Genomic DNA, 101,458 nt, shown 5'->3' on the forward strand with positions numbered 1-101,458 from the left:
GTGGCAGACTTTTCTCATACTTCACTTGAGCAAACTAAAAGTTAGCAATACACTTTACATACATTATGCATGGCTCTGATAGGTTCAAAGCTTCTGTGCAAGAAACATTGACATTTTCAACCCATAACATAAGACAAAAGACAACAACAAACAATACAGATGTTTCAAGTCAACAGCACACAGAAAATGCTATTTTTATTACTAACCACAGTTATTTTCCAAAAAATCAACGACCAGCATAAAAGTATTCCACAGAGAGTCAAACCATATGAAAATACCATTTCACTTCAGTAAATTTAGTACATCTAGGCAGTGTCAAATACACCCCAGAAAAATTCAAGTGCAAACAGAAAACATGACACATTTCTGCTAAAAGAGTCACACACTAACCAAAATTGACATACTTCGATATAAAAATAATGTGTTCTTTGCAACCATAAAAATTATTCCATTTTAATTTCATCAATCAACAAAACCTTCGTTCTAACCATGAAAAATACAGAATTTAGATTTCCTCTGCAATGCAAAGTTCCAGGGACATAGTACAGTGAAAACTGGTTTGAGGCCTTTAAGATTTATAACAAATGTTCGGTTATTTCTTACTTTGTTACATTTTAAAAAAGCCTTACAAAGTATCTCTGTTTACTGAAGGATAATTGTTTCTTCTTCTTCTGCGTTTGCTCAGGCATAATTGTTTCAAAATCTGTGTTGTCATAAATCACAATTTTAAAGACCTGTACTAACACAATTTTCTTTTCAACTGTTCGCACGAATCCCAAAATATCTAAGGGAAGTAACTCTAACAGTTTTGGTTTGGTTTGTTTGTTTGCTTAACGCCCAGCCGACCACGAAAGGCGGTGCTGCTTTGACATTTAACGTGCGCCACACACAAGACAGAAGTCGCAGCACAGGCTTCATGTCTCACCCAGTCACATTATTCTGACACCGGACCAACCAGTCCTAGCACTAACCCCATCATGCCAGACGCCAGGCGGAGCAGCCACTAGATTGCCAATTTTAAAGTCTTAGGTATGACCCGGCCGGGGTTCGAACCCACGACCTCCCGATCACGGGGCGGACGCCTTACCACCAGGCCAACCGTGCCGGTAACTCTAACAGTAACACTCCTAATATTGCTATTTCTTTATGCAGTACAAAAAGCAGGACAAATGAATTTTCATAAATCAAAATATGTTTTCATCAGCATAATTATGATGACTGCATCAGTGCCTTAGGGCGTACTATACATTAATTATAACAGGGACTGAGATATGTTCCATTTGTTACAATCACAAACAACCAATTTAACGTATTGACACTGCTCAAATAAAGCAGAGAATCTTCAAAAGACTGCAAATGTTTTGTTCAATACGAGTGTAACCGAGTGCCGAAACACTACGATCACCTCGGGAGGCGAAGTGCAATCAAACAGGATTGAAAATGTTAGGGCCAATTTCTTAGCCCAAAAAAACTGTTATGCAAACCCGAAGGTTTCCATGAACACACAGACAATCGGAAACCACCAGACCCCATCACAAACAGAATTCCACAATCCACCGGTGTTGACTTAAAGGCCAACAACTCGGGTGCAGAGTCTGCTGTGAAAGGAGCGGTAGCCTCCCCTGTCACACGAGAAATATTAGTGTGAATGAAAAAAAGCCCAGCTATAATTATGACTGTTTGTCGCATTTTTTTTAAAACAATGCTACCATTTTTAACTTTTAACCTTAACACAAACAAAAGACACACTTTAGTTTAAAACAATGTGCCAAACTTAAAATACAAATTATACAGCTAACATAAAGTAAGAGAACAGAACACTCTCTCTTCCTTATGGTAATAATCATACATGTAACATCCAATGGATTAACAGTTGTAAGGTATGGGGGGGAGGGGAGGGGAGGGGGGGGAGGGAGGGGGATGGATAGAGGGGGAAAGGGTTAGGTGAGTGGTGTGTGTGTGTGTGTGTGTGGAAGGGGGGGGGAGTACATTTTGATCTGAAAGAGCACCAGAGATCTGAATACAACATTCAAATTTCGTAATTTTATCCTGTAATAAGTCAGTCCAAATGTACGTCCACCTAGTTGAGCGCAAGGTAAGTCAACTTTTGTGAAAATTGCTCAAAACAGGCCGTTACAGCAATAGCAATTAACTAACAAATACAAATATATGTACACACTATAATCATGCAACAAAACAAATAATAAATTGGCCGGAAGTGGAGAACAAACGCTTGGAATGCCCTAAAAACTGACTACAGTAGTTGGCCACTGAAACAGGTAGCTTCCGCATTCTGAAGATGAAACTATAGCACACACACACACAAAAAGCCAACCAATCGAAAACTAACAAACACATTTTTTTTTAGATGGAAGCCAAGGCAGCGAGGGAGAGGAGATGGGGGCACAGCCCTCATAAAGCTGGTCCTAGAAAAGTTGACATCTCTAACATGTCACTCCCCCACAACTCAACATGGCTATGGAACTACCTTTACCTTTGTACCTTTGACATCAGGGCTGAGATTTGTTGTCTCTTGATTGCGACGTTGGGGCTGTGAGGGTCTGAGTTGTCTCTGACTTCTGGAAATGTTCACATAGAGAACAACTACTGCACTAGTTGTATCATTACCTGGACAGCAACTAATGGAAGAACAATGACCACGAAGCGAGCAAGGCATAATAAGAATAGTAAATACTGTAAGGAGCAGGTAAATGTGATGCCCAACAAAACAGCCTTGAGGTACAGCAGGTAAATGTGATGCCCAACAAAACAGCTTTGAGGTACACAAGGGCGGATCTGGGGGGGGGGGGGGGGGTGTTACACGGGTTACGTAACCCCCCCCCCACCCCCAAAAAGAGGTAATTTATTGGCTCAGGATGCACCAGATAGCTCTATTTTGCTTCTTTGGATTAAACAAATTTCCGGGGGGGCATGCCCCCGGATCCCCCTAGAGGCTTAGGCGCCTTCGGCGCCGTCAACTTGTATCTTCGCAGTCATTTTGTAACCCCCCCCCTCCAAAGTGAATTGATCCGCCCTTCGGTACAGAAGAACCCCAAATTCAAGACCAACAAAATTAAACAGTGGGTGTACATTTACAGAGATTATGTAACAGTAAGTCTGAGAAAATAGGGTTTAAAAGGCAAGGAGTCCTAAATTGGTGAGGAGGGGTGGGGGGGGGGGGGTGTGGGGGGGTGGGGGGTGTCTTAAAAGGGGGGTTCCATTAACCTACATTATATCAGAATGCCAACGTAACAATTTTAACAGGAACCAAGAAGAGCAATCGAGGTGCCATTCCATTTGAGTATAACTGCACAGATCAACTTAAATTGACACTGATACACATGAAAACAAGCAGAGGTAGAGAGGGAAACAAAAACAAATGCAGGAACGATTTCAAACAAAAGTTTACACTGGGAGCTGAGGTCACTTTTCTGTGCACAAAGCACAGAAGGAATTTTTTTTAGAGAAAAGTGAGCAATGAAAAATAAAGCAGAATAGAAAGAGTCGGATGGGGCAAATTTTTTTTTTTTGGGGGGGGGGGGGGGGGGTTGACTGGTACCCCACACAGTACATTTTAGGTACCAAAAAATCCATGCTGAGACAAGGGAGATAACTGTTCCAGCTGTAATCGCTTGACTTTCAGCCACTTGATTGCCTCCCTTGGATGCATTCTCTTTCTTTTTTTGTTGTTGACTTTTTGCTTTGGCTTTTATGTTGTGAATTTTATCTGATCTTTTAGTGGTGAAGGGGTTAGATAAGAACGAGCAAACATTTTAGTGACTAACATAACACAAAATAATACACTATATATTACACCACAAAACCTTTTTTTTGTGTGCATTAACACAAAGAGCATCTTTCTTTCTTTCTTTATTTGGTGTTTAACGTCGTTTTCAACCACGAAGGTTATATCGCGACGGGGAAAGGGGGGGAGATGGGATAGAGCCACTTGTTAATTGTTTCTTGTTCACAAAAGCACTAATCAAAAAATTGCTCCAGGGAATACAAAGAGCATCAAACCTAGTAGTTAACAGTAAAAAGGTGTTATTAGCATATTCAGAAACAAATGTCTCTGATAGGTCATTGGCCTGTGAAGACGAAAAACACCAATCACTTTATTTCAGTTAAAAACCCTCTTTTTTCCCTCTTACCTTTAACTTATAAAGACACACATATTGAACAAAACTCATGTTCATAATTATGATCAACTGATCGTGTACTCATTTTACTAATTTTACAAATGGTTCCCCAAACGACTTTTACGAGAAGCACACAAAAACTAAAACATACAAAATATCCATACACCAATTTACGACACAAACAAATACTGGTGTATGGACTATGTCACAGTTACATTAGTTGAACAAATAAAATATGTGTACATCCTTCAAACGGTCAATTATGATTCCAGACAAAAACTCCCTTATGTTATATTTCGTTTGAGCACAGAATTCGTCAAATCTGCTTTCATAAAAATAGTTTTATGGCAAAGTCAAGAATGCTGAGGAAAAAAGCTGCTAGTGCTAAGCAGAGAATTCTACTTGATATTCTGGTTTTCAAAGAATCTGATTCCTGACGCTCTTCTTCTTCAAGTTGAGTTGTAACAATTTGCTTTGGTTTCATCACTACATATTGTCATTTTGACAAAACTGAAGAAAAAAAAGAAAGAAAAAAAGAAAGAAAGAAAGAAAAGATTAAGGAAGTAAAAAAAAAAAAGCAAATCCTGAAACACTTCGGTAATTGTTTGTTGTTGTTTGAAATACAAATAAATAAATACATACACATGCAAACATTTAACACTAGGGCAGTAATAATTTTTATCAGTGTATATGTTACAGTTAATCTGTGAAACCAGGGAATATGTGTATTAACTAGGTAATACATGAATTAACTGACAGAAAAAAACAGTTAATTCATGTATTACCTAAAATAGTTTAGTTAATACACGTATTCCCTGGTTTCACAGATTAACTGTAACATATACATGTTGCATGATATGATCAGTGTCAGAAGAAACAGAAAATTTTGCAACAATGTTAGAACCGATTTGTTTCACCAATCATCGTTGTATTGTGACCTTTGTAAGTCATTTTCAAACTAAAGATGAATTAAACATAGAGTGAAAACGACATGATCAAGTTTTTTGTATTCTGTGAGTTACATGCAACAATTTCTACAAGCAAGTGCAGATGATAAAGTTTATCTTTTACAGCGATAAAAATCATTATGCAATTTTTGTTCCTTTTTGTTTTTTTGCTTGCTTGCCTGTTTGTTTGTTTGTTTGTTGTGACTGACTCATATACCACTCAATGCATGTAAGGCCAACAACAAAAAAAAGTCTGTTTACGGTAACCCGACCGACCCTATTTTTTTCGCGCGACCCTAGACTTTTTTTTGGCATTTGGGGGAAAAAAAAAAAAAACTTTTGTTTTTTTGTGCAAAATAACGTAAAAATATGGTTTTTTTGGGGGGAAAAATTTTTTTTTTCGACCTACCGACCCTATTTTTTTGGCCTATGTTACCGTAAACAGAACTATTTTTTTTTGGGCCTAACAAAAATCATGCATTATCAACCCCCTCACCAAGACAATCTAGATGTTTTTTCCTCCCTTGTACCGTTACCATTTTATCGGTGCTTCTTTTTAACTTAGAAATGGCATTTCCATATTTTTGTGCACAGAATTTTTTTTTATAAAAATTAAAACAAAAACTGCAAGATTTAACATACAAAGCGGCACTCACTTCACTCTTCGAACAAATCTCATCCCTTCAGTGCCTAAAACTGCACAGGAACATGTCAAAGTTATCTATACATAAACAAGATACCAACATCAGGCGCGCAAGTTTTGCCACAGAATCCACTTCACACTCACAGCTAACTTTGCATACTGCTGATCTGTCTACCTCCAATATCTTAGGTCAGTACAAAATTCTACACCGGTCCATATTTTCTGAATGTTTCAGACTGAAAGAGTTACGGCTTTCTCCAAAAAGTTGCAGCTGAAACTCAGCAAGGCATACTCTACAGTCTTTTTCACTTTTGTCACAGTCAAGTTTTCCATCGCTTCACTCCGTTTTGTGAAACTATTTGGATCAGTCTGTAATCACACCAACACAATTTCAACATCACTGTGCAATCTCAAACTCAAAGGCGTCAAATCTTCCAAGCGTGCTTCTACAACTACCATGCAGTGGTACCTGTCATATCAGGCATGGGAATTGAAAATTGTAAAAAAGGCGGAAAATTTATAACTGAAGACGCGAAGCGTCAAGTTGACGGCGCGAAGCGCCTAGCCTTACTAGGGGGGTGCCCCCGGAAAAAAATTCTCCAAAGAACCCAGATGGTGCAATCTGGTGTCATCTGAGCTCCAAGTTTGCCATTAAATTCTGTTTTTAGAATCAGAGTTTTTAGTACAAAAATTTACCAATTTTTGCTTTTTTGACGAAAAAAAATATATACATGTATTATATGGTTTAAATTTGTAAAAAAATTGATCTGTTGAGACAAACAGGAAAATGTAACTTGTAACACAATCTGTGCAATCTGGTTTACTTTCAAACATAAAAGTTCAATAACTGAGGCGGGCGGTAGCAGTGCGTGAACAAAGTACGGAAAGTTTTCGCGGGCTTTTGCGCAAAGGCCAAAGTAACCGGCGCTTTTTTTGTGTGCCTCCCCCCTTTATTTTTTCGGCGGACACTTTTGCATTTTCGGCGGAACAAAAAAAAAATTCGGCGGAGCGGACAATTCCCATGCCTGCATATATAGGGTCCCTGCTATGAAGGTGATCTTCAAATGAGCTTGAAGTTGACTTCGCCAAGACTTTGTGAATTCTTTTTACCAAAAATTCAGTGCCAAAGCTTTGTGCAGCCAGCTTCATGGAGTAGACTTCCTGAAGTCGACTTTGCCCAATAAACTTGAGGCTTGAAAGGAATCCTCCGTGCACAGGACACCTGTTAACTCTTGGTTAATTTATTTTCCCTGTTATCAAAGGACACCTGCAGGATAGGAACATGTACAGCTCATCTCAAAGGGTGTCTCCTCGTCACAGGTACCACTATTCATCACAGGTACACCTGCATTGGTATCCATCATGGGTACACCCACACCAGTATCCATCAAAAGTACACATGTACCAATATTCATCAGGGGTACTACTTTACCAGTATTCACCACAGGCACACCTGCACCAATATCCATCACAGGTACACCCACACCAGTATCCATCAAAAGTACACATGTACCAATATTCATCAGGGGTACTACTTTACCAGTATTCATCACAGGCACACCTGCGCCAATATCCATCACAGGTACAACTGCACCAGTATCCACCACAGGTACACCTGAACCAAAATCCATCAGGTACGCATGCACCAGTCTCCAAAGCATGCATCAGTATCCATCCTCATTGACAGCATCGAATAATTTCCAAGCGCTGTATGACCCCTGAAGGTCAAAGGAAGCCGTCACGATCACTCTTTGTTCTGCGTGCTGACGTGCCATCCCAGGACTTGGCGATCGAAGCCGCAAGAGAACAGGTTACAGGTGGCGTTCTCATCGGCCCAACTGACCGCACACACCATGCGGGTGTGACCCTGTGGAATAGAGAGATACAGGGACTCAACATTCATTTCTACAGCTCTTTGCACATACTTTTATGCCCTTGATATTTTGAAAGCAAATTTAGTTACCTTATCTATCTCATAACCTAATGTATGACTGTTTTTGATGGACATAAAGTTTTGCATTATAGACGAAAAGCTCGGAAAAAAACACAAACTGACTTCTTCACAAAAGTAAAAAATAGTCCAATGCATATAGGTCAGTTGGACCTGGATTTAAAATATATATCGGTCAAAATGCCCCAGACGCAAAAAAAAAACAAAATTTGTGCACAAGTGGGATTTTACGTGAATGACCGTTTTTACCCAGCCATTTAGGCAGCCCTACGATGCTTTTGAGGGATCCAAGCTTGGTATTTTCTTGTTACTTTAACCCAGCAAACTCTGACATGGATTACAAGATCGTTTTTTTAGCGCACTTGGTCGTGTGCTTGCCTGTACACACGAAGGGGGTTTAAGGCACTAGCAGGTCTGCACATAAGTTGACCTGGCAGATCAGAAAAATCTCCACCCTTAAACCACCAGCGCAGCCGGGATTCGAACGCTCAACCCTTCTGCATGGGAGGCCGGCGTTTTTTTCACTGGTCTATTGCGCCTGTCCACTCAAAAGTACACGCATTCACACAAAGCAGATGCAAACACACTCCCATCCCCACCAGGCGAGGCCGGGATTCAAACACTCAACCTTCTGCTTAAGAGGCTGGCGTGTATCCACTTGACCACTGCGCCAATCTCTTACCTGTCTATTGCTCCTGGGCAGACGGCCGATGCGAACACCGTTGATGTCGTAGAGTCGGATGTGACGGTTGTCATGGGGGATGGCAATCAGGTTGAGGGTAGGCGACACCGAAATTCTGAAACAGTTTGGGAGTGTACACTGAAATGTCTTTTCTATCGTATATTTGTGCAGGTAATGTGAGGGAATATGAACACACACACCTTCAGCTTCAGCATGCATTCAAAAGCACGCACACAGGCAAATACGCCTGCTGATCACTTGAAGTGACAGCCAGCGCAACTGCACTATGCTGGCTGTCCCTTCAAGCGATCATCAGGCCGCTTTGAAAGTGTCAGCCCTTTCCTGTATCGTCAAACCTTTTTTCTTGGTGGGAAAAAAATGCAGTGTGTTCAGTTTCATTCTGTGAGTTCGACGATTTGACTAAATGTATAAATTTTGCTTTGTGCTACTTGTTTTTGTGTGTGTGTGTGTGAAGCACATGAGAACATGCATGTGCGCATGTGCTAACAATTACATGCAAATTCTTTGTAACGATCAAGAACACACACACACACACACAATACAAGCACACCCACCCACCCACACACACACACATACCTGTTGACAGCAGAGTCGGTGCGGATGGTTGCTATGGGAGACCGCATGTTGCGCATGTCCCACACCCGCACGGTGCGGTCGTCACTGCCAGACACCATCTTGTCACCGCTGGCAAACACCGCTGACGTCACCGGCCTGGCAACAAGACGGACACATTCAGTGACGGCACAAACTTGCTTTTTTTTCCATAGCAGCCTCAGTTTAAAAGGAGGCACCCCTTGACAATATTGACAGCACAGAGCTGTGCTTTTAGACCCCAACGCACAAGATCGGGAAAAACAACCTTGTTCTCCAATTTACTGACCTCCTAAAATCAAGGAAAAATCATTTCTTTCAAAGGTAGGGAGTCATAGAATGGAGAAACATTTACAGCGGTTATGAATTCAATTCAGTTCAATTTCAATTCAATAAGACTTTATTTTCTGAATTTGGAACATACAGAAATACCGGAAATCTAAAAAAAAGCAAAGTCTTAAAAGGGAGTTTCACTGTACAAAGGAAGAGACCTCTTGGATTCATCTGGACTCACTGCTTTTGCCTAAACAAAAACAGTAAGATTCTATTATTTCAGTAATCATTCATCGCTTGGGACTTTCCCAACAAGCGGCTGACACATTTGATCAATCTAAGTTCTCGTTACTCATTGTTTGTGTACTTTATAGACCGCCGGGTCGATATATCTGTGAATGTATTGTTTTGTCAATAACAAACGTTCCAACAACCTACCTTTCTTGTTTTTTGATTCTGAATTTTGGAACGTTGGCAGTCTCTTTTTTTTGGATTTAGTAAGATTCTATGTCGCACCCTGTTAATGAAGACAGATCAAAACACAGACACATTAGCCCAAAACTTCAAGGTCATCTTACTGCGTGTGTCCTTGAAAGACGTTGACCAGCAGGGCAGAGTCGCGGAAATCCCACAGCCTGAAGGTCATGTCCTTGGAAGAGGTGACGACCAATCGCTGCGAGGGGTGAGCCCTGACGTCACTCAGCTCCTGATCGTGACCTGTAAAGGGAGGCAACACTTGTGATCACCGCTCTTTTTACATTTAGTCAAGTTTTGAGTAAATGTTTTAACTTAGACGGGGAATCGAAACGAGAGTGGAGGTGTTTGTGTACAGCGATTCAGAGAAAACTACTGGTCCGATCTTAATGAAACTTTACATAAGAGTTCCTGCACATGATATCCTCAGACGTTTTTTTTTCCTTTTTTACATTTAGTCACGTTTAGACTAAATGTTTTAACATAGAGGGGGGAATCGAGACGAGGGTCGTGGTGTATGTGTGTGTGTGTGTGTGTGTGTGTGTGTGTGTGTGTGTGTGTGTGTGTGTGTGTGTGTGTGTGTGTGTGTGTGTGTGTGTGTGTGTGTGTGTGTGTGTGTGTGTGTGTGTCTGTGCGTGTGTGTGTGTAGAGCGATTCAGAGTAAACTACTGGACCGATCTTTATGAAATTTTACATGAGAGTTCCTGGGTATGATATCCCCAGACGTTTTTTTCATTTTTTCGAAAAAATGTCTTTTATGACCTCATATCCGGCTTTTTGTAAAAGTTGAGGCAGCACCAAGCAATCTTCGACGAAGGCCGGACTTCGGTATTGCATTTCAGCATGGAGGCTTACAAATTAATTTGGTCATTAAAAATCTGAAAATTGTAATTAAAATTATTTTTTTATAAAACGATCCAAAATTACTTTTATTTTATTCTTCATCATGTTCTGATTCCAAAAACATATAAATATGTTATATTCGGATTAAAAACAAGCTCTGAAAATTAAAAATATAAAAATTATGATTAAAATTAAATTTCCGAAATCGTTTTAAAAACTATTTCATCTTATTCCTTGTCGGTTCCTGATTCCAAAAACATATAGATATGATATGTTTGGATTAAAAACACGCTCAGAAAGTTAAAACGAAGAGAGGTACAGTAAAGCGTGCTATGAAGCACAGCGCAACCGCTACCGCGCCAAACAGGCTCGTCACTTTCACTGCCTTTTGCACTAGCGGCGGACTACGTTCAGTTTCATTCTGTGAGTTCCACAGCTTGACTAAATGTAGTAATTTCGCCTTACGCGACGTGTTTGATAAATGTCTTTGATGGCGTCATATCTAGCTTTTTGTGAAAGTTGAGGCAGCACTGTCACACCCTCATTTTTTGTTTGTTCAATAATCAGACACTTTTCAAATTGCTTTTCATAATGTACAGGCGATACATGAATGTCTCTTTTACACATCACAGTTCTAATCGAAAAAAAACACCACTCAAAAGTACTGTATACACTTTCACATCAAGCAGACGCACAATGTCACTCCGACTCCCACACACCCACCCACACTCCCACACACCCACTCCCACACACCCACACCCACACACCCATCCACGGCCTGTCTCTTTATTTTACAACCACTCACCGCTGAGAACATTGACAATATCGCCCGACTCAGCGTCATGCAAGATGGCTGCCCTATCCCATGATGCCGTGATGACCTGTGACCCCCCGGCCACCCAATCGGCGGCGATGAGGACATCGGAGTGAGAGGTCAGCTCCAACAGTGGTGTGCGTAGTACGACGGAGTCTGACATCTCTCCGTACTCTCCTGTAAGACAGTCAGATTGGATTGTCAGTGACACAGACCAACCAACCCTTGTGAAGCCTCAAGTGTAGCAATTTAATATTTTTGTTGAATTTTCAGTGTAGCAAATGGTTTTTCAGTGTAGCATTGTCTCAAATGTATTCGCACATTCACATTTCAGCTAATTTGCGCAAGAATATACTTTAAAAAAAAGTTTATTTGGTAAAAAAAAGAAACATAATGGCCAATAGAAAGTGACTGCAGCGCCACTTTACAGTGTGGACAATGTTTTATGACAAATTCTGACCGCTACAAGCAGTGAGAATCAGAAATGAGTACCAAGACTCACAAGAAAGAGCAAACTATTGCATGCTTGTAATCATTTGTTTAAGCGTAGCAATTCTAAGCTTGGCGTAACAGCGTAGGCAGCTCTGGTTACACTATAGAATAGACGGTGTTCAAAATGAACTCTAGCAAAATTTCCAAGCTTTGCAGAAGAGTTGCGCCCCACTTTAACGAGTCAAACAATAACACATGGTTGACCAGTTCAAACCAGCAATCGCAGCGGTATATAACTGTCTGCGATGTGTATGTTATGTAGTGTGCGCTTGATATTATATTATATTGCCTTCTTCTTTACAAAAAAATATGCATGCACAACCTCATTTTTGAATCAAATCGATTGAAATTCTGGTCAAACAATCTTTGACTTTGATCCGGTTCAGAATATGGGATTGCATTTCAGCTTGGAAGCATGAAAATCAATCAATTGTTTTGTTCATTAAAATTCAAGAGAAGTTTTTTATTACACACACACACAACAAAGTGCCCACCATCAGTAAGATCGTCTTTCTCTGTTCCATCGATCTCATCTTCCCCAGATGAATGGGATTTCTGCAACACATTTACACATATTGAAAATAATGAGGCCAAAAAAAAAAATAGGTGTGGTTACGGTAACATAGCAACAAAAAAATAGTGTAGGAAGGTAGGCAATCACTTTTTTTTCTTTTTTTTCTTCTAATGTGTACAAATTAAACCTACTTGACAGGGAAATAAGTGTGCGACTCGGGCGCTTTCGCTTTCATTGCGTTTTCTGCACTCGTTTACTTGTTTTGGTTTTTTTAATTTTGACAAATGTAATAAAATGTTATAGGGTCGGCCCCCAAAAATAGGGTAGGTCGGGTTACCGTAACCACACCTTTTTTTTTTTAGGCCTGAACTGAAATTGTTTGAATAACTACATTTGTTGCATCAAATACTAGAACAAACGTCATGCCTAAACGGAAACATTTGCAACAAAGAAAAGCAAACCTGCAAGCACAGCTAGCAGACAATCAAGTCATCAATCAACCAAACAGCAATTAAACAGAAACAACCCATTCTAGGCAACCAGAATGACAACCCCATAATACATTTTCCCACGTCATTAGCAAGGGTGTGTGTCAGAAACATGTGGACAGGAAACATGTGGAGATGTTTGTCTGGGAAAAAGCAAGGGTACTAACTCTTTCACAACCCACACAACCCTGACAGAGTTATCTCCCAACATTGTCTATTGACAACTTATAGTGTGCTCCTGATGTATAAATGAACTCACACCCACCCACCAACACACAGACACACACCCTCACACAGACACAGACACAGACACTCACACAAACTAACACACACCAAAACACCCTTCCCCCCCCCCCCCACCCCCCACACACACACTTGTGAGAAAACCTACATGCACATCAGCGGTCTGAGAGAGCTGTGAGAACTGTGCGCGCCACACGTGGGCCGTGTGGTCTCCGGACGCCGTCAGGACCAGGTCCTGTGAGGGGTGGAATCGAACCGCATTCACTGACCCCTGGTGACCTCCGTAGGTCAAGAGTCGCGCTCCGGTCTCGATAGAGTACAGCTTGGCTGTGTGGTCTGAAATAAGTGAATGAATATTAATGATTTTTTGCAAAGGAGGTAGTTTTTCTATGATTGTTGTTGTTGTGGTTTGTTTCGGTTATTTTTATGTGAGAACATTGCAAAGTCTGCCTGCATTGAAACTCCTTTTCTTTGGGGTCTGTGGAATCTCTGACAACCTAAAGCCTTCAACTAAAACTAAGAAAATGTGCGTGTGAGTGAAACGGAAAACCTCAAGGCTTTTTTATGACAGTTTTCTTTTTATTAACCAACGTCATCAAAAAGATAGATCTACATCAAAATGCATCTGTTGAGTTAAGGATGAAAGTGGCAAGTTCATTTTAATGCTTGTTATTCTCTCAGGTGCCAGGGGAATGGTTCCGTATACCTCTCACTAACTCCATTACACATGTCGTATGTATTTACAGCGCTGACTTCCCTTTGTTTATCAGTATCTGTTCACTGTTGAGTGTGTTTTTTCTGTTTCTTTTTTTTTTTACAAATAGTATGTTTTTGCCGTCACTGCATATCTACAAGATATCTCACCTGCGGAGGCCGTCCCGATGATCTGGTCGCAAGGTCGCGACACGCTGACCTCCCACACGCCATCGCGGTGCCCCCTGTAGGCTCGAACCAGGGAGTACGCTGTGTTGGGGGCACGGAAACTGGACACCAGCTTACTGGTGGACGCTTTGTACGTCGTCTTGATCTTCTGCGACACGGACAGCTGGGCCGCTGGGTAGAGAAACACTTTATACATCCATTATCAGACCTGGGAACCCTTGTTTTGTACTTGGAGTACTCTCAAACAAACTTGGTGTAATTTCAGAAAAATGAGTGGACTCCACCCAACATTTGAACATCGATGATTCAAACATGCTTTGCACGCGTCCGTTGCACCGTTAATTAAGTTTACAAACACATTTAAACAAATGCTTCTTTCAATGTTTCATGACAAAAGCTGTAATCATTAATCAAATGCCAAGTTATACAGCCGTTTTTAGTCATTGACATAATAAGTGCCCGCGTAAATATACAGGAACTACAGGGATGCGCTTGCAAAGAAAACATTTTTTTTTTTTCACCAACCATACTGATCGTATTTAAGACAACCAGGAGTACACAAAACGGTGAAAAGCTAGCAGTAACAATTAGAGTCGCGCTACCCAGGTATGTGTGTGTTTAGGTGTAATTAGCCATCGGCACTTGAATGACTGAGGTCTTTAACGTGCCACTGTGGTGACACCGGCGGTGGGACATGGGTACAGTTTCTGAGTCTGCACATAAAGTCAGTTGACAAACACACATTACATAGTAGACCATGTTGTATCTATATCTCGTATTTTGCTACAGTTAGTTTGCTACAATTGCATGTACCCCAATTCCAAGCTACACACCAAATTTCAGCTCAATTGACCCATAAACACCAGAGATTTAAGTGCGGACAGAAGGACAGACAGACAGACAAACAAACAGACAGAGTGAAACCTATCCACACCCCAACATATATAATACATGGGTGTAATGATCAGGTCTTATATTAGAGGGAGTCTTATATTAGAGGGAGTCTTATATTGGAGGGAGTCTTATATTGGAGGGAGTCTTATATTGGAGGGAGTCTTATATCAGAGGGGACCGGCACGGTGGCCTAGTGGTAAGGCGTCCGCCCCGTGATCGGGAGGTCGTGGGTTCGAACCCCGGCCGGGTCATACCTAAGACTTTAAAATTGGCAATCTAATGGCTGCTCCGCCTGGCGTCTGGCATTATGGAGTTAGTGCTAGGACTGGTTGGTCCGGTGTCAGAATAATGTGACTGGGTGAGACATGAAGCCTGTGCTGCGACTTCCGTCTTGTGTGTGGCGCACGTTAAATGTCAAACAGCACCGCCCTGATATGGCCCTTCGTGGCCGGCTGGGCGTTAAGCAAACAAACAAACAAATTATATTAGAGGGAGTCTTATATTGGAGGGAGTCTTATATTAGAGGGAGTCTTATATTAGAGGGAGTCTTATATTAGAGGGAGTCTTATATTGGAGGGAGTCTTACATTAGAGGGAGTCTTATATTAGAGGGAGTCTTATATTAGAGGGAGTCTTATATTGGAGGGAGTATTATATTAGAGGGAGTCTTATATTGGAGGGAGTCTTATATTGGAGGGAGTCTTATGTTGGAGGGAGTCTTATATTGGAGGGAGTCTTATATTAGAGGGAGTCCTATATTAGAGGGAGTCTTATATTGGAGGGAGTCTTATATTAGAGGGAGTCTTATATTAGAGGGAGTCTTATATTAGAGGGAGTCTTATATTAGAGGGAGTCTTATATTAGAGGGAGTCGTATATTGGAGGGAGTCTTATATTGGAGGGAGTCTTATATTGGAGGGAGTCTTATATTGGAGGGAGTCTTATATTGGAAGGAGTCTTATATTGGAGGGAGTCTTATATAGGAGGGAGTCTTATATTGGAGGGAGTCTTATATTGGAGGGAGTCTTATATTGGAGGGAGTCTTATAGTGGAGGGAGTCTTATAGTGGAGGGAGTCTTATATTGGAGGAAGTCTTATATTGGAGGGAGTCTTATATTAGAGGGAGTCGTATATTAGAGGGAGTCTTATATTGGAGGGAGTCTTATATTAGAGGGAGTCTTATATTGGAGGGAGTCTTATATTGGAGGGAGTCTTATATTGGAGGGAGTCTTATATTAGAGGGAGTCTTATAGTGGAGGGTCTTTAGAGACAGGTGTGGCTGTACCTCTCTTTGTCTTGGAGCCAAAGTCGGTGCTATCCTCCGGCCTCTCGCGCGGTTTTTCATCACCAGCGGTGCTACTGGTCTCCAAACGTTCCGTCAGCGCTTCCACACGCTCTTGCACTGCCATGCAATGACAACAACAAATTTAGAACCATCACATGAGAAAATGTAGCGATTGGAAAAAATATTTCCCTTTTTCGAGTCATTACTAGCACAGTCTCGGAAAACACTGACCGTTTCGATCTTTGTAAAAATTAAAATGTCAAAGTTTGGTCAAAAATTATAATAAATAACTTATAATTAACATATACATATCTGCCTGTAAGTCCAAAATAATGGAGAAACTTTGCGCTTGATTTTCATACACTGTTCTGTAATAAATAATTGTACCAGTGAAAAGCACAGTCCTTCCCGCGTAAACAGTTTGGTTTACCATCTCAGATATGGCAAGACGTTAAAATGGGATAAAACCATCTCTCCACTGCCAGCTTTTTGTACAGTTTGGTTTACCATCTCAGATATGGCAAGACGTTAAGATGGGATAAAACCATCTCTCCACTGCCAGCTTTTTGTACAGTTTGGTTTACCATCTCAGATATGGCAAGACGTTAAGATGGGATAAAACCATCTCTCCACTGCCAGCTTTTTGTACAGTTTGGTTTACCATCTCAGATATGGCAAGACGTTAAGATGGGATAAAACCATCTCTCCACTGCCAGCTTTTTGTACAGTTTGGTTTACCATCTCAGATATGGCAAGACGTTAAGATGGGATAAAACCATCTCTCCACTGCCAGCTTTTTGTACAGATTGGCCTTTTTTTTTCATTTTTGGTAAATGCTGACCAAGTGGAGGGATAGTCTTATCTGACGTAAATGCCTGTCAAGATCTGAGATGGACTCAGTCGGACTGTTTGCATGGTAAGGAGTGTGTCTTTAACTTTTAAGCATTTGTTCCAAACATAAGTTTTCTTTTTCCTCAACCAAAACATGGAAAAATATCATGCAAGATTTTTTTTTTTAAAACTGCAGATTACAAATTCATATCTTTGCATGTATGCTTATTCAAAAAGAAGGCTATGGTTTTATGGAACAGACCCAAATACACTCAAACAAATTTCATGGCAAAGTGCAACCCAACAAACACACTGACAAACAAACATGCAGGAGCACATACTCACGTGCAAGGTTTGATGCATACAGGTTTTCAAACTCCTTTTCTATCTGTGCGAACAAGTCAAACAATCTCTCCCTGAAACATAAAAAGAGAAATCGTATAGATTTCATACGGATGAAAAGAAAGAGTAACAAGTCGCGTAAGGCGAAATTACAACATTTAGTCAAGCTCAGTCGAACTCACAGAATGAAACTGAACGCATTGCATTTTTTTTGCGCAAGACCGTACACTCGTAGCATCGTCTGTCCACCGCTCGTGGCAAAGGCAGTGAAATTAACAATCCAGAAAAGCGCGGTAGCGGTTGCGCTGAGGAGGATAGCACGCTTTTCTATATCTCTATTCTTTTTAACTTTCTGAACGTGTTTTTAATCCAAACATCATATCTATATGTTTTTGGAATCAGGAACAGACGGACAAGGAATAAGATGAAATAAGATTTCAAAAATTTAATTTTAATCATAATTTTTATATTTTTAATTTTCAGAGCTTGTTTTTAATCTGAATATAACATATTTATATGTTTTTGGAATCAGAAAATGATGAAGAATAAGATAAACGTAATTTTGGATCGTTTTATAAAAAAATTATTTTAATTACAATTTTCAGATTTTTAATGACCAAAGTCATTAATTAATTTTTGAGCCTCCAAGCTTAAATGCAATACCACAGTCCGGCCTTCGTCGAAGATTGCTTGGCCAAAATTGCAATCAATTTTATTGAAAAATGAGGGTGTGACAGTGCCGCCTCAACTTTTACAAAAAGCCGGATATGACATACGTCATCAGAGACATTTATCGAAAAAATGAAAAAAATGTCTGGGGATATCATACCCAGGAACTCTCATGTCAAATTTCATAAAGATCGGTCCAGTAGTTTAGTCTGAATCGCTACACACACACACGCACAGACAGACAGACAGACAGACAGACAGACAGACAGACACACACACACACACACGCACACACCACGCCCCTCGTCTCGATTCCCCCTCTATGTTAAAACATTTAGTCAAAACTGGACTAAATGTAATCAACGAATGATAATGTATAGCTTGCACGGTGCAATGAAACAAGCAGGCTGATCACTACAATAAAATAATCACCCCGGTGTGTATGAGGCATAATCAGAAGGCTCACACAAACAGACATGCACAAACAGACAGACAGACAGACAGACACACACACACACACACACACCAGTACATGTGGTACTAAAGTTACCCCCCAAAACATCACAAAACCAGAGTGAGCAGCTCTTTTCTATTTCCTCTGTCTCAAAAACAAACAAACAAAACAAAAAGACAAATAAAAAAACAAAGACAAGTACTGAGAGAGAGAGAGAGAGAGAGAGAGAGAGAGAGAGAGAGAGAGAGAGAGAGAGAGAGAGAGAGAGAGAGAGAAAGAGAGAGAAAGAGAGAGAGAGAGGGCGTGCGCATGCGTGCAGACAAGAGAGAGAGAGAGAGAAAGAGAGAGAGAGAAAGAGAGAGAGAGAGAGAGAGAGAGAGAGAGAGAAAGAGAGAGAGAGAGAGAGAGAGAGAGAGAGAGAGAGAGAGAGAGAGAGAGAAGAGAGAGAGAGAGAATAATTATCTGCAGGCAGGCATGCATTCATGTGTGTGTGTTCGTCTGTCTGTCACAGTGCCTGCGTTTTAAACAGAGAATATAACAAATGCATGCAAGATGAATATACATGTAGTGGGACTGTTGAGGGTTTCAGCAAGCACAGAACCCACACATGTTATCATCTACATCAAAGGGAAGGAGAGAAACATTACATTTAATAACTGTCATATATATATATATATACAGTGGAGCCCCACCTTTTTTACCTCCAAAAATCTCAGAAAATCAGGTCTTAAAAAGAGGCGAAGCCATCAAGGCTCACGTAAGAAATCGACAAACAGTAACACAAACTCAATCACTCCGTCACACATACACACACACACACACACACACACACACACACACAGAAAGAGCATAGGTGAAACTGTGCAAGAAAGCGAGACACTGGATCTAGATCTGTCTGTCTGCATGTAGCCTACTTACAGGGACACGACTGCCAACTAGTCTCGGCCCGCTCAAAATAATAATGACCGAGACTTTCAGTACTTCCTTCGCGTGACGTCTAACCCTCTTACGTCATAATGTGACGTCAATGTAATGTGACGTCTTCAAATGTTAGAGTTTCTCCCACAGACATACACACGCACGCACGCACGCATGCACGCACGCACAGACAGACAAAGTTATGATCACATAGGCTACACTTACGTGAGCCAAAAAAAGGAGCCAAGGAGTGTTAAAATGGGGGTAAATTTACTGAGGTTATAAACGGAAAATTTAAAAATACAAGGTCTTAACAAGGAGTCTTAACTTGGGGGGGGGGGGCGGGGGGTGTCTTATAAGAGGGGTTTCACTGTACCTGCAGTCCTGCATTGTAGACGACACACACAGAAAGCTCTCATCGCTCGCTCACGTGTTTATTTTCAAACACTTCAACAGTGTTTATAAACGTCTCACGAGAATATTTCATACAGACGATCAATACAGCTTATAGACGCTGCGCTGAAATACTTGTCGCTGCAAATTCTTCTCCATAAACACTTTAAAACACAAACATTTTCAGCGTAGAATTTGTTCGTTGTGAAGTATTTAACACGCCAAACGTAGAAACGTCTCACGAGAACATTTCACAAAGACAGTCCTGCACTGAAATACTTGTCTCTGCAAATTCTTCTTCATAAACACTTTAAAACATAAACACTTTCAATTTCATTGAAGAATAGTTTCGTAGTGAAGTATTTAACATGCCAAACGTAAAAACGTCTCACAAGAAAATTTCACAAGGACGCTGCACTTGTCTCTGCAAATTTGTCTCCATAAACACTATAAAACACAAACTTTCAACGTAGAATTGTTTCGGAGTCAAGTATTTAACACGCCAAACGTAGAAACAACTCGCAATAACATTTTATAGACGATCAATACAGCTCAAAGACGTTGCACTGAAATCCTTTTGTCTCTGCAAATTCTTCTCCAGAAACACATTGCTCTAGTTACTTCAAAACACACAAAAGTCAGTGTAGAAATGCTTCGTCATGATGAATTTGCACTGTTCAATTCCACTGATGATCAATCCAAGCATATAGAAACCACACTGAAATACTTGTCTCCACAATTCTTCCCCGAAAACACTTAGCTGTAAGTTACTTCAAAACACAAATACTTTCAGTTTAGAAATGTTTGCAGTGAAGAATTTGCACTGTCCCTTTCCCTTGGTTATCAACCGTGGGAGATGTCAAACCTTGAATACTAATAAATCATCCTCAGCAAAGAATATAGCGTGCTGTCACACTAATTTCTTTATTCCCTCCAGGACAGCCACACATCTTGAGTGAAGGATGACTTCACATAACTCCCAAGTCGTTGCCCCCCCTCCCCCCCCCCCTCCCACTGTCTGTTTCTGATGACAAGGCATAAACAATTCAGAATAGTTATTTACTTTATTCTTTTTAAAGTTGTTAAATGGATTATTTTCCCCTGTACAAAGGTTCATTTCATTGGTCAGAATGTGTGCCCGTTGTGTTCCTTAGTGTCCCAAAAAAGGAAGCTTATCCTCTGAAACATGCAATCAAGTTGGTTTTCTTTTTTTGACGGGTAAAATAAGGGGATCGAGGGTCCGACAGACAGAAAGTTGTCTATGGCATATTATCAGTCAACCAAAGAGCAGACAGAAAGTCGTCCATGGCATATCATCAGTCAACCAAAGAGCAGACAGAAAGTCGTCTATGGCATATCATCAGTCAACCAAAGAGCAGACAGAAAGTCGTCTATGGCATATTATCAGTCAACGAAAAAGCAGACAGAAAGTCGTCTATGGCATATTATCAGTCAACCAAAAAGCAGACAGAAAGTCGTCTATGGCATATTATCAGTCAACGAAAAAGCAGAAAGAAAGTCGTCTATGGCATATTATCAGTCAACGAAAAAGCAGAAAGAAAGTCGTCTATGGCATATTATCAGTCAACGAAAAAGCAGAAAGAAAGTCGTCTATGGCATATTATCAGTCAACGAAAAAGCAGAAAGAAAGTCGTCTATGGCATATTATCAGTCAACCAAAAAGCAGACAGAAAGTCGTCTATGGCATATTATCAGTCAACCAAAAAGCAGACAGAAAGTCGTCTATGGCATATTATCAGTCAACCAAAAAGCAGACAGAAAGTCGTCTATGGCATATTATCAGTCAACCAAAAAGCAGACAGAAAGTCGTCTATGGCATATTATCAGTCAACCAAAAAGCAGACAGAAAGTCGTCTATGGCATATTATCAGTCAACCAAAAAGCAGACAGAAAGTCGTCTATGGCATATTATCAGTCAACCAAAAAGCAGACAGAAAGTCGTCTATGGCATATTATCAGTCAACCAAAAAGCAGACAGAAAGTCGTCTATGGCATATTATCAGTCAACCAAAAAGCAGACAGAAAGTCGTCTATGGCATATTATCAGTCAACCAAAAAGCAGACAGAAAGTCGTCTATGGCATATTATCAGTCAACCAAAAAGCAGACAGAAAGTCGTCTATGGCATATCATCAGTCAACCAAAAAGCAGACAGAAAGTCGTCTATGGCATATTATCAGTCAACCAAAAGCAGACAGAAAGTCCAGCCATCAAAGGAAAGCAAGACAAGGAACTCAATAACGGCATCCACCTTCCTGTCTTCCAAACTGTCCTCTTGACGGCTGCCTAATAAAGTGCAATAGAATTGCACATTCTTACAACTCTGTGGCAGAGAAAAGTGCAAAAACTTTTCTTCATTTTTTTAATTACAGTGCCTTGCAATGTCGTCGGAGACAGATATAAGGGACACAAGCGCACTCAATATATGTATGACATGTGCAACAAGAGTAAATTGGATGAGACGAAAAACCGAGGTCCCTTCGTTGTACACTACATTGGGGTGTGCACGTTAAAGATCCCACGATTGGCAAAATTGTATAGGCATAGATAAAAAATGTCCACCAAAATACCCGTGTGACTTGGAATAATGGGCTGTGAAAAGTAGGATATGCGCCGAAATGGCTGCGATCTGCTGGTCGATGTGAATGCGTGATGTATTGTGTAAAACATTCCATCTCACACGGCATAAATAGATCCCTGCGCCTGGAGTCCGCGTCTGGAGATACGCGCGCGATATAAGACTTCATATAATAATAATAAAATGATAGTTACGCCAAACCAATCACAATGGCACCTGAAAGAATGAAACAAGCCCTGAACTGAACGAGATAGATCGCTAAGGTTTTTAAATCAAGAATAAATCTAAGACATTCTCTACATAAAAGGGATCGACGGAAATGTTTTTTTTTTATCTACTTGTACTTCTGCATTCTAGTCTCGGCACACGCAGAAAGCTCTCATGGCTTACTCAAGTTTGTCTTCAAATACTTCAACAGTAGAAATGTCTCACTAGAATTACTAGAAAGTTTCATAAAGGCAATAAATAGATCCCAAGTGTACGTAATGTACTCTAGATCAGTACTGACATGATCATGTTTCACTTTGTATTTCTGCTGAAGAAACACTTTCTTTCTTGTTTATACCGGCACGGTTGGCCTAGTGGTAAAGCGTCCGCCCCGTGATCGGGAGGTCGTGGGTTCGAACCCCGGCCGGGTCATACCTAAGACTTTAAAATTGGCAATCTAGTGGCTGCTCCGCCTGGCGTCTGGCATTATGGGGTTAGTGCTAGGACTGGTTGGTCCGGTGTCAGAATAATGTGACTGGGTGAGACATGAAGCCTGTGCTGCGACTTCTGTCTTGTGTGTGGCGCACGTTATATGTCAAAGCAGCACCGCCCTGATATGGCCCTTCGTGGTTGGCTGGGCGTTAACAACAAACAAACAACAACAAATTTCTTGTTTATGTTTTATGACACAGTGGGGGCTGCAAAATGAGCTGACTTTTACAGTAAAACGAACAAGTCGCATACAGGCAAATCATTGCATTTAGTTGACCTGTGTTTCTTACAGAATGAAAGTGAACACAATGCTTTTTTTTTAACAAGACTAGTCAATCTTAGGCTGGCCGAAACCCTGCGGCCAAGACAGCGCTGACACATTGTCTTCGTAACACAAGCCTAATTTGAATTAAGTAAGGATTCTGCAGAATATTACAAAAGAAGAAATGTCACAGCCTGTATCTCTATCAGACGGGCGCAGTGGCGTGGTGGTAAGACGTCGGCCTCATAATCGGGAGGTCGGGAGTTCGAATCCTGGTCGCTGCCGCCTGGTGGATTAAGAGTGGAGATAATGGTTCCGATCTCCCAGGTCAACTTATGTGCAGACCTGCTAGTGACTTAACCCCCTTCGTGTGTACACGCAAGCACAAGACCAAGTGCGCACGGAAAAGATCCTGTAATCGATGTCAGAGTTCGGTGGGTTATAGAAACATGAAAATACCCAGCTTGCCTCCCCCGAAATCGACGTATGCTGCCTGAATGGCGGGGTAAAAACGGTCATACACGTAAACATCCACTCGTGCTAAAAACGTGAGTGAACGTGGGAGTTTCAGCCCATGAATGAAGAAGAAGAAGAAGAAGAAGAAGAAGTATCTCAGCTATCACACACAAAAACTGCACTTTTAGCTGCAAATCACCATATCTTCACAAAAGCAATGGTTTGCAGGATGTGCATCAACACTTTTGAAGGATGCAAATCTGACTTTGAGAAGGAACTTAAATAGCTCAGGAAAGCAGAATAAGAATAATGAAGAATAATCACATCCCGTGTCTCTACCCAACACAAGACTGCAAAGCAGCAAAACTCTACGTTTCCGCCGATGCAAGACAGATGGCAGGGTGTTCATGAACATGTTTGATGGACGCAAAGCTGTTTTTTGAGAGAAATTAAAACCCAAAAGCTCAGCAACTGTGTCAGAATAAGAACAAAATGAGTCTCAACTTGCATCTCCGGCTCCACAAAACAAAAAAACTAAAAGCTGCAAATCTCTATACGACTTTGCCAATGGAAGATGACAAAGTGACCTACACATAATAAGCACATTTGATGGACCCAGAGCTGACCTGCAAATCTCCACAAATGCACGACTGCAGAATGTGCATATAAATACTTTTGATGGGAGCGTAACGACAGAAAGAAGACGTGGGACAAAACAGATCATTGCCACGGCACGTGGGGGGGTGGGCTTGATTCAATAACGGGACGTGCAGAGAGATTAACAAGTTGCCCGGCCGCTGATACAGCTATCAGAGTCTCTATTCAGATAGTACCTCCAATCAATACCTGCTGTTCCCCCCCCCCCATCCCCCCCCCACACACACACACACACAAATCCATCCCTTTGGCTTTCACCTCATATCACATCAGTTCACTGAATGCTCCAACTTCTTCCCCCTCCCCCCCCCCCCACCCCCTCCTTTTCCATCCCATTGTCTTTCGTTTCATATCACGTACATCAGCTCAATGATCTCCCCATCTTCATCCACACCGGCTTTCATTGCATATATTACACATCCCACCCCCCCCCCCCCCCACCCCCCAATCCATCCCACCATCTTTCTTATAACAAAACAGCTAAGTGCACTACCACACCCCCAACCCCCTCCCCGAATCAATCAATCCAGCCTCCTCATATCACAACAGCTCAATGTTCTAACTTGTGCACCGGCCATCAGTTGTCAGACATGTTTTGCCATTATCGCTGGCTCAGCATGGAATGAACTTCTCTGCAGAAGAAAAGACCAGGTTGACCTTCTTGGGTTGTGCAATCCACAAACCCTTGTAGTTGTGAGGTAGGGGTAAAATAAAACTAAATGTTTTTACTGTAGTCTGTTATGTTAATCCTAATCTTTTGGCTATCAACCTATAATTCTACATGTGTGTGTGTGTGTGTGTGTATGTGTGTGTGTGTGTGTGTGTGTGTGTGTGTGTGTGTGTGTGTGTGCATGTGTGTGTGCATGTGTGTGTGCATGTGTGTGTGTGTGTGCATGTGTGTGTTTGTGTGTGTGTGTGTGTGTGTGTGCATGTGTGTGTGTGTGTGTGTGTGTATGTGTGTGTGTATGTTTGTCTGTGTTTGTGTGTATGTGTGTGTGTGTGTGTGTGTGTGTGTGTGTGTGTGTGTGTGTGTGTGTGTGTGTGTGTGTGTGTGTGTGTGTTGGCAGCAGACCACCCCCTACCCCCAATTTAAGACTCCCTCCCTTTTAAGACCCTGTTTTCCAGGACTTTCTGTTCATAACCTATGTAAATTGACCCCAATATTTACACTCCCTCCTTCTTAAGACCAAATTTTTTCCGATTTTTAGAGGTCTTAAATATTTGTTTTCTTTTCCACCAGCTTCCTGCCAGGTTTGAGCATCGATGGTTTTGGAAAACTCACTGTGGTTATACGGTGCTACGATTTTAAAATTTTGAAACTGACGAATTTACTTCCCATGTCACTGGAGGCAAAGGGTTTAAACGGTTTAACTGTGAGGCAAAGGGTTTAAACGGTTTAACTGTGAGGCAAAGGGTTTAAACGGTTTAACTGTGAGGCAAAGGGTTTAAACGGTTTAACTGTGAGGCAAAGGGTTTAAACGGTTTAACTGTGAGCAAAGGGTTTAAACGGTTTAACTGTGAGCAAAGGGTTTAAATGGTTTAACTGTGAGCAAAGGGTTTAAACGGTTTAACTGTGAGCAAAGGGTTTAAACGGTTTAACTGTGAGCAAAGGGTTTAAACGGTTTAACTGTGAGGCAAAGGGTTTAAACGGTTTAACTGTGAGGCAAAGGGTTTAAACGGTTTAACTGTGAGGCAAAGGGTTTAAACGGTTTAACTGGCACACGAAGCCTCCGGCTGATCAATACGCTCCTATACACTAACAGCGGCTTGCTCAACCAAAAACAAATTGACGCTTAGAAACGAAAACACACCATCACACAAGAATAGATAACTAGCAACCAAGGGAAAAGACCGGAGAAGTCCATTCATCTGTTTGGTGGCTGGTTACAGTGCAACCACGCTTGTAAGCCTCCCCCCTCCCCCCCCCCATTTTAAGACCTTACTTTCTCACATTGTCTGTCCGTAGCCCCTGTAAATTCAGTGATGGCGCTAGTATTTTTTCAAACTTCAAACTGTTATGATGCAAACATCCTGAAAATTCCTGAATAGAACGGTAGGCTGGTCAGTGGAACCAGTAAGAGTCCAACTCAGAGTACTGGTTTTATTGTTTAACCAGCGAAAAAACCCACCGTAGTTCTAAAAAATCAACCGGTAGGTCATACCAGCAGCCAATTTTTCCCCGATATTTTTTCGTTTCAAGATTAACGCCAATACTAAAATTAACCTTAATTTCAAGACTACCCCTTTTTCAAGAATGTTCCCAGTTTTGGTGGTCTTCAGCACAGGGTACCACTGTACTGTCTAACTAGGTCACATCAGTCACAACAAGAAAGGAAGAGGAAAAAGAGAGATGAAGAACAGATAATAACCGCAACAAGATGAAGACAGCGACATCAAAATCTGTTTTGGCAGGTCTCACAGTCACACAAATCATTTGTTGTAATCACTGTCTTCAACTGACAGAGGAAACTTCAACTTGAGGCCAAAAATAACAAGCAAAGAAACGAGGAGAAAATGCGCATATGATCACTTAGACAAAAGCATAACCATCAGGTGAGAAAATATTGACATAGTTCCAACACACGCAGCTCAATTTTCTGACAAAGAGGGGTACACACATACACAGACAAACACAAAGAGACTGACTGACAGAGATGCTGTTCGACAAACAGACTGACAAGACACTGATCATGCAATGCCCCCCACCACAAAAACACACTCTAGAAGGGAAATAGAGAGAGAGAGAGAGAAAGAGTGTGCTGTGTGTGTGTGTGTGTGTGTGTGTGTGTGTGTGTGTGTGTGTGTGTGTGTGTGTGTGTGTGAGAGAAGGTGTGTGCATGCGCGCTTGTGTGTGAGAGAGAGAAAGAGAGAAAGAGACAGACATAGAAAGAGAACGACAGACAAAAAGAAAGATACAAAGACAGACAAAACGCAAGAAAGAACAAAATAGCATAGTAAATAACAAGACGGAGAGGAAAACAAAGAATAACAAAGATACAGATGTATAGAAACTCAAAAAGACAGAGAGAACGAGAGAAAAACATCCAAAGTTTCACTTATCCTCACCCTTAAGACATACCCATACACACAAACTCCCACACACCACCCTCCCCACCCCTTCGCTCCATCCACCCACCTCCCCCCCCCCCCCCTCTCACCTCACAACAGGGGGGAGCACCCCCTCCACCTCCATCTCGTCGCGGTAACGTCCCAAGGAGCTGAGGGGTCGACTCCCTTCGGTGTGGCTTCGGTGTCGTGGGATCATGTGAACTCCTTTGCTGCTTTTCCTCGATGGCTGCCGCTGCTGTTGTGATCCTGTTTGTCTGCTGGCAGAGCTAGAAGCGTCTATCGGCATTCTCGGCAGCCCGCAGGGCTGTTTCTGGTGGTCTTGTAGTGGTGGTGGTGGTGGTTGTGTTGGTGGTGACTTTGTCGTCCCAGTTCTCAGTTACAGCACTGTTTTGACGATGGACAAAAGAATTGATAGTTGAAGTGTCATGCTTAGTTCAAAAGTGGGGAAGGACAGGGTTTGTCCGTTGTGGTTGCTGTGTTAGTTGTGGTGGTGGTAGTAGTGCTGGTGGGGGGTGGTGGTGTTTAAAGGAAGTAGTGGGGTTGGTAGTACTTGAGATTGTGTTGTCATCGCAGCTCGCCGTTACAGCACTGTTTGGACCATCATAACCAATTGATCATTGATCGTGCCAGTGGCACGTTCCGTTAAAAATGAAAGGAGATTGTGGGAGGTGTTACGGGGAGGGGGATGAGGAAGTAGTGGAGATGGTGTTGGTAGTACTTGTGATCCTAGCTATCTGTTAGGGCACTGTTTTCACAATAATACAGTATTGATAGTGCTACTGCTAGTGTTACGTTTGTATTGAAAGGGGGGATAATGAGGGAGGGGGTGGGGGGGAAGGAGGGGGTGGGGGGTTTGCAATTGTGTCTATTCATCCCAGCTCTCGGTTACAACTAATACAGCGCAGTGTTTCAACATCATAAACAATTGACAGTGCCACGTTTGCTTTATAAGGGGGAAGGATAGTGGTTGTAGTGGGTAAGCATTGTTATGGTACAATTGTTGACGAGAGACATGACAGACCAAAGGACTGTTTGCGGGAAGGAAGTAAATCAATGTTTCAGGACTGCAGTCAGCCAGGGGAATCTAGTACAGTGGTACCTGTAGTGAATAGACACAATAGACGATTTTTGGAAATAACTCCGTCGGGTTTGTATGGGTTGTGGAAGAGTGATCTTTTCCTGCAAAACATCGTACAAACATTGGAGGGGCCAATCACTAGCCAGGAGTGTGAAGGAAAGACGTTTATGTTTCCACTTGTTTTCGACAGACCCCTTGCTAGTGATTGGCCCCTCCAATGTTTGTACGATGTTTTGAAAGAAAAGGTCACTCTCACACAATTAACCCATTGGAGTTATTTACGGAATTCGTCTAAATGCAACCATATAAAAGTTAGTCCCTACATTGCAGGTGGCCTGAGTGTCATGACAGGTATATTGTGATGAAGATAAGGCCAAAAAAAAAAAGAGGTCTGTTTACGGTAACATAGGCCCAAAAAATAGGGTCGGTAGGTCGGGAATTTTTTTTTCCCCCCCCCCCCCAAAAACCATATTTTTACGTTATTTTGCACAAAAAAAAAACAATTCCCCCCCCCCCCCCCCCAAATGCCAAAAAAAAGTCTAGGGTCGCGCGAAAAAAATAGGGTCGGTCGGGTTACCGTAAACAGACTATTTTTTTTTGTGGCCCAATAGACAAAGGGACAGCAGATACATACACATGTGTTCTTTATAGAGAAGTGGCCTCACATCAAAAGGGCCTCAAGTGGTAGGTACCACTGTTAATTCATTTTGAACAATCCTTCTAGTCTAGCTTGCCAGGAATGTTTGGCTGTTGTGTGGTTTTCATCCGCAATATACTGCGCCAACACACACACACCTCCCCCCCCCCTCCCCTCCCTAAATATATTCATTATTAATACAGTATAACAAAAAATTTTTTTTAAATAATTGAACAAGTTATCGTATATAATATATCAAAGTACACAATAAATTCCATATACAGACAAACAAAACAAAAACACTCACAACAAAAATGCAACAACGTACCCACAGAACAGGGTGCACACACAACAGCATATTAAATTAATGAGGAAAAAATTAATATAAAAACCTGACATATATTATATATATACATGTATATATATAGCGATGTCGAATGAAAGTACAAGAATAAATAATTAAGACGTCATAACAATGTGAACTAGCTAAATCAATTCTCTTCAGAAATAAGAGAGTGTGTGTCCTACTTCAAACCCCATTTTTCAATTCTTGCATATTTTCAGTTAAACAAGGTTTTCAAAATAGCAACGGCATCTTACACAAAAGGCATAATTTTGCTGACGGGGACAGTAACGGAAACAGTTCTAATGGAAACATTGCCAGAGGCACATGAAATAACTTCCTTTCTTCCAAGCAACAAAGTCGAAGAGAAACATTTTAAAAAGTTGAGATCTCCCAGAAAACTGTATCTGTCTGTCTTTAATCACTGTCCAACTTTTATAACTGCAGATCAAGGGAAAAATGGACATGCTCAAAAACTTCACTTTACTGAACTTTTAACAACAACAACGAAAAGACCTAATGGGGGGAAAAAAAAGAGCCACCATCTTTTAACCTCTAATTCTGGTAGAGAAAGGGTAAAAATAGCAACACACACCGAAAATAGAAACACAAAGAACACAAAACACACAAACCACAGAAACACAAAACACACACACACAAACCACAGAAACACAAAACACACACACACAAACCACAGAAACACAAAACACACACACACACAAACCACAGAAACACAAAACACACACACACACAAACCACAGAAACACAAAACACACACACACACAAACCACAGAAACACAAAACACACACACACACAAACCACAGAAACACAAAACACACACACACACAAACCACAGAAACACAAAACACACACACACACAAACCACAGAAACACAAAACACACACACACACAAACCACAGAAACACAAAACACACACACACACAAACCACAGAAACACAAAACACACACACACACAAACCACAGAAACACAAAACACACACACACACAAACCACAGAAACACAAAACACACACACACACAAACCACAGAAACACAAAACACACACACACACAAACCACAGAAACACAAAACACACACACACACAAACCACAGAAACACAAAACACACACACACACAAACCACAGAAACACAAAACACACACACACACAAACCACAGAAACACAAAACACACACAAACCACAGAAACACAAAACACACACACACACAAACCACAGAAACACAAAACACACACACACACAAACCACAGAAACACAAAACACACACACACACAAACCACAGAAACACAAAACACACACACACACAAACCACAGAAACACAAAACACACACACACAAACCACAAAACACACACACACACAAACCACAGAAACACAAAACACACACACACAAACCACAGAAACACAAAACACACACACACAAACCACAGAAACACAAAACACACACACACACAAACCACAGAAACACAAAACACACACACACACAAACCACAGAAACACAAAACACACACACACACAAACCACAGAAACACAAAACACACTCTCACGGAAATGAACAGGAACAATAGACTGTAGCTGAGAAGAACAAGAACAAGATAACAATGAAATTTTACTCACCAGAAACACAAACAATACTCATTATATTTTTACTGTTCGTGTTTCTGGTGAGTACATTTTCATTGTTATCTTGTTCTCATGGAAATGGCAAAAGCAGCGCCCCCCCAAAAAAAAACATAAGAAAAAAAAGAAGAAAAAAAACACCGAACGAACAACTTTGCACTCTTTCAGCGACCTGGTATTGATTACGTCCGTACCTTGCCAACACAAAATATTTTACGCTGCACTGCTTTCCGCTATGAACAACCAGCATTGATTTCGAACCCTCCACCCCGCCAGTAAACGGTTGCACACAAAGCGCTGCCAACTCACAACAAGGAAGCACAAGAGAATGGAAAGGAAGCTGTTTGTGTGATTTACACTCTGTAACGGTGACAGTTAAACCTGTCTGTAACGGTAACAGTTAAACCTGTCTGTAACGGTAACAGTTAAACCTGTCTGTGACGGTAACAGTTAAACCTGTCTGTGACGGTAACAGTTAAACCTGTCTGTGACGGTAACAGTTAAACCTGTCTGTGACGGTAACAGTTAAACCTGTCTGTGACGGTAACAGTTAAACCTGTCTGTGACGGTAACAGTTAAACCTGTCTGTGACGGTAACAGTTAAACCTGTCTGTAACGGTAACAGTTAAACCTGTCTGTAACGGTAACAGTTAAACCTGCCTGTAACGGTGACAGTTAAACCTGCCTGTAACGGTGACAGTTAAACCTGCCTGTAACGGTGACAGTTAAACCTGCCTGTAACGGTGACAGTTAAACCTGCCTGTAACGGTGACAGTTAAACCTGCCTGTAACGGTGACAGTTAAACCTGCCTGTAACGGTGACAGTTAAACCTGCCTGTAACGGTGACAGTTAAACCTGCCTGTAACGGTGACAGTTAAACCTGCCTGTAACGGTGACAGTTAAACCTGCCTGTAACGGTGACAGTTAAACCTGCCTGTAACGGTGACAGTTAAACCTGCCTGTAACGGTAACAGTTAAACCTGCCTGTAACGGTAACAGTTAAACCTGCCTGTAACGGTAACAGTTAAACCTGTCTGTAACGGTAACAGTTAAACCTGCCTGTAACGGTAACAGTTAAACCTGTCTGTAATGGTAACAGGTAAACCTGTCTGTGACGGTAACAGTTAAACCTGTCTGTAACGGTAACAGTTAAACCTGTCTGTTACGGTAACAGTTAAACCTGTCTGTTACGGTAACAGTTAAACCTGTCTGTAACGGTAACAGTTAAACCTGTCTGTGACGGTAACAGTTAAACCTGTCTGTAACAGTTAAACCTGCCTGTAACGGTGACAGTTAAACCTGCCTGTAACGGTGACAGTTAAACCTGTCTGTAACGGTAACAGTTAAACCTGTCTGTAACGGTAACCGTTAAACCTGTCTGTAACGGTAACCGTTAAACCTGTCTGTAACGGTAACCGTTAAACCTGCCTGTAACGGTAACAGTTAAACCGGCCTGTAACGGTAACAGTTAAACCTGCCTGTAACGGTAACAGTTAAACCTGCCTGTAACGGTAACCGTTAAACCTGTCTGTGACGGTAACAGTTAAACCTGTCTGTGACGGTAACAGTTAAACCTGTCTGTAACGGTAACAGTTAAACCTGTCTGTAACGGTAACAGTTAAACCTGTCTGTAACGGTAACAGTTAAACCTGTCTGTAACGGTAACAGTTAAACCTGTCTGTGACGATAACAGTTAAACCTGTCTGTAACGGTAACAGTTAAACCTGCCTGTAACGGTAACAGTTAAACATGCCTGTAACGGTGACAGTTAAACCTGCCTGTAACGGTGACAGTTAAACCTGCCTGTAACGGTGACAGTTAAACCTGCCTGTAACGGTAACAGTTAAACCTGCCTGTAACGGTAACAGTTAAACCTGCCTGTAACGGTTACAGTTAAACCTGCCTGTAACGGTAACAGTTAAACCTGCCTGTAACGGTGACAGTTAAACCTGCCTGTAACGGTGACAGTTAAACCTGCCTGTAACGGTAACAGTTAAACCTGTCTGTAACGGTGACCGTTAAACCTGCCTGTAACGGTGACCGTTAAACCTGCCTGTAACGGTGACAGTTAAACCTGCCTGTAACGGTGACAGTTAAACCTGCCTGTAACGGTGACAGTTAAACCTGCCTGTAACGGTAACAGTTAAACCTGTCTGTAACGGTAACAGTTAAACCTGCCTGTAACGGTGACAGTTAAACCTGCCTGTAACGGTGACAGTTAAACCTGCCTGTAACGGTGACAGTTAAACCTGCCTGTAACAGTTAAACCTGCCTGTAACGGTGACAGTTAAACCTGCCTGTAACGGTAACAGTTAAACCTGTCTGTAATGGTAACAGGTAAACCTGTCTGTAACGGTAACAGTTAAACCTGCCTGTAACGGTAACAGTTAAACCTGCCTGTAACGGTGACAGTTAAACCTGCCTGTAACGGTGACAGTTAAACCTGCCTGTAACGGTGACAGTTAAACCTGCCTGTAACGGTAACAGTTAAACCTGCCTGTAACGGTAACAGTTAAACCTGCCTGTAACGGTGACAGTTAAACCTGCCTGTAACGGTAACAGTTAAACCTGCCTGTAACGGTGACAGTTAAACCTGCCTGTAACGGTGACAGTTAAACCTGCCTGTAACGGTGACAGTTAAACCTGCCTGTAACGGTAACAGTTAAACCTGTCTGTAACGGTGACCGTTAAACCTGCCTGTAACGGTGACCGTTAAACCTGCCTGTAACGGTGACAGTTAAACCTGTCTGTTACGGTAACAGTTAAACCTGTCTGTTACGGTAACAGTTAAACCTGTCTGTAACGGTAACAGTTAAACCTGTCTGTGACGGTAACAGTTAAACCTGTCTGTAACGGTAACAGTTAAACCTGTCTGTAACGGTAACAGTTAAACCTGTCTGTAACGGTAACAGTTAAACCTGTCTGTAACGGTAACAGTTAAACCTGTCTGTGACGATAACAGTTAAACCTGTCTGGAAAAGATCCCAAAACAGACAGACTGCCAACGTTCCAAAATTCAGAAACAAAAAACAAGAATGGTAGGTCATGGAACATTTTTTATTGACAAATATATTATACGTTATTTGTATTTTTGACCAAAATATGACATTTTACACAGATCGAGACAGTCAGCGTTTCTCCAAGATCGCGCTAGCGGTCGAGGTGAACAATGACCGTCGAGATCTGTGTAAAATGTCATATTTTGGTCAAAAATACAAATAACATTTATGTATCGATCGATTCTGGTTAGAATTCCTTTTAGTTTTTATGATTGAACGCACACAAACATTCACTATTTTGTAGTCTCAGCTGGCCACCTAAATATGAAGTTTTGTCGGCCTCTGACGTCACATGGCTCAAAGAAGGGAAATCCAGTGTTCAATCGACCTCTTTAAGACCTGATTTTGTGGAGGTCTTAAATCCGGGGTTTCACTGTAAGGCGCTTTTTTACATTTAGTCAAGTTTTGACTAAATGTTTTAACATAGAGGGGGAATCGAGACGAGGGTCGTGGTGTATGAGTGTGTGTCTGTCTGTCTGTGCGTGTGTGTGTGTAGAGCGATTCAGACCAAACTACTGGACCGATCTTTATGAAATTTTACATGAGAGTTCCTAGGAATGATATCCCCGGACGTTTTTTTCTTTTTTTCGATAAATACCTTTGATGACGTCATATCCGGCTTTTTGTAAAAGTTGAGGCGGCACTGTCACACCCTCATTTTTCAATCAAATTGATTGAAATTTTGGCCAAGCAATCTTTGACGAAGGCCGGACTTCGGTATTGCATTTCAGCTTGGTGGCTTAAAAATTAATTCATGACTTTGGTCATTAAAAATCTGAAAATTGTAAAAAAAATATTTTTTTTATAAAACGATCCAAATTTACGTACATCTTATTCTTTATCATTTTCTGACTCCAAAACTATTACCAGCTATTGTGTTTTCAGCGTAGCAATAGGGCTCGATATTTAGACGAGACAAGTATAATGCCGACGAGTCGAAGACGAGTCGCATTATACTTGTTCGAGTCTAAATATCGGACCCTATTGCTACGATGAAAACACAATAGCGATTATATAGCTATTCTGACATTAAATTCTGTGTTAAAATCATGTTTTTGTCAGCAACAAGTACCAGAATGGTCCATGTCGTTGAGTGCAGACGACGGTTCCCTTTCCGCATGAAGCCACGGAAATAACCGAACATTGAAAAACCCACGGACATGTATTACGGAGAAAACTCGAGATAACCGGATGTTTAGCATTACGTCAATATGCTAGGAATCATATGACGTCATGACGTATCATGCTTGCCTACGTATATTGTATGTTCGAAAGTCTGACTTCTGTTGGGAATTCGCGTGGTGAAGACTGCGGTAAATCTGTAGACGATAAGAGGAAACGACTAAATGTTTCAGACCGGTAACTTCATTTCAACATTGCACTATACAATGGACGTTCTATGTGACAGGAGAGTTTGCTGATTTTGTGTTAAACATTGGAGAGATCGTCTGCTAGAATCAGAGATAGGTCGCTTCAGATTGCAGCTCAGTTCTGGAAATTTGCTATCGACATTTGTAAAGCTGAAAAACATTCCCGAGAAGAATTTCAAGTTTGTAAAGCTGAAAAACATTCCCGAGAAGAATTTCAAGTTGTCAGTGTATGCTGTTGTCGATAGAAACATCGCCGCGTGGTACAGATGTGTAAACCGGAACCATGCGTCGGCCATTTTACTCAATATGCTTTTGGATGCCATTTTACTCAATATGCTTTTGGATATTGAGTAAAATGGCCGACTTCGGCAGCAATATGCTTTGATGATAGGAAGAGACCATCCAATCACAGCCCCCGAATTCCCCCACGTGTTCATCAGAATAGCTATATATTTGGATTAAAAACAAACTCTCAAAATTAAAAATATAAAAATTATGATCAAAATTAAATTTTCAAAATCAACTTAAAAACACTTTCATCTTATTCCTTGTCGCTTCCTGATTCAAAAAACATATAGATATGATATGTTTGGATTAAAAACACGCTCAGAAAGTTAAAACAAAGAGAGGTACAGAAAAGCGTGCTATCCTTTTCAGTGCAACTACTATACCCCGCTCTTCTTGTCAATTTCACTGCCTTTGCCACGATCGGTGGACTGACGATGCTACGAGTATACGGTCTTGCTGAAAAATTGCATTGCGTTCAGTTTCATTCTGTGAGTTCGACAGCTTGACTAAATGTTGTATTTTCGCCTTATGCGACTTGTTTCTCTCTCAATATACAGTATAATGCTTGTCAGAGCTGACTATTCACTGTCGCCACAATGGCTTTCTTCATCTGATCAGTAGCCATCATGGATACCCTGCCTCCCTGTTTCATAGGGGAGAAAACTGACTTCCACAGCCAATAAAAGCCATGATGGAATTATTTCCGGAATGTGTCTATTGATCGGATCATGCTACAGTGGAACCCCCCTTTTAAGACCCCCTATTTCAGACTCCTTCCCTTTAGATTTAAGACCTTGTTTTTTCAGACCATCTGTTCAGAACAAGTTATACTCCAATTAAAAAAAAAAATCCTTGTACGTACTGACCTGATTTTCTTAGATTGTTAGAGGGGGGTTCCACCGTAGTTGGGAAGAGAACAGACTATGCTGCTGTCAGTTCAAGTTGGTGGCCATAAATTATATCAATTTTAGTTTTATTTCATGTTAAGATTCCTTTTAAATCATTCCAGTAATTTTCTTTCTATTTAAATGACTTAAAGTGTAAAAAAGTGTTTTATTTAAGCTCCTTCTTTTTCTAAAACTAAGTTTTGGTTTGTTTGTTTGTTCGTTCATGGGCTGAAACTCCCACGGCTTTAAAAAATACGTGTATGACCGTTTTTACCCCGCCATTTAGGCAGCCATACGCCGCTTTAGGAGGAAGCATGCTGGGTATTTTCGTGTTTCTATAACCCACCAAACTCTGACATGGATTACAGGATCTTTTTCGTGCGCACTTGGTCTTGTGCTTGCGTGTACACACGGGGGTGTTCGGACACTGAGGAGAGTCTGCACACAAAGTTGACTTTGAGACATAAATCTATTGCCGAACGTGGGGACGAACTCACGCTGACAGCGGCCAACTGGATACAAATCCAGCGCGCTACCGACTGAGCTACATCCCCGCCCTAAGTTTTGGTTTCAATTCTTCACTTTTTCTTTCCTTTTTGTGTGTGTTAATTTCAATTATTATTATTATTTAAAACTTGTTTTTGTCTTGTTTTTATTCATCACGTTTTCCTTAATTTGTTTCCTAATTGCTCTTTTTTTCACATCTTTAACAATTTATCAGTGAAGTTGTGAAATAGGGAAATGACCAAGCATAATGTACGAAACCAATTAAATGAAACTGAAAGGCAACAACCATATCACGGCATGCAGCTAATCCTTTCACGGTCTGTCTTAGGCTTTTACACCAGATCAGTCTACATCAAGCTTATTGAATCAATTTATTCACGAGGGTACGGCGATCCTGGAGATAAAGGATTACGCAGTAGTAGTCGTGCCAAAGCAAATCTAGTGTTGAAATAATTATCTTCACATTTAAAAACAATCTGTTTTCTCTTACTTTTTTCATTGCTTTGTTATTATCATCAGGTTATTTTCTTCTTCTTCATATTACAATTATTAATGCTACGGTATTCATTGCAAATTTGTTGTTATTCAGTTTTGTATCAAAGGAGGAGCACTGTGAATGCTCTTCATTCGTGGACAGGCGCAATTGGTCCAGTGGATAAGACGCCGGCCTCCCAAGCGGAACATTGTGGATTCGAATCCCAGCTGCAGCTCGTGGGTTAAGGGTGGAGCTTTTTCGCATTTTTCATGATCCGCTAACTTCGACCATTATTTTTAAAAATCACTGAGACTCGGCATGTAACCTTTACTTATATATATATGCTCAATGGCATGTCTTAAATGCCCACAGTTCGCCTCACCATCTCAAATCTGGCTTCTTCGTTCATGGGCTGAAACTCCCACGTTCACTCATGTTATTGCACGAGTGGGCTTTTACATGCATGATGGCTTTTATCCCGCCATCAAGGCAGCCATACGCAACTTTCGTGGGAAGCATCCTAGGTATTTTTGTGTTTCAATAACCCACCAAAATCTTACATGGATTACGGGATCTTTACCGTGCGCACTTGGTCTTGTGCTTGCGTTTACACACAAAGGGGGATAAGGCACTAGCAGGTCTGCACATAAGCGGACCTTGAAGATTGGAAAAATCTCTACCCTTAACCCAACACAGCAACAGGCGCGGCTGGGATTCGAACCTGCGACCTTCCGCATAGAAGGCTGATGTCTCATCCATTCGGCCAATGTGCCCGTCCAAAGTTTACATCAATTGTTATTTGAGTGATTCTCACAAAAAGGACACAAATATATATATATCTGTCAGTGTCAAGTCACTGTGGTCTTCCTTGATTAATTGCTATTCTCTCACACTAACGAGCTTGCATCTGCTGACTGCAGCAGGTGGCTTGCAGGGAGCATTGCAAAAAATTGCAATGCAACTAGCTTTTTTTTTGCTGAATACAACTGTCTGAAATGTTCTCCAGCCAATAGGATGTGGGTCCTTTTGATTCTGTTTTTATAATTATAGTACTAGTAGTGCAGAGAAGACTGGTCTAATTTGAACCAAAGTGGGCGCATGTCCTGCAGGTGCACTTACTGTACAGGCTGTAATTGTTCACACAGCATGACTTCCCTTCTTTGTCTCTGTTAATCTAGGGAGAAAATATCCAGCGATATTTCTCCGTAGGCCTAAAGTTCGGCCATGACCTAGGCAAAACAAGAAGAGCAAACGCTCGATCGAGTCACTTTCGCAGTTCTGAATATTATATGAGGCATCAGATGGACAGGAAGAAATTGCTATTCACAACACAATACAGATGTAAATAATTTGATGTAAAGAATAATCCTATAAAGTTTGAATCAAATCCGATGAATAGTTTCAGAGATATGATATTTCAATTTTTTTCCTTCAAGACATACCTGTGACCTTGAAAAAGGTCAAAGGTCACCAAAGCAGACGTCAAAGTGTAGAGGTCACTGGGAGTCACGTTCACATAAAATTTGAGCCCGGTCACTTTTATAGTTTCCGAGAAAAGCCCAACGTTAAGTTGTGTGTTGCCGAACAGAAAAGACTAGTTATCTCCCTTGTTTTTCTGATAACGTTCGTAAAAGGCTACAGATGTAAATACTTTGATGTAAAGAATAATCCTACAAAGTTTCAATCACATCCGATGAACTTTGTCAAAGATATAAAATGTCTAATTTTTCCTTTGACGCTGACCTGTGACCTTGAAAAAGGTCAAAGGTCAACGAAACCATCGTTAAAGTGTAGAGGTCATTGGAGGTCACGACTAAACAAAATATGAGCCGGATCGCTTTGATAGTTTCCGAGAAAAGTCCAACGTTAAGGTGGTGTCTACGGCCGGCCGGACAGACTAACACTGACCGATTACATAGAGTCACTTTTTCTCAAGTGACTCAATAACTTGCGCAGCCGCAGAAACAAGAAAATGGAAATCTTATGAAGCCGTCATCAACACGAACACAATGATTGCAGAAGCAAACTCTGTACCTACACGACCGAGACACAAGACTGATTATTTCACAGCTGCAAAGGGTAAGCTTACTCACGTCAGGTCTTCACTGACAAGCTAGGAACAGACGGAAAATTCCAAACAAAAGTAAATGACGTCAAAGTCTCTTTCGCTTTGCGTAACTTTGTCATGACGTCTTTTTGTGACGACAGTATACGCGACAATTTGTTCGCTTCCGGTGTCATTTTAGACTGAAAAGCAACTCAAAAGAAGGAGCTAAGCCTGTGTCTTGAAACAGCTGAAACACTCTTTTGGATTGCCGTTTCAATGTTAACCAAAATGTTAAAGAAGAAAAACAAGGTTCAGTTGCGAACTGACAGCGGATTGAGCATTTATTCCTGTTGATGAAGGTACGCTTGAAGCTTTATTCTCTCCGTCAACCAACAAGACTAGATTTGTAGCAGACGAAAATCAAAGTGTGCGTTTTTCCTGTCTTGTGAAGGCGATTATGTCGTTATAAGTTATCTGTACGTTGTGAAGACATTTCAAAACAAAATTTAGCTTTGATGCGTCACGGGATATAAGCTTATACAGCATGACTTCCCTTCTTTGTCTCTGTTAATCTAGGGAGAAAATATCCAGCGATATTTCTCCGTAGGCCTAAAGTTCGGCCATGACCTAGGCAAAATAACTTGCGCAGCCGCAGAAACAAGAAAATGGAAATCTTATGAAGCCGTCATCAACACGAACACAATGATTGCAGAAGCAAACTCTGTACCTACACGACCGAGACACAAGACTGATTATTTCACAGCTGCAAAGGGTAAGCTTACTCACGTCAGGTCTTCACTGACAAGCTAGGAACATGCGGAAAATTCCAAACAAAAGTAAATGACGTCAAAGTCTCTTTCGCTTTGCGTGTAACTTTGTCATGACGTCTTTTTGTGACGAAAGTATACGCGACAATTTGTTCGCTTCCGGTGTCATTTTAGACTGAAAAGCAACTCAAAAGAAGGAGCTAAGCCTCTGTCTTGAAACAGCTGAAACACTCTTTTGGATTGCCGTTTCAATGTTAACCAAAAAGTTAAAGAAAAAAACAAGGTTCAGTTGCGAACTGACAGCGGATTGAGCATTTATTCCTGTTGATGAAGGTATGATTGAAGCTTTATTCTCTCCGTCAACCAACAAGACTAGATTTGTTGCAGACGAAAAACAAAGTGTGCGTTTTTCCTGTCTTGTGAAGGCGATTATGTCGTTATAAGTGATCTGTACGTTGTAATGACATTTCAAAACAAAATTTAGCTTTGATGCGTCACGGGATAATAAGCTTATACGTTTTTATCCGTGGAATTGTTTTTTTTCGTCTCGGCAGGGTGAATGAATTCATTATGTCTTTTCCGGAACTGGACAAAACTGGCCTTGCCAAGACTGAAACAAAATATAGTTCTACAACTTCTAGGCTTGGGTTGATTGCCCATGGTGAATTTCCAATGATTTGTTGCCACATCCCATGACAAATTCTCTTTACTTTGGTCATGCCATATATACGTTACAGTTCCGTCCATCCATGGTATCGCGTGATATTTTGTCTCGACGGGGTGAAAGAATATAATGACGTCACTCTCGGCAGAGCCTCGAGTGACGTCATCATATTCATTGACCCAGTCTCGACAAAATATCAGGCGATACCATGGATGGACGGAGCTGTAACTTATACATACGTTTTCATCCATGGAATTGGTTTTTTTTCGTCTCGGCAGGGTGAATGAATTCATGATGTCTTTTCCGGAACTGGACAAAACTGGCCGTGCCAAGACTGAAACAAAATATAGTTCTACAACTTCTAGGCTTGGGTTGATTGCCCATGGTGAATTTCCAATGATTTGTTTCCACATCCCATGACAAATTCTCTTTACTTTGGTCATGCCATATATACGTTACAGCTCCGTCCATCCATGGTATCGCGTGATATTTTGTCTCGACAGGGTGAAAGAATATAATGACGTCACTCTCGGCACAGCCTCGAGTGACGTCATCATATTCATTGACCCAGTCTCGACAAAATATCAGGCGATACCATGGATGGACGGAGCTGTAACTTATACTTCCTGTATACAGGGAAATTGTGCCTGGGTGCATTTCCTGATGCTTTTTTTTGATCTCCTTGGATGTCACGTGACATTTTGCTACACCCTAAAAAAATAAAGCTTTTACCAACAGTTTTTATTTTGTACACATATTTGCTAAGAGTAAGATTGGCTCGGGAGCTGTCGAGTCGGTTACGGAGCCTCAAGGTCACCAGTAGCTCTCAAAATACATTCTCCACCCTTTGTCTACCCTCAAAGCTAGAGCTCTGTGAATAGCCCAGTGGTTAGTGCTCTTTGTTGTGGATTTGTGAGATTGGGGGTTCAATCCCTTTGCTGGGTGTTTTTTGTGTGTGTGGTGTGTGTGTGGGGAGGGGGGGTTAAATCCTTCAACCTTCTTTTCTTCCTACTACCGTACTTTCCGGGTTACAAGGCGCTACAGCGCATAAGGCGCACCCCCTTCTTTTTAAACAAAATTGTAATCCAGTCACCCATTGGGCGCAGGGGGCCGATAGGGCGCACCAAAATTAAAAAAGTATACCGGTAACAAACGGTCGAAGAATGAAAATAAGCCGCACATCAAAGGAAGAATACAGAGTGGAAATATGTGTGCTCTGTGTGTGCGGCGAGATCAAAGGCAGGTCCATTGTGATAGCTGGGTTGCCTTGTTTAGACACTGACCTTCTTCCCAGGGGTCAATGACCCAGTTTTTGCTATGAGAGGTGTTTCCCCTGTCATAGATCTGAGAGAGGAAACACTTCCTGCACCAGGGTCAGTGACCAGTTTAACCTATGGGGCGGTCTCTTTGATGTCTTGAGAGGAAACTTGGCCAGGGTAGTACCTAGTAGCTGAAACATGCATTATCACAAGTTGTTTGACTGGTACTCAGGCACACGGATTAGGCGCTTCGTTATACAAGACGCAGGGGTCAAACTCGAGGGCGCCTTATGACCCGGAAAGTACGGTAGGTTTAATCCTTCAACCTTCTTTTCTTCCTACTAAGCCATCCTTTCTTTTATTTATTTCTGTTCTTCTTTATTTTAAAGTGTTTGAGTGGTTTATGAAAGATCGAACTCGAAGATCACAACAAAGCTCACGGGTCACTTGCCATCACTCAATGCGCCTTCAAACCAGCGCCAAGCAGCGTGAATCACAGCTAATCTGGAGGCTAGACTCAAATGCAGTACATAAATCATCAACATGGGAGAAGAAAAAAAAATGTTTTCAGTTGTGAGAAAACATAAGAAGACTGCTTTGCATAAAATTAATTTCGATAGGGTCGACATCTGATTCAGGGAACCCCACCTCTTGCTCCACAGTCAGTCGGTCATGATCATGTCGTTGCCAAGATACAAGTCTTTCTGAGTCTAAAACTGATCTTCAGAAATCTTTCTCCAACAAAAAACAAAAACCAAACAAATACCACAGTTTACAGCATTTAGTGATTTACCTTTTATTAAAAAATCTATCTTTGTGAACGACTCACCGGCCCTGAAAAAAAGTAGGTAGCCTTTCAAGAGAGCCGGTTCTCGAGCTTGGGGGCATCGATCAGGGCTTCGTAACCATCAAGTCAGTTCTCCAGCCATAGCCAATAATTCTAATTAATTGACCTTTGAAAAGAATAATACTTTATAATACATTAATAGGATACCAAAATGCATGCTGACTTTGTTTTAACAAACCGCTGGTATGGTGGCTCGCAACAACCAACCTGCAAGCCAACTTTAACTTGATCAGCTGATGTGAGGCCTACACCAGCTGGGCAGGCCATTACTGTCTTTGATACTGATAGTTATTTAGTACTTGTTCCCTTAGCCTTACAACTGTATTTGTTCCTCATTGCGCTAGTATATTAATGCACACTCAAACAGTTGGACAGAAAGACATATTGCAATACAACAGCAAATACTCTACACACACTCCAACTTGCACAAATCTGCATACTCGCATAACAAACACACACACTGACAGTGACAGTGACATGTATACAAAAACAGGGAAAACACCCCAAATTGCACTCAATCGAAGAACATTGAAAACTGTCTACCTGGGACAACACTGTGGAAGACAACAGACAGCATGCTACACCACAACGTTCTACCGTCCAAATAGCGCTCGTGGTCCAAGGTTTGCCAACACTGGCAGTGAATATAATCATCCAATCTTGTGCAGATTTATCCTGGGCAGCTATTGATTTTTTGGCCAACGTTACCGGCTTGCAGTTACCTCCCTTTATGCCCGATTAAGAATAAGCAATTTCTAAGCTTGACCCACATTGGAACAGACCCTCTACGCATGCGCCAAAAATCTTTTTGTTTTGTTTTGAAAGAATACAAGTTTTTGACAATAATAATAAAGTATTTGACGATAATGCTTACATTAACAAGACGCAACAATACAAATTGAAAACAACGCATAACATTATGGCGACATGAATACGCAAATGAAGAGTACGTCATATGTTGTTGATTGTCATGATCTAAATATAGCATCGTCCCGTCAACATTGTATTCCAGCTGAAGGTAGGTCGTAATCGTTGCTTCGTATTTCATTATCTGAATCACGTGCAGTTTTGTCACCCGTGCTTTTTGTGTCTTGTATGAACTGGCTAGTGTTCTGTGCAATCTACGTAGCACGTGAGTACGTTTTTGAGCCACAGAGCTTCCAAGATCTGTCTTGTCAGTCCCTCTGCAAAAACAACAACAAACATGGCTGCTTTCACTTCCCATCCACACGCAGCACGTTTTTCTCAACGCTTAGATCGTGCTTTTGTTTAGAATTTGCACTTACAGACGACACTAAGTCTGCATTTACAGGTAAGTGTAGTGGACGGAATGGAAGAGGGGGGATAGTTCTGCCGGTGCTGCTATTGTTGTTGTTCTTATGTTTTGGTTCGTTGTTCCTTGTTCATGTTGGTTGGCTGCATTCTCAAGCTCATTGGTCAAAACATCAACATTCTGTCCTTATTGCACGACGTGACTTGTTCTCCTGACGTCCGTTAAGATCCATCTCCTTGATTTTTCATACTTCTTCTGGTAACGATGGCTTTCTTATGATGCAGCTGTTAATACATTTGACCTCAAAGTATAAGATCTATCCCTAGTATTTGACAACACTACTTTTAGTTTCAATGGGAAACATCATGAAATGGTTACAGGCTTGATCAAAAACTGCATGTCACTCTGCTTTGAAGACAAAATAAAATACAGCTGTGTTAACAAAGCTGTGACTGAAAATGACAGCATAATTATAATATGATTTGCATGTTAATTGTTATTGTAATGTTATAGTCTTTCTACTGTTGCACAATTTCCTTTTAGTTTCAGGCTAACAGGATGCATATATATCTGCGTTAATGATTAATCTCTCTCGTGATCTCTCTCTCTCTCTGTACTTTAAATATAATATGTTCTTACTTCAGTTTATTTATAAACATGTAGCAGTTGTTTTCTTTACGTGTTTATTCTTAAGGCAGATTAGATTTGTCCCTCTTTTAGAGCGAGGGCCAGATGTAAAATTGCAGATCACTGCATACTATATTACCCTCTTTAAATAAAGAATTGCTCTCTCTCTCTCTCTCTCTCTCTCTCTCTCTCTCTCTCTCTCTCTCTCTCTCTCTCTCTCTCTCTCTCTCTCTCTCTCTCTCTCTCTCCCTCACTACCAATGCTTATTCTGTTACCCTCGTAAAATAAAGAATTGTCATTGTCATTGTCATTGTCTCTCTCTCTCTCTCAGCCAGACTTAACAGTAAACTAAGTTACAAATAGAAGTAACTTTTTTTTATATGTATGTTACTATGTATATTAATACTGTAGTTTATATTGGTCCTTTTACTAAAACAGTCAAAGAGGTTTGAGAACAACATTGGTAAAATTAAATGGGCAAATTTATTCTCATACTGTGTATAGAAAATATCTGAGTTACGTAAATCAAATCAAACAATCAAAAATAGGGAGTCTAAAGTTTTAGTAAATACAAAATTAAATAAACAACAAGAAAAACTATTGACAATTGTTAAGCAACAGACAGTTGTTGATCAGGTCATGTTATCAGGTTATACTCAGCGCTCTAAATAGTTCTGCTCTGAATTTACTCTGGAATTTCCCAGGAAATCTGTGAAAGAGAAAGTAGGAGTTTTATTATTATCTTCTGTTGTTAGCAACTTCTCCTTCTTCCTTGTTCGCTGTTGTTGTTAACTAAGGTTAGTTGTTCCGAGGTCCAGTTGTTATAATTAATGATTATACTATTTACTTACTACAGTGATCATGATCAGCTTTACATAAATAAAAAATTCAAAAACAGCAGAAGACTGCGTCCCACAAACAAACAGTCTATATATATTTATATATATGGCCCAAAGTCAGAATAGGTGTCCATTTTTGTGACATACAAAATCAATTTTAAAAATGAACATTTTCTTTGTTTTGAAAATAGAGATGTATTTTAGAGCATAAATACGCAAGGAACAGCTATGATTTAAGAAAACTCATGTTTGATCACTTCACAGATTCAGGTTTAAAAGTTTGCAGGAGTTCATAACTTCACACCGTCACAAAATTTAGACTTGTTAAATCATTGTTGCTACATGTATTGGGTCTGTTTTAGACATCTGAGCAAATTGCTACAGCAAATTACTTTGCATTTCAAGCAAGTTAAACTTGTTTTGGCCACGCATGATGCAGATGTGAACTCCATTAATGGGAAGTTCATAACTTCACATAATTTACTTTTATTGGTATAATAAATTTAATTTATACAGGCAGGAAACAATTTGTTTTGTTTTTTAATCTGAAAAAGGTGAGCTGGAACATGAAGGTAATTTTTGAAGATGAAGTGTGGAGAAGATTTTTTGGTTATCTGTATTATTTATAGAAATTAATATTGTCACAATTTTTTCACAGCAAATATTGGCATAAGTTATCATTAAATCTACAATTTTGCTGTTTTTGTGCAAAATGTGCTTGAAAAGTACCATCAAAAGGATTTCAATACACCAAAATGTTTGTCTGACTCAAAGAGTTGGCAGAAACTGAAAGTATTTTTAGAATGTCCTAGGAGTTCATAACTTCACACCGTGACATCACAAACTATGGCTAATTCAAACCAAAGTAAGAAAGTGCATATGTCATCTTATTTTCTCTCCAGCTACTCTTTGTAATCAACATACAACTAAGTAATAAAAGTAAAACATTTGTGAAAACAAACGATAACAAAAATCATAAAATGTGAGCGTGCGCATAACTTCACAAGAATTTTTGTTATGTTGGTCTCTAGTACAGTTACTGTATAATATATTTGCAAAACAATGACAAACTGAGAACACAGAGTTATAGTATAGGCTAAAGCTGCACTTATATTACAAAATCAGATTTTAATTGCCAAAATAAAACAAATTGTTTAAAACTTGTGAAAGTTCATAACTTCACATCAATCACACATTTATACTAAAATAACTAACTAAAGTCTCTTGCAAATAATTCTAAACAACTTAATGATTTACTTAACCAAACTCAGTCATGAAAACTGTTACCGAAATCATTATTTAGTTAGTGTTTATGTCAGCTGACTGTGTGTTCATAACTTCACATCATTTATTTAACTGAAAAGCTACGTACTAAAATCTGCTGGTAAATTAAAATAAAAATGACATCAAACTGTAACAGCCTACTCTGGAGAAGAGCAGCACATCATTTGAGGTAGTGATTTAGTGTAGTAAATTAATTATTGTGTATAAATCATACTCATGGCATGTGTTCATAACTTCACACCGTGGGGCTGAGGGTCAGTTGATGTGAAGTTATGTACACCGTGCAGTCAACCCAGATTCATGCTGGAATTATCAAAATGTAATTTTGAGGGTTGATGTTCAGAAAACTTCTTACAAAATGTCCAGATAAAGTCAAATGTACTCTTTTGCTATTAACAATGCATTATTTTAAACACGCCCTTGAAAAATGAGCTTGAGTTATGTGAAGTTATGAACTTCATGACAAAACGGCTAAGTACTTCAGAAAGAAACAGTCAGCAGCCAGTAGATTCTTTTTGTGATAAAAATCATGGTACAGTGTAATTTGGAAACTGAAAATAGTCATTTTACATATATTTTGGGTTTTGACATGAGTTAGTAACTCTCACATAAAAATAGTGCACAAGACACAGAGAAAATGGCTAACTAAAGCATACTGCTTGACTTTAGTGACAAAAATTGCTTAGTATCTAAATCTAATGTACTTTTATATGCAAAATTGCTGTTCCACTACAACCGTAACTTTCATGGCTAGCATTTAAGGACAAAAAACACTCTCAGTGGAGATAGTAGGAAAGTTCATAACTTTCTCACAAGAATTTTTTATTTCTCAATTACTCAAACACCAATGAATGAACTTGATGCAAACTTTCAGTGTGACTGCTGCTAGTGGATCCAAATGCATTACAAAGCTAGGTGTTCCCCAACCAGTCAATTTACTCTTTTTATAAGGCAAAAGGTTGGAAAGTTCATAACTCTTTTTTCACAAGAAAATCTGCACGTAAACTTCAAACTACTTTTGAACATGCAAAAACAAGTCAAACAACCCTTTTTATGTTTTATACCTCTGCAAAACATACTTTAAAATACTTTTTTACAAAAATATATCAGGTTTCGATCTTTAATTATTATTTAGAGCTGATCAGTGAACAAAAATGAAGTCTTACGGAAATAGTTATGAACTTTCTGGGAAATTTTGTCTCCCCATTTTCTGCAGGCTCACTGACAAAATTCAAAAACTTTGCTTTGTCAAAGGTACATTTGAGTTTTACTGGCTCAGTGAAAAGTCATTCATGACATTCTGTCCCATAAATATGACAGAGTAGACCATGTTTCAATATGCTGTAAGGTCATGTCACAAAAAATGGCCAAAATGTAGTGCTGCTGACTTCAGATAATGGCGACATTTTCATTAAAAACAACAACTGAGCACACAATGTTTCTCTAGGTGTGTACTTCATACTTTTTTTTACAAGTCTCATTAATCTTTACAAGGATTTTATTTTTCTTTGATGTACAAATCAGGTTAGAGCCAAGGTTGCACAGCTATTTCAGCTGTGGACACCATTTCAGACTTAAAGCCATATGTCTTGCCGAATTCACGTAATTGCCGATTCCGCGTAATGGGCAACATTTTTGCCCACTTCACGTAATCTGCAAAACGCTGCCCAATACGTGAAATTGGCAGCGTTTTGCCGAAATTGCGTAAAGGCTTCTAAAATTTGTCCATTTTGCGAAATCGGCAGCCACTTTTTGGTTTTAAAGTTCTCAGATGCCTGGGATATCATCACACTTAGACAACTAGATACTCGAATATATAGATATTGCAATAATCGATAAGTTATGGCAAGGTATTGCAGAAAGCGTAGTTTTCATGCATTTCCGGAGTTATGCTTGACATAGACCATACAAAACATAGAAGGGAGGTAAAGCAATGTTAATGCAATGTTCTGGTGACACAAAAAGTAACAGACTAGCTGTCGCTTTTGCGAAATGGGCAAATTTTAGAAGCCTTTGTGCTATTTCTCCAAAATTCCGTAAATTCGGCACGACTTATATATATATATATACGAACGGTCACAACAGCCATATTAATTATTAGGGTCTGATGTGACATAGCAAGGATTTTATTTTGATTTGAAAAAAATAAACCTGCTGGTAAAATGGCTGGCTGCCGATTTATTTCCTGTTAATTTTTTTACATAAAAACCAGTAAACCGCATGGTTCTGGTTAATGCTAATACATGTACTGGAGTAAATGATTACAGGAATTCAAGCATAAGGCACACAGCGGGTGTTGTGGTTTTCACAGTAAAGCAGTCGCTACTTCCGTTTCGGCTTCTGAAATTTGTCATTGCGCAGGATTTTGCTGAGTTGCCACAACCTTATGAAATTTTCCACGACACGGTTCAACTTGGTCCTGCGCTGCAAACAAAACTTCTCAGAATAGACAGCTGTTATTGTGTACTTATCTATTATTGTGAAATTATTCTTGTAGGAACACTCAAATGATGTTGTCCAAATTAAGTGCTTCATGACTTGTACATAAGTCGATATTTTAGCGAAATTGAAGGCCGCCATCTTATTTATTAAACTCAAGCGCCTCGTCACTGCCTGGCCTCTCTGATTGGTCAACCTGCACTATGAAAAGATTCATAAGAAATAGAGAATGAGAGAAGCTTATGATTATATCGTAAGCTCACTCCCTTTAGGCACTACATAAGAGATTCATAATGCATTACGTAAGTGTGGCCTCCTGCGTAACATAACGAGTGTAAGCCAGGGCTTTAATGCAAGTGTCACAGCTGGTCGGTCTTAAGTGTAAACAAAAAACTCTGCTGGCTTGCAAAGTTGCATGGCTGAACACAAGGCAGTGTCAGTGCTGACCTACTCATGCATGTCTGTAACATGAAAACACAGACAATTGCAGGTCACGGTACTCTCTCTCTCTCCCACTCTTGCTCTCTCTCTGTCTCTCTCTCTCAAATGCACTTCCAGTTACACAGAGGAAAGGTTTGTTTGAGTGTTAGCAGTGCTTTGTGTGTGTTAGGGTTAAGACCAGTAAGACTGTGGGTGTGTTTAACACTTTCTACCCCACCTATGTTGACCCAATTGTTTTTAGCCGAGACCAGCTGTGCTGCAGCAGGTCACTCAGAATTGTAGTAGCTTTGTAATTGTATAAACTGTGTATCAACTCGCTGGAATGCAGGCGTTAGATCGATGTTACAGGAAGCGACTGAAGCTAACAGTCTGAGCGAATATATCCGTACCTGGTCAGATAGAGCCAAATGAGTGGGTACAGATTTTTTGAATTTTTTGTCATTGCGTGTTTGTGGAATTCAGTTTTTGATCAAAATTCTATTTGCATTATAAACCTAATTGTGTCTATGTTTCAGCATCCAAGAGAGATAAGCGAGGATGAGTAAAGGGGCAGAGAAGAACTTTGCCCTGGTGGTCTTCAGCCAGGTTCCCGAGTTTTTCCCCACTGACGCTAACGTGGAATGTCACTTCACCGTCACATCCGGTGTCGAGCCAAGCACATGGTAAGGATAACTTCTTCTTCTTCAGCGTTCCAGAAATTCTGGTGACGTGTGAGCTCGTTTGCCCATTTGGGTTCCCCAAACTATACTCTGAGAGCATAGCATTGTGTTTCCATAACCCACCGAACTCCGACATGGATTACAGGATCTTTTCCGTGCGCACTTGGTCTTGTGCTTGCGTGTACACACGAAGGGGGTTAAGTCACTGGCAGATCTGCACATAAGTTGACCTGGGAGATCGGAAAAATCTCCACTCTTAACCCAGCAGGCGGTAGCGACCGAGATTCGAACTCACGACCTCCCGATTAGGAGGCCGACGTCTTACCACGTACCACGCCACTGCGCCCGTCGTAAGGATAACAATAAGATTTCGTATAGTGCTGTGAGGTTACCCTCATGGAAATTCGGGCTGCTTTTTCACTGGGTAAAGCTTTCGCTGTGAACTTGGGTTCTTTATCGTGCACATGCATGCATGCACACGGGTGTGTTCGGACACAGAAGAGAGTCTGCACAAAGTTGATACCCTCATGGTATTTCGGGCTGCTTTCTCACTTGGGAAAAGGAGCTGCCAATACACTTATACAGTATGGCGCTACTTTTTTTCTTTCTTTCTTTCTGCATGTTTTTTAGTCTCCAAGCCCTGAGAGGAAGGTTATATAGGACTTCTAATTGATCAGGAAAACGATATGAAAGAACTTGGATTGTTTAAAACAATGTACAATGGAAAAAATGTACTTGTTGATTGATAGTAAGTTGATAAATTATGACAATGAAACGTGCACAACTTTACGCTTTAAGTGAAACTGTTCAGTTGTGCATTTTCTGTTGTCGGAAAACGTAATCAGCTTACAGTTTTTCAGGTCTTTATGAGAAAAAAGCTTTCTCTTTCTACCACCCCCCCCCCCCCCCCCCCCCCTCCCCCCCCCCCCCAACCTTTCCATGCTCATCCCTCTCCGTCTTTCTCTCCTCACTCTCTGTCTGTGTCTCTCTTGCTCTCTGAAACACACACACTTTCTTTCACTCTCAGTCCCACTCAGTGACTCACACACTAACTCTCTCTCTCTCTCTCTCTCTCTCTCTCTCTCTCTCTCTCTCTCTCTCTCTCTCTCTCTCTCTCTCTCTCTCTCTCTCTCTCTCTCTCTCTCTCGTGTTCTGCCTCTTTTGCAAAGAAGCTAATCCTCTTCCTGGTTTGAGAGCAGATTTCAAAGGGTGTTAAGTTGGACAGTAGTTCACTCACATGGTATGCACTGACACAGCTTTACAAGTACTTCTACAACAATTTCTGGGGCGGGGATGTAGCTCAGTCGGTAGCGCGCTGGATTTGTATCCAGTTGGCCGCTGTCAGCGTGAGTTCGTCCCCACGTTCGGCGAGAGATTTATTTCTCAGAGTCAACTTTGTGTGCAGACTCTCCTCGGTGTCCAAACACCCCCGTGTGTACACGCAAGCACAAGACCAAGTGCGCACGAAAAAGATCCTGTAATCCATGTCAGAGTTCGGTGGGTTATAGAAACACGAAAATACCCAGCATGCTTCCTCCGAAAGCGGCGTATGGCTGCCTAAATGGCGGGGTAAAAACGGTCATACACGTAAAAGCCGTGGGAGTTTCAGCCCATGAACGAACAAACAAACAAACAAACAAACAAACACAACAATGGCTGTACCCATACAGTGGAACCCTTCTTTTCACGCCCCTGATAGAAGACTCCCTCCATTTTAAAACCCTGTTTTCTTTGATTTTCTGTTCATAACCTCTGTAAATGTACTCTTTGCCCTATTATTATATTTAACAATGAATATGTTTATATCTCACTCACTCAACTCAATGCCCGTCACCCCTGTCAGGGTATGGGCCGCCAACAACAGCTCTTCTGTTGTTGACGTTTCTGTAGCGAAGTCTTTTTTTTACAGGGAGGGGGTGCTAACCCCATGCCCAACCCTCCTCCTTTTTTAGCCGGGCTTGGGACCTCCTTGGCGGAGTTATGTTTATATCTACGTGTACATATCAATGTATGTGGGTGTGGGTTGCCAGGAACCGATATATGGTGCTGGCGTTGATTCACAGTAGTTACATGTATTATCATAATGTTTTTCCGATTATTATTTTTAGATTGAAATGGTTTTAGCTTCTTCAGGCTTATAATGATATTATGATAAATGTTGTGTTTTCAGGGACTGGGTGGGCCTGTACAAAGTGGGCTGGAGTAACAAGAACCAGCAGCTTTGCTACGAATGGGCTCCCGCCCCTGGTACCAAGACAAATGGCGAGGCCAAACTTAGAGTTGTCTTTCCTGGTAAGTTTTCTTATATATATATACTTGCACCAGTGACAGTAGTTAGATCGTCTGTTTCTATTGTCTGTTTGATTGTCAGCTTTGCATGTTTTTTTAAATTTTTATTTGATTGGTTGGTTGTTTTTGTGTGTGTGTCTGTGTCTGTGTGTGATTGTTTTGTTTTGATTTAAACGGTCAGTGTGTCTGTGATATTGTGTCTTTTTTGGCGTCTGTGCGTGATTTTTCTTGCAAAAGTGTAAACTGTAATGTTATCAGTATTGTGAAGTGAAGTGGCGTGAAGTGAAGTGGCGTGCTTTTACGTTTTCTGCTTCCACGCAATACTGGATATACAATATTTAGCTCGCATGTGCATGTACCATAGCAAGGATGGGATTTGTATGTATGTAGCATGGATCTGGTCATTTTCTTCATTTAAGCCAGTCTTCTTATTCTTGTGTGCAATAGTGAGTGTTGCACAGTAATGTACATGTACTTGTTTTCCCCACAGCCAAAAGCCTGCCCAAAGAAGAGGGCGAGTTCTACCAGTTCGTCTACATCTCCAACGCCCAGGGCACCATCGGCTGCAGCACCCCCTTCCAGTTCCGCAAGCCCAGAGCCACGGACTTCGTGGAGGAAGAGTTCGGCGACATGATGTTCATCCGCTCCAAGACCACTGTCATGCAGGAGAAAATTCAACAGCTGGAGCAGGTAAAGTGCAAAGAATACTGTACTCACGAGTTTAACGAAGACGATACGAATAACAAACCACGACGTTTCGACCACTAGGGTCTTCCTCAGGCGTTTCTCGCTCTCACGCACAGTCACCATTGTTCAGCAGGTAAAGTGGTTTCTGAGATGACGGGCGCACGGACTAGCCTGGTGGGGCGGGGACGTAGCTCAGTGGGTAGTGCGCTAACTTTGAACCAGTTTGTCGCTGTCTGCGTTGGTTCGAATCTCAGGTTCTGCGAAAGATTTCTTTCTTTCTTTCTTTATTTATTATTTATTTCTTTCTTTATTTATTTATTTGAGTCAACTTTTTGCAGACTCTCTTCGATGTTCTCTCTCGTTCTCCTTACTCTCTCTCTCTCTCTCTCTCTCTCTCTCTCTCTCTCTCTCTCTCTCTCTCTCTCTCTCTCTCTCTCTCTCTCCGACTCTCTCTCTCTCTCTCTCTCCCGTACTCCTTACTCTCTCTCCGACTCTCTCTCTCTCTCTCTCTCTCTCTAATATAGTACATATTTTTTAGCTGAAATTCTGCTTCTGTAAGTAACAAAAACTCAACTGTGATGACTAATGGGAAAGAAGAGGACAAAAGTTGCCTGACTAAAGTTTTGCATTTATGTCTAACCTCAATCACTCTTGTCTGTAGGAGCTGCTGGTCTTAAACCAGGAACGGGACAAGTTACAGGAGAGAGTTGCCTCCCTTGTGCAAGACGTGAAAGAACGCGACACAGTGATCGGCAGTCTTACAGAGGACCTGGCCCAAGAGGTCGAAGACAAAGAAGCCAAGATGAAGGAGATACAAAGTGTGAGTTGTCTTGTCTGTCTTCATCTTGTTCATCTCCATTTACTACAGCAGTCCCTCTCATGAACGGACACCCTTGGGCCATAGCAAAACTGTCCGTACATTGCAGGTGTCCGGTCACGGGAGGGGTGACCACACCACCCCCTCCCCCATACACTCACACAGAGACACACAAACAACAGGATTGAGTCTATGCTAATCACTTCTTGTGGCTACTAAACAATAACAACAAACTCCTAATACTTCTTTAAACGTTCTGTAAAAATGATTTGTATGAAAAGTGTTGAAAAGAAGAGATAAAATAAATCCTCAAGGCAGTGAACACACTCACCATGCACTGACATACGAAAGCAGCCACACAAACACAGCACAGAGGAGCGTGTGCAGATGCTTTGCAAGAATAAGCTTGAAACCCAGTTTGAATAAATAACAGCAGATAGAGCTGCATGTCATAATCATGTAATTTATTTTCATCTTGTCTGGCTTTATTGACTGCATGCCGATCATGTGGCATGGCAGTGACTTTTCACTCTTCAGTCGGAAATACACTGTACATAACACAGCTCCCACTCTCCCTCACTAATGCCTACCCCAAGCCGTGACAACTGATGCTTGGAAATTGTGTGGAAGAGTACACCTCTCTATTTCTCTCCAATGCTCTTCCTGCTGACATGCAGTGACACCGGACACCCCACAGAGTTTAGCCAGCTACCCCTCCACCCCCCCCCCCCCTCCCTCTCTCTCTCACTCCCTCCAGCCATGTACTGTTGGGCTGTGGCCAGAGAGGTCAGCTCCAACTGTTCACTCAGAGCAAAACCAGTTGACTGTGTCGTAACTTTTGACACAGCAAGACAACTGAAGGGTTCACAGATTAGGCAACCGACTCACTGGTCAAGGCTGAGGGGAAACAAGAGTATCTTGTCAATGAAAGAGGTTACACACAGACACACGATGCTGAGAACTGTGGCCGGTTTTTCACTCTCTTTCGCTCAGGACCTTCATCGACTGTGGTTTCTGTTGTTTACGTCCAACAGACAAGAATAAAGAGCACAGTGCAGTTTCATGTTGGCATCTTCGCATGTACTCCACTCCTGACCAAAACTACCCCCCCTCCTGATGGGTACAGGTGCACTCAAGTTACCAGTGACAGTCGTCACGCCATTGCGGCTGTGATCTTTGCACCAAGAGCCGGACTGCTCTGTTATCGATTTTGTTGTGGTGAAAATTTGACGATGGTCTGTTCGTACATTGGAGGTATGACCTGCTGTTGGGACCGAAAATGAGTGTCCGTGTCCACGTTTTGCAGGTGTCCGTTTAAGGGGGGGCAAATATAGAAGGAAAACACTCCGTGCCGAGCAAATGTGTCCGTACATGTCAGGTGTCCGCTCACGCCGGGGGCCGTACATTGCAGGGACTGCTGTATTCACAACTTTTAGTAGGGTTTGGGAGATGGCGCATGGTGACCGCCAGTCTCGGCTTTACCATTTGTGCGGGGAACTAAAACTCTTGGTTCTTTTAGACAAGAGTTAAGAAAAGTGACGTTACAGTCGCGTCAAATGTATCAGTACGTCATGGTATTTAGTCAAAGGGATTTAATCACTTCTCGTTTTTTCTAAGCTGAAAGTGATTGGGAATCTGTTGCTGTCTGTGCGGGAAGAATAATCGGTAAGGGTGAAATAATAGTTTCCCACATGGTTTTGCATGTGAGAATTGTATGCAAGACTTTTCACTGAGGATTTACTTTTGCAAAGTGAGTGTCTGCAGCTGGGTTCTGTGCGCTAATCAGTCTTTCAAACCAATCCATGTTGTAGTAAAATCTCCACGTGTATTATCCACATGTTTTCTTACGGTAGGTCCTGGTTCCCCCAACAAACCGTGTGGCCTTCACATTGGGTCTGTTAATTATGCTGGGTCACGGGGTCCTGCAAGTCTTGAATACCATACCCCTTTTTTTCCTACATACGTGAGAGAGACCACCAGTGGGAGGTCAGTATCCTGACTACCTGAAGGTCGGTATCCTGACTACCTGAAGGTCAGTATCCTGACTACCTGAAGGTCAGTATCCTGACTACCTGAAGGTCGGTATCCTGACTACCTGAAGGTCAGCATTACTTGTTGTTGATATATTTTTTTGTCACCCTTCAGTTGAAGCTGGAGGCGGAAGGTGAGAGGGATGACGCATGGCGAGCGCTGGAAGAGGCCAAAAGAAGGAAGACAGAACTGGAGGCCACCATCAAAACGCTGCAATCACAGAAAGACGCTCTCAGCGGGGCAAACCAGAGTCTGCTGGATGAGCTGGCCATTTACAAAGTAAGCATGAATATTGAAAAGTCAAAAGCTTATTGAGACCAGGAACAAATTACAAGAAGGAGGATGGGGCATGATATTTCCATGTTCTGAGCAGGTAGAACCAGCGTCTCTTGGATGAGCTGGCCATTTAGTGTGTGAGTGTGGAAGGTCCATTACTAATTGAAAAACTCGTGTTGAAAGTTCGTGAAAATGTATACTTGGCTCCCAGTGTGTGTGTAGGTATGTGTGTGTGTGTGTGTAGGTATGTGTGTGTGTGTGTGTAGGTATGTGTGTTTGTGTGTGTAGGTATGTGTGTGTGTGTGTGTGTAGGTATGTGTGTGTGTGTGTAGGTATGTGTGTGTGTGTGTGTGTGTGTCTGAGTCTGTGTGTTTTGTGGGCTAGTATCCTGAGATTTAGGACAAGCATTATGTGCCATCCCTCTTGAATCAAACATGACGAGAGCAATGGCCTAGTGGATGAGCCGCCCAAGCGGAATCCCGATGGGTTAAGGATGGAGATTTTTCTGATCTCACAGGTCAACATATGTGCCTTATCCCCCTTCATGTGTACGTGCAAGCACGAGACCAAGTGCACACAGAAAAGATCCTGTAATCCATGTCGGAGTTTGTTGGGTTGTAGACAAATGAAAATACGTAAAAACACACTCATGCAAAAACATAAGTGAACGTGGGAGTTTCAGCCCATACACACAGAAGAAGAAGAAGAAGTGACTGTGTGTACGGATATATCCGTACCAGGTCAGATAGAGCCATATGAGTGGGTACGGATATATCCGTACCTGGGAGACAATGAGTTAAGGTGTGCCTTCAGACCGCTGTGTCCCTCTTGAACCAAACATGTTAACGTTTTTCCACAGGAGCAGGTGACGGAGAGTCAGAACACGGCGGCTAGCAAGATCAAGGAGGTGGACCACCTGACCGCCATGCTGCAGCAGATGGTGGAAAAGTCGGCATCCACCGAGCAGGCCCTGCAGGAGTTGGGCTCAGTGGACAGGGACAAGACGGAGGCCATGATGAGAAAGGAGGAAGAACTTGTCAACACCGTGGCTACTTTGAGGAACGCAGAGGTCAGTAGAAAGTAAAGGGGGAGGGGGTATGGAAGATGAGGAACAGACAGAGGCCATGATGAGAAAGTGTGAAAGGAGGAAGAACTTGTCAACACCGTGGCTACTTTGAGGTACGCAGAGGTCAGTAGAGAATGTAGGGTCGGGAGAGGGGGGGGGGGGGGGGGGGGGAATGGAAGATAAAGGGTGGGGGGGGGGGGGGGGGGGACTGCAGGAATTAGGCACAGTGGACAGAGTGACTGTGAGGCACTCAAGAACAAGCTTCAGAGCTCAGCCGACATGATGCTGTTTGTGAGTGTGTGTTGCGTCTGGGTGTGGGTGCGTGCTTGCATGCGTATGTGTGTGTGTTCATGCCTGTGTGTGTGTATGTGTTGTTATTTCTTTTTGTGATAAATGTAAAAAAAAAAAAAAAAATGTAAGTCAGCCACCAGTAAGTTGTGAATTCATCTCCTACCCCCATTGTGACGTACATAATGAAGAACAAGGTTCAGAGCTCAGCTAACATCCTGCTGTTTTTGTGTGTGTGTGGTGGTTTTTTTGTTTTGGGGGGGGGGGGGGGGGGGTGTATTTTTGCCTTTTCTTTTTTCTGATGAATGTCGTTGTCAGTTGATTTCTTCGCACACACAAAAGTCTGCCACCATTTAATCGTGGTTTGATCTTGTACCCCCAGAGTGAAGTGGAGGCGCTGAAGAACGAGGTGCAGAGCTCGGCGGACATGTTGCTGGCGTGCCAGACCATGAAAGACAAGATGCGTGAAGACCTCAAGGCGTACGAACAGACACAGGGCAAAATGAGCAGCACACTGGAGGTGAGAACACGCAGCACGCATTGTATGGCTTGTGTCATAAGTATGTCATAAGTATGTCACTTTGTGGGGGGGGGGGGGGGGGGGGGGCCGCCGAAGAACGCCTGCTGGCGTGCCAGACCATGAAAGACAAGATACGTGAAGAACCCAAGGCGTTCGAATAGACACAGGGTAAGATGAGCTACACACTGGAGGTGAGAACACACAGCACACACTGTATGGCTTGTGTCATCGCCATATCCTCGTCGTGGAATGTTGGCGTCACGCGTTTGAAACAGCTTTTCAGGAGATGGACAAAACTGATTATTATAATTACATATTCTTACGCCGAATCACATAATTTGCATTGACCCACTTCGATGCTTAGGTTATGATAAAAGCTACCCCGTCTAGGTATAAGGGGAGCAACCCCAACTAAAAAAGTGACTGCACCAGAATGACTGACACCCTGGGTTACGTCCCATGTAGCCTACTACGTCATCAATGGTGCTGGTCACGTGATACCCCTTCAATCGACTACTATCACTCAAGGGTGACGGTTGTGTTCGCTTTTGCTCTGGCTGGTTTTGTGTCTACGGCACCCACCGGCCTCGGCCCCCGTCTACTTCTTGCTGGCTTGCAGCTGGTGAGATCGTTCATTTTTTCTTGTATGTTTTATTGTTTCTGCTGTGAATTTCGCATGTCCGTTGGACTCTGAAGTTTTCAGCAGTTGTTTGGCTTCCTCACGGTCGCCATTTGCATTAGCACGTTGTCTGGCTTCTGTTGTTTTAGCCGGGTTCGGTCTATTAACGCTGTCGTAGCTTGCTTTGTAGCTGCCGTCGGTAGCTTTTACGTACGTGCTTATCTATTTGCTTGCTTGCTTCTGAAATGTTTGTGTCTGTACGGACTTTATTATTTTCAGTCTTGTGGCTTCCTCCTTGGTCGCCATTTTTAGCTAGCTTGTTGTTGTTATGTTGATTTTTCGTCCGTACTCGGACGCTTAACTCTTCGTATAGCTAGTTGTTTAGCTGCCTTTGGTAGCTCCTAACTGGTTTTAGCTGCCCTCTTTGCTGGCTTCTGAAAGGTTGGCGTCCTTTCGGACTTTGCTAGTTTCAGTTGTTTGATTATTTTTCTCTCGGTGCTTACATGGCCGTTAATGAGAATTAGAGGGAGCTAAGGCCGAGGGTTAGGGCTTGGGCCCTGCTAAGCTCTATCCCTCAGCAGCCTCTTATTTTGAAGAACTCCGTTGTTGTTCATGTTGGCACAATTTTAGGCAATTTTTTACGTTGTTCTGTGCCGTTTTTTATGTTACGGACGATTGGCCGTCTGGCTCTCTGCCGTCCGTTTTGGCCTCTAAGGCTGTCGTTTTACGTCTGTTTCGGCTCCAGAGTCTAGGGCTCTGGGGTCTGCACTTATCTTTTGCTTATTTCCAGAAATAGATTCCCTCGTTCGCGAGGTTTGCCGCGGCGGACTTCGTCGCCAGCTCTGCCCCCCGCCTGGGGGTTAGGCGACGTTCTCTCCTTCAGACTCTGGGTCTTCTCCGGACCAGGCTGCTGTCCACCGCGATGTTTCTGGACGGTCCCTTGGGGATCTTCTTCTCCTCTTCCTGGCCGGCATTTGTTGCCTTCCGCTTGCGGTAGCGCAACAGTGCATGTCCCTCCGGGGATCCGGCCACAACAAGGTTGGTGTCTGCAGCAGCCGTTTACGGCAGCTGCACTTCCGGTTTCCGGAATCGGATGTTCTCCTGCTAGTGAGCAGACGGTGTTCACGTCAGGTCTGAACCTCTCCGTACTCCAGCAGTCGGTTCCGACAGCTGGGCTTCCTGCTGTTGCAGGAAGTAGGGGTTCACCGGCTAGTGAGCAGACGGTGTTCACGTCCGGACCGAACCCCGCCTTACGTCAGCAGTCGTCCGCGACAGCTGCTTCCGGCTCAGGCCGGAAGTAAAAGGCTCACTGGCTAGTGTTCGGACTACGTTCACGTCCGGTTTGAGCCTTGCCTTACGTCAGCAGTCGTCCGCGGCAGCTGCGCTTCCGGTTCCGGCCGGAAGTGTAGGTTCACCGGTAGTGCACAGGCTGCTGTCACGTCCGGTTTGGGCCTTACCCTACGTCAGCAGTCGTCAGCGTCAGCTGGGCTTCCGGTTCCGGCCGGAAGTGTAGGTTCACTGGTTAGTGTTCAGGCTGCTGTCACTTCTGGTTCGAGCCTTTACCTACTTCAGCAGTCGTCCGCGACAGCGCCGCTTCCGGTTACGGCCGGAAGCGTAGGTTCACTGGTTAGTGTACAGACTGCTGTCACGTCCGGTTTCGAGCCTTGCCCTACGGCAGCAGTCGTACGCGACGGCTGTGCTTCCAGTTCCGGCTGGAAGTATCGGTTCACTGGTTAGTGCACAGGCTACTGGCACGTTCAGTTCGAACCTTGCCTTACGGCGGCGGTCGTACGCGACCTCTGCGCTTCTGGCTGCGGACGGAAGTGTGAGCTCACCGGTTAGTGCACAGGCTGCTGTCACTTCTGGTTCGAGCTTGCCCTACTTCAGCAGTCGTCCGCGACAGCTTTGCTTCTGGTTCCGGCTGGAAGCGTAGGTTCACTGGTTAGTGCACAGACTACGGTCACGTTCGGTTTGAACCTTGCCTTATGTCGGCGATCGTACGCGACCTCTGCGCTTCTGGCTCCGGCCGGAAGTGGGGGCTCACTGGATAGTGGACCTGCTATGGTCCCATCTGGTTTGAGTCTGGTTTTTTCGTCAGCAGTGCCCTTTGGGCTTGCAGGCTCCCTGCCTCAGGCGGATTAGCAGCTACCACACACTTCGGTAGTGGGTTCTGCCGTTCTCCTCACTTCCTGTGCCTTTGGTCTTCGACGCCTCTCATCCTCCTCTTAGTCAGGGGTGAAGTTTGGCCGTTGACTTGCAGGAAAGGGGCTTCAGGCTCCGGCCTTCCCAGCTTCGGGACATTAGCGGCTCAGAGGAAGTTGCCTTTGCCCAAGATGTCCCGGAATTTGCTGTCGTCTTTTGCCCCTCTGCGTGCACCTTTGCCGGTCACGCCGGAACTTCTTCTTTGGGGAACGTTTCGAGTCCCCTGCTCTCTGAACAGACTCTCTTCCCCTCTGAGGAAGTGGGCAGACAGCTTTTGGAACTTGCTTTTCGGAGACACTCCTTTACGGAGTCCTTGGCGCCCTTTACACTCAGTAAAGAGCAGGACGCAGGGGATGCTTTCTCCACCTTTGCTAGGGCGAATTCAGAACGGAGAAGGCCTTCCTCTCTGCACAATGCCCATACGGTCATGTACAGACAGGACTTGTTCCTCGCCCATTCCTAGTTTGTGGGGGAATCAATGAGAGACACCCTTGGTTCTTCACTCTTGGTGGATGGGTCTCTCTTCGGCCTCCTGGCCTCTAAGGCCTCCTGGCCTTCAAGTCCTCCTGGCCTCCTGGTCTCTGAAGCCTCCTGGCCTCTAAGGCCTCCTGGCCCCCAAGGCCTCCTGGCCTCCAAGGCCTCCTGGCCTCCAAGGCCTCCTGGCCTCCAAGGCCTCCTGGCCTCCAAGGCCTCCTGGCCTCCCAGGCCTCCAAGGCCTACTGGCCTCTAAGGCCTCCTGGCCTCTAAGGTCTCCTGGCTTCATAGGCCTCCTGGCCTCTAAGGCCTCCTGGTCTCCAAGGCCTCCTGGCCTCCAAGGCCTCCGGGCCTCCGGGCCTCCGGGCCTCTAGGGCCTCCTGGCCTCTAAGGTCTCCTGGCATCCAAGGCCTCCCTGGCCTCCTGGCCTCCAAGGAGATAAAGATTTGTAGGGACCTTCAGGTCTCTTCTTTTGCTCTTCAAGCTTTGAAGCAGCAAAACGGGCTCTACCTAAGCAGACTCAGCTTTTTCAGGCTAAGTCCTCAGCTCAGGTTTATCCGGAGAGGTTCTTCCTTTCACAGACGTCTTAGTCTGTGTTTTTTGGGAACAACAGCCGGCATTAGGGCATCCGGGTTTTTTAGCCTCGGCTGGTGCAACAGCCATTTCATCCGTTGGTGGTGGTGGTTGTTGTTTGCTCTTTTGGACTCGGTCCTTGTGGGTCTTTCGCCGATTTAGACTCTGTCTTTCTCTAGCGATCGGACTTGTTCTGGTGTTTCGTCCAAACTTAAGGTTTACTTGAGTTGGCCTCGGAAGTTACATTCAGATTTTACTGAGTTTGCATTGGTTTTAGCAATGCATGGTGAGGGGTCATTCTTGTGGCCTATCACTTTTCTCAGCTTTATTGGCTAACCCTCCCCTTTCGGTGGAGGTCTAGTTAATTTCCTGGTTTCTTGGTGCGGGCTTTCAGCCCAGCATCTTTGATGGCAGGTCTACGGGCGTTCCGGCTCTCAGCCTTAGCTCGTGTAATAGTCTCCTGCCTGGCATGGGCGACTACGGTCTCCGTGTCTCTAGAATTTGTGTCTTCCTCTTCTCCCTCATCCTGCCATGAGGCGAGTCGGGTCGACTTCCGGTGGGGTGGGTTGCCTGTTACGGTCACCCTTCTACCACTTGCAACTATTACGGACTCTTGCCTGTTGTGTTCCGTGTCTGATTCTCGGTTCTGAGGTATCAGACGTGTTTGGTTTTTCAGCCAGACTCAGGAATTTTCTGGGCTCGGTCGGCCGCGAAATTTACTTCGGGCCCTTCTTCTTGAGAACTCTCGTTCAGGGAGTCTTAAGGCTGGTTAGCTTCACAGTTTTCTGTTTTTCCTTTCCAGTCTCGTTTCTGTTTTGGGTTTTTGATTTTCTTTCATTTACCTGCAAGCAGACTGCTTTGTGATCACTCTGACTTTAGTCTTTCGGTTAGAGTCACCGGTCACATCAGGCTTTGGCCACCGCGTTCTCCGCTCTGCTGGCGGCTTACACTTTTCGTAGGCCGCTTCTTCCTCTGTTTACCTCCCTCTGTGCTTCTGCATGGACTGGTAGTGGACTTCTGGTGACCGTCTCTTCTGAGTTGTTTCTTTGAGTTTGACTCTGGTTTTTTGTGCTCAGACGTCTCTCTCTCTTTCTAGGAAACAGGTCACTCCTCTCTGGAGCTGACCGTTATCTCTCCGGCCTTTCGGGCCTCTCTCCATGCCAAGGCTTTTACTTTGGCATGATTGTCTTATGGTCCTGGGGAAGGTTGGTGCTTTTCATTTATGATCGGTCAACCTTACGCTTAGTCGTTTCCAGGGTTTTTGGCATTTCCTTCCAATAGTAAGGGGGGGGGGGGGGGGCAGCTTGTCTGTCCCTCTACTCGGCTCGGGTTATTCAAGACTTGAGCCCCTTTCTGGGCTGTTTTTTATGGTTCAGGAGATGGGAAGAAGTGCTGAGCACAGCTTACGGGCTCTCTGATGCTGTCTTTCGCATTTTTTGCCTGAGCGGCATTGCGACGGTCTTTTAGGTTGGTTCTCGGTCCTCGTTCTGTCTTTTGGCAGTGGGCCAGTTCCTGGAAAGGGTTTTAGAGTGAGCTAGATGTTTTCTTTCTCACCGGCTCTTTCCCTGATGTTTGGCAGTGGGCCAGTTTTTTGTGGAGGGATTCTCTTCCCCTCCGCCTTGGCGTAGCTATCGGCTATCTTTCCCCTAGGCTCAGCCCGAGCTCTTTTTCCAGGGCCTGGGCCTCCTCCTCGGCCGTTTTACGGTCTGGGAGGTTGGATGATGTCCTGCACACAGCTTACTGGTGCTCGGCTTTTGTCTTTATCAGTTTAATAGGGAGACATTGCTGCCTTGGGCCTCTTCCTTGGCCGTCTTGCGGTCCCACAGAATGAGCGAAGTTTTGAATACAGCTTATTGGCGATCAGACGATGTATTCATCAGCTTTTATCTGAGAGACATTGCTTCGCTCTGTAACGATGGATCAAGGTCCCTGCCTGCCTTGGTGGCAGCGGGCCAGTGCATTTCCAGAAATTGATGGTGAGTTTGAACTTTTTTGATCTTACCCACCGCCTGGTTGGAGTTATCTGCAAATTATGTGATTCGGCGTAAGAATATGTAATTATAATCGAAAATTTTTATCTAAATTTTGATTTGATTAATATACTTACCCGAATCACATAAGTAATTCCCTCCCGCCTGCCCCGCTCGATATTTTTAGTATGCTATTAGTCGATTGAAGGGGTATCACGTGACCAGCACCATTGATGACGTAGTAGGCTACATGGGACGTAACCCAGGGTGTCAGTCATTCTGGTGCAGTCACTTTTTTAGTTGGGGTTGCTCCCCTTATACCTAGACGGGGTAGCTTTTATCATAACCTAAGCATCGAAGTGGGTCAATGCAAATTATGTGATTCGGGTAAGTATATTAATCAAATCAAAATTTCGATTTTTGTTATGAAATAGTGTCTATATTCATTCCTGGTATGGATAGAAAAGTTAAATTCAGTCTAACATTTTTGGTGACCAGTGACCTCTTGATAATGTCACAACCACAAAGAAACCCACATGAGCAATTTACACTCCAGACTCAAAATTTGACTGTCCTTAAAAAACAAGGAATATTGCCATGCAGTGTCGGGCGGTTGAAGACATAAAATAAATCACATTTACTAAGAATTAACAGGGATCGCGCTAGCTTTTTAAAAAACGCGTAAGTCATACGCAACGAAACGAAAAAAACGCGTCACTGACCAATATTTTTGCGTACTACGAAAACACGTACAGACACAAACAAAACACGCACGAAAGACTTTAAGACACTCCTTACCTAAATACGGCAAGTTTTCCTGTCGAACTCCGCGCACGCCTGTCGAATAACACCCCTGCTGTCTCCAACCTTCGGGCCTTGCGAGTTTGTTTCCCGCTCTAATACGACTAGACACACTTTCCGCCTTTTGGAAGCGCGAGATGGGAGAGCAGCTAATGTCTGTTTCATTATCCGACAAGACATTATCTGGTAATACCCTCGTTACGTTCGTTTGCGATACTTCAATGCAAAAAGAAACGGACTTTAGTTTTGACGCGCAGATTTCATGTGTGTCGTCACTTCTCGAGCCCTATAGTCAGTTTCAGGATCGGGTGATTATTAAGTCAGAGCAAAAGCGCTGCGTGAAGACAAAAAAAAGTTACAATATTTTTGCGTATGGCTTACGCGGCGCGGCGAAAAAAACCGCGTTAGCGACTTTTAAAATGCGTCAAATACGCAAAAATCGTGCGTAAACGCGATCCCTGAATTAAGAATTGCACACACAGTCGTTCATTCATATTCTTCTCTCCGCCACAGATGCAGGAGTCAGACATGCGGGAGCTGCAGGAAGCGCTGAAGCGTAAGAGCGAGGAGTGCGACAACTTGACGGAGCTTCTTCAGGGCCTGGAGGTGGAGCTCCAGCAGAAGACCCAGCAGCTTTCTCAGACCCAGGTCCAGGTGAGCTATATCAGATTTGTTACTGAAGTTTTGTTGTTGTTGTCCTTCTTTGCTTTGCTCTGTGTGTGTGTGTGTGTGTGTGTGTGTGTGTGTGTGTGTGTGTGTGTGTGTGTGTGTGTGTGTGTGTGTGTGTGTGTGTGTGTGTGTGCAAGAGAGAGAGAGAGAGAGAGAAAGAGAGAGGAACAGAGAGAGAGAGTCGGGGAAAGAGTGTGTGCCTGTGAGTGAGAGAGAGAGAGGTTTTGTCATGTTATTTACATGCATCGTTTAATTGTAACGGATCAGTTGGCCTACACAACACATTTCCTGAGTTCTGAGAGTTGTGTCCAGGTGACCAAGACCAAGGAGAACGTCAACAACATCGCAGCACAGCTAGACACCTCCGTCGACCAGCGAACGGAGCTGGAGAAAGACCTGGAGAAGTGTAACTCCGCGCTGGAGAAGCTCCGAGCTGAGCTCGCCTCTACAAAGATGGAGCTCTTGGAAACCAAAGATGAGTTGAAGGCGCTGAGAGAAGAAGCAGGGGAGGATTACGCTGCCCTGTCTCAGGAGCTTGAAGAGAAGAATCTACAGCTGAGAGAACTGGTCCACAGCAACAAGCAGCGGGAATCGGAGCGCATTGATGAGCAGCGTCACGTCAAGCAAGCCATCGAGGCGGCACAGGAAGTCGAAGCGGAGAAGAAGGAGAAGTTCGTGCAGCAGGGCCGGAGAATCACCGACCTTGAGCGACAGCTGGTCTGCAAGGATGAAGAGCTTCAGAACCTGCGGGCGGAGCTTCAGACCAAGGAGCACGAGATCGTGTGGAAGACTGAAGCTCTTACGGAGCTCGAGCGCCAGATTGAGGTCACCCAGCAAGAGATCGTGGGGAAGAAAGAAGCCATTGCTAAGCTCCAAGACGACCTTGACCTGAGCGAGAAAGAGCTTGAGGTCAAGGACACGCACATTGTCACACTGCAAAAAGCACTCAAGGTGAAGAATTTTTTAATATATTGTTAATTTTTATTGTAATTCAATCAAGTTGGCGTTTTAATGAAACAGATCCTGTGATTGGTCAGAATGCCCCACCTCATTAAAAATTACCGGTCATTAATTGTCGATAACCACTCGCTAAAAAAGTCATTAACCACCTGCTGGCGAGGCGCATTAATACAGCCTCAACGAGTCTCGGTTAGCTTTGAGGGTCATTTTACAAGTAGGAAATATGAAGGCCAACGAAATACCGAGACCATAAGGTATGCGAAGTGATGACGTCGAATACGTGACGTAAGTTGATGCATGAATTCTTCCGGACTACGTCAGTCAATTCCAAGGATCGCTTTTGTGATGAAAAGAATTTGTTTTGGAGTTTGCTGTCCAGAAACCCGTCAAAAAAGAAAGGAAAATGTGTGTGAAAGAAAACAAAACAGGAGCAGAGTGATAAGATAGGAATACAGGGACATATTTCTTGGGACTTGACCCTTGCAGGTAGGTGGACTGAAAGTAGTGTGTGAACAGAACAGAACCAATTCTGTCTGTTTACCATCGCATGAAAGCAGGAAAGAGATCGTCGTCAGATAGAATTACAATAACATTAACATACTTCCATTTGAAACTTCTCGGTCGTCATCGTGGATTGACGCCCTCCCAAAGTCTAATTGAAGCCCTCCGTCGCTTCGCTCCGTCGGGCTTCAATTAGCTTTGGTCGGGCGTCAATCCCCGATGACGACCTCGAAGTTTCAAATGAAAGCATGTTAATGTGTAATTATTATGATTTTTGTTTTGTTTTTTATTTTATGATTATTTAAGATATAAGACAAAATAAGTTTTTTGTTGTTTGAGATTTTTGTATTTGAATTGTATGAACATATTTTAGATTTTTGTGTGTGACGATTTTACGATTATTTGTGATTGTTTTATGAAGAGTTTATGATTACAATATTTGAGAATTTTGTTTATCCCTTGTGCATTTTGGAAGAGACAAAATTCAAAGAAAAATGACAGTACGATGGAACACCCCTTTGAAGGCCCTCAATTTCAGACCTCCAACCTTTTAAGGCCTTGCTTTTTCACATTTTCTGTTGATAACTTCTGTAAAATGACCTCCATTTTGAGACTTACCTGCTGTAAAATGACCTCCATTTTGAGACTTACCTGCTGTAAAATGACCTCCATTTTGAGACTTACCTGCTGTAAAATGACCTCCATTTTGAGACTTACCTGCTGTAAAATGACCTCCATTTTGAGTTAAAAAACAAAGGAATACTGTACTCACCAATACAAGAACGAGACAAGATGGTACGAATTTTCGCTTATGGAAGCTTCATCAGGAAAAACAAGAACACAAAAGACAACAAAAAGCAGACGCAACACGGAACGAACAAGGTTTGAAACCTTGAAGGTTTCATTTTCTTTCAAACCTTGTTCGTTCCGTGTTGCGTCTGCTTTTTGTTGTCTTTTGTGTTCTTGTTTTTCCTGATGAAGCTTCCATAAGCGAAAATTCGTACCGTCTTGTCTCGTTCTTGTATTGGTGAGTACAGTATTCCTTTGTTTTTTAACTTTGTTCATCTTACCACAATCACTTCGTTGTTTAGATCTCCATTTTGAGACTTACCTGTAGACCTGATTTTCTCAGATTTTTGGAGGTGTAAAGGGGGCTCCAGACGTTTCATACTCTAACCTTGTTTTGTTTTTTTATCCTTCAAGGTCAAAGTCAAGGAATCGGCTGCCAAGGACGAAGAGATTGCGTATCTTGACGAACAGGTGGCGAGCAAGGGGGCGGAGGCATGTGACGAGGAGGAGGACGAGGGGTCAAAGTTCGCTCTGATGGTGGCCAATAAATCGCTCCGGGAACGACTGGAGGACAAAAATAAGGAGCTGGTCAGTTTCATGATGGTTTTGATTAGCTTGCTAGTTGTCTCGCAACTTATTTCTTTTGGTGTGTTTACTTTGGATGTCACAGGTTTTGCTTGCAGGTTTTTAAAAAAAAAATTTTACAATTTCATGACGTTGAGCCTGACTTTACTTTACAGTAAGCTTGCTATAATGTGTTATCCCCCTTGTGATAAGGGGCCTGGTAGCTCAGTGGGTAGAGCACTGGACTTGTGATTCTAGGGTCATGGGTTCGAATCCGTGCTGGGACGGACACGGGTCAACTTTATGGGCAGGCTCAGAGACAGTATCCATGGTCCATCCCATTGTCACCACTGTGGCAAGTAAAAGACCTCGGTCATTCTGCCATAAGTGCAGGTGGCTGATAACACCTAAACACTCACACACCTGGGTAGCGCAACTCGGTTGCTGCTAGCTTTCCACTGCGAGGAAGCGACCCGAATGTCCCAGCGATGGGACAATACAGTTATGAAAATGAGATTTGTTTATTCATTTATTTGTGCATTTTGCAGGACTCCCTGAGGAGTGAGAAGAGGCGGTGGGATCAGGATAAGATGGACTGTGAGCAGGAGGTGAAGGATCTGAGAGCGCGTCTGGAGATGGGCAAAGTGGAATACACCAGGCTCATGCAGGACAACAACAGAAACATCCGCAAGCTTCAGAAACACAAAGAGGGTGAGTGTGTGTAAGTGTGGAGGGGGGGGGGAGAAAGGGGGGGGGGATAGGGTGTGGGGGTGGTAGAGCTGAAGGGATGATGGGCAAAGTGGAATACAACAGAAACATCCGCAAGCTGCAGAAACACAAAGAGGGTGAGTGTGTGTAAGTGTGGGGGGGGGGGAGAGGGGGGGGATAGGGTGTGGGGGTGGTAGAGCTGAAGGGATGATGGCCAAAGTGGAATACAACAGAAACATCCGCAAACTGCAGAAACACAAAGAGGGTGAATGTGTGTGTGGTGGGGAGGATTTGGGAGGGGGGAGGGGTGTGTGTGGAGGGGAGTATTTTAGATGCTTATTCCTATACTCTGACCTTGAGTCAAGGCTGGAGATGATCAAGACCGTTGTCTTTTTACTCCAGGTTCAGCATATAAGTTATCTTTAGTGGTCTCTGTGTCTGTCTGTCTGTGTGTCTCTGTGTTTGTCTGTCTCTGTGTTTGTCTGTCTCTGTGTCTGTCTGTCTGTCTGTCTGTCTCTGTGTTTGTCTGTCTGTCTGTCTGTCTCTGTGTCTGTCTGTCTCTGTGTTTGTCTGTCTCTGTGTCTGTCTTTTTGTTTGTCTCTCTCTTTCTCTCTCTCTCTCTGTTTCTCTCTCTCTCTCCCTATCTCTATCCCTCCCCCCCTCTATCTCACACACACACTCACACGCACACAGACGCACACACACAGACACAGACACAGACACAGACACACAGACACAGACACACACACAGACACACACAGACACAGACACACACACACAGACACACAGACACAGACACACACACAGACACACACACACACACAGACGCACACACACACACACACACACACACACACACAGACACACACACACTCACACACACAATGAAAATGCGCATCTGTCCCACTCCACCAACCTCCCCAACCTCCCCGTTCAACATCAAAATGTCAACCTTTTTCTGTTCAACCTTTACAGTGAAGAGATCATCAGCGCCAGTGGCCTCCGCAGCGGCAAGTCACGATCATTCCTACTCCTCTGCCTCCTCCTCCTCCTCCCCCTGTTCCTCCCCGTTTCCTAGCAACGCATCAGACGACCAAGGCAAGCACAAGTACAAGCGCCTGTACCATCTGGAGAAGAGGAGCTTGGAGGAACTGAAGGTCGTTCACGCTCGCACCGAGCATTCCCTGGAAGGCAAGGTCGCTGAAGTCTTTATGCTCGAAAGTCGAGTGGCAGCGCTCACGGAACGTTTGGGGTCCTTGGAGGCCGAGAACAGGGCTTTGTCGGTGAGTTGTGTGTGTGTCGGTGAGTTGTGTGTGTGTCGGTGAGTTGTGTGTGTGTCGGTGAGTTGTGTGTGTGTCGGTGAGTTGTGTGTGTGTGTCGGTGAGTTGTGTGTGTGTCGGTGAGTTGTGTGTGTGTCGGTGAGTTGTGTGTGTGTCTGTGAGTTGTGTGTGTGTCGGTGAGTTGTGTGTGTGTCGGTGAGTTGTGTGTGTGTCGGTGAGTTGTGTGTGTGTGTGTGTGTGTGTGTCTGTGTGTGTGTGTGTCTGTGTGTGTGTGTGTGTGTCTGTGTGTGTGTGTGTGTGTCTGTGTGTGTGTGTGAGTTGTGTCTGTGTGTGTGAGTGTGTGTTTTTGTGTGTGTATGCATGTGTGTGCGAGTGTGTGTGAGAGAAGGAGAGAGGGCAGCACACATGTGGTGTGTGTGTGTATCTTCTTCACGTTCGTGAGGAAATCCCTTTACATGGCAACGATCCTCGTTTTGGTTGGTGCGCCTAATTTCCCTAGAGTAAAAGATAAAGTGGATAGTGTACCTACGAAAATATAAACAGTGGTGGGTTGGTAGGCAAGCTATTGCTTTTCGCTATTTGCCATGGCGCCCGATTTCAGGCCCTGTATGACTGTCTGTCTGTCTGTCTGTCTGTCTGTCTGTCTGTCTGTCTGTCTGTCTGTCTGTCTGTGTTTGACATGCTTGTGTGGACAGATGAGATGTGTGTGTGTGTGTGAGTCAACACACTGTAACTAGGAGATAGCAAGTTTATATTGACCATGTAAACTTTAAGGTGGGGGGAGAAAGGGGGGGGGGGGTGTGTTTCTCCAAGTTGGTCTATATGTACATTAGCAAGCGTGTGTGTGTGAGTGTGTATATGTGCGTACAGAAGGGGGGGGGGGGGGAGGGGTGTATGTATGTATGCGTGTGTAAAAGCAAACTATTTTGTTGTGCTCATGTGTGTATGCATGTGCGTACATATGTCCCAGCATGCGTCTGCGCGTGTATGCCAGTGTGTATACAGTAACCATCATATGCAACTAGCTTTTCCTTCCCAAACCAGGTTTCTTGGTGTTTTAACGCATTTGGTTTTGTTTCCAGCACTTTAACACCCAGAAGGACACACACATTGAGAGACTGGAGAAGAAAGTGCAAGCTATACAGGCGAGTGGCTGTCAATGATGTCCATTACTTTAATACATGATTATATCCCATAATTTTTGGGGAATTTTCTTCCGCTGATATAATGAAGTCACTGAAACAAACTTAATTCTTGAAATTCTTTTTCAGTTCCTGAGAGTGAAAGAAGCGAGAGAATGTTCACATTACGCAGTATGTCGTCTTCTCAAACTTTGTTTCTCTTTTGACGTCAGATATTTTGCTTTAAAAAAGAGTGTCAAGAAAGTGATGTCTTGGCTCATTTAATCGGTGTCGCTTGTCATTAATGGAGTTCCAGTCTGGAAAGAAAACAGAATGAACAAAGAAAAATGAACAACTTATTATTCCAACTTGTTTCACAGATGGCGGAAGATGACACTCAAGACTGTGCCTTCCACGATTCTCTCGCCTCCGTTCCCAGTGTCGCCTCGGTGGAGGAAATACAACCAATCCAGAGAGAGGAGAAAGAGGCCCAGCCAACGAAATTGCTCTACCCCAATCCTTACTCTGTCGGCAGCTTTTCCGAGTAAGTGTTTTAGGGCAATAACCCGATTTAGCCCCTGTGAGGTTCATGGTCCCACTGACTGAAACCACAGACCAACAAATAGCCTGGACCGCCAACTCGTCACGTGACCCTTCGAGGTTACGACTCTCGACTTTCAGGGGCGCGTCCCGTCCGGTTTGAAAGGCCAGCGATTCGAAGACAGTGAAAAGAAAACACGCTCCAGTTATTTGTGACAATGGGAGGTGACAATGAACTGTATTTTCCAAAACTCCAAACTAAACTTAACAAAACTCATCGAAAAACATGTTCCATATGCACTTTTGCTGAGTTTATTTTAGCACTTTCAGAACTTACCTCGGCAACTTCGTCCATGTTTACAATCGACACCGGATATCACGTCCCCCTGATTTCTGAAAGGCTTGTAAGCGTAGGTTCCTAAATGCGAGAGGCTGCTACCTCGTAATAGAGAGAAAGAGCGGAGAGAGAGCTAGTTGGCGGTCCAGAATAAATGGTCTATGCTGAAACTGAAATCGTTGCTCTTCTTTCGGTACACGTGTGTGATGTCACTTCCGCCGGGGTTAGTAGACAAATGCCGGAAATAACTCTGTCGGGTTTGTATGGGTTGTGACAGAGTGATTACCCTTGGCTTATTCTTGGACAAATAAATGCTAGGTGGTTCCTGTACAGGTGCTGGAGACACATCCTCTCGCTAGTGACTGGCTTGTAATGTCCCGTGGGAAATGGCTCCCCATGTGTCATTGTAGGCCAGTCACCAGCGAGGGTGTGTGTCTGTTAGGAAACGCTACCGTTGCTGAACTTTGGTTCAGTTTTGTGTGTTGCATGTAGTTGACTTATTTGTACTTTGTGGGAAAGTACCGATATTATATTTTGTAAACACAATATGGACGAGAATGCAGGTGAACTTTCTAGTCCTGTCAAAACAAGTTGTTTACCGCGTTGTTTTGAGTCGTGGGTTCGTGGCGTTCGCTCGGATTAAGTGCGTCGGCGCTTTTGATGTACGTCACAGAGAATGTCACTCTTCTAGTCCATGGACGGTTCATATAATTTTAGTTGTATCATGTTCGGTCTGGAATATTCTCGAGATTGAGTATTTACTATATAGGCCAGCGCGATTTGTATGTAAAAGAGCTTCTACTTTGAGTTCTGCTACGATGTGCAGTTGTATGTATGGAATGCTAAATAAATCCTCGAACTCAATTTGACGAGTTGTTTTCTGCTGCTGCGAAGACGGGCGACGTAGAATAAAAGAACACAGTTATACGACGTTTGAGAACTTGTGGCAATCTCAAGTGGCGTGTAACAGTGTCTCATACATGTGTACAGGAACCAAGTGTTGATTATTTGTCCTTCTTCTTCTTCGTCGTTCGCTGATTATTTGTCCAAAAAAAGCAAGAGCACTAACTCTTTCACAACCCATACAAACCTCAGAGTTATTTTTAAACATCATCTATTCGGAACTATGCCGTAAGTGTTTTAGCAAATGAAAAAAAAGGAAAAAGGGGCCCAGCCAATCGAATAACTGTATTATAATCAATACTGTCAGTTCAGAGGAAGTTTTTATGTCCCATTGCTGGGAGATTCAGGTCGCTTCAGATCTGTGTAAAATGTCCTATTTTGTTGAAAAATTAAATTGGCATAAACCACACTTTTGCGTTTCAACAGTTCTGGCGACAGCGCCCAGATGAAGGTTCTGATGGAGAGATTCGCGAGGAGCGACTCTGCCGTCTACATCCCAACCACGGAAGAGGACGTCGGGTCAAACCAAGACCACCTGTCCTCCGCCTCGGAAGAGGAAGGTGACCTTCCGCGACCTCTGGTCCCCGAGGTCATGCCCCAGGCCAAGCTGGCTGCGGTGAAACAGCAGATCTGTTGTGGGGGCAGTGGTCACGATGCAGGTGAGTGCGGTGAATTTTGTTTCATTTACTTTTATTATCCCATTGCTGGAAAACTCCGGTCGCTTCCTCCCAGTGGAAAGCGAGCAGCAACAAGAGACGCGCTACCCAGGTGTGTTTCGGTGTAATCAGCCATCCCCAGTTATGGCGGAATGAACGAGGTTTTATGAGGTGACTTGGGGGTGGGACATGGATACTGTCTCTGTGTCTGCACATGGAGTCGACCCATGTCTTCCCCGGCCTGGAATTGAACCTGTGACCCTAGGATCACAAGGCTAGCGCTGGGCGGGGATGTAGCTCAGTCGGTAGCGCGCTGGATTTGTATCCAGTTGGCCGCTGTCAGCGTGAGTTCGTCCCCACGTTCGGCGAGAGATTTATTTCTCAGAGTCGACTTTGTGTGCAGACTCTCCTCGGTGTCCGAACACGCAAGCACAAGACCAAGTGCGCACGAAAAAATCCTGTAATCCATGTCAGAGTTCGGTGGGTTATAGAAACACAAAAATACCCAGCATGCTTCCTCCGAAAACGGCGTATGGCTGCCTAAATGGCGGGGTAAAAAACGGTCATACACGTAAAATTCCACTCGTGCAAAAAACACGAGTGTACGTAGGAGTTTCAGCCCACGAACGCAGAAGAAGAAGAAGACAAGGCTAGCGCTCTACCAACTGAGCTACCCAGCCCCCAATAATAAGGATTGTGAAAAAGGTACAGTGAAACATCACAAATAGGACCTCCAAAAATCTAGGAAAATCAGGTCTTCAGTGCGAGGGAGTATGTTTACTGGCATTTTTTGTCTCTTGCAGAAGATTGCTTGCTTTTGAAGACTTTTTACAAACTAATGCGCAGTCTGAATTGCCTGTTGCAGAAGATTGTCTACTGTTTGAAGACTTTACTGCATGTGTTTCAGATGACCAACTGCTGTTTGAAGACTGCAGTCCAGAGTTGCCTGCCCTTGAGGAAAGGTGAGTCCTGATACATTTTACTCATTTGAAGACTTTGATGAACTTGATGAAAGCCTGAGAAAGTGTATGTTTTTGACTCAGCGATTATTTGTGTGTATCAGTTGGCTACTTTGTGTGTGTGTGTGTGTGTGTGTGTGTGTGTGTGTGTGTGTGTGTGTGTGTGTGTGGGTGTGTTTGTAGTGGAACCCCTTGTAATACCTCCAAAAAGTTGAGAAAATTAAATTTTAAAAAGGAGGGAGTCTTAATCTAGGGACATTCTAAAATAAGTCACAGCATCATTTGTGTGTGTGTGGTTTGGTCTCTTTGTTTGTCCACTTTAAAGGCAGTTAAGTCGAGTTTCTTGTGAATGTTTTGTTTTGTCCTGAATCAAACAATCCAAAAAGATTATAAAAAAAAAGTAAAACATTTTTAAATGTTTTTTTTTTACCTGATCTTCAACCTAATTTTTGGGGCGGGGATGTAGCTCAGTCGGTAGCGCGCTGGATTTGTATCCAGTTGGCCGCTGTCAGCGTGAGTTCGTCCCCACGTTCGGCGAGAGATTTATTTCTCAGAGTCAACTTTGTGTGCAGACTCTCCTCAGTGTCCGAACACCCCCGTGTGTACACGCAAGCACAAGACCAAGTGCGCACGAAAAAGATCCTGTAATCCATGTCAGAGTTTGGTGGGTTATAGAAACACGAAAATACCCAGCATGCTTCCTCCGAAAGCGGCGTATGGCTGCCTAAATGGCGGGGTAAAAACGGTCTTACGCGTAAAAGCCGTGGGAGTTTTAGCCCATGAACGAACAAACAAACCTAATTTTTGTTTGTTTGTTGTTGTTGATTTGATTGTCTTTAAAGGGGCTTTAAATTTCCACTGTATTTTTTTTCCCCTTGTACAAACTGTATTCACATCTCTCCTATCTCGTACAGTTTCATGGACGCCATCGGCGAGGGGATGAACATCTGCCCGCAGTGCGAAGCCAGCGGTCTCGCCTCCGGGGCTTTCAACGAGCACGTGGCCGAACACCTCGGCCGCATTTGTCCCGTCTGCAAAAACCTGGCCGACGATTCCATGAGCCAGCAAGACTACGAGCAACATGTCAACCGATGTTGCGAGGCGACGGTTGAAAGGGAAGAGGAAGATGGGAGCGAGTAAGTCAGTAGAGGTAGCGGCGAGAGTGGAGGATGATCGATCCAGAGACTGTGATGGCTATCAACTGGTGTTGCTTGAGGAAATTGATGTTAATTAGTGGACGAATTTAGTTACAAAAATCAATAAAAATCGTAACATACAAAATATGATAATTCTACCCTCAGTGAGAAAATGTTCTCCAGGGGAGGGAATGAGTATGCTTCAAATTCAAAGGGAAATATACAGCATGTATTGTTAGAGTATTGATTTTTTTTTTATTGCAAAGTATGTGTACCTGATTGGTATCATGGCAGTCAAGAGATTAAGGCTTTCTGCTGGTTTCGCTCTTCAAATCTTGAGAGATGATATTTTTCTACTGTGGTCAGAATTTTACTCTGAGGAGATTGGGTAACATGCACAAGTTGGTAATTTTTGGTAAAATTGATGTTGAAAGTCAGCTTCTGGTTCAGTCTTCAGAGTTTGACAACTTTTATGCTTTCATGGCGCTTTAAAGTCAGCTGTAGGAGATTTGATAACGTGCACAAGAGGAAAATGTAGACAACTGGTATTTGTTGTTCAAATTGATGGTTACAGAAAGGTGCTGGTTTATATTTCAAAGTTTGAGAAATTATATTTTGCCACAGACCTACAAATTTGCCCATGGAGATTTTATAACTTGCATAAGATGAACAAGGTGAGAAGAGATGCCTGTCATTGACGGTGATATTTGAATGAAGCTGCTGGTTTCGGTTTTGAAGCTTAACATTTGTGTATATACAAAGCAGAAGTGGTTACCGTCTGGTAGAGATGTAATAGCAAGATGACATGGTGGACATCTTGTACCGCGTGTGATAACTTTGCTAATGTTATTTTGTAGTTGTAAAAAGGTTTTTTATTTTATTTTTTCGTTTTTGTTTGTGTGAGTGTGGTCGCAACAGATTCTTTTGTGTCGTTTTTCCCCCCGGCTATGATGGTTAGATTTTTGTTTTGAAGCTAAAGTACAGTCGTGTTGGGCTTACCTTTGTTTGTTCACAATCAGAGATACATGGGTGGGATTCTTCCGGTATATGCCGGAAATCCACATTTAATTGTGGCCTTTTTTTTTTTTTTGTGCTCATGATTCATGACATTATCCATTCCCGCCCATGGAGATACATTCATTGTCATATTTTTGGGAAGCAGAAAATGTCTGCATGCCAGTCTGACATATATTCATCGTAAAATATAAAGTCCTTTTTGTAATTAAGGGTAAGCAGGCGTTGCTATGATCAGAGAAGTAATCTGATTTGTCATTCTGTCTGTCTGTGTCACTTTTGTCGAAGCTATTCAAACGGCCATTTCTGAACAAATCCTTCCCAAACTTTCTGTGTGTGTTAAAATGCCTCTCATGGTCAGGTCCCGGTAACATTTAAGTCACAATATTTTCAGTATAAGAACAGTGGAACCCCCCCTTTTAAGACCTCCAACAATCTGAGGAAATCAGGTCTTAAAAAGGAGGGAGTCTTAAAAATAAGAAAAATGAGGGAGTCTTAAAATGGAGGGAGTCTTAAAAATGAGGGAGTCTTAAAAATGAGGGAGTCTTAAAAATAAGAAAAATGAGGGAGTCTTAAGAAGGAGGGAGTCTTAAAATAAAAAGGAGGGAGTCTTAAAAAGGGGGCGACTTTACAGAGGTTCAGAACAAAAAGTTTCAGACAAACAGGGCCTTAAAAGGGAGGTAGTGTTTGGGGGGGAGGGGGAGGGGGGTGTCCACTGTTATGGGACATGATGAAGGGGTGTCGTAGAAAGCATTTGCTTTTCTTGTTAGTTCAAATAGCAGACACCGATCGCGAAAGATTTCAATCGACGCTTGATCAAAAAACATTCCTTATGGTCGTTCATCAGGTTCCTTGGTGCAATGGTCTCCACCTCCCACCAAAGCGACCTGGGTTTGATTCGTATTTTCTTTATATTTTTGTCAGCTTATTTTTGGTTTGTTTTTGTGCTGCTGACTTTTAATGATGCTCAGTTCTTAGTTCATGTTTAAGTGGGTATAGTTGATTGCTTATGACAGAGGGTGCGCGGTTTTTCTGTCTCCATCGTACTTTTTCAAGTGAAAGGGGGATGGTTTGAGCAGGAGATACTTTTCCATCTTACATCTTTGTAGTGGCGTAGTGGATAAGACATCGGCCTCCTAATCGGAAGGTCGTGAGTTCAAGCCGCGGCCGCGCCCGCCCGGTGGGTTAAGGGTGGAGATTTGTCCGATCTCACAGGTCAACTTATGTGCAGACCTGCTTAACCCCCTTCGTGTGTACACACAAGCACAAGACCAAGTGCGCATGGAAAAGATCCTGTAATCCATGTCACAGTTTGGTGGGTTATAGAAACTCAAAAATACCTAACATGCCTCCCGCGAAAGTGGCGTATGGCTGCCTGAATCGCGGGGTAAAAACAGTCATAAACGTAAAAACACACTCGTGGAAAAACATGAGTGAACATGGGAGTTTCAACAAAGAAGAAAAACCTGTGTATAATGACCACCCAAGGGACCGCCCAGAAGGGGTTGTCATAGACAGATGGTCACTAAGGAAAGGTGAATTGAAAATAAAATAAATCACCAGGGCTTGTTTGGGGAGGTGGTTGTTGGCATGTGAATTGAAAATAAAATAAATCACCAGGGCTCGTTTGGGGAGGTGGTTGTTGGCATGTGAATTGAAAATAAAATAAATCACCAAGGCTCGTTTGGGGAGGTTGTTGTTGGCATGTGAATTGAAAATAAAATAAATCACCAGGGCTGGTTTGGGGAGGTCGTTGTTGGCAGGTTCCACTGTATCTGAAGTCTGCATCATTGTCCGAGTCCTGTACGCCCCCCCCCAGATGCCTGACTTATACCTTGAAAAAAAAACAAAGTCCAAAGAAGGTTGCACAAGAAGTAGGCTTGCAGCTGTGAGATATCGATGTTTGTATCGTCATGTGCATTACATGTAGTATGGCTGCGAATAATATTTGTTTAAAATATATTTTTGCTTTATGGATTTCTTTTGGTTTGTACAGTGGAACCTCCTTTTTAAGACCACCACAAATCTGAGAAAATCAGGTCTTAAAAAGGGGGAGTCTTAAAACAGGGGTCAACTTACACAGGTTATTAACCGAAAGTCTGAGAAAACAGAGTCTTAAAAGGGAGGGGGTCTTAAAAGGTGTTTCCGCCGTATCGTCATGTGCATTACATGTAGTATTGCTGCGGATATTATTTGTTTAGAATATAATTTTGCTTTATGGATTCCTTTTGGTTTATATATACATTTCCAGCAGTGTTGCCCGGTAATTTAGACTCACATTCTTATAATTATAGTGAAAATGTGGCCTGTTAACCCTGACAAAAGTGAGGTGGAATTTCTTTTAAATCTACTGGACTTTTGATATGTGTAAATGAACAAAAAAGCATTTTTATGGACCAGTGTTCATTTTGAACAAAATGTTTGCAAATCACCGGTTTATTTTAGTTTTTTTGTTTTTGTTTTTTTAAGGATCAGTCATCATAAAATATATGCCAATGCGAGCTATGACTGAGTATCTGAAGTATGCATATTGGTTTCTTGTGATTAGGAGCATATTTTTTTTTGGTTTTTTGTTTTGCTGTGAGTGTTTAGCTTAGGTGTTGTGAACTTTTATCCAATTTATTTTAACCACCTTAATGTGTGAATGAGTAATTTTCATATTTATTTAAGAATCAGCATTCACACAACAAGATCCTGATATGCGCACTTCTTCGTTTGCAGAATCATAACTGGATTTATAAAAAACAAAATTAAACGGTTTGATTAGGTTTTAAAGATGTAAAATGTCCAAGAATGTCTGCTTATGTTGCCTTGTTAAATTTAGTTTAGACGTCAAGTTTTCTGCTTAGGCCAAAAAAAAAAAAAAATAGGTGTGGTTACGGTAACATAGCCCAAAAAAATTGGGTAGGTAGGTAGGCAATCACTTTTTTTTTTTTTTTACTTTTTTTTCTAATGTGTACAAATTCAACCTACTTGACAGGGAAATAAGTGTGCGACACGGGCGCTTTCGCTTTCATTGCGTTTTTTGCACTTGTTTTTGTTGTTGTTTTTTTGGACAAATGTAATAAAAAGTTATAGGATCGGCCCCTAAAAATAGGGTAGGTCGGGTTACCGTAACCACACCTATTTTTTTTTTAGGCCTTACGTGTGCTTTTTTATGCAAAGAAATTATCTGCTTTATTTCAGAGCATTTCTTTAGAAGTAGTGTTTTCATTATGGAACTCCGACTTTGTAAACTGTGTGACCTTGTTTGGCTGTGTTGATTAATTGTGCTTACTTTGTATGATAGTTTTTGCTTCTTTTATTAAATACGAGTCTGCAACATTATTGTAATAATTATAGGTTTTTTTTCACATATCTTAATCTACATTTTTGGTTTGTCTGTTCGTTTTTCTGTACGTTTGTCTGTTCGTTTGTCTGTACGTTTGTCTGTTTGTTTGTCTGTGTGGCTGCTTGTTTGAGTTACTGACGTATTGCAATATTGACATAAGCTTTTGATAACCGCTTGAACAGTTTCCGTTTTTGCAAAAACAAGATTTTGGGTGTGTGTGTTTATTTGCTTGGTTTGTGTGTGGGTTGTCACCTTCGACCCATGAAGAAAACATGAGTAATAAAAATGATATCAACCTGGAAACAAGAAAAGCTCAACAGAAATATTGTGAAGATGACGAAAAAGATAATACAGTGATCGTAAAGATCAACTATACACATGCCCAAAGCAGCCAATATTTTGTTCTGGATTATTTTGTTCTGGATATTTTGTTCTGGATATTCAATAAATGTAACCAGCAAAAAGAACCCTGAAACAGACTGATACAGTTTCATTCGATTTTTACAGGTGTTGTACATGTATTGATAAAGTTTTAACTGATGCTGAAGGGGAAAATGTGTTTTCCTGATTGATAATGCTATGATGTTGAAAATTTGATTCTTCCTGTTATTGTGTCTAAGTGATGATTGTGGGAAATATTTAAGTCTTGAGACCATCATTTTTTTCTGATTTACTTTGCCGAGTTCCTGTTTTTGATGTACAAAATGTGTCAGGTGTCCGCTCATGTCAGGGGATGTATATTATACAGACAGCTGTATAGGATATTACACGGGAATTTTAGGGGAAGTGAGCTTTTTTGTGTAGGTTTCACCATTAACAATGCTGTCTTTTGTGGGGTTTTATTTGTTTGTTTGACTGCCATTGTTGGATTGTCTATTTGGATTATTACGATTTGCACTGATGATTTATTTCCAGTGATCGCAAACATTTTTTTTTACTGCTTTTTCTAGAACAAGTATTGCTACTTTATCTGAATCACATTGATGCTAGCTATGTAGGGTACTGTTGTTTTGAAGCACCCCCACCCCCCAAACCCGTATTCATATTTTAGTCAGACATAGAGATTCACTTATCTTTGTGATTGCCACTGGTGATGGTCTATAGATATATGTTTATTTGTTTTTTTGTTTGTTTGTAAATTAAATGAGATATATGCGTTCAATAGCAAACATGAACTGTGAGCATTAATAACAATACAATTCAGCCGTTGTGTTGCAATTCATAGTGTGTGGAGTTCACTACAGTGGAACCTCCTTTTTTACACCTTCAAAAATCTGATAAAAAAATCAGGTCTGAAAACGTAGGGAGTCTTTAAATGGGGTTAGGGGCGGGGATGTAGCTCAGTCGGTAGCGCGCTGGATTTGTATCCAGTTGGCCGCTGTCAGCGTGAGTTCGTCCCCACGTTCGGTGAGAGATTTATTTCTCAGAGTCAACTTTGTGTGCAGACTCTCCTCGGTGTCCGAACACCCCCGTGTGTACACGCAAGCACAAGACCAAGTGCGCACGAAAAAGATCCTGTAATCCATGTCAGAGTTCGGTGGGTTACAGAAACACAAAAATACCCAGCATGCTTCCTCCGAAAGCGGCGTATGGCTGCCTAAATGGCGGGGTAAAAACGGTCATACACGTAAAAGCCGTGGGAGTTTCAGCCCATGAATGAACAAACAAAAATGGGGTTAGATTTAAAGAGGTTATGAATAGAAAATCTGAGAAACGACCTTAAAAGAGAGGGAGTCTTATATTTGAGGGTCTTAAAGGGAGAGAGTCTTATATTTGAGGGTCTTAAAGGGAGGGAGTCTTATATTTGAGGGTCTTAAAGGGGAGGGAGTCTTATATTTGAGGGTCTTAAAGGGGAGGGAGTCTTATATTTGAGGGTCTTAAAGGGGAGGGAGTCTTATATTTGAGGGTCTTAAAGGGAGAGAGTCTTATATTTGAGGGTCTTAAAGGGAGGGAGTCTTATATTTGAGGGTCTTAACACTATTGTGACTAGCACTGCCACGGCGTTTACGTCCTGCCTGCCCAAGCTTGCCACCAAGAAACTTCCCAAAAATCAGTAACTGTAAAGAAATCTGTCTAGCAAGCTTGAATTAAGTCCAATCACCACCAAATTTTGTGTACTAATTCACAAATGGATGCCCAGTTCAGTCGTGCTATTTATAAGTTTGTCACGCGATTTGTTTTAGCAAAGGGGGGTGAAAGGGGGATAATTTGTGTTTTTTAACGTTTTTTTGTGTGTGTTTTATTTTCTACTGCTTTTTTTAAAAGTTATTTTTTAACAGAAAGTATCATAAATAATGTTATAACCAAACAAGGTGTAAAACCTATGAATTAGCTGAAATATTGTTAACATTGTACACAGAAATAAGGAGACAGTACAAAGAAAAAAACAAGCAAATCACGCATTCACTCACAGCATCCTGACTCAAATGAAACAAAACTGTAGATCTAACACTCACCAAATGATGTCTAGGTAATCCATATTGAATATAAGTCACATTTTCACAACAAAGTATCACCTGTACACCTATGAACAATTTCAAAAGGATTTGAAGGCTCCAGCCATCCATTGTTATCAGTGCTGCCACGCCCCCATAGCTCCTGCACGATTCCGAGATACATGTTCGTCTAGCAGTATCACCGCCAACCACGTGTAGTTTGCCGACTCGTACTAGCAACAACGGGACTGTTTCTTCCTCACTTTCACTGCTTGTATCGCTTTCGTGAGGCGAAAACGATACGTCCGAATCATGCTCTACGGGATCCTCTAGGTCCAACATCCGGAGAATCTCCTCCCGAGACAAGGCTCGCCTTTGATTCATTTTTTTTCCTCAAAAACGCACACAAATCAGGCGGATTTGCAAATGGCAGAAGGGGACGCCAAGTGTATCAAGGGAAACAACTCAATTTATTTGCAAGCTTCAAAAACCGGGAAGCAATCACGAGTCGTGTACCCTCTATGGCTGGTACTGAAAAATGCGCGTCCCGTCCATGGGCGTGTCAGCGCTGGTACTGATTTATCAGTGTCCCGTCGCGAAAGTGTTAAAGGGAGGCAGTCTTATATTTGAGGGTCTTAAAGGGAGAGAGTCTTATATTTGAGGGTCTTAAAGGGATGGAGTCTTATATTTGAGGGTCTTAAAGGGAGGGAGTCTTATATTTGAGGGTCTTAAAGGGAGGTTCCACTGCATGAAGATGCTGAAGGAAGTTTGAGAGAATGGTACCGGTGGAAATTGTTTACATATTTTTGTAATTTTACATGATTAACATGGGCATCATGTGGAAAGGAGTTATCGGCAGATGTGGGTCGGTGATGTGTATGAAAACAAGACGTGGACACGCTCTTTTTGATTTTCAATAAAAAAAAATTGTATTTTGTTGGTGTCTTTCATGACTTAAACTGAAAACTTGAGTATGCCTTTTGTGATGACTTGCAAAATATTTGTTTTTACACATTATATCCGTCGCGATATAACCTTGAACGGTTGAAAACGACGTTAAACACCAAATAAAGAAAGACACATTTTATCTCAATCATATCTATCTTGATTGATTCAGCTGAATTGTAGCAGTGCCATTGCACAGAGAACGAGAATGAGAGAGAGAGAGAAAAGGGAGGAGAGAGATTGGAAGCGGCGGTGGAATTGGGAGAAAGCGAGAGAGACAGATCATTTCTTGTTTCTTTTTGTATTTGTGGTGTTTTTTATCATGGAACTTCCAGCAACCTGTAAGATGAATTGTACATTGAGTGTTTTTGATTTATGCTTACACTGAGTGACATATGGTGAAGGTGTTACAAGGAACGAATATTGGGTGTACCCAAATTCCCACTGGGATGAGCAAACCAGAAGAGAAGATACAAATTGTAACATGCATAAGCTATCTGTACACCTATGGTAATTGGTTGGGATTTTGTTGTCGATCTTGTGTGTGTTGCTGTTTGAGTGTTGATAGTAAAGATGTTTGTTATTTTCGTCTTGTTTGTAAAATGTATGTTTTTTAATTTTTTATGTGTGTGCTATTTTTGATTTGTTTTTCGTTTTGCAATAAGGAAGACTTTTACATGCTGGATTGATGGATGTTTACTTTGTAAATAGTTGTACAGTGTATTCCAAATAAAGGTTTGGTCTGCCAGGGGAGTTTTTCTGTGTGTGTGTGTGTGTGTGTGTCTGTGTCTGTGTCTGTGTGCTTGTGTCATAGAGAGAAAGAGAGTGTGTGTGAGTGTGAGAGAGTGTATGTATGCTTGTGTCATAGAGAGAGAGAGAGAGAGAGAGAGTGTGTGTGTGTGAGTGTGAGAGAGTGTATGTGTGTGTGTCTGGCTAACTGGTTGGCTGGCTGGCTGGCTGGCTATGTCTTTCTATCATTCGTCTGTTCGTCAATCCGTCTGTCTGTGCTGCTCATGACTAGTTCATTTAGCTATGTCTCAGCTCTTACCACTGAATACCACGTTCATGAGTTCAGTATACACAACACACAGGAAGATTTTCCACACTGATGACGCTGTTTATTTATCATATCAGATACCAATGACATATGTACAAATTAAAGTTGCAATATATGCCAAGTTCGTAAATTTAACATTAGGGGGGGGATACCGAAGAAAACAGGCCTTCAGATCGCTCCCAAAGTTATATATAAGATTCTGCGTTACAAATAATGCTACTGCGCAGTAGGACTGCCTTCACTTCGCAAAAACACATGTTTTTGGCTCACGTAAGTGTACCCTATGCGATCGTAACTTTGTCTGTCTGTGCGTGCGTATGTGCGTATGTGCGTGCGTGCGTGCGTGTGTATGTCTGTGGTAGAAACTCTAACATTTGAAGACGTCACATTACATTGACGTCACATTATGACGTAAGAGGGTTAGACGTCACGCGAAGGAAGTACTGAAAGTCTCGGTCATTATTATTTTGAGCGGGCCGAGACTAGTTGGCAGTCGTGTCCCTGTAAGTAGGCTACATGCAGACAGATCTAGATCTAGTGTCTCGCTTTCTTGCACAGTTTCACCTATGCTCTTTCTGTGTGTGTGTGTGTGTGTGTGTGTGTGTGTGTATGTGTGTGTGTGTGTGTGTGTGTGTGTGTGTGTGTGTGTGTGTGTGTGTGTGTGTGTGTGTATGTGTGACGGAGTGATTGAGTTTGTGTTACTGTTTGTCGATTTCTTACGTGAGCCTTGATGGCTTCGCCTCTTGTTGACGGTTGGGTTGGGCATAGATGTGTATTGACGGGATCGCCAACTCGTTGCGCGCGCTCACCAAGTAGCGGAAAGCGGAAAAGACGATTTTGACAGTAACTTTACTTCCGGTGCAGTCTTTCAACACATGGAGAAGAAGGAGAATTTCGAAGGGGAGGTGGAGTTTGTGGCTGAGGTATGTGAAAAGCAAACAAAGCAATACAAAAAGATCATTGCTGATGATTGAAATGAGTCATGTGAATCAACAATAAAGATTGATTGTGGACGGCACGTCATTATTTTTGTTTTTAACACTTGAAACGCGAGAGCATCTGACACACTGGTAAATCCGAAGCTGTGCACTCAAGCTGATCAGCAGATCGTTTTTCTGCAGAATTCTCGCTCACATCGGCCACTATTTTAGCTCAGCGAACCGACAAATTTGCAACAGAACAATTTCTGAGTGTTAGAAATTCGGCTGTAGATTTATAGATACCCTTTCTATTCCATGGTTGTTGTTTTTTCAGGGGGAAAGTACCGACATCTCAATCGCTGAAAAGATGACAGCATCACCACAAAAGAAACTCCAAGAATTGCCAAAAGTAAGTAAAAATATTGACAGATCTATGTAAAAGACTATGAAAATTTAGAACTGGAACAACAGATATTCAAGAAATAACCGATAAGTGATATATTATAACTGAACCATTGATAGGTCTATGATGCATGGAAGTTAAAAATGGTGCAGGAACTGAAGTCAGATCAACACATCAAAAAGATCAGTGCAATATATTTGTTTTCTCTCCCCTCTTGCATAATTCTGTTTTGATATAGTCTATATGCTTGATGTCTTCTGTTGTTTTTAAATTCATTGTCACTTCTAAATTGCATGCTTTATTGCAGAACGCTTGTTCTTTCTGCCTTTCACCGGAGCTCAGAGAGCTTGTCGACCTATTCTCCACCAAATCGTTCAACTTCAAACGTCTATCAACTGCCATTAATAGCTATCATCCAGCTATTTGTATGGACAGTTAGACTTATTTCTCTAGAAATTTAGTTTTACTAAGGGTTTATTGTTCTGCTTTTTTTCAGACATTCCGTCCCGCACCAGAATTGCCAGAGGTTGTTGCAACTACAACTTTGAAGAACTGTGTCGTGATGTACAGCAGCTTCCCGAGTCATGGTGCCTCGCGAAGAACGAGGGGAACCAGGTGGTTAAGGTTGTTGTGCTGGAGCCTGGAGGCCAGCTTGGTTAAGGTTTGACTTTGAGTCAGCATTTTCAGTGATTTTTCTACGCAGCCGATGGTGTTTGGATTTAAAGTGTAAAGGAAAAAGTCCCTCCTGAAGCAGCGTGCTGCAGTTTAGACTGGCTTGGCGACAGTGTTGAAGTGAGTGACAAGTAACATTTTCAGTAAATCGCTTTGTGTTACAATTAATCAACACCAATTCTGAGCCAAGAGAATGATTTTTTTTTTTTTTTCCATTTGGAATGTTGTGTTTTATAGGTTAGGTGTGGAAAATTGGATTTGACTGTAAAGCTCTTTAGCAGAGAATGTAAATAAACTTGACCAAGAAATTATTGCAACAAATTTCAAACTCCCAAATTAAAGCATTGATTAATTCCCGTTAATTAATTAATTAAATTAAATGTCACAAGAATTTATGCTTTAATTTGGGTGCAACATGTTGAAACTTTGTTTGAGAATGTATCTACTTCATTGATTAAATATATGCATGTGTATGAATAGGAATCTTTCTTGTGTCAAATTGTGCGAATTGAGACTGAGTGAGATAGTGAATGTTGGTACATTACAGGGCCGGACTAAGCAAAGAGGAGGGGGGGGGGGGGGGGTTGCCAGTGGTGGTCCAGGGGGATGTTCCTCTGCCCCTTGTGGGGGTCAGGGGAAGGGTAGGTCATATTCTGAGATAGGAAAATGGTCGCTCCTTGCATGAAACGGCATAAAATAAACAATAATACATTTTTTTTAAATAAGTGAGGTACATGTTTAGGTTGGGGAGGGGGGGTTGCATAACCCCCCCCCCCCCCGTAGCCCTAGTCCGGCCCTGCATTAATTGTCACTGTATGGTGTGTGTCACTGTGACCAAAGATACATATGCTCTATTTGAGTTCATACAACTTCCAATTCCATTCAAACGTTAACAAAGTGTTGCTTTCTTTCTTTCTTTCTTTATTTGGTGTTTAACGTTGTTTTCAACCATTCAAGGTTATAACAAAGTGTTGCTGGTATGCGACTGAACATGTTCTATTAGGAAAGCAAAGCAAATTCCGGTGTACATAGTGGTCAACATAAAAACAATCAGACGCATCGATGCAAGACATTTATCAAGTGGCTGACAATTGATTTTGAAATGAAAACTGTTTGCAAAATATATCGCTGTCAAAATTATATTTTGAACAAGTACATAAAGGAATTAGGTTTGAACCATAGCAAAATGAATATGTTTAAATTTTTCATGTTGCAGACTTAAATTTACATGGACTCATGAAAATACAGAACAGGCACTGAACAAGCCATGTGATACAATACTGAACCAAATAGGAAGAGAAGTACATTTTAACGACAGCAGATTTTAACACAAAAAATCGACACCTAAGACAACAATCAAGAAGTTCAAATTCAATGTACATGCACTTGATCAGATGGGATAGTTTGTACTGCATGAAGAAAGATCATACACAACACACTACAGAGATCCTTCCTGATTGTTCTCAACATTGTATGTTTTCAGCTTTTTCCTCAAACTCCTTTCTTTCCATGTGCATTTCATTTTGTCCAACATTGCATGTTTTCAGCTTTTTCCTCAGTCTTTTCTTTCCATGTACATTTCATTTTGTCCATCATTGTCTTCAGTTTGTGGTGGAGTCTTATTTAAAAAAAACAGAACATTTTGCAAAGTGTCTTCTTGAACAGCTTGTGAAAGATCAAATGAATACAAAGTGTCATAAAAACACACCGGAACAGCATCACTGTTCCTGCATGGTTCAATAAAGTCATCTGCTTTTGCCTGTGTGTTGATGCACAGGTTTCCCAGAAAATATGTTCCATGGACATCAAATCACCAAAGGGAAGTAAAGTAATCGCTCTTTATGCATACGACATGTGTAATAGATTAAGCGAGAGTTGTACGGAACCTTTTCTCCTGGCACGAGAGGATGAAAGTCGCTTGTATATTTCAATGCTTGTTATTCTCTCAGGTGCCAGGAGAAAAGGTTTTGTACAACTCTCGCTTACTCTATTACACGGTCATGTCGTATGAATAAAGAGCAATTACTTCCCTTTGGTTATTTGATATCATCAACGCTTTGCCTCATTCTGTTTAAGATTTCTGCTTTGTGTTGCATGGACAGACACATCTGCAATACATTGGGCTTGACAAAGGTCAGTTTGCCCTTGTTCAGCATGCTTGTCATGTCAGGGGTGTTTTCACTCTTTTCACTGTAGGATTCAGGTGCGCAAGTCAGGGCTTCCAAACACTGCAATTTCTCATCTCTGTACGCACTCTTTTGGAGACACCAAACTCTCTGTTTTAGCTTTTTGGCAACACATCCTCCAACATACTTTGCATTGTCCTCTTCATCCTCTTTGATTTCTAATGCACTTACTGGTTCCCTAGTTTTTCTTCATAGGCCTTTAAGACACCAACAGTATAAACATGTTCAAGGCAATCCAGGCTGAAACTGCAGGGGATACTGTCAACTCAGTAATGCCTGAATGCTGGGTTGAAAAAGCAGAGTAGTACCTGGCCCACGCCTTCTCCTTGGCAGCATTCCCAACCTTGCCTCAGGGAACTAGGCAGTCATGAAGAAGCAGAAGTTTCTCTTCCAGATCTGCACCTAAAACACAGAAAATAAAATATTATAAATAAAACAACACACAAATATAGCAGAAATCAACCCAAGAGTGAAACTGAAGATGTAGATGCATGCACACAATCAAAACCAACAACACACGACAACAACCCAAAACTACACTTTACATGAATGGATGTGAACATATTAAATTTTTTATTCCATTTGTCGTTATAGAACGTGTTGACAAACCACTTTCATGAATCCTTATCATGTCTTTCAACTATGACATGTGCTATCAATGATCCTAAAAAACACATGAAATATTGTAGTGGCAGGCATGTACCTAAAATATTTGTAAACAGTAGCCTCTCTGTGCAACGAAGCAGTATTTTTGCTCGAAAACTATGAATGAAAGTGATCTTTCAGGTACTGGGACTTTGCAAGCTGATTTTTTTATATCGCCTTACTCAAAAACTTACTTTTCAATTACTGAATTGGTCGACAAGCCCTCTGAGCTCCGGCGAAAGGCAGTTGTCATTCTTGGTAGATCATGCACAAGCGTTCTGCAATAAAGCATGCAATTTAGAAGTGACAATGAATTTAAAAACAACAGAAGACATCAAGCATATATCAAAACAGAATTATGCTGGAGGGGAAAGAAAACAAATATATTGCACTGATCTTTTTGATGTGTTGATCTGACTTCAGTTCCTGCACCATTTTTAACTTCCATGCATGATGTACATTCAAATCAATCAATGGTTCAGTTATAATATATCACTTATCGGTTATTTCTTGAATATCTGTTGTTCCAGTTCTAAATTTTCATAGTCTTTTACATAGATCTGTCAATATTTTTACTTACTTTTGGCAATTCTTGGAGTTTCTTTTGTGGTGATGCTGTCATCTTTTCAGCGATTGAGATGTCGGTACTTTCCCCCTGAAAAAACAACAACCATGGAATAGAAAGGGTATCTATAAATCTACAGCCGAATTTCTAACATTCAGAAATTGTTCTGTTGCAAATTTGTCGGTTCGCTGAGCTAAAATAGTGGCCGATGTGAACGAGAATTCTGCAGAAAAACGATCTGCTGATCAGCTTGAGTGCACAGCTTCGGATTTACCAGTGTGTCAGATGCTCTCGCGTTTCAAGTGTTAAAAACAAAAATAATGACGTGCCGTCCACAATCAATCTTTATTGTTGATTCACATGACTCATTTCAATCATCAGCAATGATCTTTTTGTATTGCTTTGTTTGCTTTTCACATACCTCAGTCACAAACTCCACCTCCCCTTCGAAATTCTCCTTCTTCTCCATGTGTTGAAAGACTGCACCGGAAGTAAAGTTACTGTCAAAACCTCTCGCAGCCGCAGACGGGAGTTCGAAACAGAGCCAGCGTTGGCGCGCGCGCAGAGTTGGCGATCCTGTCAAGGGATATCTATGGGTTGGGTTACTTCCACTGAGCTATTTCCTTGTTTGCGTACATGATGCATTTACTTGGCTGTCGCGTCATAGATGGTGTTGGTCGCCTTGCCGCCAGGCGGCGCTTTTGGACTAAACTGTTGTTTCCAACACCGGAGAAAAGCAGGGCCCTGAACATCTCTTTGATTCAATTAATTACCATACTTCAGGTGTGTTTTAGATGAAATCGTGCCGTGTGCGTCATAATTATTACCTGTGCAGTGGATTCCCCATATTCGTCAACGTCGCCGGGCGGGCGCAGTGGCGTGGTGGTAAGACGTCGGCCTCCTAATCGGGAGGTCGTGAGTTCGAATCCCGGTCGCTGCCGCCTGGTGGGTCAAGTTAAGAGTGGAGATTTTTCCGATCTCCCAGGTCAACTTATGTGCAGACCTGCTAGTGATTTAACCCCCTTCGTGTGTACACGCAAGCACAAGACCCAATGCGCACGGTAAAGATCCTGTAATCCATGTCAGTGTTCGGTGGGTTATAGAAACACGAAAATACCCAGCATGCTTCCCCCGAAATCGGCGTATGCTGCCTGAATGGCGGGGTAAAAACGGTCATTCACGTAAAAATCTACTCGTGCTAAAAGCATGAGTGAACGTGGGAGTCTAAGCCTATGCACGAAGAAGAAGAAGAAGAAGAAGAAGAAGAAGAGAAGTCAACGTCGTCAGAACCCCCCCCCCCCCCTCCAAAACAAAAAAAAAACGAAAATAAAAACCACACACACACACACACACACACACACACACACACACACACACGGTCAGATCAATATAATATTCCCTCAAAAGAATGTACAAAATGGGGATAACTGAGGACACTAAAGCGTTGTTTTGACGCAGCTGTTGAAATGACAAACCGAATGTGGATTAATTGATAATTAATCATGAGTGTTTAGGGAAAGGCCTGGAGCACAGCTGGACACACATTAATCGCCGACAAGTGTGGGACTGCATGAATTAGTTGTGCAATAGTGTCTAATTATTATTATCATTATCATAAGTCAGTATTATAAGATTTCTGTGGTGTTGTTCATAGCGTTGAGTATTTTTGATGTTGGAATGGAAAGTAATTATATGTGATATGACACTGATACAGCTGTACATCGTTCCTTATCTTCTTCTTCTTCGTTCATGGGCTCAGACTCCCACGTTCACTCATGTTTTTAGCACGAGTGGATTTTTACGTGTATGACCGTTTTTACCCCGCCATTCAGGCAGCATACGCCGATTTCGGGGGAGGCATGCTGGGTATTTTCGTGTTTCTATAACCCACCGAACTCTGACATGGATTACAGGATCTTTTCCGTGCGCACTTGGTCTTGTGCTTGCGTGTACACACGAAGGGGGTTAAGTCACTAGCAAGTCTGCACATAAGTTGACCTGGGAGATCGGAAAAATCTCCACTCTTAACCCACCAGGCGGCAGCGACCGGGATTCGAACTCACGACCTCCCGATTAGGAGGCCGACGTCTTACCACCACGCCACTGCGCCCGTTATCGTTCCTTATGATATAACCCAAACATATACCTGGATGATGTGATGTTGTTTGGATCTGGATTTATTTTTAAGCAACTTTTAACATATATATATATATATATATATATATATATATATATCTATATATATATATACGACTAGTGTCTGTCTGTCTGTCTGTCTGTCTGTGTGTCTGTGCGCGATGCGCGGCCAAGGTTCTCGATGGATCTGCTTCAAATTTGGTGGGCTTATTCAGAGAGACCCCGGACACAACCTCATCGATGAGATATTTCAACAAGTGCTCTCAGCGCGCAGCGCGGAACCGATTTTGGTTCCACCTCAGCTATTTTGGTTCCACCTCAGCTTACCCGGGCCCCCATACCGACACACCATAGCCGCTACACCACATCACAACGCCAAAGTTCTCGGTGGATCTTTTTCAAATTTGGACACCGTATTCAGCTACACCCCGGACACAATATCATCGATGAGATATTTCAACACGGGCTCTCAGCGCGCAGCGCTGAACTCATTTTCGTTTTTGCGTTCATTTCACCATTATAAGTAACTCTTCCTTATCTTCTCCAGTGTTTGGCGTTTATCTCCCTTCCTTCGTGTGGCTTTCCCGTTCAGTTCTAAGTTACTATTACTATTTTTAGAATGTCACTGCGCTGTCCACTGCGCTGTCCACAACGCTTCCCTTGCACCCGTAAGTTGTTCTTACTGTCAAAGTGAAAAGGTCGAATCAATTTATAGCCACGCGAAAAATACACTCTCACCTATCTCTATATATTTATAGATACAGATATGCTTCTCTGTGTGTGTGTGTGTTTGTGTGTGTGTGTGTAGGCAAAAACCTATGTATTATAGAGTTCTGTTTGTGATGGGGTCTAGCGGCTTTTGTCTGTCTGTATGTTCTGGCATGTGAGAAGCCACAGCAGATAATATAGGGCTAAGAAATAAGCTCTAAAATTCTCAATCCCGTTTGACAGGACTTCGCCTTTCAAAGGTGATTGTGGTGAACCGCCACGCTGTCTGTCTCTGTCGCACCGTTCACCCCAAATTCCCGTTTCTGAGGTACTATTTTTAGAATGTCACTGCGCTGTCCAGAACGCTTCCCTTGCACCCGTAAGTTGTTCGTACTGTCAAAGTGAAAAGGTCGAATCAATTTATAGCCACGCAAAAAATACACTCACCTATCTCTATATATTTATAGATATAGATATACATATTATATATATACGGCTTCTCTGTGTGTGTGTTTGTGTGTGTGTGTGGGAAAAAACCTGTTGATTGTAGAGTTCTGTTTGTGATGGGGTCTAGCGGCTTTTGTCTGTCTGTATGTTCTGGCATTTGAGAAGCCACAACAGAAAATATAGGGCTAAGAAATAAGCTCTAAAATTCTCAATCCCGTGTGACAGGACTTCGCTTGCAGAGGTGATTGTGATGAACCGCCACGCTGTCTGTCTCTGTCTCGCGATTCACCCCGGCGAAGCCGGGTATTCCTCTAGTATATATATATATATATAAAACATCAGAAATTGTGAAAGAAACAATTGAAAGTCAGCAGAGACTTTCTTCCGAGATTTGTTAAAATCTCTTAGCAGAGATAGAGAGAGAAGTAAGTATCCCTTCACAGACAGCCTATTGGGAGCATCTATATATATATATTGATTCCAGGCGCCTATGAGCCCGCGCGTCCGCTTGTGACTTAATGTGATATGAATGGAGAGAGAGAGAGAGAGAGAGAGAGACAATGACAATGACAATGACAAATCTTTATTTTTCGAGGGTGACAAGAATAAGCATAGATATGCTTTTTTGCATCTGGCCCTCGCCCTAAAGAGGGACTAAACTATTTTACTATAACTATGACTAGGGAAAAAAAGGTTACATAAAAACATTAATGGTAGAACATATAAGTTTATGTACATGAAGCGCATTATGTAGAAGCATTGTAGATCATAAGGTAGTGTTCAAAATTGGGTGTAAAGCAATGAAGATAAACGGAAAGTAACCCAACAATACATTAGCTCAGCAAAACAATGTATTACAGAGCCAAATCTTCGTGATTTTGTCACAATAAACCATAATTCCGATAATGAACAACTGTATACAAAGAAAACATACCAATCAAGTTTATTTGTTCATAGAGTTCATTAAATGGAAAGAATATTTGGTTCTAAAAGAATCTGTGTTGGTGGATTGCCGCAGGGCGTCCGGAAGAGCGTTCCAGAGGCTGCTTCCTGAATAAACAAGACTTGATTTAAATAGGTCTATCCTAGGAAGAGGAGTGTTTAGTTTTATAAAGTGGTGCGAATTCTTCAAAGAGAACTTTGAGCAAATGGTTTCGGGTGCATTTTCTGTCATAATTTTATGCATCATTATTCCTTTGTTGTAATTCATTCTTGACTTCAGAGGTAGGACCCCTATGTTGATGTAGTCTGAGTCGGTGAGAGTAGTCTGTTTGAGTAATACTACTTTTAGCGCTCTTTTGTGTAATCTGCTGAGTAGCTTTAGGGAATTATCACTTGCAGAGTCCCATAGAGTGGATGCGTAATCAATAAGAGACTGAATATGAGCAGTGAAAAATAACTTCCTGGCTTGACAATTAAGGAAGTGTTTAATTCTAGATAAGAGGTACACTTTCTTTGACACTAATTTACTAAGTTGTTCAATGTGAGTTGACCAAGACAGGTTGTTATCGATGTGGACACCTAGAACTTTGTGATGGTCGACTTTTTCCACTATATTGCCGTCAATCATTAAATCGGGACCAGTTGAGGTAAAATTCTGTCGTTTTTGTCTAGTTGTAATTATCATATATTTGGTTTTCTTTGGGTTAAGAGACATGTGATTTAGGTCAGTCCATTCTGTCAGCTGGTTTAGACTTCCTTGGAGGGATTCTGATAAGCGAGTTAAATTTTTGTTACTGGAGTGAATTGTGGTATCATCTGCAAAAAGTTCACATAAATGTTGAATATAAAGGGGGAGGTCATTAACATATATTGAGAAGAGCAGAGGTCCTAATACCGATCCTTGTGGTACACCGTAATCTACAGCTTGCATGCTCGATGCTCTAGTGTTTGTAAGAACTGTCTGTTGTCTGTCAGAGAGGAATGAACTAACAAGATTGATAGTATCATATCCGACGCCATACAAACCGAATTTTCTAAGCAATAATGTGTGATCAATTACGTCAAAGGCTTTTGCAAAGTCTACGAAAATGGCACCACAGAATTCATTATCGTTTATTTTGTCCAACCACTGATCAACAAGAGAGATTAAGGCAGTGTGGCAGGAATGCTTAGCTCTAAATCCTGATTGTTTAGGATGGAATAAGTTGTTTTGGTTGAAATGTGTTAGGATGTGTTTGTTGATATGCTTTTCCAGTGGTTTTGATAACACAGACAAAATGGAAATTGGCCTATAATTTGAGGGGTCTCTTTTGTCACCTGATTTAAACAGAGGAATGACTTTAGCCTGTTTCAGGGCGACTGGAAAATATTTTTTTTCTAAACAGAGATTGTAAATGTAGGTAAGTGTTTCAGAAATTACGGGGGCTGACAATTTAAGAATCCTACCATCAAGCCCATCGAGCCCCCGGGTGCCTGTTTGCTTGAGGTGTGTAAGTGCGTGAAAAACTTCAGGTACTGTAAGAAGGGGAATTTTTGCTGGACATGAAATTTGTTTTGATTTGCAAAATTCTTCTAAAACTTTCAAATCATTTAATTTGGACTTGTCATTTTTAATCACAGTTTCAGCAATTTTGGAAAAATGTGTGTTTAAAGCATCGGGAGATATGTCCTTGATACAACTCGGATGACTGGCAGCCTTTTTATTCGTAAGTTCATTTATTGCCTTCCATATATTCTTTGAGTTTTGCTTTGAACTTGATGCTAGGTCACGAAAATATTTTATCTTTTTTGTTCGTTTAAGTGAATTTACCTTATTTCTCTGTTCTCTGTATTCCTCTTCCTTGCCAACCGACTTTAAAAAATCGCGATGGTCAATGGCATGTTGTAAATCATTATCAAACCATTTAGGTTTTACAATGTGCCTAACTCTCTTTATTCTCCACGGAGCATGTTTATCGTATATGTCATTGAAGGCACTAAGCCAATGTGTTAGGGCTTCGTCCGGATCCGTAAAATTGTAAGTATCAGATAGTGGGGAATTCCAAAGTTCATGTAGAAAGGTGTCTTCGTTAAATTGAGAAAAAGAGCGGTATTTTATTGTCTTGTGACCAACTTTAGGAATTTTGACACCCTTTCTTGACCATGTTAAACAGACAGGAAAATGATCGCTGCAACCATTGGCTGGAACACAACATTCGACAATATTATGGTGATCAGTAACATAGATATGATCTATCAGAGTACTGCTGGATGATGTGACTCTAGTGGGAGTGTTGACTATTTGTTTAAGATTATAGAGGTTAATCATATCAACCCACTGCTTGTTTTGTTTAAGCAAATCAACATTAAAGTCTCCCAACAGAATTGTTTCCTTTGACTCGAGCAGAACTGCATCTAACATCTGTGTAAAGTTATCTGACCAGTTTGCTCGCTCTGCGGGATTTCTATAACAAAATCCTATGAGGAGTGGAGGTGCTCCTCTCAACTTAACTTCAATCCACACAGATTCCACGAGAGAGAGAGAGAGAGAGAGAGAGAGAGAGAGAGCGAGAGAGAGAGAGAGAGAGGGAGAGAGGGAGAGAGAGATTGACTGAGAGAGAGAGAGAGAGAGAGAGAGAGAGAGAGAGAGAGAGAGAGAGAGATTTGTTTCGCTATTGTCGTCCTAAGCTTGACTGTTGTGAGTGGACTATTTGCGCCTCGATATTTTATTTATGTTCTTACGTTTTATGGTGTGTATTGTAATGCTGTATACACCACACCTGAGTTTCTCCTCGTTCAGATAATAAAGTGTTCTATGTCTATGTCTAATTATGTTCATTTGTTGTATTTACAGTTACAATAGGGATCGAGTGTCAGAGAGAGAGAGAGAGAGAGAGAGAGAGAGAGAGAGAGAGAGAGAGAGAGAGAGAGAGAGAGAGACAGAGACAGAGAGAGAGACAGACAGTGACAAGACAAGACAAGACAAGACAAAATCTTTATTATCGAGGGTAATAGATAAGCAAGAATATTGGTTTTTTTTACATCCAGCCCTCGCCCTAATATAGGGTCAACAAGAACAGAAAACAATATAATCAAAGAACTATCACATCAAACTTAATACATTATGAAGAAATATCGTCCATGGAGCAGTGATTACAACATTGTTAAGTATCTGTAGTTATGTCATTATTGCGTATAATCATGCAGTTGTATACAAATTCAGCAAGTTGTTGCTGTATCGGTACGTCTTGCATACACAATATATGTATGTACACATAAAATTCACACATCTGCACACACATATCCAAAACCACATATCCATACTCGCCCCGCACCCTCATATATATACATACCCACCTTCATACTGCCATGTGTCCATTATTAATTACAAATACATTAAGATTGATGTCATTGTTAGCCAACTTAAAATAAGGCTTAAAGGGTTGGATATGAACAAGTCTTCATTTAAATTTAATTGGAGCAAGGAAAGCAGAAAACGCTTCCTTCTGTAAGATACAGTCTATAAAACATAGGCCTATAAGCTATCGAACACACGCACACGCTCTCTCTCTCTCTCTCTCTCTCTCTTTGCACATAATGCAATTAAACATGTGCTGAATGGTTCATCAATTCATTTAAAATGTATGTGCATGTTAAACAAAGTTATGATAATATGCAGATCTAAATTAAGTTATGTTAAAAATTGACACTTTTTGTCATTGGAAATTGTACTTAAAATGCAGTATCACAATTTATTTTTAAATTTGTATCTGTATATACAGTTTTGTCTTGACAAATATCCACTTCGTGTCTGATAAACCCTTTACTGTGTTTTTATGACAATTAAATGAGTTCTGAGTTCTGAGTTCTGAGTTCTATTCAAAACTTGCTCGCGCCTGTAATGGTTTACGCGATGGTCTCCTCGCCACCCCCACTTGCAAAATCTTCACGAATCTCTAATTCCCCCCCCCCCCCCCCCCCCCCACCCCACCACCCGCCACCTAAAAGAAATGCACAAAAGCTCCAGTTTTCGACCAAAATGGCAGCCGCCCCAATCACTTCAGTCGGTCGTAACAGGAACAGTGGGCCACATAGTCCCACAAAATAACCCACACTGGGCTGGATAGGCAACGACGGTGGTTTCTGCCTGCGTGCCAAAAGTTGCTGAAGTTTGCCTGTTGAAATACTATGGGTGTGAATTTTGTAGTGGTACGAAGTGGCGCAAAGTTATTTGGCAAGTTTACAAAAATGAACAGGTAAATAAATAAATGAATTGCCAAAGCGTGCGCCTTTTTTAATACCAAGTGCGCTTTGTTGCTGTTGGGGATTGTCGTGGTGACCGAATACTATCATTCTCTCTCTGTCTCTCTCTATCTGTCTCTCTCCCATTCTCTCTGTCTCATATCGCTCTGTCTCTGTCTCTGTCTCTGTCTCTGTCTCTGTCTCTGTCTCTGTCTCTCTCTCTCTCTCTCTCAAACACACAATTGCAAAGCCGAGTAATTCAACTTTCGAAGCAAAATAAACTTTAACACAAATTCTTTTGTATGATACATCTCGTTCATTGCCAAGTGGCTCTTCTGGTCGAGCGAATATTCTGAATGGCGTTTGAATTAGCCTACGCCACAGCTGTGTCAGTCGAATTAAAGATGCAGTCCTCCAGGTAACAAGACTTCAGCTTACCAGCTCAGACCTGTACAGACTTTTTCACTGGTCAAGACGAGAGCTGGATCTAGCGGGGGAGGGGGGTGTTAGATTCCGGAAGACATCCCCCCCCCCTTACCCGGCAAATTGACTTTTTTCTCCCAAAGGAAGACCCAAAGTACCCCGGTCAAATCCTAAATTTCAACAGCATCTTGCCAGCCCCTGTACCTCTGCCTCATATTGGAAGCCCCTTCTGCTCGTACACCAAGCCAAGCCTTGAAGACTATCCCTCCACACAGACACCTACCAAAAATAAAACAGCCTATGGGTGCTTCCCGATTTCACAGATTGCCACTAGTGTCCGTTGAGAAATTAATTCAAATTGTAAGTTTGCGTTTTAATGAAACAGATCCTGTGATTGGTCAGAATGCCCCAACTCATTAAAAATTACCGGTCATTAATTACACATTAACATGCTTCCATTTGAAACTTCGAGGTCTTCATCGGGGATTGACGCCCGACCAAAGGTAATTGAAGCCCGACGTAGCGAACCGAGAAGTTTCAAATGGTAGCATGTTAATGTTATTGTAATTCAATCTGACGACGATCTCTTTCCTGCTTTCATGCGGTTGTATTCTGTTCTGAATTGGTTCTGTTCTGTTCACACACTACTTTCAGTCCACCTACCTGCAAGGGTCAAGTCCCAAGAAATATGTCTCTGTATTCCTATCGTATCACTCTGCTCCTGTTTTGTTTTCTTTCACACACATTTTCCCTTCTTTTTTGACGGGTCTCTGGACAGCAAACTCTAAAACAAAATTCTTTTCATCACAAATGCGATCTTTGGAATTGACTGACGTAGTCCGGAAGAATTCATGCATCAACTTACGTCACGTATTCGACGTCATCACTTCGCATACCTTATGGTCTCGGTATTTCGTTGGCCTTCATATTTCCTACTTGTAAAATGACCCTCAAAGCTAACCGAGACTAGTTGAGGGTGTATCAATGCGCCTCGCCAGCAGTTTGTTAATGGATTTTTTAGCGAGTGGTTATCGACAATTAATGACCGGTAATTTTTAATGAGTTGGGGCATTCTGACCAATCACAGGATCTGTTTCATTAAAACGCAAACTTGATTGAATTACAATTGTCGATAACCACTGTCGAAACAGACCAATAGCAGAAGATATCATCACACAGTCAGTCAATGTTAGATATATTGCTAATTCTCTGGACATTTTGTATTTACTGTAAAGAAATTACAAAAGTATTTGTCTCAGTTTTGGCTGTTCCATATCCCTCCCTCTAATTATCATTTCTTTTTGTTCACTCTTTTCTTGTACTTTTCAGTTTTTCAAAATGTCTTTTCTTTCAAAAAGTCTTTAGTCACTTGCTCAACTAAATTCTGGGATCATTACATTTTCATATATATTTGTTTGTTTTTAAATTTAGGTGTTTTTGTTTTTGAAGTGGGGAAGCAATAAAGAGGTCGTCGATATCAAAACTGATATCGACGGAAATGTCGTCGATATCACTTTTGCACTGAGCTCAGTTTTGCCCAATTGACCAATGGAAATTCACGTAACATATGAAATAGCAATATAACTGTTCGTCCCACAAGGACTATAGTCCGTGAGGGGTGTTGTACCAGCAGTCCGAGACGATACAAAGGATGTCATTTTTGTCTTGATTTCGTACTCGGTAATCGGTCGGTCGCTCCGCAATCTCCATGCAGTGACGGCGGC

At 42.2% G+C, this 101,458-nt stretch overlaps 2 protein-coding genes and 1 long non-coding RNA gene across 8 annotated transcripts; 1 reads left to right on the forward strand and 2 right to left on the reverse strand.

Annotated features, from left to right (window-relative positions):
- Positions 1–3,539: 3,539 nt before the first annotated feature.
- Positions 3,540–44,103, reverse strand: LOC138947415 (WD repeat-containing protein 37-like). Of its 2 annotated transcripts, none has more exons than XM_070318882.1 (12): positions 43,930–44,103; positions 27,612–27,906; positions 17,351–17,421; positions 16,175–16,291; positions 13,980–14,168; positions 13,264–13,451; positions 12,365–12,425; positions 11,370–11,555; positions 9,826–9,964; positions 8,960–9,094; positions 8,363–8,477; positions 3,540–7,596 (listed from the first exon to the last, which is right to left on the reverse strand). In XM_070318882.1, exons 2-12 carry the CDS (start codon positions 27,806–27,808, stop codon positions 7,474–7,476), a joined length of 1,521 nt encoding a protein of 506 aa, XP_070174983.1. In that variant the 5' UTR covers positions 27,809–27,906; positions 43,930–44,103; the 3' UTR covers positions 3,540–7,473. The 2 variants fall into 2 exon arrangements, with proteins under 2 accessions (XP_070174983.1, XP_070174984.1); XM_070318883.1 differs by lacking the exon at positions 43,930–44,103 and adding an exon at positions 31,410–31,511.
- Positions 44,104–44,360: 257 nt separating this feature from the next.
- On the forward strand, positions 44,361–79,277 carry LOC138947422 (tax1-binding protein 1 homolog B-like). Of its 4 annotated transcripts, none has more exons than XM_070318888.1 (18): positions 44,361–44,404; positions 50,805–50,951; positions 53,119–53,240; positions 53,728–53,927; positions 54,586–54,744; positions 56,887–57,051; positions 57,908–58,117; positions 58,785–58,922; positions 66,075–66,215; positions 66,543–67,181; positions 68,895–69,068; positions 69,593–69,755; positions 70,728–71,035; positions 72,115–72,177; positions 72,534–72,697; positions 74,360–74,592; positions 75,497–75,551; positions 76,463–79,277. In XM_070318888.1, the coding sequence occupies exons 2-18, from the start codon at positions 50,827–50,829 to the stop codon at positions 76,686–76,688; spliced, it is 3,285 nt and encodes a 1,094-aa protein (XP_070174989.1). In that variant the 5' UTR covers positions 44,361–44,404; positions 50,805–50,826; the 3' UTR covers positions 76,689–79,277. The 4 variants fall into 4 exon arrangements, with proteins under 4 accessions (XP_070174989.1, XP_070174992.1, XP_070174990.1 ...); XM_070318889.1 differs by lacking the exon at positions 44,361–44,404 and adding an exon at positions 44,441–44,518; XM_070318890.1 differs by lacking the exon at positions 44,361–44,404 and adding an exon at positions 44,563–44,698.
- Positions 79,278–88,365: 9,088 nt separating this feature from the next.
- On the reverse strand, positions 88,366–91,447 carry LOC138947424 (uncharacterized). 2 transcript variants are annotated; one of them, XR_011449658.1, is made up of 4 exons: positions 91,279–91,447; positions 90,873–90,947; positions 90,487–90,570; positions 88,366–90,049 (listed from the first exon to the last, which is right to left on the reverse strand). It is a non-coding gene; the product is annotated as an uncharacterized lncRNA (long non-coding RNA). The 2 variants fall into 2 exon arrangements; XR_011449657.1 differs by lacking the exon at positions 91,279–91,447 and having other exon boundaries at positions 90,873–91,261.
- Positions 91,448–101,458: the final 10,011 nt, after the last annotated feature.

The sequence above is a fragment of the Littorina saxatilis genome, linkage group LG14 (genome assembly GCF_037325665.1).
Source record: "Littorina saxatilis isolate snail1 linkage group LG14, US_GU_Lsax_2.0, whole genome shotgun sequence".
NCBI classification, from domain to species: domain Eukaryota; kingdom Metazoa; phylum Mollusca; class Gastropoda; order Littorinimorpha; family Littorinidae; genus Littorina; species Littorina saxatilis.

Bases quoted from the DNA above. Each gene is read 5' to 3' on its own strand.
- LOC138947415 (XM_070318882.1), bottom strand. From the start codon at position 27,808: ATGCCGATAGACGCTTCTAGCTCTGCCAGCAGACAAACAGGATCACAA. The intron at 17,422-27,611 runs GTGAGAGGGGGG...TTTATGTTTCAG, and splicing joins GTGCTCCCCCCTGTTGTGAG to GGAGAGATTGTTTGACTTGT. The intron at 13,452-13,979 runs GTGAGATATCTT...CACTTATTTCAG, and splicing joins CATCGGGACGGCCTCCGCAG to ACCACACAGCCAAGCTGTAC.
- LOC138947422 (XM_070318888.1), top strand. From the start codon at position 50,827: ATGAGTAAAGGGGCAGAGAAGAACTTTGCCCTGGTGGTCTTCAGCCAG. The intron at 58,118-58,784 runs GTCAGTAGAAAG...TTGTACCCCCAG, and splicing joins CTACTTTGAGGAACGCAGAG to AGTGAAGTGGAGGCGCTGAA. The intron at 72,698-74,359 runs GTAAGTGTTTTA...GCGTTTCAACAG, and splicing joins TCTGTCGGCAGCTTTTCCGA to TTCTGGCGACAGCGCCCAGA.